The 121896-nt window shown below is 29.9% G+C and overlaps 1 protein-coding gene across 9 annotated transcripts; it reads right to left on the bottom strand.

Moving 5' to 3' along the window:
* Window positions 1-1331: 1331 nt before the first annotated feature.
* LOC129976842 (uncharacterized) lies at window positions 1332-86728 on the bottom strand. Of its 9 annotated transcripts, none has more exons than XM_056090516.1 (6): window positions 80997-81107; window positions 21035-21240; window positions 19184-19964; window positions 9788-9993; window positions 3951-4200; window positions 1332-2882 (listed from the first exon to the last, which is right to left on the bottom strand). In XM_056090516.1, exons 2-6 carry the CDS (start codon window positions 21223-21225, stop codon window positions 2400-2402), a joined length of 1911 nt encoding a protein of 636 aa, XP_055946491.1. In that variant the 5' UTR covers window positions 21226-21240; window positions 80997-81107; the 3' UTR covers window positions 1332-2399. The 9 variants fall into 9 exon arrangements, with proteins under 9 accessions (XP_055946491.1, XP_055946492.1, XP_055946485.1 ...); XM_056090517.1 differs by lacking the exon at window positions 80997-81107 and adding an exon at window positions 69775-69830 and having other exon boundaries at window positions 1335-2882; XM_056090510.1 differs by lacking the exon at window positions 80997-81107 and adding an exon at window positions 64270-64465 and having other exon boundaries at window positions 1335-2882.
* Window positions 86729-121896: the final 35168 nt, after the last annotated feature.

Below are 121896 nucleotides of genomic sequence, written 5' to 3'. Positions count from 1 at the left end.
ACTATACAGCTTTGCAGTTTCTAGCATATTAATTAACAATGACTCACATTTCATTAAAAGCAGTTAAACGTTTTTGGAATGCATTGTTACATTATGTTCTGGAATTTTTTTTTGTTTTGACGACATGTTGAGCAACAGTTATTTTTTTTGTACAAATGGCAATTTATTAAAGTATACAAAATACAAAGTCCCATCCATCAGAATCTATGTAATAAATTATTACAAACAGTGCTATCTAATATCGGATGTAAAATTCATTACAGACAAAAATGGCAGAAACAAGAATTCTTTTTAAGGAAATAGTTATAAAGCTGCCTAATTGATATATGTCCAGGTAAGAATTATTCGCTCATAATATGATAATTGTTGTTCAATAGAATTCTTTGGTTAATAAATGAATGGCCATTTGGATAATCATGAAATGAAAAATACCTTTCAAACCTGTTAGTAGCGGAAGAATAGTTACTCAATTTTTATCAAGTAATGGAAGCGAACTTACCGAATTATCGAAAATTATGCAAAAAAATATTTTTAAAAAATAACAACAAAGGAAAATTAATAAAAATAATTTAATTAAGTAATTAACTTAAATACTTAATCGTTATTGATATAAAGAGAACATTTATAAATCATTTTTGCACTATTTTGCTTAGAATGTGACTTTCGGCGTATTTTTTTTATCGAATTAAATAAAGAGAAAAAATATGCAATAAAGATATTTAATTAAATTTACCCCCCCTAGATGAAATTTTCTTTATTCTAAAAGCCAATGGACGGAATTTAGTTTTCATCTTTTTTTTGTTGTTAAATTTATCACGTGTGATAGATTAGCCAATCAAAATATACTCTAAAATTTTCTTATTCAAGAGTTCAATCATCTTTTTAAGAAAAAAATTTTTTATATCACATTTAGATTAGATAATATTTATTGATTTCCTAGTGATTATTTGTATAAATTCAAATATTTTTCCAGTTCCATATGGAAAACAGCATCATTCTTAGAATTAGAATCAACTTTCCGATTTGAATTACCTATAAGATAAATTAAGCAATTACTTAAGATAAATTATAAAAAAGTATAAAGTAAGATAAGTAATTACTTTAATAAGCAAGAAATAATAGTAAATTAGTAAGATTAAATTAGAAATAGAATAAAAAATTTAGATTAATAGATTAAAAACAAGATAAATTAAGCAAGAGAATACATGATTTTTTTTATATTTTTGTATATATATACATTTAATTATATGGTTCTCCAGTTCATCGTTCGTTTTAAAAATTAAAACGAAAGAGGATTTTAAAAATTTGCAATATTTTAATTAAAAAAATCATTTTTATCTTAATTTTTTTCAGGGTTTATTTAGTTTCAACATTTGTTTCTCAATAGATTCTACTCATTCAGTATAACATTAAATATAAATATAATGATATTATTTATAATTGATTAAAATTTAATATACCGATTGTAATGAAATCTCAAATTGGAACAGAGCTTGCAGAAAAATAAAAATATATTCTTTGAAAAATCAATTATTTTTCAAAATTAAATTCTAGATATGTTTTAAACCAACTAGCTAAAGTAATTCGTTATGTATAATTCTCTTAAATTAATATGATCGTGTTAAGCTTATAAAAGAAAAAAACCGCTCAAAGTAAGTAGCTAAGAAAAATCAATTAACAGTCATGTTAAAAGAGAGAGAGAGAAAACAGAAAATTGATTTGAAGCATATTGACTAGATAATTATTTACACAGAAATCAACGGAAAAATCAAACATCAAATATTATCTTCACAAAAAAGAATTTCTTTCTTCTATTACCTTGTGCATTACATAAAAATCAAATGACTATTCCACCATTATTCCTACTTGAAAAGAATAATGATGGAAATGAAACATTTTAAGATAGAATTCCTCATTCCATCGCAAAAAATAACATTCAGAGCTGAAGATATAACGGCGTGCTTCAATGTATTACACAGATATTTTAATCGAGCAAATGTTAAGCAAAATAAGGCTCACTAATTGTGCCAATAGGCACTTTGAAATAAATAAGTTGAACACTGAAAACAACCTCAAAAACAAAACCCACCAGCTGCAAATAGTATTTCAACGCAAAAGCACCAAAAGGTTTCAAAAACTCTGATATAAAACAATAATTGAGTAAAAATAACCATAAAATGAATTTTGCTGCGAATGGTAAAATTTCATATTGATTTCTCCAACCTATAAAAAAAATGTTTTGTAAAAAGATGAAATGTGCATGATTATTTCACCAAAAGTTATTCGTTTCATATGATTTTTTTTTTATAAATCATGGAATGAAATTTTTGATTCTTTCAAAACGTGCTCAAAATTCAACTCCTGCAAAATCAACCGACGAACAAAATCTGTACAAGCTTTCATAGCTGCGTTTTACAATAGCAGTACTTCCTCAAGTTTGGATATGTTTCATGTATACAGTGTTCTTGATTACCGTACATATTTACACGAGACAATTCATGCTCTTTGACGATGAATGTCTTTTTGATAGTGTTGTGTTTGACCGACGCCTCGTACACGCCGTCACTTGGATAAGCTCGGAGCTGAACTTGGTACAGAATTTCCGTCAGCTGCGTGTTATCGCTGAACTCGCCAACGAAACCGTCCTTATCGGCATTCTTTCTGAACTTGAGTAGAGCTTTGTTTGGTTGAAGTTTCTCAATACGAGTCACCTCTTTGAGCTGGAGAATTTCGCAATTGTGTCGCTGTAAAATGGTGAGTTCATTAATGAAGTCTATGACTGCCTGGCCCACTTCGCTGGCGATAGGGTCTTCGACAGACATTCTAGCCCAGGACAAGCATGCACACCAGTGTGGCTCGATGGAAGCCATGGTACAAGTCCTCTGAAAATAAAACGAGGAAATTAATTCTTACAGCATTTTTTTAAGTTATACCAACACTTATTAATCCAACTTTATATTGTGAAACTTGACTAGTTCGAATTTTCCGAAAAACGAATTTCTGGCTTTTAAACTTTCCTATTTAAATAATATTAGAGGACGCTAATTTTGTTTAATTTGAATTTTCCTTTAGTATATCCAGCTTTGAAGTATCCGGATTCCATCTTTGATCAGCCTTCAGAAATGAGCGCATTAAAGTTTTTCTATCCATTCTATGTATGAAATTATGCTAATGCAGAAATAACTCTTCCATATTAAGTCTTTTTTCATCAAGCCGATATCGATTAATTATTTGAAATAAATAAAGCTTTGATAGAATTATTATAGCTAAATTTTGAATCAATCTTAATATTTTATTTTAAATAATCATTAAAATATTTTATGCGAAAATAATGAGATCGCAAATTTATAAGACAAAACTGGTTAAGTTAAAACATATTCCAAACATATGTATATATTCCAAATACACTAAGACAAATATCGGAAAATGAAATTTTATTAAGGAATGATGAAATTTTAATAAGGAGTGATGAATGATTAATTAAATTGAACTTAATTTTGTTGCCAAATTCGTGACCGAATGTGTAGTTGATAATGCACTAGAATTGCGCGACGAAATTTTAATAATGTTCAGCTGCTTCGAAATAATTGACTGGACATCACTTACTCGAAGTGATTCAAGGAAATTCTCTGAGCAAAAGTATCACCAACGAGCTACCAAAGTACGAGAATTTCTCTATATTGAAATCTCCAAATAAAATGATCCCACATAAAAGAAATAAATATTGACGTATATTTTTTATTAAATAATTAGATTATTGCAGTAGAAGATATACAATAACTCTCACGATGTTTCAGTAAGCGATAATGCTCCAAATAGGGATACTTCTATCGCTGTCGGTACGATGATATTGTATTGATTATAATATTGATTGACAGTAATATATTGGTAATTATTGAATATTTATTTACGTTGTATAGCATATATTAAAGAGCTATTTTTTTCCTTACTTCCTGCGGGATTTCTGAGAAGATGCTAATGCTGCGACTGGAAAGATCACCCTCGTTTGGCACATCGGGGTCGAGGAGGGTCATCAAAGTTGCGTGGATGTCGAAGGGTGTCACCAGACGATTCTCGTTGATTCTGAGATTCCTCACGTGAGTCGGGTAGACTTTCTCCAGCCAGGGAGGCACCACCACGGCAAAGAAGGGAAGGCGTTCTTCCTGCTTTCCTTGCTGCATTTCACGGATGGAGGCAAATCTGAAAGTGTGAGAAACATTAGTTTGCAGATTTTGCTTTTTTTTTTTTTTTTTTTTTTGTACGTACGTATGCAGACTTAAATTCAGGGGAGAATTTCCAAATAAGTACTTCCTATTTATAATCCACCGCAGGTAGATTGTAAAATATTAATTTTCTAATCCTAAACAAATAAATTAGCAAAAAAATATTTATTCTTTGAATTATAAAATATTAAGTATTAACGAATTATGTAATGTTAACATAGTCAGGTATAACTGATCAAAGTTCTTTATCTGTTTTATTATGTTCATTTAACTATAACTGTATTCCTAAATATCATGCGTTTAAATATAATGGCGAACAAATGTAAATGAAACACAAATATGAAATATAGTAAATTAATACATAAAAATGTGTCAATTTGTCAAAATTATTGAAATAAAATCAACCATTAACGCGATAACTAAATTAAAATTAGTTTAAATATGTAATTAAATTCATCAGTTTAATTAATAAAAAACAGACCACAAATTGCCTAACATCTACATTGTTTAAATTTAGTCACGCTGGAAAGGAAAAAAAAATATTCTAGAATAATTATTTGAGTAGTCAGTATTATTGCTGTATAGTGTGCATCGATAAGCATGTCTCAAAACTGTACACACATTATGATTTATGTTTTCCGTAATCTTTTTTTTCCTTTGCTGATGTTATTACGTTTTATTGCAAAGATACAATAAAATATACGATAACTGCATTAACCGATTTTTTTTATATCTTCTAAAATAAATAAAGAGTTTCTCTCTCTTCTATTTCTAAATTAAAGTTTGATAAAAATACACTAATATCTTTATTTTAGTTTTCACTCATAAATTATAATGAGAATATATTTTTTCCTCTTTAAATGATTTACAACAATCTATAGTTACCTGACAATACATCAAATGATATAAAATCTTAACAAATATTTTTTTTCTTGCAAGGAAAAGCTTATTTATTAATATGACAACTCTAAAGCTGTGAGTTGTATTATCGAATATCCTAGAAATTATATATACTAAACTGTAACGAAACTAAACTGTGTAAATATACGAAACTCATGGAACGAAAACTCGTGTCGTATGAAACCCAATAGCTCTACTATCTGGTACTATGCCATTTCGGCTCCTCCAGTAATCCGGTGGTTTCAGTAGCACGAGTGGAGAGCAGTAAGCCTGATATTCACGATCACTTCACGCCACGCCAACAGAATGTCGGAATTCGAAATCTATCGTCAATGCGGAAATCCCATTAGAATTGGAATTGCGTAGACTGGAAGAGTGAATATTTAACCGTGTCTAAATGAATTGAAGTGGAGCTGGCATGGAACGATCATGAATTACCAGCCTAAATAGACGAACGAAAAACTGAAACAAATGGAATACCACCACTCCACTGATGTCGTACGATGCGATCGAGAATAACAATTTTAAGGAGAAAAGTTATTTTACGCGAATTTCAGAAATATAAATAATGAACCGCGTCTCAAATTTTGAATCATCTTTGCAATATTTATTAAAAGTATAATCTGAATCATGTTCTACATTTAAAAATAACATAAGTTTTGTTATTAAAATGCACTTTGTTGAAATGAATTTTCATTAAACTGGAGATTTTTTTTAAACCAGAAGTCTTCAATCTGATATTTTCTAGATTACTGAAAAACTGTTGTAGCGTGTTTTTAAATTTCTAATATAGATTCCTAGTCCATTAAACGTGAAAAACTGAATCCAGAAATTCTTGCATGTTATAAGAGATGAAAAGTCTGTTGTATAACGAATAGTTTAATTATTCATTTCGTCTCTAATTTATGTTTTCTATTTGAGAAAAATAATAATTCTTTACTCGTTTAGTGAACATTGCTTTGATTATAAAACTTGTAGTTCATGGAAAATAAAAATGATTTGGATAATAGAAATTTGATGGATTTGATTTGATTTGATTTTTTTATGGCGCATGAGCCATGATATTGACTACACTGTGTCAAATAAAAGATTAATAACAACAATGTAAAAGTATAAAACTCTCAAAAACGGCAGATGCAAAAAGTTACTCTGAAATATGAGCAAGATATCAAAGAATGGATAAGAATGAATAGACTTTAACAATGCAAAGCGATAAGTAAGAGATATTTTATCAAGAAAAGTTGATAAACAAATTGTTGGTAATTGAAAAAGAAAATTGCAAACACTCGACATTGAAATTTGTGCATTATGATAATACACGGTCGACCATACATCACACTGACACTGCAAACACATTGGCCGTTGCTCTCCTACAAATAAGTGATGAAAAGTGACTTTGGTATAATGAACGCGTTAGCGAATTAAAACTGTGTCTTCTTGCCAGTTAATTGGTGAAAACTTCACGCTATCAAGCCTCTTGTACAACTTTGTACAAGAGGCTTGATAGCGTGAAGTTTGTTGCCAGTCTCAAGGTCTCATTACATCTACTATTTAACAAAAAGAAAGATTTTAAAGTGATTTTTTAAAAGTTTCTTGCGAATATTAGTGGTTGGAACAGTTGCCAATTTGTCAATCTTGTCCGCTTCCCGTTGTCTACAATTCCAATATGAGAAGACACCCAAAAGAATATAATGGAGAAATGACGGAAATTAAGTTTATTAATAGAAATGTATGGAATAGATTTTCCAGAGTAGATTTCTGGATTTTTTTTTAAATTGAGAATCAAGAACAGAAAAGAATTCTCATTATACATAATGTTCTACAAATCATTGGAGAAATGTTATTACTTTATCATACATTCTGAGGGAAAAATTATAAATTCACAGCCCTTTTTTATTTAAATATTTCTAATATGCGCTAAAAAAATTGCTGACTCCATTGTTTTTTCACGCCGTGAAAGCATAAAAATCCTTAACACTTACGCATCTTTTTCAAAGATACCTCAGATTCCCTTACCTACGTCGATACATCAAAGAAATCCCCATCAGAATATCATAATAAACCTACTAAAGGGAAAAACTCTATCATTTTCGCTGTTGTCTTCTAGTGCGAAAGTACACCGCGCCTTTGTTCCAGTATGCCTCCAGTGGTAAAATAAATTGAAGTTCATTCAAAACGTATCTTCCTTTAAGACACGTAACTATCAAAATTTTAACTTATTATGACATTCCGTCCCCCTTTTTTTTTTTCCTTTTTTTTTCTGTTTTCTTCAATTTTTGATTAAATCGAAAATTTACAACGGAATTTCATATTTCTATTTGTTCTATCTTTTTATTCTTGTCTTTTGAATCACTAAATTCGAAAGATTGGGAAGATATGAAAATAAACAAACTCAGCTTAGTGAAAACCATAGATCTCATTTTGGGATTTCTCTTGTTCTTTCAAAACAAGTTCAACTACATTTCCACTGTATAAAATGAACATCTATGGATTTTTTATTATTACTATTTAAAAACGTCATCAAAACAATCCACTTTAAAAAAAGCGGCTCTAAAAATTAACGCTGTTTTACAAAAAAGAACTTTTCCTAATATAATTTTCAAAAATTAAATTTCATTTTTTGAGAATAATTTACGCAATTCTTTTTAAAGCATTTGCTTAAAACTCCGAATGAAAATTTCGCTTAGTTATGAAAAGACTCAAATCGTATTCTAATTAAAAATCTTTCTAATAATACATAAATCAAGGTACATTAACAGCTGTGTTAAATATAAGGAATTCACAAAAAATTCTGCTTTGTCCTTTCAGTACAATAATGCAAAAACCGATTTGTTAATTTCAATCACAATTCACAGCTTTCGTGTTTTGTTGAAATTTTAGAAGTAGCTTTATCGATAATTTAAAGGTAAACACTAGCGTGAAACACATCAACAAGCAATTAATGATTAATTTTGAATTAGAAAAACATTATTTTAGTAATATTGACATGGAAATAAGCTTTGAAAGTAATTAAAATTTGAAGCACAAGTACTGCGATCCAAAAAAGAAAAGAAATGGACTTCGATTCGATAAAAGCAATCAATAAGTTGTAAAGAAAGGACGTGGTTGTTTACGAAAAAGGTCGTTATAGGAAACTTTTATAGATATTTCATTGTGTTTAATCTGAATTCTATTTTGTTAATGAATTATTTTGTAATGGTATTTGCTTATGAAATATTTTTCGTTTCATCATGATGTTTCTTTCATTAATATATCATTGATCTGCTTATTATTTTCCATAATTCTTGTCTTTTTATAATCATCGAACCTTCTATTCTTTATTAGTAAAAAAAAAAAAAAAAAAAGCCCATCGGGAATATGATAAAATTTTTTATCGAAATCTGACTAATCCTTTGTAGCATTACATCAAATTAAGATTCTTAGAAATTACTGCAATTTTGCTGATTACACATTATAGGAGTAATGTTCTTTTCTTTTATAAAGGATATTTTTCTTTCGTTTATGAATTTTATATCAAAACCTATTTTTGGAAGCTCCAATAAACAGGCAAACAAAAGAATTATAGTTGCTATAACAATATGCACCCTGACAGATTTTCATTTTCATGATAGTATTGTTAAGGCTACTTACTCTTTGCAGTTAATCTCACAGTAAAGGAGTTTTACAGATATTCTGGTAAATGCTGAATAGATGTTAAGTCAATAACACCCTGTCTTGCCAACAAACTTGACGACCACTTAATGACAAAAATGAAGATTCTCGAAAGTAAAAGAATTATGGCGATATCTCTTATTAAGATTTGAGATCCAATATTTCTTTTACGACATTCTGTTTTCTTTTATGGAGATTATGAATTTATGGAGTGAATTGAATAAATTCTCTCTCACTAAAGCAAACTTCCTAGCTACATTCTCAGCACTTTGTATTGCTGTTTAATAATAATTTGCTGTTTGCCTTTGTGTCATAGATTTTTTGAAAGTGTTTTCTTGTGTACACTTTAGTTGTACTTTGCTAAATATATTTCGTATTTTCTTTTGGAATTAAATGTCCTTATCCATTATCGAGTTTGTTGGACTTGTCACCGAACATTCACTGTGCGAATATTCGGTACCAGTATCTTCTATTTTTGTTATGTTGTTTCCTATTAAAATGCTCTTTTTTTGCAATTATGATTATCAAAAAGTGTAAATGAAAAAGACCAAGCTCCAAATTATTTTTAAAACATATTTTTATCCTTCAAACTATCGTTCTTCACTAATAAATCCAGTGTTATAAGCTCTAAAGGAAACTCGAGGAAAATTGGAATCTACTATTTTATGCTGAAAAAAAGGCAAAATTTGCAAGGTAAAGTTTTCTACTTCAAACAGTTTGATAAAGAACAATATCGACTGGATCAATTACTGGCAATTTACGTCCGAACAAATTCAATTTTTTGTTGGTGAAATTACCAACAGAAAATCTTTGATCATTTCAGAAATCGTTTTAAAATTTAATATAATTACTGATTATTTTTAATACTAATAGTCTATATTTAAATGTCTAATTAATATTTTTAAGCATTTTATTCATAATTATATTTCCTTGACTTCCGATACTTCGAATTAGAATCGAAAAAATATACAAATTAGGATACAAAGAATATATTTAAGTAAATATTTTTTTACCTGTGCCCGTGATCGCTGAGCATGATAAGAAGCGTATTATTAAGGATGCCACTCTCTTGAAGATCCTTCAGAAAATTTTCCAAATCAGAATCCGCATATCCGACTAGATTGTAGTCATCGTGGCTCAATTCGCCGTGGAAACCAAAAGCAAACCTCGGAACATCATTGTAGGCATCGTAAAAACGCCTCAACCAATCCAGCATTACCTTTGGAGAGAAACAATAAATTAATGATTGTATAAAATGTTCATATAAAATAGTTTTAAGATTAGTTTTATATTAATAAAAGTTGCTGCAGTAAAAATGTTTTCATGCTGGCATATTATCTGCAAATTATGTAATACGAAAATCGAAACAAATTAAAAGTAAAGCAAAATGTAAGTCCAATAAACAGCAAATATAAGATAAACAAATTGACTAAAAAAGAAGTCCCACTATTATTCGTTTTTTTCAAAAGTTTTTTTTTTTTTTTTTTCAAAACAGCTTTGTTCTCCTTTTGTTTTCGAAATCATTATAAACTATCGCCTTTGACGACCAGCTGGCACAGTTATATTCGATTTCAGGCACGTTATATTGGATTTCAGTTAAATAATTGAAATATAACTTCATGTCTATTCCGCCAAAACGTGAGACATTCAAGTCAGACATTTATTTGTCTTACATATGTACTCTTCACTACATACATGTATCTTTCTAATAAAGACAATCCCAATTGCATTATTAAAAACGTATATGCAAGTTTCATTTACCTTCGAAATTTCGTGTTATTGCAACTTCACTTTTACTATTCAACTTGTAAACTATACATATATAAAACAGAATCTTTTTTCTTTAGCTTTCAGCGATTGATTATTGCATAAAACAATGAAAATGGAATGGAAAAATAACCAAATAGGAAATATACTCTATTGTTGGAAATTCAGAAAAATTAAATTTAAAAACTTTACAAAATTGTCAAAGTTCAGGAAAAATTTGTACGATTATATAAATTGTATTATTTAAAAGGCAATTTTTTTAAATTTTAAAATGTAGTAAAATTTATTTTTGTATATTAATAACTTTAGAAGTTATCGTAGAAAACTTAAGAGCATTTATTATACATAAAATGAAATTCACTCTTATTTTTTAAAAGCAGAAAAATGGGGAAAACTCCATTACGTAAGAAATTTTGATACAATATTTCTAAATGAATAATGCAATACAACTAGAAGGAAAAGCTCTTATTTTGAAAAAAGAATTCAAACTTTCAATATATCTGAATGCGGATATCCAAAACATAAGCTTACTACTTTTCTCATTCTATCAATCTTCCGTAAGTCTAAAATAATTTCGTTGTTTCTAAAAAATGATTTCTGGCCTGAGTATGCGTATACATATATAGTATTAAGAATACAGAAAGAAATCGAAAATGGAATTATGCATTAAAACAAATTTATAAAATGTTGTTCTGCCTTTTCAATACCTAAATTATTCCTTTATATAATACGAGATGGCGGCACTTTCTATCGTATTCTTCTCTTCGTGATTTTCTAGTAATTTCTATTTAGATAATTTTGTATACTAATTACTAAATAATTAACTTCCAAACCGATTTAATAAAAAAATTATTTCCTTATATACTACGAGATGGCGACACGTTCTATCGTATTAGTCTCTTGCCAATTTTCGAATAATTTCAGCTAAGGTAACTTCGTATGAATACTAATTACTAAAAAATTAACTTTTAAAAGGATTTAATTAAAAAAAATGAAACTAACTTTTCCCTGTGAACTAAAAAGTAGAATTTAATTATCTTCTTATTTAAATTTATAATTTACTATTATAAATGTCAAGGAATTCTGAAATCGATTTTCCTCATATTCTCTACTAAGTGGAGCCACCGATGAGAAATCGAAATTTAAAGAAATAGAAATAAAGAATGTTGATTAAAAGTTTATTAAGTTACTAAAAAATTATAAAATGTTTCTAGAGAACATATAAATGTAAAAAAATTAAATACTTCCACATTATGAAGTGTATGAAAAAGCGTTTACAAAATTCTGTCTTCACAAATATGAAGCTTGTCAAGTTAAATTAAAGTATAAATAGTATTATTCATTATATTGGACGGACTAGTTGCGGGGAGAGAAAGCCCTTTAGTCTTTTTTCAAAAATTATTAATTAAAAACAATTTTTTTAAAAAAAATTATGGAAAGAAAGGGTGCAAATACGAGATTTTGGCAGCCCGTGATGTTTTATCAACAAAAACGAAAAGTGCAGACATATATATGCATATAATAATTTCAAATTAATCTAAGTTCTAAAAATAATTTTCTAATCACTCGAATTCCGACATTACTGTAATTTTAACTTCTGAGTTACGCTCGCTATATTTCTTTCCCAAAAAACCAAAATTCTGTGTCGGCAAATTCCTTTCAAAAACTATAGAAGTTCAAAATACTTTCTAAAGGACATTCTGCTTTTCCATGTAATATGCTGTACCGTGTTAGTTATAGCTTATATGAAGAATAATGAATAAATATATTTATTATTTCCTTGAAATTATGAAAAATAAAAACTGAAATTCAATTCTAAAGTCAAAACATCCTTTTGAGGAGTTGGCAATCACTTCAATCCAGAAACCAGTTAATATACAGTTTTGATAAACCGCCTTTTATTGATACATTTTAAGTTCTCCTATGATAATTTTAAATTGTTAAATCCAACTTATTTTTATGAAACGCAGCGCGAAGTCACTAGTGAAGTGTTGAAACAACTGGTAAAGAAATTTAATCGTATCCCTTCAGAGGAGAGTACCCTTATTTAAAAATTGAAACTAAGAAATTGCTCAATCAGCTGCTTAAATAAGGCTCTCAATATTAAGAGGCTGTGAAAAATAAATACAAGACAGGCAAGATTATAGATATTAGATTTTGAGAGAAGAGGATAAATTTAATTTCGTTTGTAGTATATAAAACCTTCAATTAAGTCAAGATTCTTTACATTTAATGCCAGATATTAAAATTTCAACATTTTCGCAATACTAAATTGGCCAGAATTCTATGAGTGTTTAATCTGCTGTGTTTGCATATAGCGCAATAGGGCTAGTCTAAAAAATGTGCATCAAATAAATTTATTTTCCTTTCATAAGAACCATTATTTTCCTACGATTTACGATTAATTTATTTCTAAGAATAGAGATAAAGAAAAATTAATTAATCATTATAAACAGGAAGCGTTTTCTTCCAGTTTATATTTTGTTTCGACTTCAGATTTCGCGAAATAGGATGTTTTATAACCAAATTAGGATTTGGTGTGGCTTAAAATCCAGTGTCCCTTTGATAAATTATTGACGGACCAGTGTTGTCTGTTTCTAAATTTTTTATTAATACCCCACAAGACAACACAAAACATTAATCCAGACGACAAGAATTTTTGTTGTTGTAGGTATCGTTTTTTAATTTGCACTGTGATTACCCACAGTTGCCGAATCCAAAAGGCGTCTGCCCGGTATCTTCGTTTTACATTCACGATCATATGATCGGTTGGGAGCGATCATGCGCCAACAGGATTAAAAAATAGTTCTTTTAACTAGTTGATATTCTACACGTTCTGACTGAGATAAAAATTTCTTGTCTAACATTAATTTTTAATTATTATTTTTTTTTACGAAATTTTTATTAAATTTCCTTAATTTACTATATGTATTTCTGTATATTATACTTCTTTGATAAGAATTTTTTTTTCTTGTTATGGTATAATAATAATGATTTGGGATCGAATTATTTCCTTTCCTATGTAGAGATGTATATTCTGAGAGAGGAACTGGATAAAGATCGGTCACGATTTCGACCTCAGTTGCTGTGATGATGTTGTGACGACCATCGCTCACCTTATTCCCCATTTAGGTAGGGCAGGGGTAGCTCATCTGTGGTTGTAAGTATGCTTCAGTAAGGAAATTTTGAAAAAAATCTATTCAACAGTTTGGAATTCTGTAACCTTCATTTACGAATTTTCGCTTTTATTTTTATAGATCGCTTATCGAAATCTCATTAAACAACATTAGAAGAATGTAACAAAATTTTTAAACAATGAGTTTTTGAACACTTTTATGTTCAAAAATTATATTTGAATGTTACGAATAAAGAATCGTAATGAAAAGAAATGGGAATAATCACAAGGCATGGTCAGATGATGTTGCATTTCGAAGAAAATTAAATCCTTTACTTTCCAGCGATACTTTTATCTTAATACACTGCAAAGAAAACAATAAGAACGAAAGACTTTGCACTGATCTGCGTTGAAGCATCCTCACGACTCTTATCTGAAATACTTAATTTGGAGGGGGGGGGAGACATTGTTGAATAGATTGTTTCAGAGAAAAATTTCCTACTATAAAAGGACTGAGCATTTTAAAGCTAAGATTGTTTACTTAGAAGATTGATCTCATCGATGAAGTTTCAATACAATCACATTTACAGGCTGATTTACTCAATAAATTACATTATACTACACGAATGATGAAGAAAAAATTCAAAATACATTATAGTGCAGACTATTGGACCCTGAGCTGCCACATTTTTTTTTTCTTTTTCTTTTTTTTTATTTGATTGAAGCTATTTATAAAGAAAGCGTGTTTTTTACAATAATTTAAATAGATTTTTATTTCATTTAAAGTTTTTAATCAATAACTTAGACCATATAATGAGATAAAAGCCATTTTTTCCCCTTACTTTAAAACTAAAAAAAAAAAAAAAGTTTATCAGCGACACCAATTTTATTTATGCATAACTTATTTAAAAAATTTATTTAATTTAAATAAATTTTTAAGATTATTTTTAAAACTCAAAAAAGAAAAGTTTATCAGCGACACCAATTTTATTTATGCATAACTTTCTAATTTAAATAAATTTTTAAGATTATTTTTAAAACTCAAAAAAGAAAAGTTTATCAGCGACACCAATTTCATTTATGTATAACTTTCTAATTTAAATAAATATTTAAGATTATTTTTAAAACTCAAAAAAGAAAAGTTTATCAGCGACACCAATTTCATTTATGTATAACTTTCTAATTTAAATAAATTTTTAAGATTATTTTTAAAACTCAAATTAAAAGTTTATCAGCGACACCAATTTTATTTAGGCATAACTTTCTAATTTAAATAAATTTTTAAGATTATTTTTAAAACTCAAAAAAAAAAGTTTATCAGCGACACCAATTTTATTTATGCATAACTTTCTAATTTAAATAAATTTTTAAGATTATTTTTAAAACAAAAAAAAAGTTTATCAGCGACACCAATTTTATTTATGCATAACTTTCTAATTTAAATAAATTTTTAAGATTATTTTTAAAACTCAAAAAAGAAAAGTTTATCAGCGACACCAATTTCATTTATGTATAACTTTCTAATTTAAATAAATTCTTAAGATTATTTTATCATTTTTTTGCAACAGTATTTTTCATTGTTCTGGATACTAAATTTATAAACAATCATGTTGCGACGATATTCAATGTATTTTTAGCGGGTTCTGCTTATCTTTTTTATATAATTAAAAGTAAATTTAAAAAATAAAAGAGATGCAACCCTAAAACCTTACCATGCTACAATATTTTGAATCAGAGGTTTTAATAATTTCTTTTAAAACTTTTATATATATATAAACGTTCGCGGTACAGAAATCGCTCTTATTACTAATTATGGAAAGGCAACAATCAAATGTAAACATATCGATATACAAACGTTCCAAATTTTATGCAGCGTTTCCACAGATGCACTTCATTCAACACTTCTCAAATTAAATAAAAATATTATATTATAAATGCTGCTCACCAGGTGAAACACTTCATTCAGTTAGAAAAGGAGAAAGAAATCAAGAAATAGGCGTTAACCAGGAAGTTCAGTAATCGAGAGCAAAAATAGAATAAACAATCATTAGATAGATACTCACTAAGACTTACTTATGGAAAAAGATCAAATCTTCCAAAACTATTGATTTCCCAAAAGAGTTTTTGCATTATCTTAAAATTGAAAAAATGTTCTTTTTAATGATATCGATTTCATTTCTGTATAGTTTTTTTTGTTCATTTTTAATAAATCCTTAAAGTTTAATTTACAATGTTACGATGATTTTAATATCATGTAATTCAAACTCATTCATCAAAATATTCTCGTGCTTTTGCAATATTCAAATTAATATTTTTAAAATTTGCTTTTTTTTTGCACATTAATTCCGAAATAGAATTTTCATTTCCGCTTATATTTCGTCATATAAACATTTTTAATTTGTGTGCACAATAATTTGCAGGCAGAATGAGTCGATTAAAGTCATATATTTTTAAGTCGCCTCAAATAAACTGAAATTTTAAATAATGATTTCCATATTAATCGTTTAATAGCCAAAAAAGTCAATCTTAGCAAACACATTGGTCGCCAAAGGCGGTTACTACTATAGAAATGACGGAATTAAACAAAGGAATTCAATATTCTAATCGTTTTGCCGTTGAAATTGTTTGATAAGGAACATCTGGTTATAGAAATGATATATTTCTTTACTGGCGCATATATTCCTGAGAGATTGAAACAAATCGATCTGATTGCACCTCGGGTCGATTAGTTTGAAATTTTAATCATATTTTTAACTAATAATAAATTTAATTTTACATTTCTACCTCTACGATGATTTCCGAAAATATTATACCACAAAAATAAATTTTGCACCGTTTCAAAGCTTAAAAAATTGTCGTATTATTCATACCAGTTCAATTATAGCGGGGCAATTTTTTTATCATATAAGAACATGATGTTTTGGTTAAGGGGTTTTGAAGCTCGAAATCGCGTATGCAATGATTAAAGCATAAATGGCAATTTTCATCATCATCTTTTAATCGCATATATTTTATTTTTTTTACCTGCTTTTACCAATATTGCATTATTATTTAAATATTTTTTTTTTCGTCTGATTATTAAAAATAGATTACTTTGTTGCCTTGAAATTCAAACCGTTTTTATTGTTTCACCAAATATTTAATCACGTGATTTTTCCCCCCATTGATGAAACTTAAAGAAGGATTCGGTTTAATACCTACGTAATTTATAAGACGAATAAAAAAAAAAATGAAGTTACAATAACGAGATTTTGAAAATAGACGAGCCGGATATTTATATTTTTAATAGGGCTGTGATGTTATGGAACTGTCTCCATTAGAAAAGTTCATGTGTACACTAAATAGAGCTGCAGTATCCCAATTATAATAAAATGGCTTGACAATTTGACGGAATCATAGATATGAAAGTATCTAAGCAATTTAATTGAATTTAAATATAACCAATACTTCCGGAGAACCTGCTGATCACCAAAGGCGATTAGCATCAAATAAAGTTAAGAATTTTTAGGAAAAAAAGCTTTAGAATAACACAATTTGGCAAAATCATGGTCATGAAATTATATTTAAATGATTTATTTAAAGTCAAATATAACAAGTATATCCGGAGAACCAGCCAGTCGCCTGACTCGAACAGTTAGTAATAAAATGTACATCTGCAATATGCTCTCAGATACTTCAGCCTGCTTGGACTAAAGTTAATAACGATATCACAAGTACGTTTCATCCATCTTTTTTAAAAAATTATTCGTTATAATTAACCACTTTTTAAATTTCTAGATTCTTAGTGAAAAGAACAATTTACGCAGATAAAAGCATCCAAGCTACTACATTCATAGGGAATAAGATATAAAATAATAATAATAAAAAAAAAGATCAGTGAGCGAATAAATAACATAGTGATAACAGATCTTGACGTACTTCAGCACTTTGATGTATAACTTGCTTTCATGAGCATAATAAATCACTTTTCTTTTTATCAAAATTAAGATATATCCTGGAGGATAAGTACATTTGGAAAATGATTCTTTTTGCTTTCTTTTCGTTAACAGACTTTTTCCCTCCTAAAACCAAAGTTGAATATTTATAAAAAAAAATATCGTTAATTCCTGAAGTAAACAAGCTTAACTCTACTTTAAAATAAAATACAGTAATGCACTTTCATACCAAACAATCTAGTACGCAATTGAAAACAATTAGATGAAAATATTTGTTATTTAGTTAAGTTTTTTTTTAACTTAAAAATCAATATAACATTAAGAGAAAATTTAACATTTTCTCCTCTTTTAACGTTATTAAATCAGTCTAATATAATATCAACGAGGAATAGAGGAGGCTTCTACTCGAAAATTGAGCACTTTGTTAAATTTCAACTCCACCCCACACTAACAAGTAGGCAATTTAGTCTTCCAGTTCAACAAATTTTTAACTTAACATGTTAGCGATTTACTTCGTGTTAATTTTTTAATTTAATAACGTAGTGAAAATAAATGTGGCTTTATGCATTTTTTAATATGTATACCATGGAAAAATTATTACATTTGCGCTTTATAAAAATGAATCGGAATTATCAGTACAAATTAGTCTTAGATACAAATAAAAACAATAACTTTGATAGATTATGAGAAAATAATATAAAGCATATTATTTACATGACTGCCTTAAATTCAATTAAAATTTCAATAAGTAATTCATTATACTTATTTAAAAAAACAATTAAAAATTCAATTGAACACATAGTGTAATTCTAGTATATAATAATTATTATCATTTGTATTTTTTATAATATTCGCAAGGCAATATTCGTTAATAGCAATTTTTAATCGGCCTGCCTCGGCCACGCCCCTATGTAGCTGCCAATCGAATAATATATATTAATATATCATTTAAAAACATTTTGTGTTATTAAACTCAATTGTGTTAATTCAAAACATTTGCACCCTTTAAAAACGACTGCAGCTGCCTTGTAAAAAATGACAGGATGAAAAAAAAACTGAAGCATGCACGTTTTGTTTTCATTAGCAATAATTAATATGTGACTTCCTTTGATCAGTCAGATAGTATCTAAACGGTATTCCATTTCACACAGGATATTTGGAGTTACTAAGGCTCCTTCGATAACACATACATCGGCATAAGTTTACTTAAAATCTTCTGGAAACATATTTCATATCTTCATTTTATTTATTGAAATACGTCGAGCACACTATCTTTATTTTTCTTTTGCAATTAACAATGAATAAATAGAAAGTATACAAAGAAAAGCTTCATATGAAAAGGGACAAACAGGGCAATTATTATGTAGGCAACCAAAGGTTTAAGTCTTGTTTTGTATCGCATTCAAATTATTTTTTCCCCATCTTTGTTTATCAGTAAATTTTAGTTATTATTTCAAAAATCCTGGTTTAAAGTTTATGTGTCAGTATCTTCAGTTGGGAATTAGGGGTTGGTCATTTTAAAGAGATATGGCTACACAAAAGACTTCAGAATCGCAGATTGATTAATTATGAAAAAGTCATTGCCTACTCACCTTATGACGTGGAGTATCCCCCAAGCACAGTTTCGGATGTTCTTTTAACACTTTATCAACCTCTATATAAAAAGACCTCATGTAGTGATCCGTCGGCAACTCGTTAAATCCTTTTAATCTGTACGTAAAAACCCCCGTGAAGGGGACATCCTCTGCATAAGCCGTTACGTATCCATTGGCGGAGAAATTCTTCCAGGCAAAGGGATATATATTCACATAGTTTGCATTGCTCATCCTTTTCCTGGTCTCTGGCAACTCAGGCTCAGTGTACCCCGTCAGCATGGGGATCAGAGCCTGCGGGGTACCATCTCCAACGATGTTATAACCCTTCAGCACAGAGGCCTTTAGTACCTCAGTCAGGTATTTGTACGTCTTCGGCAACTTACGCATGTAATGCAGTCTGGACATAGAATCCAGGCCGAACATTAACACATTAAGTTTCATTGCATCTGATGGAGGATTATGGGACTTTGCTCTTTCTACTGCCGTTTCGTTTCTTTTTATGCCTGCCATAATATTCTTCCATTTCAAGCCATCTCCAGATTCACATTTGGCCTGAAAGAAATCCCCATTTAACAGCACAGGATCCTGACTGGATGTCATTGCTATTACTTTTCCTTTGACTGATGTGAAGTCATCCACTCGGTTGAGAAAAGTCAGAGTGCATTTTATCTCCCCATGGCGTTTAACAATGATGTGATTGACGGCCACTTTGCCATTTCGTATTTCAAGCCAGTTCTCCTCCCTTTTGCATTCCAGTTTACCCATATCCACAATGTGCCTGCGAAATGTAAATAAGAATTAGCACAAATTGAAAAGAATGGACAGTCTTTAATATTACTTGTTTAAAACTTGATTTGCTAGAGAAAAAACAATAATTATAGTAATTTTAAACGAGATATATCAATTAATAGAAATGAAGCCGAGTATGTTTTTGTCAAGTATTCAGTAATATTTTTTTCAAGTTTCAAATTATAAGTAGATTTTTAATGCTCAACTGTCACAAAAGATAGAATTACTGGGGGAAAAAATTGTTATTTCATTATTTTCTCTTCCTTTTATTATTTTTTTAGACAGTAGGTTTGAATGTACAACGATGTTGCGTAAAACGATATTGGATTTGTAATGAAGATTTTTCGGTTTATCAATATTCACAAACAAACTAAGGCAACCAAGTGGAGTTACCGTCGCTATGCCCAAGCATCCGAGATAATTAAATGACTGCTGTCATGGCAGCACACAGAGGTTGGAACTAAAGTCCAGTCCCCATGATCATCTCAGTCACGACACAACCTATTCCGTCGGAAGTACGTTCCACTATTGGAATGGAGGTAACTCGATTCTGCGAATATTGTATCCACCAGGGAAGACTGAACCAATAACTTAACCGGAAAATCCTCATCCTCATATTTGAAGTGCCCCCCCCCAGGTGGGGCAGCAAATAAAAATAATCACAACGAATTACTCCTGTCCTGCCATAGCGTTCGGGATATTCTAAATTATGAAAAATAAAACAGTAGTGTAGTGTATTAAAGTCCTCCCATTACTAGCTGATGTATTCGTTCCCCATACAAAGATACGATCTGTCATTGAAGTAAGGAAAAGTCGCCTTACACTATTTTTATTGTACCCATTAGGGAAGCAAGAACCAATCATCATACCTGAAACTTCTTAACTCCTTGGTGGTACCTCCGATATGGGGTAGTAATGGAGTAATAAATAAAGATCAGAAAATGATCTTGACTTAAGGATAGTTCATTAATTAGTAAATCCTTCGCAACATACCCCAGAAATTATTGGTAACAATTGGATCCGTAAGTTATATTGAAGTGCTTCAGAATAGAAACTTACTTGAGTATGAGAGGGTTGTTGTGATCGAGATCGGGATGTCTGCATGCCTGCTCTATTGCCTCGTCCGTCCTCTGAATCTCCTCGAGGTTGGGAGAATGTGTCAGAAACACCGAAAGGAAAGTGTGGAAGCAGAGCAGCAGCAGGAAGACCGCCCCTATCAGGGCGGCCATCCGGAAACGGACCACACGCATCAAGCTGCTGGGGATCTGAAAAAGTTATAAAACAGTTTAACACTAGAATGCATGAATTTTTAATTTTTACATTAAAAAATATAATTACGGCATATAATTTAAGAAAATTATTTTTAAAAATTTTAATTCTTTTTTCTTGAAATTACTACCTGAACTACTAACTGAAAATGAAATTTATTTTCAAGTAGTATTTTACATTTATTTTTCCAAAAGTTCTAGTTTTCATCAAGCAAGATAGAATGCCAAAAAGAAAACGCTTCATCACACCAAATAGGAATATTACATTTTTCAATAAAAAAAACCACAATTCAATAAAAAATGCAGCTTTCTAGTTGCTAAAGTAAAACAAATGCAATTTGCAGTTCAAACGAATCATTTAAAAATTACAATTTTAAACATTATCTAAGAAATTTTCATTATAAAAAAGAAGGGTGCGATACAACACAATTTGGATATAGTTAAATAAATAATTAAAAATAATAGTTAATTAAAGCAAAGTTAATAAAATCAACTGAAACTCTTGACTGATGCTCCGTTTTTCACACTACTCAGTTCTGCAAAAAGAATTATTACAATTGAAACTACTACCTGAAAATGAAATTTATTTTCAAGTAGTATTTTACATTTATTTTTCCAAAAGTTCTAGTTTTCATCAAGCAAGATAGAATACCAAAAAGAAAACGCTTCATCACACCAAATAGGAATATTTCATTTTTCAATAAAAAAAACCACAATTCAATAAAAAATGCAGCTTTCTAGTTGCTAAAGTAAAACAAATGCAATTTGCAGTTCAAACGAATCATTTAAAAATTACAATTTTAAACATTATCTAAGAAATTTTCATTATAAAAAAGAAGGGTGCGATACAACACATTTTGGATATAGTTAAATAAATAATTAAAAATAATAGTTAATTAAAGCAAAGTTAATAAAATCAACTGAAACTCTTGACTGATGCTCCGTTTTTCACACTACTCAGTTCTGCAAAAAGAATTATTACAATTGAAACTACTACCTGAAAATGAAATTTATTTTCAAGTAGTATTTTACATTTATTTTTCCAAAAGTTCTAGTTTTCATCAAGCAAGATAGAATACCAAAAAGAAAACGCTTCATCACACCAAATAGGAATATTACATTTTTCAATAAAAAAAACCACAATTCAATAAAAAATGCAGCTTTCTAGTTGCTAAAGTAAAACAAATGCAATTTGCAGTTCAAACGAATCATTTAAAAATTACAATTTTAAACATTATCTAAGAAATTTTCATTATAAAAAAGAAGGGTGCGATACAACACATTTTGGATATAGTTAAATAAATAATTAAAAATAATAGTTAATTAAAGCAAAGTTAATAAAATCAACTGAAACTCTTGACTGATGCTCCGTTTTTCACACTACTCAGTTCTGCAAAAAGAATTATTACAATTGAAACTACTACCTGAAAATGAAATTTATTTTCAAGTAGTATTTTACATTTATTTTTCCAAAAGTTCTAGTTTTCATCAAGCAAGATAGAATACCAAAATTGTCGCTTTAATTGCGACAACATTGAATAATTTCATCTAGTATTTTGCTTAATTTATCAGAAATACGTATATAGTCCGGCATCTATATAATAAACTTGAAGATTCGTGAAAAAAATCGAAGAATAGAAATTTTATCATACAGAAATACAAATTGCAAAGTTTGTATTATTTTCTTACCAAAGAGTCTTTATTAAAAGGTTACCAAGATTAAAAGCATAAAAGGAATTTATTTTAAAAAGCACAAATATTTAAAATGTTGATACTGTACTAATCGAAATTTGTTATTTTTTTTTAAGTTTTGGCTTTATTATTTATGATTTTCCAATTTCTTACTAAGCTGGACTTTCCTACCAAACGTGAAGATTTCCACTTAGTATCGACTATTTGCTATATTCAATGTAAGCAAAATGAAATTAAATTTAAAACAACTGACTTTACTTTAAATAAAGCTAACGGCTAAAATGTCTCAAGAATCTAGGACAAGAATTTATTTCTTCAACTTAAATCGGTTTAAGATTTTCAAAAAAAAAATTTGTTGCAGTTAGAATCAATGAAATAGTTCTTTTTCCTAGTAATGATATGTTTGACGGAGCGCCTAGCCCCTAGGGTTGGGGCTTAATCTCCGGTAGATGAAAAGCTTTTTAAAGACCTGGCTTTCAGTAGTTGACGTGATCATCTCCGCAAAAAAGTCCGATGAACTGGGTTACAGGTACAGACAGGAGATGGAAATAGCTCTTTTTCCTAATTTATATATTCCTTTTTATATGGAGAAAATTAATGACCGCTTTTTCCACTGGTGAAAGAATACATAATTTTTTATTCGAAAATAATGTTCTATACATAAAAATGTATTCGATATGGAGACAATGTTTTTCTATAAAAAAATCTTAGACGTTTGGGAAAGTTTAATATAAAAAGGCTTTCGATTAATGAGAATTCCATCGCATATACATTTTATTAATTACAAATGAAATTTTTTTAAATCATTTTTACAATATCCACCAAAGTAAGAAATTGATGCATAACATATCATGAAAGAACACTCAACTAATCTGGATATTGCACCCATTCCTCATTTTTGAATTATTAAATTCAAACCACGTTTTCGAATACAACATGAACCCAATAAACAGAATAAAAAAGAACATAAGAGCGTGACTACCGAAGCGAAAACGAATATGCAAATGAGTCTGAGCCACACTATCCATATCGATCGCTAATTGTCTACTGTTCCCCTTCCCCCCCCCCACACACACACTAAAGCATAACGTGCCAGTGCGGTCTTTAAATTATACTTTTTCTCGACTGTCATCTAAAAATGGCGGTCCCGAATATTCAGCAGATATTAAAAGCTGCACCGCCGAATAAGTTGGAACATGCAATTAGTGAAGTGAATGGAATTTTGTGTAAATAAGGAATACGGCATGCAAAAGATGATGATTATTTGTGGACAAGGGAGTATTGTAATTCAAGAATCTTCCTTTGATCTTTCGTAAAGTACAGAAAAAGAAATAACTGATCGCGAAGTTTTGAATATATGCTCTAATCGCATAATGAAGTAGTTCTTAGCAAATATAGAGCGCTTGAAAAAAAAATGTTGGTATAGTGCAAGTAACAAAGACAAATCGATTTTGTATGCGCACGAAACACTTCGTTTTCGAGCACGTTGCATGGTTACCGACGTACCACCTGTTTCAAATGACAAAGGTTGTAATCCTTCAGTCACGTTAGTATTCAGTTTAAATCCCGAAAAAAATGTAAAGGTTTGTTATATAATTCACACAGAAGCTAATTATCATGAAAAATTGTTTCTCTTTACAATTTTATTGTTTCGACTAATATCAATAACCTCAAGCAATACGTTAGAATGTTTTTTTAGCAAAGATCTCAATTAGCTTTTCTTTGTTTTGTTTTGGTTGGAAAGAAAGGCATTAACAGAAAGAATTAAATATCCATCGAAAGCAAATATTGGAAACTGAACTCAGATTAAACCAAAATAAATTATATCAGAAAATGTTTTATACCAATTTTAAATTCTACATTAATTCATTTCTTATTGTCATTTTTTACACCTATTTTGAACCCGGAGATTTTAAAATTTTATGTGTTTCAAAATTATAAACTAAAAGTTGAAAATTATAAGTCCTACGTAAAAAAATTACTATTAATATTATATATATGTATATAATATGAATAATAATTTGTAGCCCTTTATAACCTTAGTAGTGAATAACCCTTTATATACATAAAGTGTTATATTTTTGATATCGTATAAAAGTTTTGTTGTCAGCATCGCTTTTGCTCAATTAACACAAAGACTACAATGCCGAATAAAATATTAATATATACTATTTTTTACAGATTTTTCAGTTATAAAAGACTTCCAGCAAGATGGTCTTCCCGAAACTTTCTCGCGTATTATCCAATAAAAATCTTACCCACTCCAACCACAAAAAATTGTGGACAAATAAGTATCACTATAATATTAAATTATATAAAGGCTGCAAATTCTTTTTCATGGCATTGGCGAACAATAGTTACGAAACAACATTTTGGCGCGAATCTAGCATTTTTACTTCGCCTATCGTGCGGATATGTATATTTTAGAAGTATTTTTTTTTCTGACCAATTGTAACACATTTTGATAAGGAACTACAGTTGTAGTCGTAAGATAACGTATCGAATATCATTCATTTGCATTTATGAGTTGTTGCGTTTACAAGATGCGAAAGGACAGACCGACAGGTTGGTTCAAAACGATTTGGGTCCAAATTTGGTACAGATCTATACTTTAGATAGTAAATGTGTGTAACAAATTTTATATATCCAGTTCTTTACGTTTTGTAGTTAATGAGTTCCCTTATACTCGAAGAGTCAGACAGATATTACAGCTTTCGTTCAAAATTCGACAGAAATTATTAATTTGGTTCAAAGTCCATATACAGAATTTCATCCTTCAAGTGTTTTTGAGTTATCGTGTTCACAAACAGAAAAAAAAAAAAAAATGCAATAAAATTTGTTTCTTGAAATCAGGGTGGTCTGAAACGAGAAGAGACAACATAATATGGAGTTCGATATTTTTTAAAGTTTACAGTACTTTATATTTCGTGTGCAAGAAAGTAAAAATACATCACTGACACTGTAGTCAATTAATAATCTTCCGATAAATGAGCCTAAAGATGCGAGCGTGATTTGGACATCACATAGCACTCGTCTGTCATTCATTAGAATTGAACATGACTATTATACAATACGTGTCGTCTTTTTATCGTGAAATTGCTTCTGTTATTTTTATAAATGCCATAGTGATAAATAACGCGCAGCTCTCTCATCGCCTCCCCCCCTCCCTTTATTTGACTTAAAGAAAATCTATATGAATTCAATAATTTGTGTACCTATTCAATAGTCACTAAATGTAATCAGATTTTTGCATCAAATATTAACAATGACAAAAAAATCAATCTGATTACATTCGTTAACAAATATTGATTACAAAAAGGTATTTAAAATTATAAATACGTTCACATCAATAACAGGTTTTTGCAATATGAACATATACTTCGCTGAATTTCGACCTCCTAACAAAAGACTAAATTATCCGTTTTTTTCCAGGGAGGGGAAGGAGAGGTCGAATGTGTGACATTTTCGATCGGACGTTCCGATGTTAATTTATTTTTTCAAAGTGTTCGATTAAAGTCAATTCTTTGTACATGCATTTCAACAAATTGGAACACAAAGAAATCTTTTCATGCTATAAAGCTAAATTCTATGTTATAAGATTTCTTTTGTTAAATATTTAATCTAATCATTTATCTGTTATGAAAACAGTGTCACCACATACAATTTAATGAGGAAAGGAGAAAAAAATATTCCGAAAATATTATTTATATCTAGAATTTTGTATTTATTTTTAATCTGTAAAGCTCAAGTATTAAATTAAAATTTTCGTTGATTTATTAAGACTACAAATTAGTATCACTATAATATTAAAATCTTGCGATATTTGATAAGAGGTCTAACTAAATTAGAAGAATGAAATATTCAAAATCTTGAAAAATAATTGGGATAAAAATAAATAAGTATATATGCACATATATATATATAGCAGTAAAATAAGTATAAAATTACCATAATTTGAAACAAAAAATATCAGTTTCTACTTTTAAAAATGCATTGTGTTTCAAGAAATTATTTATAATCACAAAAAATATGAGATATTTTACTCTTCAAAAAAGAACCCCTAAAAAACAAATATTTCAGATTACTGATTACAACCGTCATTCATGGTACCTTATATTTTTTTAAACAGCGAAAAGAATAAACGATATATTAAAAGATAATCAATTCAGTTTTGAAATTAGATATAAAAAAATCGAATTCTGAAACTTACCATAACAATATTTTTTCAATATATTTATAATCACTTTTTTATCAACAAATTCAGCTTACCGCTACGAACGAAACTGCCTTTTTTTTTTTACCGTTAATTGCCAACCGACTAGTTTTTGTTCAATAAACGCGGCAGCTGCAAAAACCAACACCACAATTGTCGTCGTTTGATCACACACAAAAACAAGAAAAAAGACAGGATAATTTGATAAAGGAAAAAAAACATTAAAATTCCGAGAATGAAGGACAAAAATGGGAAGGTTATAGGCATAGAGACATAACGCTATGAAAATAATGAACAAAGAATCCGAGATGAAATAGATACAAGTTTATATATTTTAGATTTAAAAAAAAAATGGAAAGCAGAAACATCTGCTTCTGTAACAGACGCATTTTCATATTCTAAATATTGAGCACTCATTTACAAATAAATAATTACATAAAATATAAAAATATGCATCACTTTGATATATGCCAGTGAAAATAAAATATATAATGGTTAAATTGACTCTAGTTCAAAACATCGTAGCATGCTAATATTTTACGACTGATTCATCTTTAAGTTAATTTTAAAATTTTCAATTAATTATATTGTAATGATAACATAGAGGCAAAAAAGAATATATTTAATATCGTCACATTGCAAGTGAATATAATTACCTAAAACTAAAACAACGAAAAGTATTGTTGCAAAATATACTTGAATGTTTTTACGAATTTGTAAAAATTAGAGAAAAAAAATTTATGAGAAAATTAAATTGGCAACAATAAAAAAAACGATTTATTTTTTGAATTTTGAAATAGTGTATAAATGATTTATGTTCTCCAAAATTATTGTGTGAATTCACTAAAATCTTGAATAATTTTAACTAAAAATCTAGTTACAATTTTCAAAATCCTTGCTTAGTGAGCAAATACCACTCAAGAAATAACAGTGTGCCAAATTTGGCCGGTCTAAGTACAACAGTCTGATCTGTCGAGAATGAAAATTTTTTTTCTTTTTTTTTTTTTGTCATGCTTGTTATAATTTACTAATGGTATGCCAATCGATAAATCTTATCAAGTTAAAATTTATGAAATTACGCCTACGAAAATCGCTCCGTTTTAATGAATTATAAACCAACAAAGGTCAAATTGAAATGTGCAAACTCTCAGTGAATAATCATTTATGTTCTAACTCAATGTGGGCCAGCTTCTTCTCAACAGCTTAATTACAATTTCATTTTGGAAAAATGAAAATCAGGTTTGGTTGTGAGATAAGAAGAATGATAAAAGTAATGCAATTTTCTTGTTGCCAAAAGCTTTGTTGAAATTTAATATCTTATTACATAAAATGCATTTCAAACATTTCGGAACAGCAGATTTAAACATCATCTACGAAAACATATTTCCTCAACTACAATAGATTGTTTGCTTTATACATGTAAAATGCATTTTATTTATCTTGGAATTCAATGAAAAATTATAATGTTGTTCCAAGTAGAATCATTTCAAAGACACAACTTTGAAGTTGAAAATTTTACTTTACTTCAATAAAACATTTGAAATGAATAAATTTATTCGTTAAAACAATATAGTGTCTGCTAATTTATTATTAAGGTAAGTGAAAACAACTGTTTATGTTACAGAACACTAAACAAAAAAATCATTAACGCATTTTTCAGTTTGAACATCTTATCTATTTTTTAAAACTTTCGCTCTAAAAAAACATTAATTAATTTCCATTTAATTGAAATAAAACCATTATATCAGATCATTCGAAAAATAGTCAAATCAATACAAAAAAAAATTATAAAAATAATGCCTGAAAGTGATATACATAAATTTCCATTTAACAACTTTTCCAATGAAGAAATATTTTGCTGAACCTTGCCTTTGCAAAATATTTCTATGTCATTTACTCTTTTTAATACGAGATAATTTCTACTTAATTTTAGAAATTCCAACTTTTTTTCATTTCAGAATGTTTTCAATTCATTCATTTCATTTCATTTCAGAATGTTTTTTTCAGAATGTTTTCAATTAAAACAATGAGACTTAAATAAAGATAGAAATGTATATACTTTTGAAGAAATATATATGATAATCACGATTTTGAAGATAATTAAGTTATTTTGCTGCATCTGAAAAAATAAATATAAAAATTTTCATCAATTATTTCAAGTGAAATGTAGAACAAAATGACCTTATAATATGTAATGATAATAATAATCTGCAATTTATATTATTGGGCAATTTTTTTAATTAAAAATATTAGACCACAAATTTCGTCATTACGAAAAAGTAAATATTAATGCAATAAAACTTTCTTTTCCGTATATATCCGTATATCCTATTATATACTTCGAAGGCATAAATTAACTTTAATTCTATCGTACAGATTACTAACCTGCAAATGTAAAACAAACACATATTAATAAAATAAAACGATTTTTTTCAGATGACTCAGATTTCTATAAATCAGATTTATTTATAAATGGAAAATTAAATTTTCGTATCTAACAATAAACAAGAAAAATGAACTTTATTTTGATGCATCGCGGTTTTAATCACTATTCTGCAGTACTTTATTTATTTATGAAAGTCGTCCACATTTATTTGTAAAAATAAGCTCAGATTGCAATAATGTATAAAAGTTAACTTCACAGCTAGAGAAGAACAGTTAAATATATTGTTTGACAACGGATTCTAAAATCCTTCGCGCTTTTGCGCATGCGTCAGGATGGGTTTAATTCGTCAGTATAGGGCTGAGAGGAAAGATGAAACCAGGGGATGTTTACATTTAAAAATAAAATAAATTAGGATTACTCGCAGACTTAATTAAAATAATAAGTCAGAAATGACACGATATCCACATACACGTGAAAAAAAAAATGAACAAAAAAGTATACTAGGCCGAAAATCAAGGTCAAAGAATGACAAAGAATTCCGGAAATGAGCTCTTCCTTCCGCGTCTCACCCCTTAATGTGATAGAATCGTCGAAAAGTGGTGTTCTCAGAATACTGAAACGAACAGAAATTGTTCTGAACCAACATTCATAAATAAATAAATAAAAGGTTAAAAAATCATAAGTAAATTTTTTTTGTATGGCTTATTTTCATTTACTTTTGCGCATTTTTTAGAATGTCTTAAAATTCAGTATACTGAGTTGTACACAGAGCTTCGGCCGCCTTCGGAGAAGACCACTATAATGGCAGGTACCAAAATTATATATTTTCAGAAAAATGGCGCTTTTGTCCATATTTGTGTCTATGCACTATAAGCATTGGTTTAATTTTGTTTGTTTGGTATCTATGGAAACATATTGAAGGAAAATAGGCATTTTCGGCATTTAATGCTTTTTTATTTACACGGAAGTAACAAGGTTTTTCAAACTGCGAAAAACGTATGTGGTGTTGATAAAAGCATTGCTGAAATGAATGAATAGTGTACGCAAATGGTATGTGAAATTATGAGGGGCAATTTCACATACAAGACCGGCAATGTCTAATACATCATCTGCACTAATTATGACAAAATTATGATGCTGGTTATTAATAATCAACTTATTTCTTTTCATGAAATAACAAAGATTCAAAATGTCAAATTCCACCATTTATGAGCCTTTCATGTGACGATTTCAGTAATCGCTTCTTTATTTGGATATCCCATAACTTCAAAGAAATCTTTACGTGGACCTATTCCCATGTGAAATTTACTGCTGAAACATTTCAAAAATTATACATTTTTGAAAATACTGATAATGGAGATCAAAAATGGATCGCTCACTCTATTACTGAGTGTAAAAGGTCGTGGTTTTAATGAAGCGTCATCAACCATATCAAACGCCAATATCCATTTTCAGAAAGTTATATTCTTTGTTGAAACTGGGAGGTCATTGTCTATTACGAGCTGCTGCCATTTCAATAAGCAATTAATCCGATTAAATATAATAACCAATAAGACAATTTGAAGCAAGCCATTGAGTAGAAGTATCCAGTATTGACTAATTACAAAGAGGCCATGTCTTTTATCAAGTATTAGGGCCGTTCACCAACTTATTTTTAGAGTGTATTGCTCTCTTTAAATATACAGATCAAATTGAAATGTTTCATTTATAGATTACACAGATTAAATTCACCTATTCTAAATTATAATGTATAGATGCTTATGAAATATTTCACACCACCGAACATAACATTACCTCATTAGTTCAGCAAATACAAATGACACCCGGGGCATAGTATTACCTTTTCGTTCCCTCAGTTTAGAGAATATATATAGCTGCACTAATGTTTTACCCCCCCCCATGGCACTTCCTGAGACTGGCGCCAGAGATCTCTGCACCCTCTTTGTCCACTTGTCGCTATACCACTGCGTTGTTCATTATGTAGCTATAAATAATCAATATTAATTATTGAAAAATTATTAAGCACTGTGTAGAGAAATTCAATATGAATGAATCATCAAAATCAATAAAAGTAATAAAACTGCAAAAGAGATCATTTGCTTTCACCAGATGGTGCGTTAAGTCTTGAACTTTGGCGTATAGTGAAAAAAATAGTACAGCATGCATTTCGGAGTACGCATTTCCGCCAATTGACTTATTTGATCCATCATCTTATACTGATTTAGAATTTCTGTATAAATATCAGTTATAAAAATTCGTCATCAGATGTACACGGATAGGCAGACAGATCTTTCATTACCCAATTTCAAAAATTAAAAGAAACTTTAAATATGTTGAAACATAGCCAATCCTAATAGTTTAATTCGATCAAACTCTCAAAAAACAATGCTATTTCTATATAAAGTTCTACTGCGACCTCTTTAAGTTATGAATCCAATAACATCAAAAAGCTATTAAGAACTAAATGCGAGACTCATGTATCACCAAAATTTCGTGTTATTGTAATTCTTTTATTCGTCACGTAAAGTACATAGATATTAAACAGAATCCTTTTTATTAAGCTTTCAACAGTAGAAGAAAATAACGCGATTAAATAGTTGATGGAACAATGAAAGCGGTCTGAATTTTAGCAATGCAATCTATTTTTTTTAAATATTTTTAAAAATCATCAAAATTTAGCATGAATTTATATGAATATTAAATTGGTATCATTAGAAAGTCAATTTTATAAGAATTAAAATGGTGTAAAATACATTTTTGGACAATGATAATTTTAGAAGTTATCGGAAGAAAATGCTAAAATTCAGCTTAATTTTTTTTAAAAAAAATCGATTTGACATGCATATTTCCAATCGACAAGGTATATATGTGTCAATTTTAGGTTTGTACTGTAAAACACCAATACACACATACATTCATCGTTCTTATTAGGCGAAATATATTGGCCATCTGGGTAGCAGAAGTTAACACTAAATTAAAGAACTCAAATAACTTTAAAATAAAACAGTAAATAATTCATCATATTTTGTGCAGAATCGCAATATGCAGAAAAACTTTCAGCTTACAACAGTAAGTGATTTTCATAAATAAAACAGAAAAAATATTCTTCGATAAAATGAAAAAAAATTCGACAATGAGACAGACCTTCGAAGAAATTGAAATATATGACGCCAATGGTTTAAAAATAAAAGAATGTCTAGAAGACTACCAATGACAAGCTTTCCTAACCTCTAATACTCCCAACGAACACAAAATGATTCCTAAACAAAACCGACCAGCTGCTAAATAGAAGCAATGCAAAAATATTAAACGAATTAAAAAATATAAATACAATGAATCTCCCTTTATTCAGCTTATTTTTCTCATACTTTAAATCAAGTCTTACTAAATTTTGTGATATATCTAATAATAATATGGCACTTTCAAGTTTAGTAAGTAGCTGCATCTCCAATGCCCCTTCTTCAAGATTAGTAAAGGACTAAGTTTAAGACTCTGAGTTCGAAACACCAGCCCACCGCACATCGATATGAAGATTCGTCAATATGAAGTGATCGGTTACTGTGGTACAAAACAAGTGTCTATAACACCTTGTGTCCATCGATATAAAGTTTGACAGGGATCAAATGCGGTGCGAGTCAAAATGAATTCTGTTTCAAAGATCAGAAAATGCATTTTTTACTGTGAATAAGTAATACTCTCTGAAGAATATTAATTGACAGCAAGTACAAAACGGGTAATTAATTGCTGGTGTTAACATGGTGGATGCGACTTGAAATACAAGTTTGGGTAGACCTATTTTGCATATTAGTCTGATAATTTTTAAAATTTGGCAGAATGTGAAATCTTTAATTAAATTATGGTGACCAACCAAACTATCGAAAGAAAACTGAACTTTGCAAGCAGTTATGATTAGGTAAGGGAAAGAAAAGTTGTAATAGATGCTCAATGTACTCGTCTGAGATGTTACTTTGGAGATAAAATGCTTCGGTATTTATCACTTTTTAAAGTCAAATACAATAAGGAGGCCGAGGAGAATCGCAAATGAGTGGCTTTACATCTTCTAAACCAATGATAGTAATAAAAAACGAAAAAAAAAATCAAATTGCATTCCAAGGGATTACAATTGCTCTATCAATATCCACAAGTTATACTTTATTTGGCGATATCAAAGCATCATAAAGAAACCTTTCATCCAACATTTACTTTTTCAGACATTAGAAGAAAATTATGTACAACAATTAATATAATAAAAATTTACAGATAATGTCTTCTTTAAATTTATGATATTCATTAAAATACATGATTAATTGAATCAGAAAGACGGTTAAAGAAAGCATATTTTAGGAAAGCAATATATGAATTGCTTGGTTCTGAAAGATTGCAATTTATAATGAAGGTTTAGTATTGTGTACAGTTATCAAAATACGGAAAAATCTAAATAAAATTAGATAGAAATAAAACCCGATCTCTACTTCTGTCCTTAAAGCAACGAACAGCTATTGCTGCACAATACAAGGCCATGTCTACCTCAGGAAGATCTCGTGACACTGATGGGATAGTTATTCCATCGGGGCAACTATTTTGTCACTAGCCCGACAACGTCATCTCAACTGTTTACATTACGACAATACCAGGACATAGACAGCTATTGCGGGGCAATAGTCGGCCTTGTGTGAACGTACCGTAACGGTGCTTGGAAGATAGCGAAGGAAGTTATTGCAACAGTAGAATGGATGACCCATCGATGTTTGATTTAAATATTTTCTGATAAGCCATTCAGAAACACCGCTTGCTTAAAAAATATTGCATGATTTGATTAAATGTTACATGTTTTGTTATCCACTCATCTTTGAAAACGTCAGTAATTTTTTTAAACCAAAACGGTATATTGTCACATGATAAAAATGTAGAGATCCAAACATACTTCAGACGTTGTAATCAGTACTATATAATATGAATGAATGATTAAGATATCTCTTAAAAGATTGCAGTTACTAAGATACATCCCTTCTTTTCTTATCAGTTCTAAGCGTTAACGTATATGTTTAGTTTTAGAGAATCTCTCCTTTTACAAATTTAGATCATTTGAAAAAAAACTCAGAATCGATATGCAGTTTAGATTGTAGCCGAATGTAGAGCTAATAATTTAAATTCTTTAACAGCTCATTTTAAATACTACTGATTACCATAGTTCCAAATATAACACTACGCTTTCTGTAATTACTAGGTTAATAATTCAACGATTTTTCTGGCACAGATATTTTGCTATAAATATGAAAACGTATAAGTATTTTTTTTAACATTACACCTGATAAACTCAAATACTTTTTTTTTTTTTGGATATTTCATAATTAAAAACGAAACGACAAAAAAAAAAAATTCAGAAATTTAAACTAGAGAAAAGAGATGCCATAAAGTACTTATTGTATTTTATCATTTAAAACATATTTAAATGAATATGCAATCGATAACAGCTGTCTGGTCCAGCATTTGAAAAAGTTAATTGAATCAGCATTTGAAGAAGCGCCAGTAAATCAAAACGCACAAACCGTGTCTTATCATCATATAGATGGCCATTGTTAACGTAAAAGATATTTACAATTTGAGACAAGACATCAAATCTTCCAAATTAAATACTTTATCCAAATTTCTTCCTCAATACTAATAATCGGGACTGGAAATGGAGTTGAAATCAGAGAAAATTATAACTGGCAGCCAAGACAGTGAGTTATAACTTATTTAACGAACTATTGATTTTTAATTCCTTAATTAAGGAGCCTAAAAATATTTAAAAAAAATTATAAGGATACTACTGAAAAGAAACTCATTTCAAAGTATGGTTATAAAAAATAAATTTAAAAAATAGGAAATAGGGAGGGGGGGTCCTTTTTTCCTCCCTGAGGAAATAGTTTTTGGATTCATTCCCTTATTCAGATGTTGAATCAAAAATTAACATTCTGTATCCAAACCTAGGTTCTAAGTTATCAGAAATCAGAAGAGGGCAATTTCAGAAAATTAGGTCGTTTCGGTTGGAATATCCCTAAACGAATAAGTGCTAGTGAACTTGTGAAGTGATGTACAATCCAATTTGTAAACAATGATGGGTACATGCTTGAAGAACAGTCACGACCTAATGGCAGCCAAGAATGAACCAAAAGCTATTGAAGTAGCCTTGAAATGCAAGAGGATACGGATGTAATGCTATTAATGAAATGACTTGATATATTAGCAAAAAAACAATCGCCTGGACGGAAGCAATTTATTCATTCAAATGCTATATTTGTTTTTTCTTAATATGTTGATACTTATAGGATGGACACTCATTTGGCAGCTAGCTATCTGCAATATTGTTCATTAAGAAAAGTTGATTTTGTTTTCAAAATTCTTATAAAGTGCGGAAGTATATTATCACACAAATACATTTTTTTTAATTAAAAAAATTTTCAGAGATACTAAATTTATTTTCTTGCATTTTTTCTCTAATTTTAATTATTTTTTAAAAAATATTTTAAGTAAATTGTAAATAATGTTTTTAAGTAAATGGATTTTCACTGACTTATACTGCGATTATATTAAACACATTATTTGTGTTAACTTTATTGTTGTTATATATACTAAGAATAAATTTTCAAAATAAAATAAACACCAATCGACACGGCGTTTCGGACTAGAATTTCAAATCTCCTTCAATTTTTAAACAATATTATTAAAATAGGCCACTTTGATTTAGCCTCTTGGTTTTAACATCTTGACTTGTGCTTTCTTTTTAATTTTAATTTTGAAATATAGTATAATTTAGACGATACTTTAAGCTTAATAAATGTAAGGGAATTTTACACGAAAAAATAGTTATTCCGTTTTTTCTTTTACTATTATCTACCATTTCCACTTACCCTAGAATGACAATCCTCGATTATGTCGTTCACTAACTCAGAATAATCTGAAATCGCACAATTTTTTATGTATTTCCATCAATTAGCTATTCCTCTTTCCCTGTTAATCAATATCTCCACTTATCCACCGGTGTATCCATGTACATCCGTTATTCAAGAATAAACTGTACCTCGCATTTTTTCATATGTTTCTTTTAAAATATCACTATCATATTTTTGAAAGTTTTTATCATTTTACTTTTATTAAAAAAAACTGCATTTAAGTTTTTTTTAAAAGAATTATATTAAAATTTTGTAAAAAAAAAAAACATTTTATTTAGTTCACTTAATAAATATACTTTTTTCCTCTGCAATTCAGAAGTTCAAGTCAATTTAAACTTCAAATTTAATTCAGATTTTAAATGCCTCACTATATATTTATTGCAAAAAAAAAAATGTCGAATAACATAGAAATTATTTATATAAAAATATTAATATTGCATATATGCAATTAATATAAAATTAAATATTGTTACGCGCCTGCGAGAAGAATCTCCAAATTTTAAAAACAAAACTCATATCTGCTCCGATTCCTCCAATATTTTACTAACCGCCGTAAATCTCTTACCTTTTCCAGGAATCTACGTCACTATTCCAAATCCGGACAGCGCCGAATTTTTACGAGGAAGTCCGAGTAGCCTGTTCCAGTATATCCAGACGCATTTTGGTGAATAATATATGCCGTAAGCCCGGCCCTTTTTCCGACGGTCCTTTACAGGATCGTGCGAGACATCTTAGCAACAACACGAACTTATCGATTATTGAAGCTCTGTTTTAAAAAGTAAAAATAATAAACGCGCCTCACAGGAGCAATTTTTCCACGACGCTTCCGTTGCAGGCGGAAAGTGCGCGAAATGAAAACGAGCGGGAGAAGAAAAAAGAAAAAAGAAAAAAAAAAAAAGAACATCCGGGCATTTTTAGTGGCACGTCGGGGAAGGGGATATTAGCAGATGCGTAAGCCAGGTGGTACGAAAGCTGAACAATGAGCTTTCGGCAACTGTTTCTTCTCCACTGAACCAAATCTCATTCATTCCTTGGCCATGAAGAAAATGTTTTTTTTTCTTTCTCCTCGAATTGAGTCGGAATTCGTGTGCTGGGAGATTTTAAAAACAGAGATAACTTTCTTTTTTACCACAGAATTATTACTTCTCCAGTCAGAGTTCGTATTTTGAGTTGAAACCGCAATTCCCTTAGAGCTGGTACTTGAACGCTTCGCATCAAGAATGCTTTGCCACATTTTAACAACTTGAATCTCATTTAAATATTTCATTGCGAAGAAGCTGAAAAATTTTAATGTAACTCGATGAATAAGTAATGTAACTATATGAATATTAAAAATAATTATACGTATTCATGTATAAATTTTTTTAAATCAAAGTAAGCAAAAATTGTTTTATATTCCAATATAAATTTTTTTTTTAATCTATAACTTAACGTTATAATGTTTACCTAGAATTATCAAATTTAGTACAAATATAGTGGAGAGTACAAATATGCATCGTGGGATGGTTTTTAAATTTGGGGGGAATTTTTTAAATTTTAACTAATTTAGGAATGTTTTGTTTCTTTAGATGCGCGATTTTTACATTTTTTTCGTAATGGCGTCTGAATATTTGAAGCAGAGTCGTGGCCGAAATCAGAGAGGACACTTTGAATTTTTAACTTCCTTTTATTTCCATCCCGGGAGGCACAAGTAGCACGGACAAGGCACGTCCATTCACAGCGCGATACAACAGCAAATTAGCTTAAAAAAGTGAGGAAAAATATTTTTCACAGTGCTTATATACAATGAGATTTCGATAGGGACTTCGCTACACGCGTCGATTTTGATAAGAGAAACACAGGTATCTTTTAGAATTTGCTTAGATCAGCAATTTTGTATCCCTTCACTCGGAGCGTGGGAATCGCTGACTAAAGCATTGTTAGAGAGCTTTTTGTTGCATTAATTAGATAGAAAAAGTGGAATGGGATCAGGAAATACGAGAATATTTTAGAATGAAGTTGATATGGGCTAAATAAAACTGAAAGTTAGGAAATTAATTAAGTTTAAATTAGGTTTTAAAATATCATTACACACACACACACACATATATATATTCTTAATGATACCACTTATTTAATTATTGGTATCATTAAGAATAATAGACAATTTTTAAATTATTTCTCTGAATAATTTTTATCAATAAGTTAAATTGTTGCAATGAAATTCAAACTACTTTCATTATTTCAATAAATATTTAGTGCAGGGAATTTCTTTAACTGTTATAAACTATTTAGGAAAGATTCTGAAGGACTTCCTGAAATCATTTTTGTAAAACCTTTTCGTATACTGAGAATACAAAACAAAATTAACATACACTTTAAAAAATTCAATGTCGAAATTTTGGACGATTTCCACGTTTTAGATCAGGGGTGGCGAACCTTTGTGGATCAAAGAGCCATTTTTTTTAAAGAAATGTTTAATGAGGTATAGACGTGTCGTCAAATTATTTTGACTCGTGATTACTGTTATAATAATAAAACTAAATACTAACAACTCAAAACTCTTTATTTACTACGAAAAAAATACATTTTGCACTGTATAGAAGTAAAGCTTTTAGTTATACGAGTCATTCAAATTAAAATAACTTTAGTGTGGTTTTTGTGCTTGCAGATTTGATGACAAATAACCTATATTAGGATTGTAAGATGTTACTTTTAGTAGAATGCATGCTGAATTGGTGTCATCTGCCAAACGGTTTCTAAGAGACTCTTTAATGGTACTTAGCTCTGACAATAATGACACGCAGACATAGGTGGATTAAAATATGGTTAAAATATCATGAGCCAGCTTCTCAAAACAGTTAAATGTGTCTGGAACCGAATTCCATGTTTACAAAATTTCGTTAGAGGCATTTTTACTTATATTGCTTGTTAATCCTTTTGTTTCAATTAATTCCAACTTTTTCCTTGTTTCAATAAATTTTTGAATCTATATGGACTGGAATTCACTCAGTTGCATTTCAAATTCTTTAATTTCCAACTAATAGAATTGGGACTCATTCAATTTATCAAATGAAGTCACATCAGGGTACATAATAAACTTGAGCGTTTCCGATAATTCTTTGAACTGAGACCATCTCGCTGAAAATTCCTTTATTGAAGAATCAATTACGGAAATAAATTCTTCAATAACTTCTTCTTCGTCTGGTTTCTCATGTACATATAAATCTTTGATATATATATTTTTTCAAATTTATGAAGTTCTTGTAGTTTCTTATAATATCGTTTCTGAAAACATGCAGTCCAGCGTCAGAAACGCGAATGAGATCCATCATGACGATAATTGTTTTATTTGTGCCTTGAAGCTTTACTTTCAATTAATTGAATGTTGGCATATTTGTAAAAACATCCATTTTGAGAGCCACATAATATCCAACAATTGTGAGTATTGTTCAATTTCCCCTTCATTTTGCAGAAACAGTCTGATTTCTTCCAAGCAGTCAACAAATCTTTTAAGTACGTTCCCGCGGCTCAACCAGCGAACATTATTATACAATAGTAAGCCATTTTTTAATGACTTACCGAGTTGACTTCATGCATAAAGCCTCAATTAAAGTCTTTCCGCTTACTTCACACCTATTCCATTATTATTACTTTCGCTTATTTAAAGCCTATGACGATATGAGGTTGACTATTTTTGTGACTAACGCCTTTATATTATCAAAAGATGTTAAACCACACACTTAGAACACAAAGCTTGTTGGTGAATAATGCAGTGGAGTTCAAGAATAGAATGCCCTACGTCTGTTTGAAATAAACTAATGAAAACATTTTTTTTTTTTTTTTTTTGCCATTATATTTGAAGCACCATCAGTTACTGAAACAATTCTTTTCAAATCAATTTGTTTCTCAGCAAGCGAATTTTTAACAGCCGTGCAAATATACGTGTTTTTTAAAAAATGGAATGGGTGCACTCGCGTTTGTTTGTAATACTTCAGAGTGAACTTTGTTATTTTGAACTAAAATGCAAACCGTTTTGATTGGCGACGTGCCCAAAATATTGTGTCGCGTGTCATCATCAATGGCACGTGCGCCACTGGTTCGTCATCCCTGTTCTAGATCTTCCTTAGTCTGCAAAACACATTTCAGAAAAAATATCAGTATGTGGACACGACAATTAAAAGGAGATTTGAACCAAATGATTGAAATCTGGCATATGGTCATTATTAAAAAAATTGTAAATTTTTCTTAGATTATGAATGAAATCCATTCACAGGAAGTTCCTTTGTCTGTCTGTCTGAGGGTAAGTAAACACAATAATTATAAAATACAAAAAGCTAGAAGAATAAAATTTGGCACTTAATTTTAGCATTTTTTAGTGAAGAATTTTAATATTTAATTTTTTATCAAACCTTTCAAAGTACATTACATGCATGAAAGCGTAATAATTAAGAAATGCAACAACTTAGGTAAATGAAATTTACTCTATGAATCTTGATACTAAAATTGATGTTGTGATAAGTTTTGGTTTCAATCTGTTGGAAAAAAATCCGTCCAAAATGCACATTTGGTTTCCTACAATTTTTTTAAGAAAAACAAAACGCTCATGCGCGGGACTACGAATATAGAAATTAGAACATTCGTGGCCTTTCACGGCCTTCACAATTTTATATTCGAGGGGAGGGGAACGGGATGACATATTTATTAAAAAGTATGCAAGAAAGTTTCAGTTCACCCCTCCTACTGATTTTTCTTTCAACAGAACAATTATGCGTAATCGGATCTGAGGAATCAAATACTGCTTCATTGTACCAGAGACTGATTACCATGTTCATGCGTTCTAGCTTTTCTAATGACACTACCAAGCTTATAGCTAATAATATTTTATTTGGCCAATGCAAACAAACATAAAAATTAGACTTAAGACATTCAAATATATACGCCAAAAATCACCTAATAAAAAAATTCTGCCTTTTCTTTAATTTTTTTCCCTTTCTCTCTCTCGAAATTTTATTAATATTTATTTTACTGCTTAAAGTAACTGCTAGTCATCTTCATAATGCACAATAACTTGATAAGTAATTGGAATGTCATGTCAATAGCCATATCATCATTCATGTCCGAGATTAAGAACTGCGAGTTCAAGAACTCCGTGAAATAGATTTAATTGCCGATTTGAGGGCTATGTTGAAATATGATATATCAAAGACAACCCTCTTTTTTCTGCAAATTATATGATTTAGATGTTTAATAAGAACAAAATTTGTGACGCAACAGCGCCATCTATCAATTTTATTCGCCTACTTGAAAAAGTATAAGGAGACATATAATTGCTCCACAAAAATATTTCAATTAAAAAATGCTCAATAAATTATATTTTAGGCAAATTCGGTAAAAAAAATAGATTAATTATAACAGATTAAAAATAATCGATATAAATAATCTGTTTTAGCTCTTTTAATGAATAGACATGAAACGTGAAATAACGGACCGAATTTTTGACGATCACGATATATTTTCTTACATACTTCAAATACAAGAAAATAAAATATCTAGTAGAGTAAAAGCAAAAAATATTTTTTTCATTTTAAAATAAATATTGAAATATTCTAAACTGTCGCTGCAGAAAAGCTAATTTAAAAGACAGAATAAAGTAAGAACTGAATATAAAAAATATTCAATTTAAAAGTGAGCTGCAAATTAAAATAGAAAATACAAATATATTATTTCGATACATTTAAATTAATTATTAAATACTTTTTTTAGAAATATTAAGAGGAAATGAAAAGTATCTGAAATTTATTTTTACATCATAAGGATCCTCTTAAAAATAAAATGACGTGTGTTATTAAACCAATGATTTTTCAGTTTATGTCTTGAATTTACGAAATTTTTTATTATCACCACAGATAATACATTAAAACCTGACTTTCAAAACGATGTTATAAATTCATTAAAAAAAAGACTCACTGCAAAATTACATAAAAATAGAAGCAAGTTTTTCTTCTTATAAACTCAAGAACATTGCTTGAAAAAAATTTATAGTCCATTGTTTCAGAAATTTAATCTCAATAACGGTATTAATCAAAACACCACAAAATGCTAAATGCATATATGCAGCAAAATATTTTGCACGAATTTCCAACCATACTTAAAAGTGAATATTTTATTGGTGGTGAATGAATTTAACTATTAAATTTGTACTTCACAGAAATTGTTGATGACTCCCAAATAAGGATAGCAGTAAAGCATAAATATAAAAGAAAATTATGATAATTATCGTTCACCGAAGAGATGAGTCTGTCTTTCTGCATTATGCGGTCATAAATAATTCTTCAACACTTTTTTTTAAATTATTTTTTTTTTGTTTTACATTTGCTGAATTTAATACTTTCTGATGGTATTCTTTGATCACTTGAATAGAATTAAATTGTATTCAAAACGCAATATGCTTTTCAAAAACAAACAATCGTTTATTTAATAATTAATTTTCATAATAAAAATTTTAAAAAATATGATCATAAAAGTACGTTATCAGGCTATTGTAAAACCAAGGTAATAATCACACTGGATATATTCTTAACTTGTGAAATAGATCTTGAATTTTGACTTGACCACGTTTGTAGAAACCGAAACTACAATAATGAGTACATGGGTAATGTGTGGATACAAACGACTGCCATTTTTAAATTATAAGATACAATTAACTCAACCATAACCATTGCCATTCAATAAAAAAAATTGCTTCCATTATTTAAAATTTTTTTGTTCTGAATAAGATTGAATGTACAATATGCTTTTCGAAACACAATAACAAATTAAAATTAACCTCTAATTATTGTCATTCATTAAAAAAACTCAGAATACTAAATAACCTCAACTATTCTTTATACTCTTAATTGATTCGATACAATGTATTTTTACAAAACAAAAAATGTCGTCCAGTTAACTGAATAGCTAATTTTTCTAATTGTAAAATGAAAAAAAGTATCAATAATTTTGGGACTTTAATAAATATAATGCAAACGCTAGTAAAAAGAAAGTAATATCTTTAACTATCAATATACATTCCAATAGACGCGCCAAAATATAGGAAACCTTAAATAATAAGAAACGAAATTCGGCAGAGGAACAAAAGATTTTTTTAAAACAGAAATACAACTTCAATGTTTAAATTCATTGATGCGTCAATAAAATATTATTCAATTTGAAGTATTTTTAGGAATTCATGCAAAACATTTCGCTGTGTATACATTTAGCTTTCTGTGGTTGTTTGATTAATATTAATATTTGGATTGAACTTTTTCTGACAATGGGCCATAAAATTCTTTCTAAAGTAGCGGCCTTGATTTTGTTTGTAAAAAGAAAAACTTGCTTCTATTTTTTACGTAATCTTGTAGTGAATCGTTATTATTTTTTTATGAATTATAATATGGTTTTGAAAGCTAGTTTTTGATTCTAAGAATTATTTCACTTTTTTATCGGTGTTAATACTAAAAACAATTATATTTCCGTTAATTCAAGATGTAAATTGAAGAATCATTGAAGTAACGGCGAGCGTTTCTTTCTTTTTTTTCCCCCGAATTTTCATTCTGGGCGTTTCTTTTTTTCGTACAGAAATAAACAATAAAAAATGTTTGGGTCAAAAAATAGATATTAAAATTTCTACCAAATAACACATAAAATTTTATAATTCGTATATCTAATTTCATTATATTGCCATTTATTATGAAACAAATAATCCATTCACTGCGTGAATTTGACATTTGGAAAACAAAAATAAAAAAATTCGATTTCTCACCTTATTCATTAAACATTTAGCGCCATTCTTCATTTCAGCCGTCTAATAAAAATACAAATAGCCTCCAATACACGTTGAATTATGTACCATTTGACAGCTCATGGAACAGATCGAAATAGACTTATACGGCATATTAATAGAAATTCATATGCAGCTAGCCGATCACCGTAAATAATTGAAAAGATAAGGCAAATGGCGCCCATCTATTTTGGAGGCAGAACAAAAACAATTATGCTATTATGGGAAGATAGGATCTCTTCTGCCCAGAGCAGCCCAGTTGGCAAGCTTCCAAAGACGCGACGCGTTAAGACAATCGCCACTCATTAAGCAGCAACGGAACAGGTCGTTAACTGTTATGAGAATGGGCGGGGGAGGACATGTAGATCGGTTATCTTTTTAATTCTCAATCATTACCAGAATGTTGTTGATTGGAAGAACACACGGTTCAGACGACGTTTCGTTAGAAGGGTCGCAATAAAGAGTTCATAGAGTATTCGAATACCGAGTCAAATCTTTGCGTTCTCTCTCTCTCTCTTTTTTTTTTTTTTTTGATGAAAAACATTATTCGAGTGATGAATGAAAATATAAATTGATAATGCTGTGAAGTGTTCTTTTGGTATTAAAATTATAATACTAACGATGTAATACTGCACAGGTACGGAACCCACATATGTAATGTATCGCTTAATCTAATTTAAGTCATAATGAATTTCCTAATTTTTATTTTAATTTAACCCATATGAACTTCATTCTAAAATGTTCTCTTATTCCCTGATCCAATTCCCAATTTATAATTAATTATTTTTAACACGCGCTCTAGAAAATTTATGAATTCAGTAGGTTCTCACGCTCTGAGCAAATGGATAAAAATCCTAAGATACCTAAAGATACCTAAATTTCCTTTTCCTAATACTGCATGATCAAAGAAATCCCTATTAAAATCTCATAGTAAAACTACTGAAGAGAAAAATTTCAGTCTCAATTACTCTTGTGTCGCGATGTAGACTGACGTATTTACCACTTATTCTTTGTACGTAAATTATGCCTTCCGTGGTGAAATAAATCAAAGTTTTAAAAGTTTAAAAGTTTCTTCTATTTGGCCGTGCAAATGCTAAAATATATTTACATATATACAATAAGAAATACCTATACTTACAAGAATTGAAAATAATGTGACGAGACCAATACATAGACATGACGAAATGCTTAAGCACTTTCAGATCAAGTATGGTGTAAGAGTTATTTGAATATATTATACTTTCTTTCAGCATAATATGTAATACTTGGATATTTTAACCCTGTCTAGGGCCATGGGAAGTATGCTTCCCACCAAATGTATCAATATTTGTATGAAATTATGTAGGTTGGCTTAAGTTCTGACAAAGTTTTTGAGAAAGACAGAAACTTAGATGCTTCAGTTCTTTATCTCACACAAAATAATGTATCTTGATTTGTTACTTAATTATTAATTAACCAAATTAATTAATTAATCAAATTAAATTTATCTAATAAGCTAAATGAATCTCTTTTCTTATTCTAATTTCAAGCCTAAAAATATTTTAACATAATATGACTAGAAAAGAATGGCCCTTTAAAGGGTTAAAGAATAGCCAAGAATTTTTAGTTTAAATACAAAAAGGTCATGCTAAGGTTTTTATTTTATAGAATGGAAATGCTTTTTGGATAAACAAATGGTAAATGTTTTTTGACTAAATAAAGAGTAAATGCTTTTGAGATAAACAAATGGCAAATGTTTTTTGGATAAAGAAACGGCAAGTGCTTTTTGGAAATAAAATCATGGTAAGGCTTTTATTACCATGATTAAAGTACAAAGGTTATTTTGCAAAAAAAATAATAAAAGAGTGCCATTAAAAATCATTCAAAAACATGATAGAATCTTTTAGTAACTAAACCATCGAGTGTTGACATTCTCTAACGCAGTGTAAAATGAAATGTGAAATTCTGAGTCCAAATCGAACTTTAAATATCGCATATCTTTCCAGTGATATTCAAACAAATCGGCAATGTATTTCATAGTTAGCTGGTTCGTCACTAGGTGTTGTATAAAATGTCAAGAAAACACGGGTAAAATTAATCATCTCATACTTTGCTAAAAAAAAAATTCTTAAAAATTATGTATAATACTTGATCTCAAATTTTGCCAGTAATACATATGAAATGGATCAAATGTCCCGGATTGAAAAATGACCCGAATTATGATATTATTTTTCTTTTGAAAGAGCATAATATAAACTATTAAAAACAAATAATTTTAAAATCAGCGTCTACAGAATCCCTCTATTTTTTTAACTAGCTTCAGAATATAATTATATTGCTTTAATAATTCTAACTTCTCGTCAAAATTCTTTTGAACATTAATAAATCGCTTATGTGAGAAAGTTTTAAAATTAATGTCACCAGTAAAGTAACTAAAGGTCCCAGTTTGAGCCTGCATCTAGAACACCAAATTAAAATACAAGAAAATCTGGCTATTTAACAAAGAAAGCATTGTTAAATACATTAAATACACAATGAAAAAATTTGGTATATCTAACAAAATATTAATTACAATAATTTTTAATCTACTTCTGTGAAATACTTCGATATAGACCATCGGTGCTTTAAAATAAAAGCAATTAAATCCCATACATATCTTAAAGTAATTTTTTTTCATTAAAAAATGTACGTGTGAAAATGTTTTGTTCAAAATACAAAAGGAAAATAATGGGATTTCTTTCATTGGAAAATTATATTACCATTTGGTTTTGAAGCAAAAGGAAGGACAATTTGGAATAATTGGCTTCGTAATTTTAACAACGGTTAGGCGACGCGAGCGAAATCTGAATTTGTACCATACTTTTTAGACTTCCGCATTTTATTAGAGGGTGAAATACTGACCCTCGATATCGGATTTAAATCTTATCAAGCTAACATATATAGTAGATATTGGAGATTTTATGGCAGAATCGAATATCAAAATCGAAATTCAGATTTAATCACCATACTACAGTGTATATAATTCGTTCTAAAAGTGAAAACATTCTTAACTTGGTCTACACTTGAACTAAAACTGTAGACTGTGTTTTATATCGATCATTCCAGGAATAATAATCAATAACCTTGCCGCTCACAGGTTTAAAAAAATAGAAGACTGGCAGTATTATATCTTTCTTTTGAAAAAAAAAATTGTTTTTTTGTCGCAGTTTTCCTATTACCTATCCAGTTTTCCTATCTTCAGGCAGTATTTTTATCGGTTGAAACTGGACTCCACGAGGCTCCAGGATTCCGGTACACCACGAAAAACTTTTTTTTTTATATGAGCATTTCTTTTTTAATGAAAGTGTTAAATATTCTAAGACTAAGACTTGGTAAAGGTATATTCTTTCTTTTATAAAAATATATTATATGATAATAAGATAATTTATTATTATTGGGTAATGAGATTACTTACTCAATGAATGACTCATAAAGCAGCAGTTATTGAATATAGTAGTTGGTTGTGACGACTAGCTGGCTGGTCGGTAATGTTTAACATCAGTTAAATTTCTTATTTATAATACATTCATAGTTCTTTTATTTAATCCTTTTTGGCATCAAATAAAAACTATCTTATCTAACACTATTTATTACGCTTGCTCTGCTTATTGCGCATATAACTTTCCAAATGGTGTCAAGTCATGGTTAAAGGTATAATTGAGCGATTAGTCTATTTTCTAATTGCACATTGCCCTTCGTTGTGTTTTAACTTCACTTTCTTATTGCTTATGCAAACTGCGCATATAATCAAGAAAGTCGCTTCTTTAGTTTTCCAAATAATAATAATAATACTATTTTATATTTGATAAAACAATGAAAACGGTATGAATTTCATTGTAACAATGAAAACTATCTATGAAAATTGCGATTTTTTTTCTTTTAGAAATTGACGGAATTTTGGAAAATATTACACAGCAATTAAATTGGTATAATTAATAAAACAATAAAATAGTGTAATAAAGCAATTTGTGCAATAATATTTTCAAGATTTATTGTGGGAAAACAGCAACATTCTCTCAATTTTAATTAATGAAAATTCTAATTAAAATTTCAAAACATCATTCTGAAGTGCTTATTTCTACCCTTCAAAGTATGTTTGGGCCTATCTTTGTAACTCTAAATTAAATGGACATCCTACAGAACGCCGCCATCACATCCTTTATTATTAGTAGTAGAGATGCAAAAGTTTCACCTCAAATAAATTTGTATTGAATTTTATATTTCCTATACCCCTGCAGAAGTAAAAGTAACTGACGTGTAAATTGCAAAATTTATTATTTTCATTGAATCAATGGAAGATAAAAACTTTAAGAAGAATTTTGCACTCGTAAACTACAAATTTATATGTCGCATTTCATTATTACAATGAAATTATCGCATAAAATTACTAAACAATTTGCATATTTATCGATACACATTAATAACTCATTTCTCACGCCGTACTTACAGGAAGTACCTGTACTCGAGTGAAAACGAATTCTATAAAAAGAGAAAGAAGAAACTACAAATAGCCATTGAGAAACTGCTGGTTGTAAACAATTATGACAATATTAAATTTTCCTTCATTGTTAACTCGTATTTCTTGCGTAATTTGCAAAATGTACAATTTTCAATGAAGCTGTAGAAAATAATAAAAACCATCGAAAGGTATGCTGCATTTGATTATACAGGGTGTTCATAAAGTCCCGGGCCCATTTTGATGTTTAATAACTCATAAAATAATGAAGATATTAACAAACTTATGGCATTTATCGATGGAATAACTCATATATTTTCCTTTTCAGGTTTGAATATTTTTACTTTTGTAAATATCGTCTGCGCGTGTGGTTAATTTCAGATAATTTCATTTTCCAGTGTAAATATCTGTACTTTTCTAAATATCGTCTGCTTATTAATTGCATTTTTCTCTCTTTTGTTTTTGGCAACTATTGCAATGTTATGTTTACTTTTGATGTGTTTGTTCTATGTAGTACTTTTGTATGTGATGTTTTATTGGAGCGGATATTAAGGAGAATGCATACACCACAAGAGAAAGCACAGATTTTATGGTGGTTCATAGAAACGAAATCGATAGTGCAAGCACAGAGAAATTTCAGAATTTACCAAAAATATCCTCCAACGTTTTCAGGAGGAGAGTGTCGAACATTGATGACCTAAAAGCCAGAATTACAACCGCAATAGGCTCTGTGGATGCCGATATGCTTGCCGTTACCTGGCGTGAAATTGACTATCGACTTGATATTCTCCGTGCGACGAAGGGGGCACACGTGGAAGTTCATTGACAAGGGTCATGAAACTTTTTGAGTCTATTTAACCATTTATGTTATTAATTTTAATCTATCTTTATTATTTTATGAGTTATTAAACATCAAAATGGGTCCGGGACTAAATAAACACCCTGTATTATAAATTTGTAATATACATTTGGCGAAACTTTTTTTTTATCTACCGATATATATATCTTCTAATCTTTTATCTACTAACTGAAAATGTATATCTCGCCTGTAGTTAAAATCCCTAGTCAAAGGGTTAGTTCTAAATTAAAATGGTTTACTCCCAGGTGGTAAGTAAACTCAATTGAAAAATAAGGAATTGTGAATTAACGTCATTTAGTACAGCATTGAGAAATTGCTGTAATATATACTGGGTATATTTTTCTTTTCTTTCATCAGATAAAGATACAAATCGCAAAATGGCCATTTCGTTTTTGAAGTCTATATATGACTTTTGTTTCGCTCATGAAAACTTTGTAGAAAATATTCCCATGGTTTGCAAATAATACATAATTTTATTAGATACTCTTTAACTTCATACCTTTTCCTTTTTTTAGAGGAAGATAATAGCCATAAATGTTTCTTTTTGAAATCAAATACAACCTTTTGAGGACGACTCTCAATATTTTTAGTCTTTTCTAAAGTGAAAGACGTGGAATTGTATCTGGACGCGTGATTATTCGATTAAGAATCAAAAATTCGCTACTATATTATTGTAATTCGAATACAATCCGTGGAAACAAAATCACGACTTAATATTTCTTTGAAAATTTTCCTAATTTTTCTCCTAATTCCTAATTTTCTACAAATCCATCACAACAGTTACTAACATTTTATCGAAAGCTTCACGATTTTTCTAAAAATTGATCACAACGGTTACTAACATTTTATCGGTAGCTTCACAGTTTTTCTAAAATTCAATCATAATGGCTTTTAATATTTTATCAAAAATTTCAAGATTTTTCTAAAAATTATAAGTATATTAACAAATTGGTCTATTGTTAATCCTAACAAAGAAAAGTTGTGCAAAAATATGGCACCATTAAGCATTTTAGCATCAAATTTGAAAAAGTCACTAAAATTCAAAAAATAAAAAAATGTATTGTTTAAAAAAAATCCTGTTCTTTAAACACGCCTCACAAATCATTCTTTTAAATGCGAAACAATGAATAGCTATTTTAAAGGCTTCTAAATTCGTTTAAAAAAGACATCTGGAAATTTCTACTTACATGCTAATTATCAAAATATAAATTTTGAAACTTCGTTTCTTGTATCAGTTTTATTAACAATTCAACTTATCCGTTTCAAAGTAATGAACTCATAGAACAATAGATGACCGACTCGTTTCATAACTGATTTTTAGAAAGAAAAAGGGAGGATTCTTTCAGCCGTCTTTTATCTCTTATCCTGATAAAAGGAAATCCTCAGGATTTGATAAGCGAAACACCTACATTAATCGAAGTTCGAAAGGTTTCAAGCTAAACAGACTCGTAACATCTCAATGTAATAAGTTGAAGAATTGCATCCTTTTGTGCGCATGTGTGCACATTTCCTTCCTTAAATATATTAATACTCATTCAGTAAAAAATTGTCAAATTAACTCACAACAGCTAAATATAATAAATTTTTAAAAAATGTATCCGTTCGTGTGCGTGTGTGCGTATTTTCTTCCTTAATTATATTAATACTCATTTATCTTTTTAAAAAAAAATGAAATTCAAACTTCTGATCCAAAAAAAAAAAACCTATGACATCGTAGTGCTTTAGGCTTAAGTCATCTGTTCTCATTTTATTTTTAAGCATTTACTCTTAATTATGCAATAGTTTTAACGTTCATATACAAAAAATTCATTTAATACTGTCGTTAAGTGAATGAGTATAAATCCAGTAACTAAAATAGTCTAAAGTATCGCCGTAAAATAGAGTTAAAAATTTTTTTTATTAAAATAAAAAAATATTTATAGTAAATAAATATTACTAAAAATTTAATTTTTTTTTAATTTTAAAATGATGTAAAAGTAGTTTTGATATATTAATATGCTTCGGAATTATAGACGAAAAAAATTGATTTATTTTTTTAAAATTAAATATCAAAATCTTAAAAACTTCTTTAGTGAGTACTTATCCCTCAGTAAGTAACTATGTGCCAAATTTAGTGGCTCTTTGTCTAACAGTTTGCCGTATAGAACGTTTTGGAGTATTTTTTAAACAATGTATGATGCAATTTATATGCATAATGCCAAACTATAAATATTATCATGCTAAATATCTAGCATCTGTATTGTAATGATTCAGCTTCTTCCCTGGTTGACCACTGTGACATTCCTTTTTCCCACACTCGATAATTTACATTCCGGGCGATTCTTCATCAACGAAACTCCCACAGGGTTAAGTGCCTCCAGATTGCCAAATGGAAGACCCTCCTTTTAAGTGCTAATCCAGATAAGGAACCACACGTGCGTTTCCCAGGGAAATAAATCGTGTCTTCGAAAGGTGAGAGTGTCAAACACTCCAGATGTCCTTCATTTTTCCCATTGTGGAGGGTGGATCATCAATGGATATTTCCCACGGGCGACCAGAGACGATTCAGGTTGTTCTGAACGGTGATTGGGTAACAGGGAGTGGACAGGAAAGGTGGAGTCTGAGAGAAAGATAAAAGGTGAGATTTTTCGGAAGAAGAGAGGGAGAGGAGCTTGGTATGAAGTGGACTTCTGAGAAAAAATCCGGAAGGAAAACCGGAAGGAAATTCGGTGGATTCCTAGAGCTAACCCTGGAGTAGCCTGAGACGCCAACCGCCAGTTAGCTGTTCTTGTGAAGGCGTTTTCTCCAAATTTGTTCGAGGAACTATTCTTGTTTAAATTTCGTGCTATAAATAGCATCATTCATTTAACCTAGATGAGAAAGAGTTGTTTTTATGTAATAAAGCTGTAAATAAAGAATTTGATCATAACGCTACCTGTTATTGGATCGAGACTTTACAGTATTTTCTCGTATGAGACATGCGGCAACCGTACAACAGGCGGTACATGTAATTGTTAAGCATCGGATTCGATCTATTATTTGAAAATGCATCGCAGTATACCACTTAAGGCTCCCATTCTTTTCGTTTTGGTAAAGACATAATCATAATGTCTCTCTTTTAAACAAAGCAGCACGTTGATTTCACATGATAATTTTTTTTTCTTTAAATCAAATCACACACAAATTTCTTTCACAAATCACACACACACACACACACACAAATGTTTAATTGATCAGCTGTTTTTACTTATCTGGCTTTAAAAAGATGACATGATTTATATGAAATAACGAACCTTTTAAGATTTGATATTCCGCGGATGTTGCTTTCCTGATTAAAATGATCAGCAACCAATACTTTCATTTCCGACATTTCTGTCGTAGTCGGCATTTCAATTACTCTAGAGAATTCATTGATGATAAAAATGGTCGCATGAATTAATTCCTAAGGCTGCATTTTTCGTTTAGCTAAGTTGTGCCAGTATCAAATAGCTCGCATATGAAACTCTAACCCAAGAGGAACTTAAAAAAAACATCATCACGAAAAAACGTTGATTGGCAAAGAGACACATCTGGTTTTAGTTAAAAATCAGTCCTATCCTCATTTTTTTCAGCCACCCGGTCTAGTAGTAGCCCATTATATGCAACCATCAGCCATTGCGGTATTCACTGATCTGAGTAATTCCATCTTATGTAATGACCAGTTCCAACTTGGGGCATTGAACTGTTATATCCGGCGCGACGTATTCAAAGTTACCACCCGTTATGGCAATGGTAATTGGGTTATTGTAAAATATGCTAATAATATAAAATTATTTTTATAATTATCGACAGTTATTGATTCAATCAGATTTTCTGAACTTCAATATACGATTCTCTTAGATTCGCTGTCAGCACGGAATACTCGCTATCAGGGAGGGAAAAATGTAGAGGATCAACACGGAAGAAAATTATTTTTCAAAATAACTGGTAAATTAAATTTTTACAAAGTTTAAAAAAGAAAGTGGGAAGAGATGAATCCATAGTAATTTGTTTTATTATCATTATTCCACAAAGGCTATGGTAATTATTCCTTCTCTTTCTTTATATTAGTACAAAACAAGAATTCTCTAAAAGTTAATTTTTCAAAATTTATTTCCCGGTTTTGAATTCTCTGTAATTATTAAAAAATTTTAATATCTTATATTCATTTATAAGCGAACATTTGGTTAATATTATTCATTCTTAAAACAAATATAATACATTATTTGGATTGAAAAGAATAATCAAATATTGGAATTGTCTTAGTTAAGCTATGACATCTGATCATTTTATACTTGTAGCAAAAGTTGCAGAAGAGGATTCTTCAACCATTAACTTTCTGTAAAATTAAATCCTGTTTTTAATTTTTCTTCGTGCAAATTATTCCCCGTTCAAAAAAAAAAAAAAAAATTGAGACACTATTGGACATTTAAAGTTCGAGCTAACTCTGGGACACATTTTAATTTAGATTAAGTTAACATTCATTCCCTGTTTTGAACTACCATGAAATCTATTTTGAAACGAACATGATTCGAATGAACAGGACAGGAACTCAATCGGTACTCTTTTTCCAAATTTCTAGAACACTACAGCTTGAGGTGTACCGATCGTCGTTCCAGATATAAAGCTCAATCTCACATGCATAGTTGTTGTTGTTGTTTCTTATGACACCTGCCATCTTTGGAAAAGCCCGCTGTTACGAAGACAGTGATTTAAGCCTGTGGGGAGCGTCTCTTCTTTTTTAGTAGCGCCAACTAGCGCCAAGAGTACGACTTTGCTACTCACGCATCACTCATTCGCTTGCACAACCCCTTTGTACAGGAGGGCACATTCACACATCTCACAGATAGAACAACGGAAGAACAACCATGCCCAAACCGGGACTCGAACCCAGGACGCACAGATCAAGGGGAAGACGAGCTACCCTTATGCCAGCACGCCGACTCACATACATAATGGATATTTTTAGCAGTGGATTCCAAATCGAGAACCTCCTAACCCCAAAACTGAGTTTCAGTTTAGTTATATATCAACATCTAATTCTGAGATAACACGGCAGCTACTTCGCAATGGACTTCGTAATTTTGAACTGCCGATCAGATATTGAGGACGACACCTGAGCTGGCGTACCCCTTTTTCAATACTTATCACTTTAGCGAAATGTCTTCTACCAACATTTTAATGTTAATGTTATCTAAATGTTCGTTTTTCATTATTTTCACTGTGGTTCACCAGGAATGTGGCTATCCTATTTCAATTAATCATTTTAAACATAACTTAACAATTAAAATTTCTTCAACAAAGTATTATTAAACTTTTTAATTCGCTGTAGAAATTGAAGTAGCTTATTTTAGTTCCAAAACACCTGTTTTTTTCTCTTTGCGTGTATAAACGTTTTATAATGGAGTCGAATATTAAAATCATAACTGTCTGCATCCTCTAAGATCTAGTTGCATATTGTTTTAGGCAATATAGCATTTTCTATTTCCTAAGTCTCAAACGCTACTGATATCTTCACTGAATTAGTGCAATACAATGGAAGCCTATCATATACGCATGTCTAACGGTATATTAGATGTATTGAAACATGCTAATAAAATATTAAAGAATAGCAAATAAAAACAATCTGCACACTAGAAATGTTTCTTAAAAATATATAATATTTTAGTAAACTATGCTTACAGATTCCATAAAAAAATAAAATAAGAAAGTGAAAGTTCATTATAACATTTTAGGGTGTGAAAACGCAAACATTATGCCTTGCTTTTTAGGAATGAAGTAAAAGTACACGATAAATAGTTGATCAAATAACGAAAATGCAACATTGCAATAGCGAAAAGTATTCCAAATTTCGAAATAAAGATATTTTTAATGTTGTTAAAATCAAAAGAAAAATGGTAAGACACTATGGTACAAATTGTTTCGGATTTTCAAACTTTGTAAAGATAATTTTTTTTTTTGTTTGCAATAATTATTTCGGAAAAAACATCAACCTCTCGCTTTATTTTTAATTAAGTAAAATTTGAAAAAAAAAAAAAAAAGTCGGCTGAAAGTGCAAATTCCTACTTTCCAAAACATATTTGTGTCAAATTTAGTAACTCTGTTCTTGTATCGTTAGATCTGCCTGTAGAGCGCCAGCGTTGCACAGTTTTATTATTTAGAGATAAGTACACCCCATCACAAACACAAAAGAAAATTTTGGCAAAAATTAAAACAAAAAAAAAGAAGAACTTTGCACAGATTGCTCCACTTCACGTCAGATTAAGTTTAACTCAAACTAAGCGTTCGGCCATTAAAAGCAGATTCTCTCTGACCTTTGTGTAAATCTTATCACACCGATTCACTCAATTTAGCCTTCAAACACATGAACCAAAGATGAAAAGAGGAAACAAAACAAAAAAAAAATCTTCAGAAATCGATACGTTTCACCTTTCTTTAACCAACACCAATCCCTTTTTAAACGCCGGTGTTGAGCTACACGGAGCGTTTAACACGAAACGCGGCAGAAATTTTCGTTCGCGGAGAGTGCTGTTAAAAGCAAATTACAGTTTAAAACAGCTGTTCTGTGTCCTAAAAATAAAATAATTTGGGAGACGGGGCTGAATCTGGATGGGAAAAATATCACGTGCCTTCGCTTTTCCTGGGTGAGGGAGGGAGATGGATGAAAAAGTAGGGAATAAAAAAAAAAAAAAATGAGCTGCAGGAAAGGACATTATTACTGACAGATGGGTGTGCTCGAAAAAGTTTTTCGGCTATTATCTTTTGAGCAGATACCGAGTAAATTGATCGCAGGTCGATATCCGTAGAATGAACATCGAACTTTTCCGGGAAAAGAACTTTTCATATAGAAATGTTTAATTCCAGCGTTATTTAAAAATTGAACACCGCTTGGATGACCTATTTTTTTTTTTAAATAAGAAACAGATTAAATTATGTTAATGAAACATAATAAAGATAAAAATAATTACAAACATAAAATAAGTTCATTTTCGGTTGATGAGCAAAAAGTAATTAAAAGTATAATTTCTTCCACGTACCCAAACGAAAGTGAAATCTGTTTAATATTAAATATACATATTTAACGCGTCTTTTTTTTAAAACTGAGACACGGATAGAAACCCAGGAAAAGGAATATTAGTTATGCTTATAATAGATAGATCATTAAGTACTAAAAAAGAGAGTGAAAATATTTTATAATCATTTATTATTATGTTAATTTTTCTACACTAGTTGAATGATGAATATTGGCGAGATAAATTATGAAGTTTAAGTAATTTGGTGGGAAAACTTTACCACCCTTTTTTTTTAGCAAAGAATTCAATCAAATCTTTAAACATCTTCAACCTTAAAATACGATCCATTCAAATTTAGAATTACACAACAAGTTGGCCAAAAAAAAAGAGAGAAACTGTAACCTTCAAAAATTATGTCTGAAATGGATTTTAATGTTACAATTATACCATTTCAATAACATTTTTATATCGTTAAAATAATTTATAGCTTGAAATTGTAGTTTGTGTTATTATTTTTAAAGACATAAGAGTAAGATATATATACGAGTTCCCACTTTCTGCAAGAAATATTTTTCTAATAACTATGAATGGGTATTACTTCCTAATTAAGAACAAAGGAAGATAATTAATTTTCAGAAACTGTCTAAAATGTTTATAAATTTAATAAAACGATTTCCCTTCTGATAACTCGATTTCGAGGAAAGTGTTTAGGATGAATAACGAAGTGGATGCCCATCTGCTGCGGACTAGAAAAAAATGAACAAAATCAGGAATTAAGCGTTTTAGTGACAACATGAAAGAGTTAACTTATTTATTTAAAACTATAACAGTTTCAGCTTATTCAAGGTGAAATACTTAAAAGAAGCTAACAGTGAACAGATGTCATGTTTTGAAGATTTATAATTTTAGTAACATGCATTAATGATTAAGAAACATGATTTTAGTTCCATGATTTTAGTAATATTCTGTATAAAATAATTGTTTTTCCTTTTTGAAAGTAAGGATTTGTGTTGCACCTAAATAATATTTTCTAAAAAATATAATTTATCCTATACGAAATCATCTGAATCTAGGGCTTGCATCTGTTTAACCCTTCAGTTTTAAAATATTCTTTAATCCTATATTAAATAGTGATTTCTCTTAATGATATGATTTCTCGAATAAAAAGAGAAAAGGATGCTTAAAAACCGAACGTTTACTTTCATGATTTTGCACTTTTTAATCATATTTAAGAAAAAATTTTTTCAATAAATTTCCGTAAGCAACATAAATCCTTTCTTACATTAATCATTTTTACGATAAAGAATTCGCTGATCAGCGCAAATGGGTACTCAAAAAACAAACCAGAAGCAAAGTTAATTAAAATAACATGGCTTTATCACAGTTTAATACCCAACATTTAATGAAAAGGAATAATGAATATCATGGCAAATTATACGTTATGCATGTGAGATTAAACCGAAATGAAATACACTCGAAATTCTAAGTGAATCAGCTGGTTGAAATCTATAAATCAAATCAATTAGATCTCAGATCATTTTAATTTCACATATTAATCAATCTTCGGAAAAAAATGTAAACTGAATTATGAACTCGATTACTATGAAAAAAAGATTTTTAAAAATTCGATTAAATTTGTCCTAACCGTTGTCTTTATGATACACCGATTTTTTAGCAAACAATTTGTAAAAAAAACTTCGAACTAAACTCTGAAATCGCCGAGAATCGATAAGTTGAAATGACAAAAATTTCTTGGAAAGATTAAACGAAATTTTGTGCTGTATCATTTGTCCCCCAAGAGAAATCTTAAAATTAATGATCACTGTATGCGTGCTTCTTTCAATTGCAATGCATTACCAAATGACGTTTTTATAAATGTCAAACTTACAAGACCACATATAAAGTGAAGGTCCTCGCGTCTAGACATTTATTTGGTTTTTCATTATAACAGTAATCTCTTGCACATGCAACCTCTTTATTCTTTCATATTTGAAATTAGGAACCGTTATTTTATGTAAGATAGATATTAATCTTCTTTTATGAGCTCTTCTGAGAAAAGTAATTTTTTAACTTTATTCTAAAGACTTTTATATGAATTCTAATATTTACCCACACAAAGAAACTTCTTTTAAAAAAATCGAATCTCTAGTCGAAAGTAGCACGATAATGGTTCTAGGCTTGACTTCATTCAACTTTATTTTTAAAATGCATTCTTACTTATACGGCAGTGATAGCATACATACCAAAAATAAGATTAATATCTTAGGAACTTGCTTCGGTGTAAAATCTCTTACTAAAACAATAAAAAGCATTACTGTAAAATAAACTTGAAAATAATTCGTATTATTAAAATTTGACTTATTCCGTATTCAATTAACATTTATTATTATAAAATTCGAGTTATTATTATTATTAGAATTTATAATTATTATTGAAAATTATAATTATTAAAATGTATTATTAAATTATAATTAAAATAGCAATAATATTAGAATCTCAGAAAAAAAAAACCCTCCTAAAATATGACTCTTACCACTGAATAGCTCTTTTATTTTATTATTTTAAAGTCATATAATAATGTTGTGTATGTGTATGTGTGTGTATGACCTAATATGCTCCTAAATTATTGAGGCAAAATGTAAAAATTGATTAATTATCACTAAAAATCGAATTAAAATTTTTAAATTTTCATCTTGGTGTGCAGTCAATATAAAATAAACGCCAAATTTGGTAGTTCTAAGTCCATGGTATTTAGAACGATCATGCCTTTAAAGTGGATAGGTTCGTTTTGCCTTCTTTCATTCTTTCTTTCTAATATTTAAATTGATTTTCTAATTGATACTCTATCGCAAATTAAATTCAAAGAGGGGATAATTAAGTAATTCAATTCAATAATTTAAATTCTTAAAAAATAATTCTAATAAAATGAGAGAACTTCTGATAAAATAATCTATTATATTCAACTGTGCCTCGCAGGCAAAGTTTAGTTAGTTTAATTATATTAACGTCTCGATGTTAAAGATGCAATAGGGTTGTTTTGAAACGGACCGCGTCATTTTGAATCGTGGTCAAATGACGAAGACGACATATGAACTGGCACACCCCTCTCCAAACTTCCGCGCCACACCTGTGGGAGGGCATTTGGCTCCGACAGATTTCAAATGCACCAGATCCGCTTACACGACGGTTATTCTGTGGAATCGGGTCTCGAACCTACAACTCACCGACACCGATACCGAGACCTTATCACCAGGTTACCGCTCACAGTCTCTCTTTCTCACAGGCAAAAGTATTCATTTGTAGTATGTTTGATTATTTATATCGAATTGATTGATATTAAGAGTATCTACCTTGAATATAATTAATTCTTCTTCATACATCTCAAGTATAAATTTTTTATGGAGAAACACGTGGTAATTGTTTATGAGGCAGTACTATTCATTAATATTCTATCTCTGATCTTTTAATAGCGTGTTGCGTGATTACACCGAAACGTTTGGGCAGAATCACGATGATGTAAACATTATTTACAATCGTGTCATTTGGCGTCATTTGGCATGTTTTTGAATAAAATCAGAATTTTGGGCTTTAAGATCATATTTCATTGATACATTAGTTAATCTAAGAGAAAATACTCTGAATTTTGTATTACAGAGCTCTGAAAAAATAATTTTTATGGCCACGAAAAAAAAAACACCTTTCTATTTTGAAATTCTTACCCTAAATATTCTTGCCAGGAGTCTTAAATTCTAACAAACCTTCATTAATCACTACCTCTTTTTGTCGGCAAATTACAGATGATCGATTGGATGTTAATAACTTGCACCCAAATGTCACTGAACTAAGTACCACATGAAACATCAAGTAATAAGTATAAATGAGTTGATTAGAAGTGGTAACTTTATTATAATATTACGGAAATCTTAACATCTTAAAATAAAAATCATGCTGGGAAAGAAAAGGTTCCAGTGAAATAAAATTTCGATAATAACATAATAGTTTAGTTATATTAACGTCCCGTTGTAAAGCAAAGCTAGGGCTATTCTGGAACGAACCTCGTAATTTTGAACGGCGGTCAGATGACGAGGACGACACCTGAGCTGGCACCCCCTCTCCACGCCACACCACACCAACGGGAGGACGTTTGGCATAACGGATTTAACGTGCGACAGACCCCCTTACACGACGGTTCTTCGGTGGATTTGGGTCTCGAACCTGAAACCTTACCACCAGGCCACCGCGGTCCTTTCGATAATAACATAAAAAATGCTTGAATGTCCAATTCAACAAAAGCTAAACGGTTCATTGGTTTCAAAGAATGAAAATCGATTACTTATATAAATACAATTGCAGTTCAATATATGAGAACAGATACATTTCATTTTAAAACGTTTTTTCTAAATCTAAAGAACAGTACAATAAATTCTAAAGCTTTCTTCTATATAGCCAAAGAACAATACAATAAATTCTAAAGCTTTTTTTAAAACACAAAATCTTTTCTTTGTCCAGGCAATCAATTCATAAAACATAAAAAATAAAGTTTTTTTTTTCGTACTCAACTTTAATTATTGATTAAAAGAATGCCTATTTTCTCTAATTTCGAAAAACCTTTTATTGAAGAATATGCTTAATCCTTATACTTTAGCATGATCTCTATAAATACTAGTATATTTAGAATAGATTTTTCATTGAAAGTATCCACAACAACTTTATTTCCTTCGCATGAAGTATTTAGCCGATTTTATCATTAGTTGCTCTGAGAAGATCGGCCAAGGAATCCGCAACTATGCTGCCAATTGTTCTTCGGTTTGGTTTAGTTTAGTTTCAATATTAACGTCCCGTTTGAAACAACACTAGAGCTATTTTGGGATGGACCTCGTAATTTTTGAACCGCTATCAGATGACGAGGACGACACCTGAGCTGGCACCCCCCTCCCTCTCCACGCCACGCCACACCGCACCAGTGGGAGGACGTTTGGCATGACGGATTTAGCGTGCAACAGACCCCCTTACACGACGGTTCTACGATGGAATCGGGTCTCGAACCTGAAACCCTCCGATTCCGAAGCCGAGATCTTACCACCTCAGTTGTTCTTCGGATTTCTGTTTCCAAAATCTAGAATTGCAATGAATTTTTAACTATAGCTGTAACCATATTGGATTTATCCCCCCCCCCATTGGATTTATGAATGATTGTTTTTATGACAGCATGAACGTGGGATTTAAAGTTCAGTCCTAATGTCCATGACAAATTTCGATGAAATTCTTCCCGTAAGAAGTACGTCCCATTATGGAACAGAAAGTAACTTGATCACTTATTATTGTACCTACCAGAAAGTGAGAAGCAACCACTCAATCGGGCGTTTCTCATCCTCATATCTGAGCTACCACCGGTGGGATAACTCTATCTGCAAATGTTTTATTAAGAATGCTAATGAGTTATTGGTGTTTAAGATGGAAATGGATAAAAATTATTAAAATTTGTTTTTCATCATAATTTTTATAACATTAAATTGTTTATATGAATGTTTTTATCTGTCTCCATATTTGGTTAGAAATGTGAATATTTAATGATTTATCCGTAAGTGGCTCATAATTTTTTCAATGTATGGGGCAACAGACACAATTCCATTGACATTGGATTTTTGCGATCAATTGTAAAAGGAAATTAGAAGAATTATTTTAGCATAACTCTTATAATGGATTACATTTTTTTATCTATTTATTTAATATAGTTAGCAAAATAAAAAGAACTAGCCTTAATCAATTGTTTCATGCCAGTTTTTATTTTAAAAGAAAGTTCATGACTCATAGATATTATTTTTCCGTAATTAAATCTTATTTTTGAGAGAAAACTCAAAATCACTAAGTCACTGCACATTCTCTGTGGAGAAGAAAAACCCTTGCGAAGTCCCTCAATCACAACCATTGATCCAATTTAGCCTATTTTTATATCATATGATAGTTCATGACTCTTAGATGCGTCATCAATGGACGTCTATTCTTCTCCGTCCTCCATTTTCACATCACAAAAAATGATTTCATTAAACATCCTGTATGGGGAGAGAACCTAGACTGAATCCCCAGCCACAACCCGTACTAGCTTCGCTAATTTTTTTTATATGAAATCTCATGACTACTAGATACATCACCAGTGATCGCCTGCATTCCCCCCCCCCCACCACCACACACACATTGTCTTTCATTTCTGCAAAATATTAATAAACAAAACTTTGACAAAAGGTTTTCGGCAATTTGTGAGCATAACGACAATTAGAAAACTCTTTGCTTATTGCTATAATTTAAAATAATACTTTCATTTGTTGTGTTAAGTTGTAGTTAATCAAAATTGGTTGAATTGACTGAATAAATACTATTAATATGTTATAGTAATAGCTGGCCGCTGAAGGTAGCTGGTTCATTATTCATTCGAACTGAATCAAAACACTCAAAATCTGCTCCAATATATAAACGTTTAGTTACTTTCTGCCCAAAAAAGCTAATTATTTTCTATTCCAAGATTTGTTTGTTGTAAAAGGAATTATTAATTTCTTAGATATAGACTAAATAGAATGCATCGAAAATTTCGGTCCCTTTCGAAAGTTAGAAGTTAAATGGAAGGTATCAAAGGTTATAGACTAAATAGAAGGCTGGTGGATAGCAGCTGTACTCAGTGTGAAAACAATATTCTAAAGAATATGAGAATTAGGTAATTAACCCTTTGCACTCGGATGGTGACTCTCACTCACCATTCATTTTGACGTTTTATTTATTTTTTAAAATTTTTTTATTGTTAAAAATTTCTACAGAGTTGCAAGAAAATGCAGATTACTTTTTCGGGAAAATTCAACTTAAAACAAAGATGTATTTTTATTTTTCGGAGCACTAAACAAGGTAAGTATTAAGAAGAATAACTGTGCATCGAATTACTTTTACGAGTGCAAAGGGTTAAAAGATGGGGAAAATAGTAAGCTTATTTTTGACATTCAAGTCCTTCATTTGAAAAATGGATGTGGGTTCGATCGATGAGTTAACTATTTGCAAGCAAGCATTTATGCATATATTGATGCATTTTCACATAAGAAGATACAAAAGCGAAAATAAGGAAAATCTAATGAAAAATTTATGCCTGTTAGATTCTGATAGGGATTTCTCTACACGTGTCGAAGTTGGTAAGGGAACTATAGGGATCTTTTAGAAGAATTTGTTTAGGTCAGCAACTTTTTATCCCATCACTCGAAACGAGTGAACAGCTGATTTAAGCATTTTTTTTAAAAAAGCTTCTGCTTGAATTAATTGAATAGAAAAGGTGGAATGGGATCAGGAAATAAGAGAATATTTTAGACTAAAATTAATATGTGTTATCTTGAGCCAAAAAGTAAGAAATTAAGTTTAAATTAGATTTTAAAATATCCTTTTATATATATATATATATATATATATATTACAGATCGAAACGGAAATTCCATTTTTGCAGTTTCAGAACAGGTGAATTAGTAATAAAAAGATCTTTATGTTTACTTGCATGATATTCAAAAAGTAAAAGTGAATATCAATCGATTTGCAAAAGGAAAAAAATGCTACTTGATTCAACATGACTGCATGCAACTTGAAATACACAGCAAATTTTAGCAAGATCAATAAAAAAAATGCCCTTACCAGCCGGTTTCTGTACAATAAGTTTCTGATGATCATTCTCTCAGATGCAAAGTGCCTGCGAACTAACAACAATTTCGTATGAAGTCCGAAGATAAGGCTAAGCGATGCATTAGCAGATTACGGTGCATCGATTTAGTGCATTTCACGTTTTGATGAATGGCGCTTTGCTGCTACTAATCTGCTCTCTAATATAATTCAGATTTTTCCCTTCATTTCTCATAATTAATACATAAGTGGAAATGCATTCTTTATGAAAGCATTAACACAGAAGTTCAATACAGTCAATGATAAGAGTTGGAAAACGACAATTCTTTTTTATCCTTTTTTTTTAATCTAATATTGATTTCCACTCTTATTTTGTTTTGTTGATAAGAGTTATGCTCATGATAGATCAACAATTGTTTTCCTGCAGTTGCCATACCAAACAAGGTTAATTTTTTTCTTGATCTTTTTCCTGACTCGCCCACTTCGATGGCAGATAAAAGATTCATTGGTCTTAAATTTGTAAAATAAGTAACAACATGGGCATTTTGATTAACATAATGAACATTTTTAATCCTTGTTTTATTTTCTCTAATATCCGATTAGACGACATCTTTCGTTTCCAGAATGAGCTGTCCTACTAAAAATCCATAGTGTACTTGAGGTTTCTATGGATTATGTGTAATGTTTGTATTGAATTACAGTATGAATTATTGTTGGTTTACAATTTTGAGATGTGATGATACAACGCAGGTTTGACAAAAAGACAAGAGGTATAAGGGGTTAAAAATCTAAAAAGTTTACATGATTCCGCTTATGGTTGTAGGCCACAATAACTTTATATATATATATATATATATATATATATATATTAGGTAACAAAATGTTAGTTTTGCAGAAAAAAAACGAAAAAAATTACAAAACAGTTCAAAAAGCTTTATAAAATGAGTTAATCCTCTTGAACAATTTTTAAATAGAAGGATTCGAACCTGAATTAAGGAAACCCATACTGAATTCTCAAGCAGAAATGTCTAGAATCTAGAAGTCCAGAAAGACAAATACGATTTCAGGACCACAGAAATTGACTACCTTTAATTCTGTAAGTTTTTAATTGTTTTGCATTAAAAATTCTTTCACGGCGCGTCTTCAAAAAATATGCTCCGATGTCACGGTGAAAGTGAACAAAGATGGTAGCTATGTTTTAATGGTGCAAGAGTCAAAATGATTATTCCTACCTTTAACGCGTTCACTGCCATGACTCACATATGGTATTCGGGCCATGTGTAATTAGATGTCCCCGTCTTTGCTATCGCTTAACTATAGTAGAGTTAGGGTCATATAATAAGATAGATAGTTTCGTACAATTACACATTATTTGTATCACACAGATCCGGCAGTCAATCCGTTAACGCCTTAATTTTCTTATTCACGTTCAAGTTAAAATTCCGTAAATTATAATGTTTTAAGGTATTATATCATTGGATAGTTCCTACAAAAGTTTGAAATATGCGAAATAAAGTATGAAATGGCTTGTAATGCATTATGACATCACTCCTTCTAATAATTGACAAGGATATGACAACAAATCTTCTGCTGAGATTCGAATATATCTCGAAGAACATGATTAATGAGGATTCCTTTTCTCGCAAAGTCACAGTATCTTTTAATCGCCATTGCGTATTGTCAGATCTTTCTGTTTTTATTAAGCAGAAAGAGAATCCAAGAATCATTAACACTTCAATTTTCACCCTTTGCACTAGGATGGTAACTTTCACTCACCATTCAAGATGGTGCATCCTTTTGAAGTTTTATTTATTTATTTATTTTCAATTTTTATTGTTAAAAATGCCTATAGAGTTGTAAGAAAATGCAGATTATATTTTATATTTAATATTATTGGAATCAATAAATTCAAAGCTTAAACGGCTTAAAAATTAGATGCTGGATATGATTAGGGTAGCAAATTATACCAGCCTATTAATAATATAGCTCATAACACAAAATGATTGAATACAGAGAAGGTAATGGCGAGGAATATATTATGAAAAAAGAATTCGTAGAAGAGTTTTATTCAAAAGAGAGAGACCTTCTACTCTTAATCGTATTAAAGGCAACGAGATTATTCTAACTAGAGTTGCATAACTAAGTACTGCATCAAAACTAATTAATGCATTAGAAGTCACCAGCTCTGCAGCAAATTACAGATGATTCAATTCTGCAACAGCACAGGGGCTTGACTTAACGAGTTCCGGAAAGGGGAGGGTATCGCAGAATTCATTCGGATTACATCGTAATGTTAATATGACGGCGAATTTTTAATTCGTGTAGCTAAGGAAGTTAGCAGTGTTCTTATATTGTCAAAATCCACCACTGCACTTTGGAGCAGTTTTCAATGGTAAAACCAAATTCCATACAAGATGGCTATGAGAATAAAGAATTTCATTAAATTTATCTTTCAGTTTCTTTTTTAAAAACCAAATTAAAAGAAATATTCATTCAAAATATTAATATTTGAAAATAATTATTTAGTAGGTAACCAATAAATTTTAATCAGATTTTGAACTCATTTATGTAACGTCATCAGGTAGAAAATATTAAAAAAACACACAAACTTTATAATTACATCATTTTCGTAATTATGGATTATACAACATGTGAAAGATTAATAAGTAGAATACAATAAAAATTAAAAAAAAAAACTTTTATAAACACGGTCTTGAAAGCAGAAAATATAATATTGTTTAGTATAGAAATCAAAGATTGTTTATAAAAGTTTTAGTCTTGAAATTTTCATAATATATATACCGAAAATAAATATCAAACTAATAGCTCTGTATAAATGCACATCCTAGAGAAAACTATTAAAACAAAGATATGAAATAAAACTCAAAAAGAAACTAAAATTAGTTTTCATAATTGACAGCTATTGCGAAATTACTTATCACGTGACTGACAGTAAAAACGGATAAAGATTTCTCTTGCTAAAACACTTTTTTCCATTATGATAGATTTTGAAATTAAAAAAAAAAGTAAGTATGTGACTTGCCAGTCAAAATTTAAATATGACGTAAAAGGGAAAAGGAACCTTGACTTTCACTACTTTTCGAGGAAAGTTTGACATTGACCGTATGTACTCATCCTTAAAAAAGCTGCAGGGAGAAAGTTACTCATATCTCACTCGGGAAAGGTCACGCATTGAGGAAATTTCACTTTCAATTGTAGCGTAGGAGGGGAGGGGGAGAGTAAAAAAAGTACAATTCAATAGGAAATCAAATTCAACCTGCGCCTATCAAAGAGAAAAATTGAAAATCATATTTAGTATTCTGTTTTATTCCAGGCAACACTCTAAAATATACATTGAGTGTTCAAATCATATATATCGAACATTCAATCAATTTTAAAAGCGTTTGGATATCTCAAATATATTCTATAATTATCTACTAATTATACTTTTAAATATATAATAAAATATATTTTGTATAATTTAATTTCAAAGAAGTATTTTGAGAGATTATTCTATGATAATATTGTCTTTTTTTAAATATATGCATATTTTAAAAGAAATTGTAGGAAGTTTTTTTTTAAATTAATAATTTCTTTTGCCTAGTATAACTGGACACTTAACACAAACGTAAAAATAACATGAATTTTCAATAAATTTATAGACTGGCAAATGTATGACGTTTCATTACATTTCTTGATGATTTCATTTTAATTTGTCAATCTAATTCAAAATAGTTATTTCAGTATTTTACGGAATAAATAATCACAAATATGCAAGTATTATGAGAGCTTGCGTAACATAGATCTTTCATTTAATGATTTTAGAACACACTTTAAAAACATGCATGGATCGGACCGTGTATTTAAGTCCAGCCATCAAATTTCGGTTTTATGGCTAAGTCTGTTTATGGCTAAGAATGGTAATGAAATAATTTTTTCATCAATTTATGCCAGGTTGCTTCAAACTATAAAATCAGAGCGCTGTATTTTTCCTTTCTAAAAAAATTATGCAATTTTGGGGCTTTATTCACAATTTTTAATACTTTTGGAAATCTTCTGTTAATTTAATTTAATTATATCAGCATTCTTAGGGCTGATTTTGTAATTTTGAACCGCGTTCAGATGTCGATGACGATACCTGAGCTAGCGCTACCACTTCAAACTTCTGCACCACACCAGCGGATTTCCTTCAGCAAAGAATTCTTCAGAATTTAATTCTTTGATGTCCCGTTATAAATCATTCATTCAACTATTAAATTGAATTTTTTTAAAAAAAAGTCTGATTATAACTATGTTTCTATATTAAGGATTTTAGACAATGAAATTATTTGAAATTTGAGTTGTAAATAATTTTCCAAAATACATGCTACATCTGATTCAAAATGTAGTACATACAGAAGAAATGAGCTACTTTCTTTTTCAAACAGAATATTCAAACAGACTATTTATTTCCTAAAGCGTGCGTTTTTTAATAGCAAATCGAAACGTTTCATTATCATTAATTTGATCATCTATAAGTATATCACTATAAAACAGTACCACAGGAAAAAAATCTGATTAAAATTTCTCTAAAATAAACACATTATGCGAGTATAAATTCAATAACTACAATGTACATTTCATTTTAATATTCTTGAAATAAAAACTAAAAAATATTGAATATTATTAAAAAAATGCGAACATCTTTCATTAGAAATCGCATCTTCAACCTATATTATTGACCAATAATAAATTAGATTAGATTTAACAGTTTATAATATGTATAATATTTATAAATATTATAAATTTCATAATGAATACCCAAAAAATGAACTTTATAAATGCTTTTATATTTATTTAAAATGCACATCTTCCATTATAAATAGCATCGAAAATTTATATTACTATCAAGAAATAAGAATAAAATGTCAATAAAATGGAGATCCAATAATGCTAATAAAATAAAATGAATAAATCAAATTAAAATATAATGCCAATAAGAAGAATTTGTGTCAATTTATATGTGTGTACCAAAATTAAAAGAAAGAATTCTTTGTGAAAACTGCAGAGCGTTCTATTTTGTTATCATGGGGAAAGAGGTTATATTAGTTATATTTTTTAAAAATAAATTTATAAAATCATAGTTTTTTAAAATTAATTTATAAAATCATGGTTTTACAAACGTTTACACACATTTGTAATTATTGAAATTCCTATTTAAAGGCTAAGACTGAAAAATCAATTTTTTTAGGACACAAAAAAATTTATGGATTTATCAGATCTGGAATTTATGAAGGGAATATTAGAAATCAAATATAGAAACACCAACACCGAAACCAATTAAACCTTCCACAAAATCACTTACCGCCACCATCTTGCTGCCAGAGAGATTTAAGAATATGCTAGTTATTGAAGAAGACCCGAGCGAATACAACGCATGCTTGAAAAAGAAAATCAAGGTATCCCCCTTCGTCCTTCATCTTCCAAATATTTCAAAAAACAAATCAAAAGATGAGTGCATAGTTTGGCACTTCAGCTTACCAATAAAGGAAGAATGATGTCATTCAGGCCGACCCTGCAGGGAAGCTGATTCTCCATTCTCTGTTCTTTGAACACTGTTGTAAGAAACTAATTGCACGCCGCGGAAAACGAAGACAGTGTTCAGTCGAATTCAGAGAAAGAAGACGTCACTCAAGAGGAAAAAAAATGCTGGCGAAGCCAATTAAAAGTGGTTAGCATAAATTGCAGACTGTCTCTTCATTGTTAAGAAGTGGGGGTGGTAAGATAACTAGATAATAGTTCACTTCCATAAGAAGTTAGTTCAAACAATTAGATGGTTAGGGTTTGTCAACGTAGACTTATCAAAGGCTGCTTTGTATTTTCTACATGATTTGTGACTCTGCAATAATTGAGGAAGTTATATTAAACTCTTCCATTTTTTCGTGCGCTTTCTTAATTTGGTACGATTTGTGTTTGGATTCGCTGCGTATGGTGAGAATCAAATGCGCAGTTTGGAATAGTACCTCTTTTTTTCAGAAATTGATCTAGAGAATTTTGATGGCTTAGAATGGTGTCTGTTGTGGATCTGTAGATCCAATTATTCTTGACATAATATTTATCTGTATTAATAATCGTAGCCAATGCAAACGTATGTAACAGTTTTAAAAGCTCTAGTTAACCCTAGTTAGCTAGCTCTAGTTAATCTGGCAGAAATAAAGTTTGTTATGTAAGAATAGGAGTATATATTTTAAAATTATATATATATATATATATAATTTGGGCGGCGTTTTCCGTCAATACCAACCGGTAATAATATCACACTTACACACAAACTCTCTACCTCTCTCTGACACACACACAAACAAACAAACAAGATTCAAAACATTTGTCTTTTAAATCATTTCAATTTACATAGCTGCCTTCCAATGTTCTGCCTAATTTTTATGAATTTTCAATTATATTTTTAGTCGTAATTTACAACAGATCGTTTCATTGATGTGGAAACATTTAAAACGGTTAACATCAAATGATTTTTATTGTTTAAACCGAATATTTCTTTCCCATTTCTTTTCTCTGTTGAAAGATAAGATCATATTCTGAGCGGATTTTACTACTTTTTAATATTTCATCATCTCAGAAATTTGTACTCTATAATAACAGCGTGTACATTAATAAAAATATCCAGGGAACACAAAAATAACGGTTGGCTGTCTTTAATTCTCTTTACGAACATGTGCTGTTAAATTTAAAATATGTTCCGCCATTTTAATATTTTATGTCTCCAAGGGCTTTCTTGGAATCAATAACCAGAGCATGTAAGAAGTAAATAAAAAGAAATTGACTCGTGTATCATAATTTACAATTATTTTTTACAATAAATATTAAATATTACATAAGCGATTCAATTAAAATTAAACAAAATCAATTTTTCTACGAACACCAAAATAATGATCAGCTGGTCAAAGAGTAAATAGAAATGGAAACAAATTTTTTAAGAAATATATGCATAGGAAAGATAGTGGTTTTGAGGAATTGAAGATACATTAAATGGGCATCGACGAGCCATAAGCACACATATGTCCAGAGACCCAACTGAATATATTATCGTAATCTCTAGCCTTTAGTGTACAGTGTACGCAAATGACAAAGAGTATCCAAATCAATGTATGTTTAATTTAGTTATATTGACGTCCCGTTTTAAAGTAACACTAGGGCTATACTGGGACAGACATCGTAATTTTGAGCCACAGTGGATGATGAGGGAGATGCTTGGGATAGCGCCCCCCTCTCTTGGCTTCCGCACTACGGTATTTGGCCTCGACGGATTTGGTGTGCACCATGCTCACTTACACGTCGGTTTTTCGGTTGAAACGAGTCTCGAACATGGAGCCTTCCATTCCCGAAGACAGGACCTAACCACCAGGCCATCACGGCCCCCACATTAATGTAAGCAAACGATGTCAAATTAAAAGATGTGAAACATTCATTCCTTATTAGAAACGTCTATGCGCTTACTTTGCTCAATGCAATGAGGCCGTTATGCTTCCCATCATAATTATTGTAAAAAAAAAAAGACGGTGGAAGGCTGGTTTTAATTCATTTATTCCAATTTCTTTAATTAAAATAAGTACAGAATAAAAATTCTGAATTCAACAATCAAATGAAACTTATGAAAGAGAATTATATGAGTAAAAAAAAATTATAAATAAGAGTTCTATGTTCAATAATGAGAATCCTAAAAAAAGAATAATTTATTATCACTAATAAACAATTTATGATGTGGCAACTTAGCACCTTAAAAGACAATTTTTTATGGATTAATGATTCTTTTAATTAATTTGCTTCTTTTACTTAAAAATAATACAGAATAAAATATGTTGCCCCTGAACAGATTCTTTTATACAAGAAAAATATTTATGAAACCAAATTCAAAAAAAAAAAAAAAATGCTATTATCTAAAAAATAATAGATAAAAAAAAATTAAAAAAATATTATAAATATAGAATTTCCAGATGAATGGAATTCTTGCAGTTATCTAAGCAATTAATGTGTTTAAAAAATTGATATACACTGAAAATATTTATTACAATCACAATTCATAACATATGACGTACTGAACTATCTTATGAGTGATATATTCATGTTCTCAGGGTTCCTATCCCACCCCCACCCCGCTTTCCTCCAATACAACACACGCTGAGTATCTTGAAACAGATATTTCTTATTCTTCTTGGCTGTCTTTCAGACCTTTCTACAACTGATTCATTTGCACGTGGAATCCGTTTTCTTTCTTCATTTGATCAATATTTTAACATCACAGCAAAGATCATGCTTAACTTGTTGAAAAGAAGGCTAAGACAGAATCGTACACGTTTGTTTACGTTTAGAAAGTGAAAACACATGATCCATCAATGGCTGCAGATGTTGCCAAATCCTATAATTAAATAACACGTGTTTTGGGAGTCGCACAAGAGAAACACAGATTCTCCTCAGTTTGTGGCGAGAGTCTAAAACGTGTCTCAAAAGCAAAAGCAACGATTCCGCAATTCTTCTTTAACTTACGGTTCTAATCATTGTTGTGTTATCGTAAAATAAAGTTAAACAAAAGGGAAATAAAGTTTTTTACGATTTTCTTTAAGCAGTAAAATCTTCCAAAAGAAAAAACGACTTACGCAATTGATTATCTTTTTTGAATAAATCCACGGCAAACTAAAAAGGTGCACAAAAGTGAAATTCTGTCGATTCTGGTAATGTACAAAAAAGTTCTTTGTAAGCGCGCTGTGATAAACAAAATATTTATGTCAAGTGCATGTCAAGTACAAACACGCGTCTGGATATAAAGGAAATCGTTATGCTGATTCTTAAAATATCAAAATGCCGTGCCTTTCCTCGTCAGTCTTTTGTTGAAGGTTACCCATCCTATTCATTCTTATCATTAAATGTACCCGGAAATCGTAACGGTAGCAACGTTTTTTACCAGAGATTCATGGTTAAGTTTCCTATAACTGGACTGAACCTTTAGAATCCAAAATGCATGCGTGATTAATTGAGTATTAATGTATACTTTGTTTTCGCTTATCTTAATTTTTCATCATTTTTAATAGCAGATGAAACCATAATGTAATCTCTATTCAATATCAAGCCAGAAATATGAATGCGGATTTTTTTTCTTTATCCTTTCCTTCTGTACAGAAATTATTATAATTTTCAAATATTCAATATTGATATTTTGATAAATTTTCTCATTTTAAATTTCGTCGAACCTATGACAATGAGATAGTTCTGCTCATTTATGAACAATTACAAATCTTCAACATCATTCTGCTTTGTATCTCATAAAGATACTGAAAATCGCAAAATATGCATGAAAATTTGGAAAACAAAATATATTCATTTTTTCTTTTGTCGCCTTTAGCGACTATCTAGATCGTCGTCAATATTGAATGGCGTAATTCATTCAAATCTCTTATGCATAACTTAAAGGCTATGATTCTCTCTTAACAATTTTTAAACAACAATTTCTTAACAATTTTGTTATAGATTTTAAGGCAAGTTCTTTGACAGTCTTATACATATTTTGCTCATAACATCGGGGGGAGGGGGCAGCACATTAGAAATGAGGATGAGAAATTTCCGGTATGGTGCTTGGTTCGCGCTACCCTCAATAAATTATGTAGATATTAAACAGAATCTTTCTTCTTTTCCTCTTAGCAATGGAAGAAAGAAATACGATTAAATATTTGATGAAGGATGAAAACGATTTAAAATCCAGCGCAGCACTGAAGCGTACAACTGAAAATTATGCAAGAAAATTATTATTATTTTTTTTAATCCGGGGAAAACTGAGTGGCAATTAAATTATTGCCATTAAGAAGACAACTTTTTAAATTTTAAAATGTTGTAAAAATAATTTTTTAACATTAATATTTTCGGAAGTTATAGTAGGAAATGCATTAAATTAAGCGTTTAGTTTTTAATTAATTAAAATTTAAAGAAACGTTTAGAGATGTCCATTCCCAAGCTATAAATTATATTACTTATTTGCTCTACATCTATTAAACTTAAAGTATGAGAACACGTTCGGAGCACTTTTTTAGATAAACATGGTGTAGACATGCTTTAACCATGTTTCTAGGTTTAAGACTATTCAAAATTAGTAATAGGATGTCAATATTTGAAATAAACATTAAAACTTTTTGAAAATTGGCATTTAATAGCATAAATTTAAGAAAACTCTTTAAAAAGTTCAAATCGGCTACATCAAAAACTATTACTTTCGTCCGAACAAAACTTATACCAAAATAAACTAAACAGTTTTCTCTAGGGAATGAACTACAATCGTATAGTTATAATAATAAATAAAAATTTTAGGACCAGTCGAAGAATTTACCATGAAATTTTTAGTAAATTTATGACGTTATTGTTCAAACAATAGACTGTAAATTAAAAAAAATATTCACTCAGTCTAAATTCTTTTAGTTCATTCCCTAGAAAATAGTATAAAGACAAAATCCACCAAATTTCATAGTAATATGATAATTATATTTTGAGTCATTTGATTTGAAGTGAGTAAAAAATAAGTAAAATTTAATTTTGAAAAAAATGCATTTAAAGTATTCGCTGTTTTAATAATAAATTATGTGTGCACATACTTAAAATTCACCACATTTATAAGTTATTCTTTCTTCCTCTTCAACTTTTAATAATTTTCCTTTTTTAATCATTTTATTTTTTTTTTCTGGCAATTTTTATGTCTGGCAGTGAATGCCGCCCAGATTCATTGATTCTGTCTTTTTCGAGCTCAGCAAATACTCTAACTGCATTTGCACTAGGATACACTCCAATAACCTTAAGAACATTCAGTAATCCTATAAAACCATCATTAAAAAGCATTATAAACATAAACGCCCCTAATCTGAGGGCTCGGAACTCAACAAAGACATCTTTAGGTACAAATTTCCACAAAACACCGTTGAAACTCTCATTGGCGTTTTGCAGTGCAAAAAATGTTCCGTATTTAAAACTAAATTTGTGTTTATACAAATTTTTAACATATTTTTGGCCCTTTAAATCGTTACTTTCGGTTATTTAAATGTCCCGATTTACCGATCATTACGAAAATATTAATATACTGCCTTCTAATTAACGTAGAGATAAAAGTAAATCTGTTTTGGATAGCTCAAAGACTGGTCTATCCAATAAAAGAATTTTTAAGAAATGTCATTTTTGGCGAAAATCGACCTTTTCAACGTGTTCGGATACTTGAATAGATATAGAGCAAACGTTCTGGTCTGTAGATCATATACAGACAAACATTCTTCATACAACATTCAAACATTCATACAACAAACTTCCTTCAAACTTCATACAACAACATACAGACAAACATTCTTAGGAGAAATGCATACAGATAAATAAAATATAACTGGTAAATTTTATTATAACAAAATGAATCATTAAAAAAATGTGGTAACATATTAATTCTCGTCGTACTCTCAAAAAAAAAAATCGATCTTACAGAATCACCAACTTACAGAATAACATTCAAAAAGAAAAGTATGATTCAAAAGACTTCGTTGGGTAGGGCCAATGATATAGTGATAGGGAAGGTAACCGTACATAAAAACCTCATTCTGTCCAGGCATGCTCAGTACTTGAATGATTTTATCGTTGCAAATAATAATTCAGAAACTGTGAACTATGCATAATAAGCTCCATTCATGAACAGAGCTCTCACAAGGTCGTCGTGCTGTCATCGCTGATGGTTTTGTTCACCACCTCACCAACATTTATATGCTTGCAGTGAAAGTAAGACTCTGGATATTGAAATGCCATTTCTCGTGGACAAGCTGGATGTGCCCCGCTTCCCGAAACACAAATTAAGACGAGAATTGATCACCAAAATCGAATATTCCTGTGGATTTGGTGCCACCACGAGGAGACATTGATGAACTTAAACACAAAACTGGTAAGTGAGCATAACCGTCATGGCACATATAAGTGTCCTAATATTATCAATCCTCGCTTTTAATCCAAAACTTGAGCAGAATCTTCTGAGTATTGAATTAATAAGAAATTGTGTGTTTCTCAAAAGGTATCAAATGGCATTTGAAAACTTACATGTGGTCTGACAGAAATGACATCAATTTGATATAATATGTGATTATTTACTACTCACTGCTGTATTTAGTATATGTTATTATGTGCCTTAGAAAATGTAATTACAAAGCTTTCGTTAAAATTTCTATTACCTTGGCCTATTTGTAAAATTGTTAAATTTAGCACTTAGTTTCTCATTTGATATGACATGGCTATTGGCTCTGTTTTTATAAAATGCAGGATTATTTGATAGAAATCGAGCTAACTGTGAATAACCAAGGTACAGATTAGAAATAAAATAAAGTCTTCTGTACAATTTCTAAACTGAATGCTCATTTAGAAGTTATCTTTATGATTTTATATCTTCCAAAAGGATTTTCCAAGCAATAAACTCTTGCTGCTGTGGTTTTTGCCACACCTCCCCGCACCCCGTCTTCTTCCGCTTCTCTTTTTCATTTTGTGTGTATTTAGTTTACATCTTACAGCATTCATAATCTTTTTATAAAGATATGAGCTAGTCGATGCAATAACGTTCTTCAAGGCCATCCGACCACAGACGATAATGCTGAAAGCATATGATTTCAACAAACGGCAGAAAAAAGAAAAACAATTTGACAGGTAGACGTGTAGCATTCATCGTCTTTGAAATTCGCTATATTCTAAGAGAGAAAACTTTATATCTGAATAATTAAAAAAAAAAAAAGTAGTTGCCTGTGGAAGCCATCACATCAAAAAGAGGACGTTACTATAATGCATCGGTGAAGCACATATGCATGCCTGATTTTTTTTTTCTTTCTTTTTGAGAACAAGTAAATTTATCTGGGTTTTTTTTAAAATTAGTTATTGCTTCGACACTTCTTTTAAAAGATGTGTTTCTTTCAATACTGCAAATTCTGAATAATTCTTGTGAAGAGCTCTATAAATATTAGAAAAATGTTTTGATTATTTTATTATAAGAGGCTAAATCATGATATACATTAAATTCGAAAAAATGCTAGGAAGTGTTATCTTCCATAAGAAAATTTTTTATAAGATTCTTTTTAATTTGTCACTTTAAATTACACGAAATATAGAAAAAAAAATGTTGCAAATTATAAAATTCATTTTCAATAACGAATGGTTTCATGGGTATGATTTCAAAGAAGTTTTTTTTTTTATTTTTATTTTTTCTTTTCGTCATAAATTTTGGAGAGAAAGAATCTATCACATCGTCGAATTAGCAACTCAACAGCAGATTTCTAATAAGAAGCGTCAAGCATTCATACTGTTAACATAGGTTAACAGTATGAATGTTTGACGGTATATATACTATGAGAAAAGAAAATCATTTTATTTTTCAAATGCAAAAGTAAAAAAAAAAAAAAAAAAAAAAAAAATGTGTTTTAATTTTATAATATACTTTGAAAATAGCAAATAAATAAATAAATAGCAATTAATATTTTTTACATACTTTATTTTTCTATTTTAGAAAAAAACAATTCTTTTTCACATTAGCCCTGTTTGCGCTTACACATCGATATAGAATGAATCGTTTTTTCCATTTGCACTTGGAGAGAGCTTCAACAAATACAGACATCAATTTTACTGTCAAAATCTGATTTAGTGTCACATATTTTTTTTGAGAAACTTATGTATGTGTTGCATTATCTTTCGTAAAGTGTTATTAAAAAAAGAACAACTGGTCAGTCATCAATTCATACTGAATGACATTGGTTTTTAATCTAGAACAGTCCTTTTACGACTTATTTTTTTCCTACCTAATTTTCTAAGTTTAGCCTCCGAAAACAACATACACGTTGTCTAAAAATATCCACTACCAGTAACTCGATCTCTGGGGAACAAAATGAAAGAGAGGTTTTCCTCTAAAAATATTTATGAACGAATCGTTTCCACCAGATAGAAATTCCATCGATGCAACCGCAGGAAATCATCAATTATTGGCGAAATTTCTCACTATTGCACTAACCTCAACTCACACAATTTGACCTGAAAGAAAGCAATTAACCCTCTACTTCAAAATAAGAGAAAATTGTCAAAGCAATAAATCTTTATTCCGTGTGTCATCGTTAGTACACACTGCCGGGTCCGCCTTTGGCATTTTCGTCGGAGTGACCTTCGGCAGACAGAAGAACTTTGACATCATCCTCAGAAAACATATTTAAGACGCTTTGGGAGCCTAATAGGATGGAATAAAATTGCAGCATTTGGGGAGCCGTCACGGCCATTAGATAGAATGAGCGAACCAACAAGGCATTAGCTGATGGAAATTGTTTTGGAATTCTATACCCTCTGAAATGATGGAAAAGACGTCTCAATTGGCTGTTTTATATCAGGACGAAGAATATAAAGAAAGCCGATTCTATAGGAAAGAGAACTTTATTGTGAAGTTTTGTTGTGGTGCATTTCCGCTTTATGTAGATACTCCGGATTTGCTGCGAGTATTCGAATTTAAGTTGTTTGCCCTAGACTGAAAAATTCTTTCGAATCTTTCAAAGAACAGCTAGTCTCATATTTAATTAAATGTTTTGGATTGTCTTGATTTCATAAAGTGAATGAACTTATCTTTAAAATAATTTGTTTTATAATATTTGACTTTAAAAAAAATAGATAAAAATGTTAATTTAAAATTTTATTTAACGTATAAAGTAACTAGATGCTCTTACTCTGAAAATCTTGATTATCGTTTCGTTATCCAAACTTTAAGACACGTTTTAATGTCCAACTTATTATTTTCTCGTATATGAAGTATAGAGACAGTATTGTTATCCTTAGAAACTTTGAACTCGAAAATTTAACAAATATCCACCTTTTAGACCTCTCCGAATTTGAAAAATTCATATCTGGCATTATGTCTGTTTGTTCATCTGTTGTCTGTGACCGTGACAAATAGATAAACTAAACTAATGAAATATGGTATATAGCCCTTTCACTAAATTTGTAGATTTTTATCCTATTTTGGGTATATTCAGAGAAAGTTTGTCTGTCCGCCTATTCGAATATAAGTTTACACAATAACTTTAAAGGGAAGAGAACTAAATGGCATAGAATTTGGGATACAAATTTAACACCTAAAAGCTATAGACCAATCAAATTTTGGGACAAATTCAATGAGTGGATGGCCGCCTGTCAATTTGTAAAAGTGATAACTCAAAAAACATAATGATTTAAATGTATCAATTTTGGTATGTGATTTTGTGACTACAGTTGTAGTTCTGTGTTAAATTTTGTTTTAAATCGGTTGGAAACAAAGCATTTGAAACACAAATTCAATTTTTCAGGTATCTATTGCTAAATGCAAGGGCTTAACCACCGAAAAAATCGCTACGGATCACAAAGATACAGTAAAAATGTTAAATTCCTGCCAATAATTATATTTTGTAACTATTGTTCGCCAATACCACGCAAGACATCCGCAGCTTTACTCAAGGGAGGGGGAAAGATAGCACCTTCGTTAGAGAGTACACTAGAAAATGTTGGAGAGACTGTTCCTGCTGATTTATTCAGCCGTAAATAATTCATAATAAAAAGAAACAGACAAAATGTTCATCTTTTGAGAGTTAATTTGAGAAATTCTTTTTTCCAATTTAATTATATAAGTAATGTCGACATACTAATGCAACAAATAAGATCGCATCAGTTTGAAGGGAGAAAAAAATGTACAATCAATAACATTATATATAAATGTAAAATGCATATTTTTGAAGCAGTTTCATAGCCGAAGAGAGAAAACACTTTTGAATTTTTGAAACTTCTCTTTATGCCAACCCGGAAGACATAATTTATGTAGAAGCAAGAAGCGACGAGATACGTCAATCAAACACAATACGACACAATAGCAAAAAAGAACGCGAAAAGGTCGAAATATTTTTATACTGTAAGATTCTGATAGGAATTCCTTTATGCGTCTCGATTTAGTTAAGGGGTCTTATTTCAGCAGTTTTACAGAGCTTGTGCAGCATTATTCAAATAAAAAGGTGGAATAGGATCAGGAAATAAGAGAGCATTTTAGAATGAAGTTAATGTGGGCTGAATTAAGATAAATAAGATTAGGAAAATAATAGTTTAAATTAGATTTAAAAATATTATTACACACACACACACACACACACACACACATCTTTGTCAATCCTGACCTATAAAGATAGGTAGATGAAAATACGCACATATTAATCATGCTTCAGGTATCACAAATTACGAATCTTTACATATATTCACCATTGGCACTACGGCATACTTCCAACCTTACCATATTTTCTATAGCACTTTCCCATTGCGTGAGTTTAGAAACTTAGATACAGATTTCAATATGTTGATTTTTGTAGACGAAAAATTTGTTTTTAATATATAACCTGAGATATCTCAATAAATTCTACTAAAACAATGATAAATCTAATCGTTCTTCCTTGTAATCAGTTAATATAACACGTCAGTGGCTTGAGGTGCTTGAGAAATATTGAGTTAAATCTTGTATAGGAAAATACTGCAAATTATATATAAACGTGGCCGTCTTCATTTTCGATGAAAATTTATGAAGAAATTTTTATCCATTTTTCATCATTTTATGCTTTTTATATATCATCTTAAGTAAACCATATATATTGAAAATATTTCGTATTTTTTTGAAAAGTGACACTGTTTACTTATGAAAAAAGTAAAGGACTTACATTCTTCGGGAAAGGACAGATAAAGAATGCTTTCTCCAACCTTAAACAATCAATCAATCCTCTGTTTTCAGTGTATCCATGCACTTCCGCACTCACATTTAGAATGTTGACGTAAAAGAGAATCGAGATGCAAAATGAAAACAATCAAGAATGAAACAAGCTAGAATTCCGGAAACGGAAATAAACCCGAGAAGGAAAGCGGAAGATGTTGGTAACTGTCAAACGACGTCCATTAAGAAAAGCATGACATTAACAGTTGATTGAAATTGTCAAGGGGGATGGATATTCAAGGACATCCATTATCTTGTAGGAGAGGATGTAGATTGATGTTTTCTAGCACTAATGTAGATCTAATTTTCTTTACAGAAAAGAAATCCAGTTTAGTAAAACAAGAAAAGTTTCCATTTCTTTTCCTCGCCCTAATTTTTGTCGATGTTTTCGTTAATTGATGAAAGACATCAATTAAAGAATGTTGGGAGAGGCCTTAGTTTGAAAAAATAAGCATTCAGTTAAAAACAGTTTCTACTGTCGATAAAAGTATTGGGTGTTTTTTTATTTAAAACGAAAAGTATAGTTTATTTTCAAAAATGAAAATGGAAATGTTTTTCAGGACTTTCATAAAATAAACAATTTTCTTTTAAATTTACAGTCTGATAAGCACTTAACACTAGCACCGTGGTTTACCAGGATGTCATAAAAAATTTAATCCAGAAAACACGACGAATATATTCTATTATATCCGTTTTAGAGCTATTTATATGCTAAATGATAACAAATATGGCGTTGTATTCTTCACATTCTTGCATTAACTCTCTGAATGCGTAATACTTAAAAATCACTATTTAGATGCGATGTTTGCAAATAAGTTCAAATATTTTTTCAAACTAAATGAAATTATACTATATGCAATACGATAATAATATTCTATAATAAAAACCTGTAATCGTAAAAATAAACACACTAAATTGCGAAAAACGTGGGATGCAATAGAAAATGAACTGATTGCCAACATGCAGAAATCGCGGGATACGCATCTGGAGGGTTAATACAAGCTCTACAAACTCTTGTAGGAAAAAAAAAGCACTTTTACTTATTTTATTATTTGGAAATAATTTCAACTTGAATATTGTTCGATTTTATGTTCCGACTAAAATAAACGTAAGATGGAGCATAAAAATGTGCTTTTTCACTAAATCAATGACATTGCATGACATTAATACAACATTCCATTTGACTTTTTTTCCTATGCTGATTGCCTTTAGAATTAAAGCACTAAAGCAGAATTTTACTGCTAAATGATGCTGTAGGCGTTAACGTGGCTGTAGTTTTAACGTTTTGAAATTGTCGATATCTTGTATATATCTTGTATATTGATGACATCTTGTATATATATATATATATATATTCCTTCCACTGGCAATCATAAAAAATGCTGTATAATTTAAGCTTTTAGTAAAATATAGAATATCAAACAATTGCTATATTTCATTATTACTACAATCACTTAAGACTTTTTTTTTACAAATGGAAAAAGGGAAATCTGTAGTAATTCAAACTTTGTAAAATATAATCAGATAAGTTATTCTTTCATTTTTAATTTCTGATTTTGATTCATAATATAATCCACTTTATGAAAGATCAAAGAATGGTTTGTTTTTGACTTTTAAAAATCAGGTTAGACCAAAACTACTGAAACAACTAATACAATTCAAAATATGGATCAATAGAGTTGTAGTTACTACATAAAAGAAACTGTAAATATATCTGGTATGATATCCAAGGAATACTATAATTCTAATTATTGAAAATAAGCAGGATATTAGCTACAGAAATAAATTGTCAACAAGTGGACTAAGTAAAATCGACAATAATGCATTAAGTACTATCCTTAATCAACTAGAAAAAATGACTTGGTGAAAATGATTTAAGACAATGCACTTCAATAGGCATCGTCTAAAATGTCTAAGTAAAGGAATTTTGGAGATAAATTGGCTTGACAGTTCACATTTACTTTATTCAAATTGTTTTGATATTTAGTTTAGTTTATATAGAACAAGACCTAAATTTAATCATATAGCGGCAAATATTCGTTGCAAGTAAAAAAATCATCACTCCAGATCGTATAAAAAATATCATAAGGATAAATATCATGACGATCCCCTCCCCTTCCTTGTCTCAAAGATAAACTAAAATTAATTTCAGAAAAAAAAATTATTATTAGATTGATAATTAAAAGTGAAATTGTTCATACAAAAGTTTCAATTGAAAATTATAATTAAAAAAAAATTAGAATAATTTTTAGATTAAAATCAAACCATCTGTAGAGTAAATAAAAATAGTTGGTTAAGAATATAAATTTATATCCCCCTCTTTTTATTTAAATGTTGATTAAAGTATAGAACTAATTTCTTTAGTTATAATAATCAAGTTTAAACATAATCTTGCTGCATAAATAATTAACGAAGAATTCAAAGCCCGGATTTTTTTGTACAAAAACAATAAACATATAGGTTTAATTAATTTGGATAAGATTATTAAATAAATTTAATATATAAATAGCTGAAAATAGAATCTTTATAAATTAAAGTTTTAAGTTTATATATTGGAGCATTTACAGTGGAATTATTTGCAAAGTTAGCTTAGCTGTCATGCCAACTAAGTACGTGCAAACTGTGCAGTGCTCAATTGTCATGCAGACTGTAAGTACGGCGTCGCGTGATAACGATATGATTTATTCCCTCTGATTTTAGCAAAGCGAAACACAATGTAAATACAGTCTAAAACTAGGTAGCAACAGTTCTAAAAGAACAGCAGTGTTGTTGTTTGATTTAATTAGTTAAATGAACTATCATTATAATAAAACATTCCTAATTTATGTAGCTTATTCAAAAGATTAAAAGAATCGTTTAATATTTTTTATATAATAATGTTACAATTTTTAATATTTTGAATAAAAGGTATGATCACGTAGTCGCCATTTTAATTTCACCGTTTGCATCGTTTTTAAAATAAATGGCGAGATATTGTTTGTAGAAAGAAAAAAATGATATTTAAAAAATATGAAATAATAATTAAACAGAAAATTCAGGGAGAAAATGCAACTAAAATCCGAGCAATTAAAAAATAGATGGAAAAATTAAATATATAATTCTAAATAGTTCCTAAATTTGATTTTAAATCTTCTAGGGATCAAGGACCTTTTATTTTTTATTAAAAAATGCACGGATCCATTTGTGCCGACATTTCTAAAACTCATCTGCGCACTGTTTCATTCCAATTTTGCAAATAAACAAAACCGTTAGTAAAAACCTTTTAACTATTTCTTTTTTGTAAAGCGAACGCTTGTGCTGAAAGTAGACTGCAGGTGATGTAAAATAAATCACGAATCTCCAAGAGAAGCAACATCCCAGTATTCACAAAGAAAAAAAGATACATTTTCTCATAAGAGGAAAGCATGCATTACCTTCATATGGGAGCTGGATGTTTTTCTCGTGAATTTAGAGAACATCATCCCTCATTGTCCGGGAGAATTCATCTTCCAGTCTTGCAGTTCATCGGATTTGTCAGAATTTTTTTCCGCCGATCTTGGTCTTCCCTCTTCGATCGTAACCGCCATGATTATGATCCCTTTCTCAACCCTAATCTAAATTTAGAAACACCACGCGCACCGTAGTGCCATCTCTTGATAGCATTTAAAAGTATTTTTCAAACAAGAACTGTAGCGCCATCTCTCGGGAGCGTATGTAAATAATGTTAATTAGAGTAGATAAATTCAACTGATTACATAGATGAGAAATATTTCAGTCAAAACTGATTCATGCTGCCACCTGACTGAGAAAACACGAAGTATTTCTAAAAAAATTTCGAATTACTGTATGTCACTCACTTCATGCATCATTTTTTGTCACACAACAAATAAATAGATAAAGAATCGATAGAAATAATTTCCTGTTTATTCAATATAAATCTTATTTTAGAATGTAAAAAAAATTACTAAAATAAAATAAAATAATAATAATATGTACTTTGGTTTTAAAATTATTTGCACATTTGAGAAAAATACTTTAATAATTTTAAAAACTAACAAATATATGAAGATCTAATCAGTTATTGAAAATATTGAATTGAAATATTTTTCTGTAAAATATCGATTCTAACGAATAGGAGTAAAATACCTTTTTCTTTTTTTTTTAGGATCTTTTTGACTAATTCAGTAATATTCAAAGTTTGAAAAATATTCTTGAATAGCTGGTAACGATAAAATTTTGTTGCCAAAAAACAAACGATTTTTAAACAATATTACTGCACTTTAAAATACAAAATAAAATTTATTGGGAAGGTGAAATGGATAGCAATCAAAGGCAAAAGGTGCCAAAAGCAGAGCTTTATTCTGGAGTTTCCCATTCCAAAAACATTCTTTTGAAACTTATTAAATTAATATCAAAATTAATATTTATTTAAAATTAACTTCCAAAAATATACAACGTAAAGTAAGTAATATTAATTTAGGATGATTTAAAATGAATATAGTTATTTAATACTAAAAAATAACTTCCAAAAGTATGAGGTTGCCATCAAACTTATTTCCGAATAGTCCACCACATTTGATTTCGATTAAAATATTTTTTTGTTAGGATAAAAAAAATGATTTCTAAAATCATTAGAAAGCAGATAATCTAATCATTATGGATGATTGATATTATGACATTATTATCATTATAATATACAATAAATTTAAAAACTTCTAACGGAAATAAACATTTTTTATAATAATTAAAGAAAGTCTTGTATATATACTTTTTTAAATTTTAAGCAAAGAACTATTAAAAAGTTTTATATTATTTTTAAAGAAATTAATCAAGCATAAACTATTAAATAGTGAAGCTATCACTTTTATAAAACCAAGGTGTGGTGACCAAAATTAAGAAACAAAAGTGCATATATTTTCATGATAATAAAAAAGTGAGTCCTTTTTTCATTCAAAATTAACTTTTTGTAATTGAGAAGACCAGGAATAGAATAAAGTTTTGAATTGATATTTTTTCAAATTTATTTAAATACAAAACGAATAAATGTTATGAATATTAAATTAAATTTAATCATTTAATTCCTTTTTGTGTAAATTTTGTTTTTATCATTTAAGTTTGCATTTTCTTTAGTTATGTTAAATCATAAGAAAGAGAGAGTTTTTGAAATAATGAATATATGAAATAAATGAATATATCAACAAACAATCACTTTTAAATCCAGTTTTTAAATTTTATGTTTTTTTATTTGTGTTTCCAGGATATTAGTACGTAATAAAATCTTTCTTTTACTATTTGAAATACTAGTAAAGAAAATGATTTTAATAATAAATTAAGAATTCTAAGATTTTTAAGACGAATTTTAATGATATTTGCATTATACTTTTTATTATAATTACTTAATATTTTTTTTCTTTTAACTCATTGAACAAATACTTATTAACTAAAATTGGCAGATATTTGATTTTTTATTCTGATAAGTCAAATATTTTTATGCGTCTATTAATATATAAAATATTTAAAATCAGTCGTAAATTATAAATATTATGGAGAGTACTCACCTTTCTCATTGTAAGAAATATATTTACGAACAAAGTTACGGATAATGAAGAATAAAAGAGTGGAACAAAACTGCAATAAAACAAAGTGAAAACTGTCGAAATATATGTTCGAATTTAAGAACGGAATTTTCTTACATTAGTAATCAGTGATGTCTTCTTTCGAATGCGATATCAACAGCAGAAGTAACAGATGGCTGGCTACCTAAGCCTAAACAGGTGATAAGATATTTAGCAGACGATAATAAAATATTATTTAAAAACAAAGCATGAAATTTTCATATCAAAAGTGACTTATTTTACTGATAGGTGATAAAAGCTATTTTTTAAATTCGTAATTTTTATATCTTCCGCTGGTGTCTGCGGAAACCATTTTCGGAATAAAACCATTTACTTTTGCCAAGCTGAAATTTAAAAAAAATATATATTAAATGTCAAATATTTATTTTTTCAATATTTTTCTGATTTTTAAACTGCATATCAAACTTTCATTTTAACTAGAGACACAACATGTACACAAATAAATATTTTATACGTTCACTTGAAAAGTAGAAAGTATATATATATATATATATATATATATACTTTCAATATAAATAACACATTAAAGAGAAGTGGAAACATGTTTTTATTTTTACATATGACATGATTTAATTTCAAGTAAAAATAAAGAAAAATCAACGAAAAACTTCTAAATTTAAATGTTTCAGAAGCATTTTAAATAAATATACGCAGATTTTTGCCTCAAAAAATGATAATACACCAATGAAATTTTTGTAATATCTCGCATAGAAAGAAAGTGTCAATATTTAGTAGCATATCTTTTGGCTTTTATAACGACCTCTAAATGTCGCAGTACCGATTCGATCCATTTTCGGAGGTATCTGAAGATATTTTACCCCATTCTGCTATCAACTCTTGTTTTAAATGGGTTTTGTTTCAAATTTTGTGTTTTTGGACCACTGTTTCGAATGTGGTCCACAGATATTCAATAGCATTGAAATCAGGATTGTGGTGGTATATGTAACTGTTGTTTACAATGAAAAAGACGCCACATTCTGACGCTACGTGTATTCTGTTTGGAGTCGTTGTCCTGCTGGAAAATGAAATTTCCATTTAAATCCAATTTTTAGTACTTTTCTTTAGACTTTTGCGGCCATATGGTTCATCCAACTTGCCTCAGAAATTTCTTAATCGTAAGTAGAAGTATAAGTGCTGAATCTGTGCGAAATGTAATTAGACAAGCTGGATATAAAAGTCGAAATGTTAGAGAAAAACCGTTCATCAGCTTGAAAATTCAGAAAAAATGTTTACAGTTTGCAAAAACTCATCAATTGAAGACCAATAACTTTTGGAAGAAAGTTATATCTAGTTATGAAAGAAAACTCAACATTTTTGGCAGTGGCAGCCGTCGCATCGTATGGAGAAAGCCTAATACTGCTTTGGATCCAAAACATTTTCGCTCTACAGTTAAACATGGTGGTGACTCCGTCATGATTTGGGGGTTGTATGGCTTCATCCGGGGTAAGAAATTTTGTTCTTATAGATGGCCTTATAAACCATATGGTTTACTTGGATATACTTCGCAACAATCTAAAGGAAAGTGCTAAAAATTTGGGCTTAGATGGAAATTTAATTTTCCAGCAGAACAACGACCCCAAACAGAATACACGTAGCGTCAGAATGTGGCGTCTTTTTCATTGTAAACAGCAGTTACACATACCAATACAATCCCCATATCAATGCTATTGAATACCTCTGTGCAACACTCGAAATACTGGTTCAAAAACACAAAATTAGAAACAAAACCCATTTAAAACAAGTGTTGCAAGAAGAATGGGGTAAAATATCTTCAGATACTACCAAAAATGGGTCGAATCGGTACCGCGACGTTTAAAGGCCATTATAAAACCCAAAAGACATGCAACTAAATATTGACATTTTCTTTCTATGGGAGATATTACAAAATTTCGTTGGTGTATTCTTTTTTGAAGCAAAAATCTGCGTATGTTTATTTAAAATGCTTCTGGAACATTTCAATTTAGAAGTTTATCGTTTATGTTTCTTTATTTTTTCTTTAAATTAAACCATTTGTTATGTGTAAAAATAAAAACATGTTTGCACTTCTCGGTAATGTGTTACTTATGTTGAAAGTCGGATTTATCTAGTAAAAGTAAGATGTACTCTCAATTGATTGAGCCACTGTAAATCACATATAAACATACACAGCCACAGTGACTTTTTTTATATTAAGATAGCAACATATGCGTTAAAAACATGTTTGTAAGCATAAAACATTTTTTTTTATTTATCTTTATGAAATAATGAAGAAACTCAAGCATGTACCTCGGAAAAGTATATATTATTAAAAGGAGATTTTGACCAAAATTTCAAAACAAAATTATATTTGTGGTGTACATAGAGTATTTTAGTACAACATAGTACCTACTAAAGTTCATTCATTCAGCTCGATGTATTTTAAATTTATTTTTGCTGGAGATTGATAAGTAGTTTATGCTCTGTAAATATTGACATAAACTTTGAATTTGATCTGCAAATTTCTCACAAAATCTTATGCCAAATGTTGCGATGATTGGATATATATAGTAGTGTCAACCACAAAATTGCAGCCGATAAAAAAAAGAGACATTAGGTTGAAGCATTTTATCGCCTTTCGATGTTAATCACCAGTGTCATTTGCAACTTATTCTAACAATTTCTTCATCTGAAGTAGTGCTAGTTCTGTTAAAAGTCCGGATGGCGCAGACTATCGTTCTAAAAATGTATGAATCGTTCGGTAGTGAATACCACGAAGGTTTCCTTCAAATCTTACACAAAGAGGCTTAAATCCGTATAGAGTCGATATTAGAATAGCCATAAGTAAATATATAAATAAAATGCATTATTTAGTTATTAAATTATTCCAGAATTTTTAATACGATAGAATATAGATCATCTGAATCTCTTACAGAATCGATACTATTTCAAGTATTCTATGACTTTTATATGGCGGGAAACAAGATGCATACAGTGCTAGTGACTACAACGAAGGATTGTAAACGTATCAAACTTATATCAGTTTTGTGTGGGCTGCTTTTATATGTTTATCATAATACTATATTAATACGAGTTATTAACTACGCCGTTCGCATGTGGGTACATTTAGTTAAATAGAACAGATGTAGTTATATAAGTACTTTGAAGTACTGATGGATTTAGTCAAAATTGCGATTTTTTAAGACAGTACATTAAATTCCGCCTGTGACATTCATTCAGTTTTTAAATTATTGTAATCACATGTACACAAATTTAATTCCAAAATATCTTTTTCGGGCATAGTGTGTTCTAAATAGTATGTATCCTTCAAAAAAAACGAATCGATTTTTTTTTTAAGATTGCGATTATTTCTGGACAATACTTTACGAGAAACTAACAAACATTTCTTAGAATAACTGTGAGAGGAAAAAAAAAAAAAGAAACTGAATGAAATTTATGAAGAATCTAAAATATAGCATACGTAATCATTGTATTATTCATCAAAAAAATTTTATGAATAAAAGCAATAAGCTTTGAGCTAAATTAAGTGTTGCAAACTTAAGGGAGGGTGGGGAATCCTATCGGCTTGGCTATTAAAGAAAATTTCACCTTTTCGTTAATTTTCCTCTGTAATACCACAAGCGTCAGAAGTATAGTGACGAAAGATAATGTAAGAGAATCACTTTTCAACTCATAACCCTTTAGTGATTGCAGATATCAAAAACATTTACTGTTATAATGAGGCAATAATTCACTTAAATTGAATTATCTTCCTATCTATCATAAAGAAGTTATGAAAAATTAAAAAAACTTTAACACTCCTGTATTTTTTTCATAACCCGTCTCCTTTTTCTTCCTCCTTTTAAAATATCTCCGGTTCAAATCCAATCAAAATTACTCTAGTTATTGTGTTAACAAGATAGATTAATTTAGCAGGAACAGTTTTACAGATGTGTTTGCATAATTTTATTAATTTCGTTGTTTCGTAGAATGATTGGAGAAATGTGCATTATAAAACATAATATGTCTTTGACTTGTAATATATAACTGCAATTCAAATTTGTGATACCGTTTATTTGTACATAATATAATTATAGAATATGATTTTTAGTATAGGATGTGGAAGACTGCAATATCCATCTTAGAAATCCAAAAACCAAAGCAAGCCTCTGAATGTCTATATGTTTTGTCTTTATTTTAAGTCTTTATTAAATTATGTATTATTATGTCTTTATTAAATGATTAGAATAGATGCTCGTTGTTTTGGCCGACTAATTGATTGTCCGCAGTAATATTCAAACTTATCGGGCATGGAGAAAATATATAACAATTATTGAGTCAAATCTTCAAAGGTCTTGTCTTCATCCCAATACAAGGAAAGTTCGGTAGTTTTTGTTAAATGAAAAGTAGGATAGAAAGAAAGAAGATTCCAAAAATGAAATACGGATAACAACAACAAAGAAGAAAAAAAAAGGTTTTGTTGAGATTAAAATGTATCGAATCGTCTGATTCATTTTATTTGTCAACCACTGTAAAATTAGATTTAAATAATGACGACGTGATTATAATAAAACAACATATTAAAATTCAAATTTATATTGCTCTGAATTTGCTATGTTCTAAATATTAGAGGATGTAAGGGAGAAAATTAGGAGAGAGTCAATACAATGTATGGAGTTAATCGAATTGCTCTGAGAGTGAATATGATGTATAGATTCGCAATTATTTAAGTATAAAAGTAGATAAATTTGAAAATTTATTCTCTTATATTTTCTGTATTCCATGCTTAATACATAACCTTTCTTATTCATTACTTAAATTTTCTATATTCTGATGCTTAATACATAACCTTTCTTATTTCTGTCATATTACTTATACAGTTGTACTTAAACCTGTACATAATTAACATGAAGATTTAAAAACTATCCTTGAGGTATAGAAATTTGGATATACAGAAACGCATTTCACATAATTTCCATCAATTTTACTACCTCATATACTGAGAGACAGTACTGCATTTGTTAAACATTCGAATTCGGAATTTTGATGAATCACTATGTTTCAAACTTTTGTGAGTTTGTAAAACACATTTTTAGAATTATGTCTATCTGTTTGTTTTCTGTCTACTTGTGTATACGATATTTCGAAAAGACTTTGAGCTAGATGGATAATTTGGTACATTGTCTTCATACCAAATTTTGAACGAAATCCATTCAAAGAAAGTCTGTATGTCCGATTATCTGACAACAAGAGAATATGATAACTAGAAAACATAAAGGGCTAGATAAATAAAATTTTGATATGCACGTTTAACGTGTAAGTTTCCGTAGTTACATAACAATTTTGTAATCAGATCTATCTAAGAGGTTGACTGGCTATAGGTTTGTAATTTTACATGCACAAACTTGATAATTCAAAAACATATTAACTTTTATAAATGAAATACGGTTCACAGTTTTAGCATATAAATATAGATTCCTATCAAAAATAAATATAGATTCTTATCAGTTTGAGGCAAATTTGTCAAAGGCTTGACCATTTGCAGGTTATTCTTTCTGATATATGTAAAAGCGGTAACTCAAAACTCAATGACTTAATTAAATGAAATTTGGTGTGCAATCTTGCAACTACAATTACAGTTATATATCAAATTTTGGTTTAAATTTTAAGGGAAAAAATGTGTTCTCTATATACATATTTGATGTTTGAATATTTGTATATTAACAGCATAGCATGCCAGTGATTAGTCACCAAAAAAAATCACCGGAAATCACATGTTAAATTCAGTAAAAATGCTAAATTTATGTCAAATATCGTTCTTTTGTAATTATTGCTCGCCAGCTACTACATAAGTACCGATTTTCTTTGCTATATTACAAAGCACACGACTTTCACGTGTGGGGCTCTGAAAATAAAAATCTGAGCACCGCTGGAATCACGGCCTTACTTAAAGACCAAATTTTTATGCAACGCGAACGAGGATAACAACTTTACTAGAGAATATGCGAGAAAGCTTAGGGGAAATATTGGACTCTAAATGGAAAGCATGATCCGATTTTATTTTTAAAATAACAAAAACAAAAATTATTTTCTCTCTATTTTGCATCTTGTATTTTACCCACTGATTTTATTCATCGCACACATACAGAACATTTTTTTAAGTTATCTAACATCATAATTTTGAACTACTGTCAGATGACAAGGATGCTAATGTAGCATTCACACATTTCAAACTATTATACTCTATTAAAAATAAGACATTAAACATTTTTAGAAGATTGCAAAGGACATTAGTCATCTGACTCAAGGGTTAAGAATAATAACGATATTCTAAGTAACTCGAATAATTTTCATAGTGTATGTCATTACCGAATTTAGGTTGGATAAACATGGAACCATACAGCGTTAACTTAATCCGTCTCGACATATTTCAAATGATTTGTGGTATTTGATTTCTTCTATAAACTATTTTACGTCATCTTCTATTAATATTTTAAAGATGAAACACTTTTATTAAATATAAAGAATAAAACATAAATAAAGAGAAGACGTATTTAAGATTCTATCGCATTTAATTCTTGAGATACTAAATACTCATTTTAAGATACCAATCCAATAGAGGAGGAACAGTTAACTGTCGTTTTTTGGGTTACCTTGACTATTTGAAAGGTGACAGAAATTACGGCGAGAGTTGGTTTTTCATTATCAGATATGAAACACTCACTTTAGTGATCTTCACGTCTCATTTTTTTCAACAGGAAATTTAAGAAGCCATTGTGAACGCAATTATTCACTTATCTCCATGCACAGTATTTTATCTAAATCTAAACCTTTGCCGAATAAAAGATTTTTCCTCATAATTGAAGCTAGAGCATAACTATTTGGATTTTTTTGACGTCCTCTATAAAAATTTCTGCATATGTATGTGTGTGAAATATTGGTGACTTTTTTTTTTTTTTTTTAACTTCCTGCAAGCTGGCGCCCACGGTGAGAACATTGAGATTTTAGAGAAATGGCTCTTGCTCCAAAATTGCTTGTAGCATTTTTTTTTTTTTTTTGTTCTTAAAAATAATCATTACAGAATATTTGTTTTCCTCATTTATAAGAAAAAACAATCATAAGACCGTGATCTATAAAAGCGATGATTTTATAGAGGCAGGGGAGAATCAAAAGTCAAACCATCTGTGCCATGTATAAATCCACAAAATCTTTAGTAAAACTTAATCGCAAATCCGACAGAGACATATAAATTTTCAATTTATATGTATCATAAATTTTTTCACGCTCTCTCTTAAGAGTTGGATTTGAAAAGTAGAATAAAAGTGCTCCTCTTTTATCTTTATGGCATTCCCCTTACAAGAATAGGGCCGGATAATTAAACAGGTAAAGTGGACAATTGCCTAGGGATCCCAAAACTTTTGGAAGGGTGGGTCAATACGTCGGGAATCCCTTTGCTGTATCTTTAGATTAAACTAATTTTGTACTTCCATTTGATTTATAAGGATCATCCACTCAAACCTATTCAAAACCCAGAAACATTTACATTATCAGTTCATTATTCTTAGTACATTTAATACATTATTAGTTCAGTTTTAGTGTTCAGTTTCATCATTTCATTTTAGTACATTATCAGTTCAATTTCAATATATTATAATTAGATTTTTTTTTTCAAATTCACCTGCAAGAATAGTGTGGTTCGTTCCTTTTCATGTAGACTGACTGATTCCTAAGTCAGTATTTCCGACAAACATTTGAATGAAAGTGTTTAGATTATCATAATTTTGTATATTTATTTTACTATTTTGAGTAAAATTATTTTCAAATATATATTTTTTATAAGTGAGTTACTAAATCTAATTATCTTCTTAATGATCCCTGGAGGTAAATATTTTATCATTTTAAATATTCATAATATTTCTACTTTCGAAACTGTTTATATAAATATATATATCACACTAAAATCAATGAAAAAAAATATTCTGATTTTTTTAAACCAGGGCTGCGAAAATACCTACCCATTTCTTGTCATTACTTCACTGCGCCATTCGGTACGTTCAAGCAGAATATTTGAGCCAGAAGCAAGTATATTGTGTAAGTGTGACTCAATCTTTGCCTTAAAATCAAACATATATCCTCAGATTGCTTGTTTCAGGACTGTAATGTTGTTATAATTGAATGACAATGGCGTTTAGATATAAGGTGGCATGGAGACAGAAATTAGTGCATTTTTCTCACTTTTTAAGGAAAAATTTGATGAGCATGAAAAAAAATTCTCCCATGTTCTGAGTAAAATGTATCCTTGTAACTACTACACTGTTGACGACTAAAGGCGAAAAAAATGTTCTAAGACCCAGGCTCTACTTATCCTTGTTATACAACTATGAGGTAAAAAGGCTAATTTTGACATTTTTTCGCCCTTCCCCTGCCATTCTCGTTCTTAACACTGATGATAAAAAAAGTCAGGTTCTCTAAAAAAATAAATATTTCAGGCACGCCTCAATAAAATGCTGCTAATAGAACAAATTAATTAGGGGGAAAGTCTTTTTGAGTCTGAAGAGAGGGGTTGAAACCGTCATTAGCATCCCCGCCTCCCTCTTTGTCGCGGTTTTGCTTCCATGTGCGGCTAATTTCCTTAATTTCGTAGTAGTCTCAAAAAGAGTTTCACTGTTTGCTCCCCAGATGACGCCACCTATCCGAATAAATTCAGTGAATCTGAGCTCTGAAGAAATTCAAATACGCGCTCAGAATATTAGAAAACTCTAAGAGAGACATTTTTTTTTTCTCCATCAGACTGTCTTGCTCCTTTTTATTCACTTTTTTTTCCTGTCTTTCTTTCTTTCTCTTTCTTCGCCACTTTTCCAGAAGTTGCTAATTAACAGTCTTAGGAATCCAACCTCCTAATTGGCGCCGTCGGCTCCAAAGAGAGAGAGAGAGAAATTTAATCAGAGAGAATAGAGAGTGAAAAAAAGAGAGGAGAGAGTGAGAGAGAAAGCCAGACGGACGGTCACACACACACGAAAAAAAAAAATTCCAGAAAGGGGAAAAAAATGATAATCATGGCATTCTGTCACGTACAAAGAATAACTGAATAAATCAAATTAGTAATGAAGTCTGGGCTGTTTCTGTTTTAGTGGACTGGGTGTGAAGTTTTTGAGAGGCAGAACTCAAGCAGGCGGAAAAAGGTAGAAACCGCTTCTTGATGGATTAATTTTTTTTTATACCAAAAGAGAAGAAGCAAATCTGCTCCGAGTTAAGCCGATGACAACCTAAATGGAAGGAGAGCAAAAAAAAATTTGTTTCGTAACTTCTTTTCCTTATTTTCACTTCGTTGGAGCTCTCCAATTTAACACTTAGCTTTTCGGCTTTTTGCAACGAAAGAAACGACATAAGCTTTCCAGAAATAATTTTTTCTTCATTGTTTTCGTGTAGTTCTTAACGTTTTCTTATTTGGCGAGCAACGGTATAGTGGGAAAAAATACTCTACACGGAGAGTTGTTCTAGCATTTGTTAAGGAAATAGTGGCTTTCCACTTCATTTGGGAATATCGTTGCTCGCCAAATTCTTGCAAATACTTGGTGTGAATAAAGACTCTTTAAAGTAGTCTGAAAATTATTGAGACATTTACTGCACTTATGTTAAACAACCAACAACATCGAATTTCATTTAACAAGCTGAACTGGGAAGTATTTTTTCTCTTAATAGTCACTTCCACTCATCAAATTACTAATCTGACACTGATATTACTAATATCGCCTTAGCTCAAAAATCGGGAATGTTGCGAAAAACATTTATCAACAGATTGCAATTAAAAGCAAAACAAAAAAAAACTTCTTTATTCATAAGAAGAAATTCTCTGGAATGCAATCTGAAGACTGATGGTAAGTTTTCGGTGTGGTGGTCGGTTAATTAAAGTAATAATGCTAATTAAAGTAGTAATGTGAAGTTTGCTTCCTCCATATCGATGATGGAATATACCGCTTACAGGAAGGGTTATACCGTGATCGTTGATAACCTTTGAGACTCAATTATAATTCCTGCCAGAGTGTTGTTGTGACGGTGATGAATATTAAGTTTACGCTACGGCAGGGCGGCCATTACTCCTTTGCGATTATCCATAAATAGCCTAATAATTTTAATACCGAAGGCAAATATGAAGTTTATTGCATTTAAAAAAATATATAACTCAAATGTATTTCTGCTCAGATAACGAGAATTGAAACCAAAGATCTTAAATGGTCAGTGAGAGAGAGAGAAAAAAGAAAAAAAGAAAGAAATGGAGAAAGATCATAATAGGGAGAAAAAAGAAAAAAAAGAAAAAAAACAAAAAAAAAAAACGGAGAACGTAGACGAATTTTGAATTAAATGGGAACGAGGAAAAAAATAAAAGATGAAGAAGAAAAGAATCATTTAGCTCTGTGTCAAGTTTAGGCTGGCATTGGTGTGATTGCAATTCTAGCGCAACTCATTTCAAATGGAGAAAGGGTTGCTTTTACACTCCAAATCAGTCAAACAGCTGTGTACTCAGTGGACTTTCATGGCTCTGAAATTCCCTGATGTGGTTTTTTTCCTTGCTTATTGTTTCATTTTTCTCTTTATGTTTTTAATGCCCTTTTTCCATCGTTTTCTTTTATTATCAGAGTGAAAAAGTCAGCAAATTGGATACAAATCAAAATAAAACTTTTTTAAAAATAATTTCAGAGGGCATTCTAGTTCTGCAACCGTAATGGAAGAATCACCATGGGTTGTTATTACTGTTCATGTTTGAAAATTCTGCTGATGCAATACATGTGTTCAGACTATTTATATAAGATATCCTTGCATGTCGAATGGGAAGTTCGAATTCTTGAAATTTGATTCACCACAAATTTTCTTTTATATAAACTTTTGCATTTCAAATCTGTGTGTGAGTCCCACGTTAAAGCTTGAGGGATTCATAAAAGTATAATTTTTCTGCTCTAGCTTATGTTCTTTATCAGAGACTACTGAGCAAAATTATGAACTTTGTCCCTAAGAGCTCTTGCGTTCTTTTAAAATGAGGTCTTAATCAATCTAAACTCACCAAATCTGTCATGTTGACAAAGTAGAGTATGGCTCTTTATTGTTCTTATCAATAATATCCTTTATCTGTTCGTAAATTAGGTTGTTATTAATGAACTTATACTTGGAAATGCAGTACAGCGACGACTTTGGATTCAAGCCAAAGTGATATATCCGAATAATTGATCAATCGAAATGCTTTAAAAATAATACCTCTATACAAATACAAGGACGTCAGAAAAAATAGACTACACGATATCATTCGTTTTAATAAGAAACATAAAAATTGGTACAATGTACAAAACTGAAAAATATACATGCATATTTATTTTTTAAAGCTTTCTTTAAAATAAATGTGGACGTTAACATTTTTGTGTGTGTTATCAAACATTCAATGGATAAACAATTCATATGAATAATGTTCATCAAAAGATTCAACGCAACGGTCTTATAGACAGTTGGGGAATTTTCAACATATCCTTATCCTCACGTTTACTTGCTCTGTACTATCCCCTTGCTGTCATGACCTCATGATCTAGAAAATTGATCATACCTTTTCAGAAGATCGCATGTTTCTTTCATACTCAATATGCGGCGCTGGATCATCGTGAAACTGGCAAATTTCTTTGTTCACAGCCATTAGCTCATTGAATGGAAGCAGGATTCTTGACTTTACTTCGGGTCTTCGTGGTTCCCCCGCTGGTGTGGTGTGGAAGTTTGGAGTGGAAGTGCAGGCTCAGATGTCGTCCTCATCATCTGACGATGATTACAAGCGGCAACTACTGTACTTTTACTCCTCTGGTTGTTTATTTCTCATGCCTTCGGATTATTTTAATGCAGAGTAATAATTGTAAAACCTCTTATTAAAGACCATTTTTTAAAAAATATGTCACGGTTATTGATAAATTTAAAATAGGGAAATAGAAATTGCATTTCATTGATTAACCAAACTAAAATTCTAAATAAATAAAAATATGCGTATATAAATTTTATTACGAAAATGGTGCATTTAAAATTAAAAAACACACACACAATTTCTTGTCAAATCTTTAAAAGTATATCTATAAATTTAAAGTAAGCTATTATTGATTTCGTTTATAAAAGTGATTGAAAAACGATGCATTTTCTGACACATTGTGGAGAGATAATCGTAGCTGTCATTATTATGCCAAAATCAAATGAAGTATTAGAATTAAAAAAAAAAAAATCACTTTTTACTTTGCAAGGAACGAGTAGCCGTTCTTCCCTACCGCCGATAAAAGATTGACCTTGAGTAAGATAAGGCTTCTATCCAGACAAGTTCTCGAACAAAACTTTGGTTCCTACAAATAATATGGAAAAATTGCAGCATTCGGCTAAACTTTAGTCTAAATTCTATTAAGAATTTATGGAATGATCTAGTAAGATTATTTAACTTAAAAAGGACACATTTAACTCCAGCTTCAGGGCTTGGATCCATGATTAAAGGTGAATAGTACAAAACCAAACCCAATTGAATCATGAATTAATATCCTTTGTGAAAGTTGAGATATTTGATGCCATTATAAAGCAACAGTGGGTCTCCGAGGTATATTTCTGTATTTGTATATTATTTTTATATTCCTAATATGAATGCTAATATTTTTATGTTGGCATGAATTGGATGATAAAAAAAATCCTTATGCACAGAATGTCGTGCTTTGCAATTTGTTGGCTTTTTCATAACTTAACATGTTTCGCTACTCTTTTCAAGATTCGTCAATTTTGTGTTTAACACATTGACTGCCGCCTTGAATTTCCTACAATGTAATTTATATGAGCTCGCCAGTCAGCGGTGACCCCCACAGCAGTCAATCTTGCGGCATAAGCATGTCTCCGTTGACTAGAAAATGCGTATTCAAGGAACATGAGTTATATTTCTTCGCAGGGAAAAACAACAAAAGAAATACTCCATCCGATTCCAATAATTGTCACATCGAAAGACGGACACACTGCTTCGATCACTACCAAACCTGGCATATTTGAAAAAAAAGATAGTGATTTTGTTAAGAAGTGCATAAAAGTCGCCACAGAACGAAAGTTCAAAAATAGAGAATGTGCGCACGGAGAGATGAAATTTGGTTACTCTGAAAGAGTTACTTTAATATGCAATCCCAACTGAACGGTTCAACGAAGCTGCTTGAATTTCGGCTATAAGATTTCTTTTTGATTTGATCTCTGAATATATTGAGTTATATCAACAATATTTATTTAATCTGCATCTTCTATAATTAAATATTTAATAATGTGCATATAGATTTAATAACGTGGATATAATAATGGAAATAATGCTACGTATACTTGTGTGGATGAAACTTTCATCCAACACGTTACAACTCTTAATTACTTTAATTTAGCTATATTAATATCCCTTTTTGAAGCTATATTAGGTTTATTTTAGGATATTCTTATTAATAATATAATTTTCAACTTCGGTCATATGACATAGACAGCACTTCTCCAAACATCTAGACCAGCTGGGAAGTATTTAAACTAAGTAAACCTTTTTTACTCCATTCACACAACGGATTTCTCATATAGTCAAGTTTTCTAAGATTCTATTACTAGATTATCACGGTTTCATTTTAATTATCTATTTAATTTGAAAATTAAAATACAGCTTCTGTCTTCCGATTTTAAATTGATTCATAATACTAAACTTTTGCTGACCTTTCGTTTCCACACAATATATATATATATATATATATATATATATATATATATATACAGAGAGAGAGCTTTGATTTTGATTTATTCTATTCGGTCGAGCATTCGGTTGTATAAGCCAGTGAATGCCTTTGCAGCGTTCTTCATTCAGACCGAATTCCACGCACGCTCAGTACCAAAGTACACAAAAGCAAATTGTTTTTTCTACATTGAATTCACCCTAATTGCCGCACGGCTGCAGCAATAAAAAAATAGTGAACTGAAAGCTTTTTCACGTGTGTGTCTAACATAGCAAATAAAACTGGGTATAAGGGTTATTAGGAAGAATATGATCAACGCTGTTTATTTCTAGCAGCTGAATGATGCTCCGGGGTAAAAATTACCTTAATGATTGCAAAAGGATCAGCAAATAGGTTTTTCTGTTGGAAATCATTAGTGAAGTAATTACATTTCATAACTGTAAATCTATATTAAAATTATCATTTTTTTCTCCCTCGAATTTTAGTAAGTATTATTGAAAGACTAGGGATATTGTTTTTATAACTTTTCAAGATATAATCATATAAAAAAGTTATTGAATATTTACAAAATCTGAGTTAAAAGATTGTATTTATTTCATTCAACATACCTGGAAAATTGCATTAAAAATTATTATATTTTCTTGTGTTTCTAGAATAGCAATGTATTTAAAACGAAGTCAATAACACAATATTTTAAATGCAAATGAATTATTAAAAATGGTTTTTAATCTGAAGTTTTCATAATTTTCCTTTTTTTTTTTCACTAGATTTCATTTTATATAGTTCAAGTACTATATTCCTTTTACAGTCTCGATTGTGTTAACACTATGGTGATGGGTTTTTAAAAGAAATTACGATGCAGGTTACATTTCTAATACTTCTGATGATGAAATTATATGATATATGTGCTTAGATGATGAAATATAATAGAATAAAACAAAAAAACTGAGTTAAAAATTTCAGGACAATGCTGCAATTTGGTGCATATATGTCCTATTCAAACTCATTTTCAAAACTACCAATTATCTTATTATTTCATTGGCATTGCTATAAATTAAATTAAGTCACGGAAAATCCATGCGGTAGATATATATTAAAAAGTCCAACAGGCTCAGTAACAAATAATAATTCCCTGTTCTACACGAAAAACACAATATACAGGTAACAAAGCACAGACAAAACCTGCAGAAAACGATACTTAAATTAAATAGCAGCACACAAGCAAAACATCGGTAATAAGCAACCGTAACAGCACAAAGCTCAGAAAAATTTCACAGAAAATCAATACTTTAAAGAGAGGCTTCGCTTAACTACTCAGCTCAATTCAATTGGCTCCTCTTAATTTACCACAGCTCTTTTAACAGGGCATCGAAGATATCATAAAAGAGATATCGCTAAGATTCTCGAATGAATCTCATTCTGGATCCTTCATTTTTGTCTCCAAATTTGTCAACAAATGGTCACAAAGTCCGAAAGTAATTGCCGCTGCATCCTTTCGGCATGCGTTAGAGCAGTTGTAGATTGCTTCCTTATCAAGAAACTAACTACGCGGGGAAGCAATATTACAAATTCGTAACAGCGCATTTTTATTATTATTATTTCATGGATATACTTAACAGTGAGCCGCTATCATTGTTAGTAAATAGTTAGCTTTCTGCAGATGGAATTGTATGATTGATAACATCTGCCCTCTACATTGCATGAGATGCTCATGAAATAGAAAGCGACTTTCGAAAGGTAAAAGATTGTTATCAAATTCAATTTATTTCGAACTCAAAGAAGAATGAGATATTATATGTCTCCATTAAGCATTGTACTAAGTGCTTCGAATTAGCTAAATAAAATTATTCATAAGAAATTAAAAAAAGAAAAGTAGAAACTGAGCTACTCACCGCTTCATTTTATCTCTATTTCTTTAACACATTTTGAATGAGGAATAAAAAAAAAGGGTGGGGCTTACAAATAAAAAAAAAACAGGTGCACGACATTTAATCGATTTAGGTTACGTGTTTTATGTTGATTAAAGTCCTATAGAAGTCAAAAGAACATTTAAATTGATTGGCAGTTAGTTTTTCCTTTTAAGTTTAAATTAAACATATGATAATTCTTGAAAATTATAATTCTTCTAATTTATTCCAATAATTCTTGAAAATATTAAAAGCCCTTTTTGAAGCATTTCCTACTAATACCGATGATTATCGATTAACATAAATTTTAAGAAAAGGGTAAGATATTTTTACATTGATGAAATAATTAAACTCACAAGTAGGTACATGTTATGTTGTGAAACTATTGAGAATGTTTTAACTTTAAAGAAGAGCGAAGCTAATCAATGATGAAGTGAATTCAATAAATTATTCTAAAGCATGTAATAAGAAAAAGAAAATCTTATTATATAGTTCTTAGTTTATATTAACAAAGAGAAAATGTTCATCAACAAATTAAATTTTGTTTGAATATATTCAGAGATGAAATTAAGGAAATTAGAAGCGATATTTACTATTTGAATAATAACTGTTCCATGTAAAATATTCTTTTTTGTAAGGAGAAGACAGCAAAAGATTGCTTGCACTTGGAGATAATATTGCTACACATTTGAAATATAAAGACAAGAAAGGTACTTTTACAAATGTAGTAATGGCTGCTGTCATAGTCAAGTTTAGTCAACGACAGCCGATTTTAGCGACAAATTAAAGATCCCAAAATATTCAAGAACCTTGGCGAAAACTCCTTTAGGAATCGAATTCATACGTTTATTCTAGAACATTCGATGCCTTGTCAGGAGGCTATAAATATCTGAGAGACGGAGTCATAGTGATAGACGAACCAAAAGAAGTGAGTCAGCTGAATTGAACACAAGCGAGTAATTGAACGAAGTCTCTCTTTGGAGTATTGATCACCTGTGAATTTTCTCTGAGAGCTTTGTGCTATTAGAACTATTTGTTTCTGCTTGTGTAAGCTTCGCCTGAACTTTGGCGTGTATGACGTTTTCGTGTAAAATAAAGCGTCATTATCTGTTAGTGAACGTTCTGGATTTTTCACTGCACATATAAATGTACGAATTTTGATAGTACCATAAATAGGCCCAAATGTAAAGATTCGTATATTATATATATATATATATATATATATATATATATATATATATATATATATATATATATATATATGTTACCGTTAAAGTATATAATGCAGTGATTTCATAGAATACCTAGTTATTCCATGAAATAACTGATCGTGTCTGTTAAAGTGTGTAATATGTTATTAATTTGACACTTTAACTAGTTATTCTATGAAATAACTAGGTATTCTATAAATTAACTAATAAGAGACAGTTAAAGTGTAAAATAAACAATTTATCTAAAATGAAATTAAACTAATGATAGATAATTAAAATAAAAAAGAAGCAATTTATCTAATTTATGAAGCGTATAAATGGTATTTATGGAAACGTACCATAAAATCATTTGTTGCAACAAGGATTACTAAAATGACACTTGGAATTACAAAGAACATTGTTTCTAAAACAAAAACATTTTTTATTTGTAAAACAAACAAACAAAACCATAAATGCAGTAGGGGTGGAAGGTAAATGTATTTGTCGTGCGAGATATATAATATAGATTATTTTACACTTTAATGGGCTACAGATCGTTATTCTATGAAATAACCAGTTAAACCATGAAATACAAGAGAGTTTTACACTTTAACGGACACGATCAGTTATTTCATGGAATAACTAGGTATTCTATAAAATAACGGATTTAATACTTTAACGGTAACATATATATACATATATATATGAGACAGTTAATGTTATTCTATATAATATGAATAGCAAATCAAATAAAAAGAAACAAAAAAATTAACCGGAATGCACAACTAAGTTGTTGTTTTTTTTCGAGTAAATTTCAATGAATATCTTCCTTCTAGTTTTTTTAAAAAGTAGACCCATACAAATGACCTCAATGATGCCTTAAAACGTGAAATGTTGTTCTTGAAATTAACTGCTTCTTTACTCATTCGAAAAATTGAACTTCTTTCATCATGCCTCCCTGTCACTGCTTTCAGCGATATAAAATTTTATTTAGAATAAAATACTCTTTCAAGACCAAAGTTTGAAAAAAATCAGAGGAAACGTATTCTTCTAGAGAGGATAAGGATGGATACCAATCCTGATTCTTTATCTAGGCATATTATAAAAGCTAGTTTTCGCTAAAGTCTAAAAAATAAATAATTTATTCTACTTCATATTATATCATAGAAGAAAGTTGCCTAATTTAGGCCATTACCTAGATTGGAGTAATAAGTAATATTAATTAAATATTTGAACCATAAAATAGGAACATGTAGCACTTATATGAATATGCTTTTTTGATATCTTCTTAGGTAACTCTACATGATTGTTCTTAAAGATCGAATTTTTACAGTTAAATAAACTAAATGCTTAAAAAAAAAAAAAGATTATACACAGTTTAAAGTAACAAAATATCTTGTTATATTCTCAAGTAGAAAATTCGCTTGACAGCAGTTTATTGTAATAGTTTCTTTCCTTGAAATAATTTAAAAACAAAGTTTGATGATTTTCTGATTTTCATTGTAGTAAAACAGTTACTCAGATTGGACCCCAAATACGTTTGTCTTAAATTGGACTATTTAAATCAAAGGAGTGCTTGAACTAGCATTATATCCCAAGAAACAGCTATAATCACTAAAAGTACTCTTAACTTCGATCTGTACTGTAACTATTAACAATACACAAATATAAGCTCAAAAGAAACAAAAAATTAGGTTAAATGGTACTAAAGGACAGGAAATAATACATATATAAAACACCATACTTGGATTTATACATTTTGTGCTGGTGCCAATCTGAGAATCAAAAATTACTTTTGCTTTAATTATTTTTAAAGAAACTGATAGTACAATCTGCGAGATCATTTTTCTTAATTGGATTGATGATTCCATTTTTATGGCATTTCCAGCCGTCTCTTTTAAAGGACATTTCTTTAAAAGTTAATTACGCCGTTTTAAAGGTAAATAAAGTTTTTTAAAAGTCTACTACTTTTTTTTAATTAAAATTACTTCTTTATCACAGTTTATTAAAAAAAATATTCAAGTGAACCTCAAAATGCGCAAGCTCTCACTTAATGAATTTTCCTTTTTTAGAAAAGAGGTCGCTAGTAGAATCAAACCAGGATGCTACTATAACTGAATACATTATTATATTATATTATAACTGAATATATTATTCTTAAGCATAAAATATTCAAAAAGAATTTCATTTACACTCTGTTCAATAACCATTATTTCCACAATAATATTTGCACTAAAATAGAATTAACACTTAATTTGAAGAAACTCTTCGAGCTTTAAACAAGGAAAATGAACATTTTTCAAATATAGGAATATATAAGTAATACGAGAAAGGATTTTTGTAGGAGAATATTTATTTATTTATTTTGTAATGATTTGCATTTTTCTCTATAATTTCCGTCCATTTCGAGGAAATAATCTTCTATTGAAGTATATTTGCGCTATCTGACAAGAACAGTATATTTGAACAAACTTCGAGGTTTGATCTTCTATTTTCGTTACAAATTTTTCGCAGCATGTGGATGGATCTTTTGTTTGGTTCATCGAGATGAGTATGCCTGTTTATTCGTATTCATATAAGTGGGAGTCAGTTGGGGATTTACGATTAGGCAGATGAGACTGACAGGGAACCTGAGAGAAGGCCATTAAAAATGATTATTACTCTATATACCAAATAAATAAATTAATACAAAATACATATTCTATAAATTATAAAATATTGAGATAATAACTTTTTGTTTATCATAATTGAAAAAATCATATATATTTCATTGTGCTGATTTCATTATTATAGTATTTATAAACACCAAGTGCTTAGATAATAATGTGCACTAATACAAACATAGATGCCGCGCATCCATGAATCTGTAGTGAATAGCTTATAAGCCAGTCAACAGCTACGCTACCCGAGCAATTGCTTTTGTATTGCGGTCATGTTACTGGGATGCGAACCAGAAGGTCCCAGGTTCTATCCTCGCTCATACCAATCCCCCACAAGTCATAATGAATAAAAGTATATATTTTGCTCAATTTATTAAAATAAAAAGTTTCTTTTAAAAAATCATTCACTTTTTAATTATTTTAACAAAATGTTGAAATGTGAAACTGCTGAGCTGATCAGTTTAGTAAAAGAAGGACATCAAATTGCCTAAACCAGCCAATGATAATGGTAACTCTATCTGTATTTGGTCTGACTTATAACTATGTAAATCCTTGAATTAAAGACTGATGAGTGAGAGATATTCTATACCTGGTTTTTCACGATCAGAATGACTGATTTTATAATATATATTCGCGAATGTAGAATTTTTTTCAGAGTCATGCCATGTTTGCAAGTTTGACAATCTGGATATTTATACCGGCCCAGATATGACATTTGTCAACTGTCCACAGCCCAAAACTAAGAAATCAGTGTCTAATAAATCAATCAACTATAAACATGTCAATCATGATCACTTTACACCAGGCTGTTGCATGTTTTTGTCCTATGCCAAGTAAATTCACGCAATCCGTGTCCGTTGATAGGCGTCTTCTTAAAATACACCAAAAGCCCTCCTTCACTTCTCCCCTACCCCTGCTTCAATCGTGTTGATATTTTTTTTATATATATACTTAATGTTCAAGCCAAAATTTTGATTATTTCTTTATTTTAATTTTTAAATTGTGAATTTCATTTATAAAATATGATTTTTATGATTATCAACATTCTGAAATTGCAATTATGATTTTGTAATTTTATGTAAGAGTCTTTTCGAACGTGCAGCCAATAAAATCTGATATAACCTAATAACCTCTAATAATAAATCTAATATAACCCTATTGTTTTATTTACATACAACAAGGTTGTATTACAACGCATGCATTGTCTTTCGTCCTTCCTTTGAATCACGAATTTGGACCCACCTCCAACGAAAAAGGCCAGCAGTGGAACGGAATGGGCAGTACGGTATGGGAAAATGTCGAGAAGTGACAGAAAGAAATCCAATAATTTTTGACGCCTAAAAGGCAAGAAGCCAATGAGACGTGGAAGAAATCAAGAATGAAAATTCTGAGTAAGCTGAACCAGCAGCGTCTCAAGGACCGTTTTTTTTTTTTTTACTTTTCACCTCAAAGAAATCTTTTGAAGCATGGTGCGATAAATATGTGGCGTTGTTAAAGTATAAAATTACTCAATTTTTACCAAACATTAAAATATTTTAACATAATTATTGTAATAAACCACAAAACAGATGAAAATCCCACTTTTTTTTATGAACAAACTTCTCATATAGTTCGACATATTTTAAATAATTATGATCTAAAAATACATTGATATTTATACATTTATAGCTTTAATAACTAATTTTACTAACCTACTAAAATCTTGAGTGGTAATTTTATTCACATACTTCACATTTATTGAGTAAGCAATCATAGTCATGTAATAAACACATTAACATTATTTATTTATTTTTTAAAGAATGAAAACAAAAAAAATCTCATGAAAATGGAATTTATCAGGAAATGATCTGAAATTCGCGTATCATCTTAAATTTGTCTTTCCCCTTATATATTTATTATTATTATTTTATCTGTCAAGATTGTTCAAAACATTAAAAAAAAAAATCCGAGCCCACGGAAGCACCAACAGGTCACTATGGCTCATAATTTGGTAAATGCCATCTGCGGAAGGGGTGGAGTTATAGCACGGAGTGGACGATTTCATTGCCCACTGCAGCCTTTTTTTCAGACCGATTATATTCTCTAGAGTTGACTGCATCGTAATTAATCGCATGATTGTCCGAATCCGGAACCAGTTGTTTCCATTACCTTTGTTGTTCGAAGACGCCTTCAACCTGCCAGACAAATGAAATCGCAATCCCGGGTTATTTACCAGTAAGCCATTAACTCGATATTCCGATCTTTGTCCATCCGAAGGGGTGTAGCAGCTCTCCAAAGGATTTATCTGGGGTGAAAGATTAAAAAAAAAGTCCTTGAGACACTTCTGATTTAACTTACATACTTTTCGTGCTTACTTTTTTCCATGCCCTATTGTTTCTTGCCTTTTAGGCGTCAGTAATTACTGTATTCCATTCTCTCACTTTTCAATTTCCACACCATATTACCCATTTCCGTCCACAGATGGTTTTTTTCGTTTGGAAGTCATTCCCATGATATCCAAGGATTTCGAAATCATGGGAATGATTGAAGGGAAGAAAGAAAGAAAATTCTTGCTTCACAGGAAACAAATGGTTATGTTAGATTTACTCTATTCTTTTCATTTTCGGGAATACTCATACATAAAATTAGAAAATGGTAGCTGCAATTTCAGAAATTTAATAATTATAAATATTATATTTGAGATACTGTCGCGTGTCGTCACACAAGTTATGACACTTTTCTAGGACAACACAAGTTTATTATATATTACGGGTTAAATGATCTATAACTTTTTACATATATACAATTAAATTTCGATTTAAATGTAAGCTTTTTTTCTCGGAGTTCTCATAGGTGCTCCTACAAACCACACACTCTTACCGATATTCGCTTCACATTTCCACACAACCGTTCTTTTTCTCCTTTCAGCCGTTGGGCCGGAACAGCTACGAATACTACTAATTGGACAATTACTAAATTGATAAATCGAAAATTAAGCATAAATGTAACATAAACCAAAATGTTGACTTAAAATTTAAATATAAAAAAAAATGTCGACGCGATATCATCCCATCAGCATTCAGTAAATGTTCAATTCGGACAATTAAATTGAAAGGATATATATTAAAACGCACCTATACTTAATCCACGCCATGCCATTTCTAACCTGTTTCTTTCATTGACGATAGATTTTGGAATGTAAAATTAGCTTGTCATGAAGTAATTGTGAATATTCACATTAACATCTTCTGCGGATCAAAACAACCCAGAACATCGAAAATTGCATCAGCAGCAGAAATCTGACATTAATGTCTTATACATAGTTATAGAGAATACGTAGCCTACTATAGAGATTTCAGAAGAAATTGGCCCATATTTTTATTTACTTTAGAATTAAATCTTCGGCAGCCAGCCAAGTCGAGAAAACCATAACCAGAAGCTAGAATTCCTGCAGCCTTATCCCCATTTTCTGCTCCTTTTTTGTGCCTTAATACACTAAATCATCGATGCGTATGCAATTAACCATAATGAAAGATAAACGTGGATATGTAATTATAAATAATGTAATTATAATTGGAAAATGTAATTATAAATAATGAATGTTTTAGAAATATTGATTTAAAATAATACATCATAGCAAATTTGAGTTTAAAAAATATAAAATTTCGGGAAGAATATTTTTTTATGTAATATACACATGAACAGCAAGGTTCGTACAAAATAAAGATTTTATGCATTTTTCATTTTCCCACGATATGTTACGAAAGGTTCTTCGATAAAATCACGCCAATTTGGCGATCCACTGCCAACTCTGTCGGTTCCTCTGCTCGTAAACGGAGCTGGGGTGGAAAGGTGGGCCCGTCGCCCCCGGCTCTTGTTTACTCGAGCTGTTGCCGAAAAACGAAAAAGGAAGCGATAGGCAGCGGCGGAGACCTGCCGATGCTTTGCCGGAGAGTGAAGGGAACAAGAACAAAAAAAAGAAGGGAGGAGGTGGGGTGTCGGCCGGCGCTCAAAGTTGGGTGCGTGAGGCGCGTGCTAAAGAAGTTTCCCCTTTTGCCTCGTGACACTCGCTCGCCGAAGTGATGAGTGATGGCAGTTCTCGTCTGCTGGAAGGAATTCTTCGCTTTTTTCCCTCCCCTTTTTTTTTCTCTTCTTTTCTTTATTTTCACTTTCTGTTTTAAGGGCAGGGACAGTCTTTTCGATTTTCTGTTTCTCTCTCTTTTTTTTTCGGTTGCACTTTTCTATTTGGCTGTTGCCCCGGTAACGATAGGGCTGGATAAAAGGGCGGCCCAGTTTAGGGTAAACAATGACACGCCGATGAGTTGGGAAATGGGTTTTTTCTGCACGATAGGAAAATAAAAGGGGAAGTGCGCAGCTGGCATGTGGGCTGCGAACAAAACCGATAATTATCCGCAGCTAAAACGGTGGATACATAAAAATAAGCTCTACGCCTAGATACCGCCACTGTGGAAATATGTGTATTTTTGAAAATTTCGTCAATTTGATTTCTGATGGAAACTAAAAAGGAAACATTTTTATTAATTTTCTTATAATTTATTTATTCTTGAATAATTCATAAAAATTATCCTAAATGTGAAAAATAAAAACAAATGATATAAATCTAATAATTTTCAGCAAATAAAATTAATAATGAAAAACCCTACAAAAATGCTACATTTAAATATTATTAAAATTTAAAGAGAAATTTAAGGAAAGCATATTGCTGAAAAAATAATAATCTATAAAGCAAACATGTTTACTATAGAGGAAATATTTAAAACCGATATCTAATTAATAATTTACTATTATATTTAAATATTTTAAATGATTAGAGATTTTTTTCTAAATAATGTTAATACAGATAACTTTTCTCTGAAATAAATTTATATTTAAAAAAATATTTGAAAGATTTTTTTCCCCAATAATATCAATAACGTTTCAAATAATTTCTTGAATTCTGTTAATATAAAGAAACGTTCAAGTAAAGAGCGATTTGGAATTCTTTATTGCAAAGGAAGAACAAAAAGGAATACTTTCAGTTAAAAAATTATAGAACAGTAAAAAAAAAAAGAAGATCTCATGAATATTATTCTTTATTCTACTAAGCCGATCAGATAGTTAAATCTCACCTGAAAATGAAAATGTTTAACTCATATCAGAGAAATTCCAAGAGTTGAAGGCAAAAAAAAAAAAAAAAGTTTGAATTTGCGAATGAATCTATTCAATGTCAATTATAGAAATTTTCACATTCGAAGTTACCTTTTGTTTCAGTGCCATCTTTTAAAACATTTGTTAATGATTCTTTCCCTTATCATATACCCTAAATATATATATATGAAGTTTAAATAAATACTATTAAAATATTACTTGTAAGATATTTTTTTTATAAATGGAAATCTTTTCCCCCTTTCCTTTTCTTTTTAAATCAAAACACAGAAAAACATTTATAAAAAATATATACGAATAACTTTTATTTACAGATAATATTATTGCAAAAGTGAGTAAAATAAAATTAAATCTTATGAGAAGAACAATATTATTGATAGAAACTAGTAAATAAGACCACTATTATCAACAATATTTGTGAAGAATTGCCATGAAATTTTTTTACTATGAAGATAAATTATAGAAAATAACATGGTTAATCAAATAATATCAAAAAGTAATAATAATACATTGGTAATACAACTTCTAGAAAGAAAAACTAAGTTTTTAATGCACGATTGATGTTTTTTTATGCGATAAAGTTTATAAGTAGGCAACATATTATCTGTAAGTAGCGGCTTGTGATATTCATGACAAAAATTCGTTACAGCTGCTCTTCAGGGTAAACCGTGGCTTCTAGAAAAAGAAAAAGCGTTAAAGGTTAATTTTTGTAGTAGGTATGCACTTAAAAAAGTCTTTTCAAAGCTATTATTATATTTTTTTTTATTAAAAACACAGGCCTGCGATGAAAAAAATGTCGATAAAGTAAGTAGTGTTTTTGTTTTTAATTCTGATTATTGTAAAAATAATGGAAAAATTCCGTTAAGTACAGTTTTATCTAAAATCGCTATCTAATTTTTATGAATTTGGTATGTTTCGGACAAAAAAAAAGTATTACTTATGCGAGTTCAATAAGCATATTTATGAACATAGAATAGTAAATATGTGGATTTAATTATTAAACAAGTGATAAGAAAATACTTCAATCCAGAATTTTCATCGGAAAATCTTGATTTCATCCTGAATAAATTATCGTATTTAGACCACAAATGGGCAGTTCGCAGATGATCTCAGAGTGTGTGTTTACGTTAATTGGTCAGAAGAAAAGTAACACAAAATTTCCACTTTTCTTTGTGAATGGATCAGTAGAGAAGGAAAACTACATTACATACAGAATAAAAGAAATAGCTAAACAAGGAGACATCTGATTTTGGAGTCAAAATTATTCGAAAAGAAAATCTATTTAACATCCACAAAAAAACGTTACTTTCACCGCTTCACATGAAATTTAAAAAAATATATAAATATAAATTTTTTAAGGTGAATGCTTAAAATAAATTTTTGTCTACTTCCCTAATTTATCCGAAGAAAAATTGAAGGAAGGTATTTTTGTAGGACCAGGCATCAGGAAATTGAGGAAAAATGAAAATTTCGAGACTGAAATGGAAAACAGAAGACAGAAAAGCCTGGAAAAATTTAAAACCACTTATTGTTAGCTTTCTTGAAAACAAAAAGGATCCAAACTACAAATCTGTTCTAGAAAAATAATAATAACAGATTTCAAGATTTCAGACCGTAATATGAGCTTAAAAGTTTAATTTCTCAATTCACACTTCGGCTATTTTCCTGAAAATCTAGGTGCATTTAATGAGAAACAAGGTAAAAGATTTCACCAAGATATAGAATAATTAGAAAGACGATATCAAAGAAAATAAAATGCCATTATGCTGACTACTTTCTTGCGTACAGCCGACCACCCCGCCACCACCGAACGTAACAGTATCGACAGGATTTATTGTGGCCGACTGCTTGATAGCTGACTACTGCTGGTAATTAGAAACAAACAATCCCAGCAAAGTTCACTAGAAGAGAATGGCTAACGAACTTTTGAGGTAAAACAAAATATATATATATATAATCAGAACTTGTAACTTTCTACTTATACTTACTACGCCAAATATTTTAACAAAGATATAAGCATAATTTATGCACGTTTATGAAATAATATAGTTTAAACGAATATAGTTTATGAAATAATATAGTTTAAACGAATATAGTTTATGAAATAATATAGTTTAAACGAATATAGTTTATGAAATAATATAGTTTAAACGAATATAGTTTATGAAATAATATAGTTTAAACGGATATAGTTTATGAAATAATATAGTTTAAACGAATATAGTTTATGAAATAATATAGTCTAAACGAATATAGTTTATGAAATAATATAGTCTAAACGAATGTAGTTTATGAAATAATATAGTCTAAACGAATGTAGTTTATGAAATAATATAGTCTAAACGAATATAGTTTATGAAATAATATAGTCTAAAGGATGTAGTTTATGAAATAATATAGTCTAAACGAATGTAGTTTATGAAATAATATAGTCTAAACGAATGTAGTTTATGAAATAATATAGTCTAAACGAATGTAGTTTATGAAATAATATAGTCTAAACGAATGTAGTTTATGAAATAATATAGTCTAAACGAATGTAGTTTATGAAATAATATAGATTAAACGAATGTAGTTTATGAAATAATATAGTTTAAACGAATATAGTTTATAAAATAATATAGTTTAAACGAATATAGTTTATAAAATAATATAGTTTAAACGAATATAGTTTATGAAATAATATAGTTTTCTCCTAAATATGTAGTCATTCTGCAAAAAAATTAAAGTAAAGGGATTTCATTTTTAGAATCAGCACTAAAAATAACATTAAAAAAAATCAATCATCAAAATTAGAACTATCTGTAAAAAATATTTTTTTTTACAGATAGTTCTTAAGTAATTTCGGAACATATTGTTATGATAATCCATTCGGTGGGTGTACGTCGATAATTCCATTTAGCTAGATAATGGATAGCGAAGGTTTACTCCAATGTATTTATTTTGAATGTTAATTGTATGTTTGTGGGCAGAAGTCAACAACGCAAGCAGACAGAACACAACAATATCGCTCAGAGTGCAGCTAAAACGTTCGCTTCGCAATTAACACACAAAAGATAGACATATGTTTTAGCTCTCTTTCGAATTTATAATTTCCTTGACAAGGTATCGAATTTTCTAGAAGATTCGATGGATCTCGAGCTCTAATAGGGATATCACCAAAATCTTTACATTTGCGGAGGGGTGAACTTCCATTTTTTTTCACCAAAGTCACTAAATTCGTCATCACATGATTGACAAGCTTATTGTGAAAGGTGAGAGGCCATTGATTGATATTCATTCACCATATCTTAAGAATATTTGTAAGTCTGTCTTCATCACTATAAGACTAAAAATGCAGGGAAACAATATTACAGATTTGTATCATTGTTTTTCTCTTCAAAGATTGTGCGTCCTGGCAGTTTCTTTACATAAAGTTAAGATCATTGTCTGATATGGAGCAAATGGAGTTTCTTGACTTGGAATAAAACTTGCTTGAAGCCTCTTGGTAAAATAGTGTATCAATCTAGAGCATACCGTTTGATGTTCTAGACAGATGAGCCACTTTGTCATTTGAAGTCACATTGATGTTACCGGGAAAAATCCTAGAATATTTAAAACCACAAAACGAATTAGAAAGAAGAAATTGGGAAGAGGAAAGAGAAATAGCTGAAAAAACAAAAAAACATTTACAGAAAAGTATCGAAAGAAACTATGAAAGATTATCTTAGAAGATCATAATTAATAACAATTATCGATAGCCCGAACACCAGTGGTAAGCTATGCTTCATGAAACAATGCAATTCAAAAAATACAAACACATGCAATACAATAAATACAAATGACTACAATTCTTTATGTCAAACCGCTCTGTATCTTACATTCTCATGGTAGGCTGAATCAATATCGGCTAATAACAGTGGCTGAAATTTCGATTTTAAAAATATCAGATCTTCATATACTTTGTCTCCTCATGAAAAGCTTAATTAGATAATGCTGAAACTTCTTTTAGGGGACTTAATGAAGAGAATTGACGGATTTGACGAGGAATCAAGCAAGTTTGAAAGATCTATGAGATGGTGAATTTGCGAAATGATGGTTTCCGGAGTGAACGAATGAAAGGAATACGAGTCTAATATTTCTAGAAGAGTGGATTTCAAACTCGAAATGATGATGGAGTAAAAAACTCCATTGAATATGATCACGTGATTAAAATTATCCGAAATAAGTAAGACAGTAGCAGGTTTTATATAATTCAGCAGAAAAAGCCCTGCTCAGGGCCGGCCATCTGGGAGGGGGGATGTTATGTACCGGGGCCCCGTGATTGAGGAGGCCCCACCATGATCAAGAACTAAAATAATATTCTGCACAATAATAGCGTGATGGAAAGAAGAGAAAAAGATATTTAACTGAAAGAATAGGTGGGTTTGGAAATTACGAAGTTTACAGTATGTATTACAGTATAGTATAAGTTTGTAACATATTATAAACATAGTGTGAATAAGTTTACAATCATTTACCTCACCTATATAATATTCTGATAATTCACACCATAAAATGCTTAATACTGTTAGATCTAAGCATATCCATGCCAAGGCATTACCCCTCTGGGTGTCAAAAAAGAAAATTTGCAGAAAAGAAAAAAGAAGAAACGTTAAATTACAAGAAGTCATAAGAAGATTTTTTTTTTATTTGGCTATGAAATAATTCTGAAAATAAAATTGCTTCGACCTAAAAAGTAACAATTCAAGCTACAACTGGAGACGAACGTTCCGCACAGATCACATAATCGTGCAATGGAAATGCAGAAACTGCGAAATTCACTGAAAAATTGTATGTTTATACAAATATGATTGAATTAAAAAGTAACGGCGAAAAGGGTAATGGCAAATATGATCAAAAGAATGTAAGTGCTCCAGGTTTATAATCAAGTATTATAACTGACAAGTGAAAATGTTTTGTGTTAAAACCAAACCTATATAGCACAAAGGAGTTTTTGCTAAGAATACCGATGGTAGATCAATTTCCACTACGAACTACTTAAAAAAAATGCTAAATGGGGAAATCAAGCTTTGCCACCGATTAAATATTCAAAAACTCAAGACTCGATATTTTATTTTTGTTATACACCATTTTCAAAAAAAAAAAAAAAAAAAAAAAAAGAGGAAATGAACATTTTACAAGATTTATAGGTGGCTATAATAACTGCATCATGAGGGTTTCATTTGAATTAAACGCTCACTAAGAGATATAATTTAAATAATAGAATTTAAATATTATGAATTGTAGAGGGCAGGCATACGACAACGGTAGCAACATGAAAGGGAAATATAAAGATGTATAATCTTTAATAATTGCTCTAAACTCTCATGCAACTGATGTGGCTTGCCTATCACACTGTTGTAATTTATTAATTTGTCATGCCGCTTTCAGCAGTATATACTGTAATTTTTTTATGGATTTTGCAATTTTAATATTGCTCATTTTATGCATTCTAAAAGATGATAGAAAATTCTACAAAAGCATTTAAGCATTACTCTTAAATTATTATGCTATACTCTTTTGGAAGTCAAAATAGATTCAGTTAAATAGTTCAGTTCAGATTCCATTTTGAACAAATTTATAAAGCCTTAGAAGAATTTATTAATGCAAATAACGATATTACAACGGTATCCAAAACTAAAAATCTATTCGATTCTATACAAGAAATACCATTTATTTTATGTTTAATTGTATGATTCGTATAATCGAAAAATTAACACTATCAATAAACTATTTTAAGCAAAAAAAAACAAAACAATCTTCACTCGTTTTTTTAATTTAATCAAGGAAATTAAAATTGAAATCCAAAATTTAGGAACACAATTTAACATATTTTTAGACGAGCTAATGTGATAGCACACAATTTATATATCTCAGAGCAATTTTCTAAAAAATGAATTCGAAAAAGAAAAAAAAAAAATTTATCCTCCGAAATAACAGGAGATGAAGTTATAAAATGCCAGGTAGGAGAATTTAGATCTTATTTTTTAACACTGTAATTGATACTGTTATTTCAGAAACAGAAGACAACTTTTGAATATTTCAAATTAATCATTGATATAAAAACTTTAGAAAAGCATGAATTAGAAAAATGTTCTAAACTTAGTAAAGTTTTTATATCAAAGATGTAGATGAGAACCTAATCTAGGAATTTATTCCAGGAAATGATTTCGAATGAAACGGATGCAAATAACGCTTAACGCATATTGCAATATATACTAATTAATAATTATAATTTTTTATTTCTAAATGTATTAACTGTGTTAAATCTTATCTTTACATTGCCACTTACTATAATAAGTGCTGGGCGCTCTTTCAGAAAATTAAAATTAATGAAGAATTGTCATCGGCCCAGGCATTTGTGCAGAACGCTTAAATGCACTTGCTGTACTAAGCATCGAAAATGAAATTGCAAAAAATTGTAATTTTTCTGAAGTAACTAATAGCAAAATAAAATCACGCATTCAATAAACATTCTATAGTATTATGTTAGTGTTTAAATTCTTTTTTACAAAAAAAAAAAAAAAAAAAAAAAAAAAAAAAAAAAAAACCTTAGGACCCCAAATGGTTTTTTGCATCCAGGCCCCTTTAACCCTTATGTTCATTTTGTATAGTATGCCATACATACAACTTTATAAAAATATACTATTTTATATTATTATAAATATTAAATATATATAATATTAATATAAATATAATAATATATATATAAATATATTATATTTATATTATAAAAATATACATTTTTTTTTGCTTTTCTGTAAAAAAGCAATCTGGCCATGATAAGGGTTAAATAGAAGGCCGGCTCTGTCCCTACTTTCCCGTATGTTTTTAAGAAGTCCTACAGCGGTTTGTTGAAAACGTTTGTACAAATATAGCTTTTGAATGTCTAGAAATTTGAAGAAGACGGCGCTTGTAAAATCCTAAAATGAATGAATAAAACTGGTACTAATAATAATGATACTAATAAGAATGAACACAATAATATTGAGACGATGAATCTCTGAAATTTTAAAAGTTAGTCTTTTTAGTATTAGTTTTTCAAATCTTAAAAGCGAGATCTTTTTTTTTTCATTTGAAATGCAATGATTAACATGGAGAATTGTAAATTAATCTAGTTTAATGACTGTGGGATGAAATGCTGGGGTACACAATTCCCTTTTAAAGGATGAGGGATTTAAAAAAAATCTGTAACTCGTTTTACAAATTCAGAATTTAAAAAAAAAAATTAACTCTTTTTGTAAGCAATGATGATCACGGGTTCATAAAAAATGTATCCCGAACAAGGTTTCAAATCGTGAAGTAGAACTTCTTTGTCTCTTTAATAAGTTTTCGAGTATCTTATCCATAATCTGTTTGTTATATTCCCAAAAAGTTATAAATTCTTTTCTCGTTGATTAGTGAAGTAAATAGATAATTAGCACAAATATCAAAAATTATTGATTCCCTTGTATATTTCGTCATATTCTCTCTCGCTCTCTCTCTCTCTCTCTCTCTATATATATATATATATATATATAAAGCCTACTGACTACTTAATATTATTAGGGGCTCAATATAGTTGTTTTTGCTTAATTGCTTTTCCTTTTTTCTTACTCTTTGATGAGGAAAAACAATTTGGAATCTTGTAAAATTACGATATGTTCTTCCTGTTAAGAATTCAGTTAACCACGTGATCTTCCTGGGCGGAGTTAGCTGCCAATCATATATCACGTGGTCTGCCTGTTGTTGTTTAGTATATTTTTTTCTTTTCCAGTAGAAGCGAACTTGACTCCTGTACTAGGGGGTGTGATCTCGGCTCTCTCTCTCACCCGAGAAGTTTTATGTGTAGTTATCTAGGCCTACTACACTAAAGCGTATTCATGTGCCTTTTGTTGTTGATGTTACCAATAAACCCCATGAAAGACAACCTGTGTCTTCAAGTCATTTCACCCAGACCACAACCTTCACTATCAAATAAATTATTGTAAAGAGCAACGATAATTTATTATACTTCCTAACACATTTTATTTTTCATATTAAACGATTTGACTTAATTACAAAAAAGTCACTCCAGATGAACTCACATGATAGTTTAAGTTTTAAAACATGAAAGTTCCAACCATTAAAGAAGGAATTAGATTAAGACGCTGATCTTTATCGAAATGATTATAAATGCTTAACTTCACGTAAATATAATCTTTCCATTGAAAGCGGCTGATGTGTATTTCTAAAATTAAGCAGTTCATTTTGAATCAGATAATAATCGAATTACATAATTAAGATAAGAAATCAGTTCCGAAGAGAATATTTGTAATGCTGTAGAGATTTGGTATCCTTTGCAGTGGTGGAACAAGCTAGGAATCCAGGAAAATATTTAAGATGTGGCCCTTAGAAAATTTATCGCTATGATTATTTCAAATCGTTCCATTGTTTGTTGTTAAATCACTCTTTATGATACTATTAATTCATTTTAAAGATTTTATAGCCTAAAAAAAAAAAGAAAGAAAGAAAAGAATTCAATTTCTTTATTTACTTTTTTAGTTCATATAATTTAAATTTTTTTTGGAAACAAATCAAATTTTACTAAAAAAAATCAATGTTTTAGTTAATTAAATTATTTATTATTTTTTCAAAATCTGACGTTCGGATCAAGGTTTGTTCAGTGAACAGTATTCTGATTTGCGCAATATTTTTAGACATTTGACTTTTCTCAAAGAAGATGTTATTCATTTAAGTTTCAAAAATAATCTCTTGAGTCTACCTGTGGTTACAGGAAGGATTAGAAATAACTTCAAACCAATATACATTTCTTAAGAAATTATTGACATAAAATTTCATTTTGTAATTACTTGGATCATCTACTGTTTTTTTCAGGATTCCAAGACTGGCACGATTGGACTTCGAAAAGGGGTGATGCGTGAGTGCATTCCTATAATTCTTTCTTAGGCCTTGATTTTGACTTCCTTTCTGCTAGATACATTTTCTTTCATCCAACAGAAAGAAAATTCATTGAATTTCTCTTTCCTTCTTTTCGTTTTGGATTGTAATGTTTTATTTTAATTCGAAATTTATGTATTAATTGTTTATACGGCTAGTACAAGTGGCTTTCCCTTCATCTTTATCTCACCCTTATTTAAGTAAAAAAAAACGCATCAGGACGCTTAGGCAAAAGAACGGCGTTTTTCTATATCTGAGAGTTGACAGTATCTGCATAATCTGTGGGGGAGAATTTTTTTTTTCTCACAAATATTTAATGAAAATGTAGAATCTTTTTTTATAAACGAAACAAGTGTATCATTGACAAAATATATCTTTTACTTATACATTTATTTCAGTCTTGAACAGAACTAAATTCTCTCCAGAGGTCCTAAGACAATGAAAATCTTAGAATTCCACCTTTTCCCTTTCCCAACTTACAAAACTGCATATTTTTTAATTTATTTTTATTTTAATCTCTACAAAAATTATTTTAAGAAGCAGAATTAGAAAAACTAAAATAACAAAATTTTTAATTTCAGGTCAGTTTTCAGGAGATTTTATTTTAATGTCTTGGCGATAAGAAAAATAAAAATTTAAAAGCAATTTTAAACAAAATATTTTTAAAATGATAAAACTTTTAAAACATAATGCAATAATTCTACAAAATTTAAAACTACATTTGGTTTTACCTGACAATGTACTAGTGCATGATTCTTTTAAATTAAATAAAAATGGAAAATTAAATTACTCTGAAAATATTAAAAAAAAAAAAAAACATTCGAGGGTTTGGGGTTCTTTAGAGTTGCGGAGTCCCTAAGCATTTAACTACTTGCCTAGAAGGACAAGTCATAACAGTTTTCATCTGCCGTTGTAATTGTAACATTTCATATTAGAGCTCCCTAAGACTTTGGGACCCTAGCAGTTTGCTAGTAAGTAATATGTCTATAATGCATGCATTGATAAACGGTCAGGCCTTTGTGGTCTGATTTTGTTCAAAACTTGATTCCAATCTGCAAATCTGATGATGAAATCATCTTTATACTTCATTTGTTGTGCTCATATGAATAAGATTGGGCAAGCAAACAAAATTCTGTTGATGAATTTCGTTCAAAATTTGATAGATTTCTACAATTCGAGCATAAAGACAATGTGTTAAATTTTAACAGTCTGACTCGATGAGACTTTAAATTATCATGTTTGCGAATAGATATAATTCTAAAAATTTGGGAGGGAGGGATTCGGAGAAATCTAAAAAGTGGAATTGCACTGAAACTTCTAGGTCGAAATCTTCACGATTACAATGTTGTTAGAAATCGAACAGAGTAAAAAGCAGTTTTTGACAACGGAATCTTTCAGAAAATCTGGACGCAATTTCTAGTCCGAAAACCCACACGGTCACTACTTCCGGATTCCAAGCAGGAGCATCCTGTCTTTCGACAACAGCTTCGCGTTCTTTTTTTTTTTTCCTTCTTTTTATCTTCTCTTCAGCAGACGAGAAAGTATTCCGCGCTTTTTTGTTCTTTCTTCTTTTTTGTTCCCTCCAACCCACTGTGCCGTCCTTTCCACAACCATCACTCATTCGACACCGTCTGTCTGTTGCGTGGGATCGATGCTGCTGCCTTCTTTCTTTCTTTTCTCCCGCGGACGTCGTTTC

Source organism: Argiope bruennichi, chromosome 1, assembly GCF_947563725.1.
Source record: "Argiope bruennichi chromosome 1, qqArgBrue1.1, whole genome shotgun sequence".
In the NCBI taxonomy this organism is placed as follows: Eukaryota; Metazoa; Arthropoda; class Arachnida; order Araneae; family Araneidae; genus Argiope; species Argiope bruennichi.
This window is presented reverse-complemented; position numbering and strand designations above follow the sequence as displayed.

Coding starts and splice junctions, on each gene's coding strand:
- LOC129976842 (XM_056090509.1), bottom strand. CDS start 84,507: ATGATGTTCTCTAAATTCACGAGAAAAACATCCAGCTCCCATATGAAG. Junction 21,241..84,459: donor CATCCAGCTCCCATATGAAG/GTAATGCATGCT, acceptor TAACTTTTTCAG/ATCCCCAGCAGCTTGATGCG. Junction 19,965..21,034: donor AACAACCCTCTCATACTCAA/GTAAGTTTCTAT, acceptor TACATTTCGCAG/GCACATTGTGGATATGGGTA.